The sequence below is a fragment of the Terrapene carolina genome, unplaced genomic scaffold, assembly GCF_002925995.2.
Source record: "Terrapene carolina triunguis isolate 2854851 unplaced genomic scaffold, T_m_triunguis-2.0 Scaffold192, whole genome shotgun sequence".
NCBI classification, from domain to species: Eukaryota; Metazoa; Chordata; order Testudines; family Emydidae; genus Terrapene; species Terrapene triunguis.
This window is the reverse complement of record NW_020664543.1, coordinates 8,589,673-8,733,851: the sequence shown is the minus strand read 5'-3', so window position 1 is coordinate 8,733,851 and position 144,179 is coordinate 8,589,673. Positions and strand designations below refer to the sequence as shown.

Genomic DNA, 144,179 nt, shown 5'->3' with positions numbered 1-144,179 from the left:
AAAGAGAAGGGGAGATATTTGACTGGAGCAATTCTTTCTCTCGTGTCTGTAAAAGGGTCTTCATAATATTTTAAAGATGCAGATTGAGAGTTTAATTTTTAAAAAAATGAAACGTTGAGTCCAAGCTAAGCTAATGAACAGCCAATATCTAACTAGTTGAAAATGCACCACCTATGAGCAGGCACTTTGCTGTCAAGCAGCCTCCCTGAACATGACCTTTCCGAAAGGCTGGTGGGTTTGATCAAACAGAGTTGGTCTGAGAAAAGCCCATTGTTATTGTAATGATGTGGGACTCTGTGTACACACACTGCCTCTATCTTGGGGACTGACCTGTTCTCACATGCTAATGCTTCGGGGTTAGCCGGAACAATGTCTCCATTTGGCATTGTCAAGAAATGAGCACAGTTTAATACATTTCAATAAAGAAAACTCTACTTCTTGGGGAGCAGGGGACAGGAACAACAACAAAATTTCAGTGTGAAATGGCTGTTATCTGCGGATGGCACCACTCCATTGTGCATATTCTCAGCGTTAAAGAGAAGTGAATTTGGTTTAAAAAAAAAAAAAGAGAGGCAGATATGGGTGTTTGGTGACGTCTCGCCTTTAAAGTAGGCGCTATTCCCAGTAGTAAATCCTCACAATCTGCCATTGACTACTGAAGTAAGCCCCTCTTTTAATTTGCAAAAGCAGCTATGTTTGTTCGCAGTGGCATCAGCTGAATGTGCAGGCAAAACCAGCTGCTTTGCATCAGTCTCCTCCTGCTGTTGTTTAGTTTTTAATATAGATGTGTCTTGGGTTACTGGTAACCCTGAATTAACATATTTATGGGCCTGATCTTGACCCGTGTGCAGGTAAAACTCCCCCTGAGATCCGGGGGCGCTGCAGGTACTCAGCAGCTCCTGATTCGGAAATCAGCTACTTCTTTAAGTTCCTGAATATAAATAACTTCAGGTGCCCAAGTTTGTAATTTTTGGCCAAGGAGGGAGTCCGTCTTCCAATCACATTTCTCTTGAGGGGGCGGGGAAATGTTTCCAAATGGTTAATTTGTTGAAGTCCAGCCCAAAGCAGTTGGGAGAGCATTAACCCCTTCCCTTCCAAGAGCCACTAAGGTGGTGTGGTTTTCATATGGTTACAAAGAATTCGCAAATGAAGGGCTTCAAGAACATGAGTGGGCAGCTGCAAAAAAAAAAAAAAAAAAAACGTCCTAGGAGGTGAGCCATAGACCGTAGAACAGCCTTCTGTTGATTGTATTGAGTACTACAGAGAGAGTGTGTCATTGCCTGGACTTTCGAACTCGACCCTACAGGCCGTCACCCACTCCTCCCCATTTCCACTACAGTCCAAGTATAAGACGAGAGACAGTGGACAGATGTAGAAGCTGGGAGGGCAGGAGTACAAAGAAACAATGAGACAATTGGTGATATGCAGGTGGTCTGAGAGTGGAGCATCTCAGACCCTAAAAGATAATTCCCTGAAAGCTTCATTTGCCCTCTTCCCTCCTTGCCACCTGCACGCCCCTGCTTAATGACTCCTTAAACCAGGCTTGATGTTTCCAAAGTCGTTTTTACTTTAGCTGCTTCCTCAGTAAGGTATTAGAGGTTATAACTGTGGTGATCAGGCCTGGTCCATTAAAACGGCACCATAATTTTCACTGCCTTAGTAAAGACTAATGTAAAGTAAAATTCATTCTTTTATATGTGATAGGGCAGGAATGGAATGTCTGTTAGATCGACTAGATGGTTACACTTGCCTGGTTTGCCGCAATGAAGAATGATATGTACAATGAAACATTTGGCATAGGAAAGACAAGGAAAAGGCACACTCAATGTGTAAAAGAGTGGGCCCATCCCAAAACTCTGAATCTGGGCATATATCAGTTTGTATAACGTGCTTTGAAAGTGTGTTGTGTTCCCCTTACTGGCTAATACATGGAGCGGATGGTAGCCTACTACTGGTGACAACTAACAGCCTTGGTTAACTCAGGTGGGAGTGGGCTGTGCTGTGCTGCTGAAGGATGTGGGTTCAATCCCTGCTGATGGCCGAAGGCCGTTACATTTGCAACAAAAACTTTTATTGTTGGAATGGGTTGAATCAAAACATCAAATCCCAACCTTTTCCAATGCTGGGAATCCTTCGGATTCAGGTCAGATGTTCCAATCTCTAAATTTGGGTATTGCTTCTGGTCCATCGTGTGTGACTCTACAAGTTTCAAATCCCCAGGGTAATTCTTGTGGCAGGGGCTAGTTCCTATTTAGTGAGACAGACACAGACGTTGTCCTATATCTCCCTCTCTGTGGGTGCAATCGACTACTGTCACGTCCATTTACTGTACAGGGTCTGTCTTCAATAGATGGGCAGTCAAAGTCAGGGCTGTCCAGAGGGGGGGGCAAGTGGGGCAGTTTGCCCCGGGCCCCGCAGGGGCCCCCACGAGAATATAGTGTTCTATAGTATTGCAACTTTTTTTATGGAAGGGGCCCCCGAAATTGCTTTGCCCCAGACCCCCTGAATCCTCTGGGCGGCCCTGGTCAAGGTAAATGCTTGCTGGCTGTGCAGCCTGAACAAGTGTGTCCTGCTATTCTGCCCTCATAGGGAACCTGCAAGTTCAGCGATGAGCAGATCCTGGCCGTGCCTCTCTGGGAAAACGACACCCATGCTGTCATTAATTGTCAGCGCCTGGCTTGAGGGATTGCTGCTCAGTGTGGTGCTGCTGGAATCATTCTTTGGAGGATTGAGACTCAGTGGATTGACAGGGGGACTGATGCTGTCATGGTGGAGGGAGTTTGCCAGCCATGATGCACAAGAACCATTGGTGGCTGTTATTCTGATTAATCTGGCTCATGATTGGAGTGGCTCTTCCTGGACTCTTCTGTGATATGGTGCATGCCTGCGTACAACGAATGGTTAGGGTTGCCAGTTTTGGTTGGACGTATTCCTGGAGGTTTCATCACATGACATAATCTTTAATTAAAGATTAATCTTTAATTCCTGGAGACTCCAGGACAATCCTGGAGGGCTGGCAACCCTACGAATGGTGAGCAGTCCTGCAGTCAGAGAGATCTGCAGTTATAGATGGTTTTCTGTATTAAACTGCATTGTATTCTATGGATCAGAATATAGTTGGGGAGGAGAAGACCTATTAGATTATCAGATCCAGCCTGCTATAAAGAGCAGAATGTAGTCCACCAATAGCATCCCCCAGATGACGGCATCACGTCCTAGTGGACAGGACACGGGTTTGGAGCTGGAACTTCTAGTCTCAGCTCTGCCATTCTTTTGGCACCTTAGTTGTGTTTTGTTCATCTGTAAAACGGGGTAATGACGCTGACCCTCCTTCGTATGCTTCTTCGAAACCTCTAGATGGAAGGCGTTAGGTATGTGTCTGGGTATTATTTGTATGTTTGTTACACTGACACTACACTGTACCTCAGCTTTTGGCTTTCAAGCACTGCTGTAGTATGCAACGTTAAGAGTTGTTAATTACTATGGTTTGCTGTTGTTAATTTTTGGCAAAAGATAAATAAATAAATAAATAAACTCAGTTCAACTCCAGCCTTCGTCACTCAGGTATCTAAATACAGCGATGCTACGCTGAGTTGACCAGACTCAAACGCAGGGGGGAGGGATGCAGGGCACATCACAGCTCCAAAGTTGCACAGAAACTTTCTCCCTTTACATGTATTACACATCTGATTGCATTCACTATACGTTGCATCACACATTTTTGGATTGGATTGGTTACTTTGCAGGAACCAATCCCTCTGTGCAGCATGCACTGTCCATGATTTGACTTCCTCTTTACCTCTTCTCTACATTCCATGTCCCTTGTTATCTAGTTCATAGTAAATAGGACCCTGGGTGTTCTCCCTCTGATCTTAGTTGGTTCAGACATTCTGTCTTCATAGATTCATAGACTCTAGGACTGGAAGGGACCTCGAGAGGTTATCGAGTCCAGTCCCCTGCCCTCATGGCAGGACCAAATACTGTCTAGACCATCCCTGATAGACATTTATCTAATGTAGTCTTCGCCTACTGACCAATTCGCTTATTTTATTGAGCACAAAATATTCTATTTTCAACCTGATGATGCATTTACTTCCCTAATTCTGTCTTCCAAATGATGCCTCCCTCCATGTATTAATTACTCATGTCAGGCTCAGCTACATGCTTCAGTAGAACCCTCTTCTCCCCCCGCCCCGACTTTTGCTGTCATAAGGCTCGTTCTATAACTATTGCAGTTCTAGAACTGACACTGGGGGCAGAAGTGCCATTTTCTAGTACATAGAGCAAGGATTGTGGGAGGAGTCAGTGGTGAGTTCTTTTCCCTTCTGTGCTACAGACTGAGAGTGTCTGCTGCAATTAAATACCTGCTGTTGGCCTGTGCCAGCTGACTCGGGCCAGCTGCTGGTGTTTAATTGCAGGGTAGACATACCCTCTGTGATCATGGGCAGGCCAAACAGACGAGTTTAGATTAGGGGATTGAGCACAAGGTTTGGAGACTGGCCGCCTTCATCCTAAACTCGTCCCTGCAAGTGACCATGTGTGCCCTTGGCTAAATCACTTAACTCCGCTGTCTGGTTTGCTCATGAGTGGAGTGGGGATAATAATAACTTGGCTCACAGGTTAGTTAACAGTGTGCAAATGCTGGCGAGAGTTGTGGTTTATTAAGTGCAGAGGATGAGGATAAATATGGGCATGACATCATTTGCAGCCTATCAGAATGCTTCAACAGTACGAGCTGAGAAACCATTTCCTTAATAGGCTGTAATGAGCTCCTTAGGTGGTTCATGTGCCTGTAGATCATGATAGCCTTTTACTGTAGCTTTTCCTGGCTTTACGGGATTTCATGAGGTGTACAGTACAGATCCTGGAGGAAAGAGCAGCTTCCATCACTCATAGGGTTGAATGGCTAAATCCAAAGGGAATTAGCTAGTATTTTAACTGTGCTTGACTGAAATCCACTTCCCTGATATGTGCTCATCAAATGTGAGCCCCTGACATGTCATGGTTCATCTTTAATACAATACTTTGCTTGGCAACAGTGATTCTCATGGATTTCCTGTTCATTTCTACAAGACAAATGCCTTACGTACATGGGGTGTGTATGGGCGTGGATTTGGGTCCTCTAGTCAGGAAAGTGACCTTTTGGCTAAAGTCAGCGCAGTGTCAATTTTATACCTGACACATCCTCTATCTGTAATTCCCTGCACTTGGACTGAAAATTTCATTTGAGGATGTCAATGTGCTTTATATAATCTAATTTAGCCTCACAACATCCCTGTGATTGTCCTAATTTTACTGATGTGGAAGCTGAGGCAAAGAAGGGTGAAATCGTAGTTACTACATAGTTACAAGATATTCTTGGGTGTTTCTAGTCTTTCAATGGGATATTTACCCAATGCCACAAAGTGAGTTAATGTCAGAACAGAGCTCAGAACTTCTGTCTCCCTGTCCTCTCCCCTATTCTTCCTAAACCAGCCTCTCTGATCTAATAGGTCTCTTACAACTACCACAATCCTATGGGGAACTGAGGAATTTCCTTTTCCTCAGCCTATTTCCTTAGCTCCAAACATCCCATCATTCTCTGCCAGAAAGTATTTTTTGCTTAAGATGGTGGAGCACCTACTATGTAGATCAGTCTGTGACTTTGGTGTGGCTTCCTCCAGCCTAGAATTTCATAAATGGCTAGTTCACAGAATGGACTCTGCATCGGCATTCCCCGGGCAAGGCTAAAATGTTTTTTTAATCGAGTGGGGACATCAGACTAGCCGCCTGGGTTTGTGTCACTGGAGTGCTCTGTACCTGTGTACAAGGAAATAGTGAAAATGCCAGTAGATAGCACTAAAGAATGCATAGCATAGTTTCTGGGTTTTGTAGGATCACTCAGACTTGCTTTTCTCCTCTGCAAACGGCTTCTTCTCTGCAGCTCTTTATAGTTTGAAACTCCCCTCCCTTGAACTGTGTGGCGTGGCTCCATCTTGCCTGTTCAGTTACTGTTGGTAGCTTGGGTTGGGTCACTGGCTATTGGTGTGTGGGGCAACTGCTGTTGTTACATAAAGGTGGGGTGTGTGGCTACAGTGATCAAAGGTCATCCTTTCTCGAAAGGTGGCGCTTAGGATGAGAGGCTGATGAGGGAACTGCAGAGAGCAGGCTCTGGTTATTGTGTTCTGCCACATTTTACGCTTGAACTAGTTTGCTTGTACATACAAGTTCTCCGAGCTCTATTGAGAAGAACACAACTGGGAGATTTTCTAGGCATGGTGCTGTTGTTTGTTACTAGAGCTTTTATAAAGTATTTATAACAAATTGGCTGTATTTCATGTCTCCTACTGGCAGCTCTACAAAGAGGTTAAGAGCCTACTACTGCTACCACACGGTGGAGTTATTCCTTTAGCTCAAGAGTGGTAGATTTGATGATAAAGGTTCTAGCCCCCACCGATAACGGGGTTGGAGGGTGTTGCACATTAGTAATACAACCCTCTTCTCCAGTCACAATTTGCCTGGCTTCAGTTTTTGTCACAAACCACAAAGCAGGACCATGTTCTCTGCAGCTCATGAACCTTCTGGTGAACCTGGCCCAAGTTCTGGGGCTGATTTATGGCTTTGGATAGAAACTCAAGTGAAAACATTGATCAGCTTTTCCTGATGTCAAGTCTCTTCGGCATTGGACTTGTTCTAACTAGCTTTGGGCCTGATCTGAGCACCCCAGAACCCTGAGGAAGTTTGGTTCCACAATCAGGGCTTCACAGCTGATACATCTCTTTAATAGGGCCAAAGCAAAATTTCAGCTCTAACCTGCCTCAGACTTGAAAGCCCAAAGGAAGCCAAGCCCTTGATGAAGTATCACCATCAAATGGACTTGCACCAGCCTCTGTTACTCAATCAAGTTTGCTTTGATGGTAAGGACAAATTTTCAAAAACGCCTCAGGAATTTAGGAGCACAAGTCCCATTTCTTTACAAAAGGGCCTATGCTCCTAAGTCACTTGGGCCCAGATTCTTAAAGGTAATTAGATGCTAACTAACTCTCATTGATTTCAGTGGGATTTAGGTACTTAAATCCCTTTGAGGATCTGGTCCTTCGGCACTTTTGTAAATCTTCCCCTATAGCTTTCTTAACTTCTTTTTTTTTTTTTTTTTTTTTTGTATCTTTGTTCAGGCTGCCAACAGCCTCTAGGCCTGAACACCTGGAAATTAAAATGTGATTTGTTGTTGTGATCCCTTCGCTCTGTCTGAGGGCAACCCTCCCTGTTTATGGTCCGTTTTTCATCATGAAATCCTTTTAACCCCTCCCTCCCCCAGCTTGTCACGGAGGGCTGGGAAAGTTGACACTGGCACATTACGTTCCCTGTCTGAATGATTGTGGGGTTGTGTTTATGTGGGGACGGTCTCAAGACAAGAAGACCACCGGGCAGGGAAGGGTGGGGCTTTTCAATCTGTCTCCATTCATCCCCTGTGGTGGTGGGTGGGAAGGGCCTTGTTTGCCTGACCGGATTTAGGGGGAGGTTTTTGTTTTGTTTTTTTAGGCTCCTTTTAGAGCTGCTGCCCTGGGCCCTGAGAGTACAACAAAGCGGAGCATGCATATGAAATTCATAGGGCCAGAGCACCCTGAGTCTGGCGAAGGGGAGTGACAGAAGGGGGAGTTACTCTGCCAGATGCAGCCACTCCAGATTCAGCCCAGAGAACATCTATTATTTCTCCAGATGAGGGGTCTTACGTTGTCCACCCACAGCTCCAGTTAATGATGACCAGTGTGAGGGGGAACCTCCCTGGGGCTGGGGAACAAAGGGCAGCCACAGACCGCTCTGGCAGCACCAATAAAATATGTAAATCCCACTCCATTGTGGCGCCCGCTTCGCCCCCCTCCACCTCCTCCTTCATTTGGCAGCTCAGCCAATGCTGTCGGCTTCTGGGGCAAAACCCCAATCAAAGCCTTCTCCGACGTAGGGAAGTTTGCTGTGTGTGCAGCCCCCTGAGTTCTGGATTTCAGCGTGATCACACAACCGCGTGAGTTCTCTGCCCGCATTGCAGGGCTGCTTCTCTTGGCCAGTGATCCCGAAATGCTGCTAGAAGTACCCCCTGAGTTAGGAGGCTGGGAAGGTCCAGCTGGAGTCACAACTCACTCAGCTAGCCTGTAATAGCCTTTCCTATGTGCTTTCCTTTCTTACAGCTCGGTCAGAGCAGCAGGAACCCATAGATTAGGCCGCAGTTCTTAAACTGTGGGTCAGGACCCCAAAGTGGGTTACAACCCCATTTTAATGGGGTCACCAGGGCTGGCTTAGACTTGCTGGGGCCCAGGGCCGAACCCCAGGCCCAAGGGCTTCCATTGTGGGTGGCAGGGCTCAGCTTAAAGGCCCCCGGTCTGGGGGCTGAAGCCCTTGGGCTTTTGGCTTTGTCCCCCCGCCTGGGGCAGCGGGGTTTGGATGGGCTCAGGCTTCGGTCCCCCTTCCTGGGGTCATGTAGTAATTCTTGTTGTCACAAGGGGGTCACGGTGCAATGAAGTTTGAGAACCCCTGGATTAGTGCATGCTATAATCAGCAGCGAGAGATCTTGATTGCAGGTCTTTCCAGTTGTACCAGGCTCTTTGTGCTAACACAAGGATTGGCGCGTCCTAGACCCCGTGCATGCCGCTTATGAAATCTTGCTGTGAATTTTGCAAACCTCCCTTTCTAGGAATAATAAGCTCTAGCTCTTTCATCCATAGATCTCAAAGGGCTTGACAAAGGAGGAGCAGTGTCGTTATCCTCATTTTACATGTGGGGAAACTGAGGCACGGGGCAGCAAAATGACTTCCCCAGGGTCATCCAGCAGTCCAATGGCAGAACAGGGAATAGAATTCAGGTGTCATGAGTCCCAGTCCAGTGCTTTGGTCATTACTCCATGCTGCCGCTGATAGTAGAGTTGTCTGAAATTTTTCCAACAAACTTTTTTCATTAAATAAATGAATTTTCCTCTAAACATTTAAATGTGTAGCAAAATAGCTCAATTTCAAAGAGGTTTTTGTTTTTTCAACATTCCCTCCCCCCGCCAAAAAATTTTTTTTAAATGAAATGAAAACTTATGTTTCATTGTGAATTGAAATTTTCATTTTTTTTTTTTTTTGGTTTGCAAAAAAAAAAATAAAACCAAACAAAAATTTAAATTTTGAAATGAAACCAACACTTTCATTTTCTTTTTTTATTGAAACATTACAATTTTCCACAAGACATTTTGAACTAAATTGTTTTATTTGAAGTTTATTTTATGAAAATACATATGGATTTCTTGCCCAGCTCTGCTTTCTAGATTGTGTAGAAACATCACCTGCCACTGCTGCCCGATCCTTGCTTACAAGTGTAGGAGGATATCCCTGTATCTTTTTTCCCCTCAGACTTTCACAGAGAAAAAATATTTCTTGGGTAGGAGCAGGTGATCAGTTGTCCTTTGATATTTCTGCCCCTTCCTGATGCTGTAACTGGTTTTCCTGGAGGGCAGTGTTTTGTGTGTGACTGGCGGGTTGGTGCTGTTTCTGGCTAGATCCCTTCTTTGTTCTGGAATGTTGCGCTCCGAGGGGTTGTTGCTGTGGGGCCTGAACCTGGGACTTCTAGATCTTAAAGCATGGGTCTCCACTGCCCAGGTTGAAAGATCTGGCTCTGTTAGCCATGGCTGCGTCAGGCTCATCAACCTTGATATGTGGCTCACCCAGGAGTAGAACCCACATGCATCTGAAGAAGTGGGTTTTTTACCCACAAAAGCTTATGCCCAATAAATCTGTTAGTCTTTAAGGTGCCACTGGACTCCTCGTTGTCCACCAGTAGAAGGTCCAGAGTACCACACTGAGTAGGTCCCTTCCTAGTTCAGTTTCCTCCTCACCTCTGTTTTCTCACGTTCTCTGCCACTTTCATTTCTCCTTCTTCCTTCTCATCCTGTCTTCTCTTTCTCACTTTAGTTCCTTTCCTTATTTCTCCCCTTCCCTCAGCTCAGCCCCCTGTGGTCACACCTCTCCAATCAGAATGTCATGTCACGTTTGCGGCATGATTTCAGGACTGATTTCTGCCCACAAATTCATGCACACACTCATCACTAGCGTCCGTGAGAGCTCTGGCTGGGCATCTGAGTCCTGTCAACTGTGTATCTGAGGCAAATGTTACTGATCCATTAGTAAACTCCTCTCCATACTGGAATGTTTGTGGGGTGAAGAGTGAAGTGGTAGGAGACAGTCCGAATGATCAGTTGCAAAGGACATCTTTGACTCTTGTGGAGAAAGAGCATTAACAAGAGCAGTGCTCAGAGCAGAGCCCCATATCTAAACACGCCCAAGCTTCAGGGAAGTTCAGATCCAAATCTGAAATGTTGACTAATGTTATGGGCCAGTCCCAAGTCCAAACATACCTGAACTTCGTGAGAGTTTGGGTTCAAAATTAGTGGGTCACATTCATCTGTAAAAGAGAGACTTTCTCAAGAAACTAGTATTATCAGAAGACCCGATGGCTAGATGCAGCCAGGACTTGGACAGTTAGCTGCCATGGGAAATTTGATGGCCATCTTTCTTCTTCTAGTGATGGGGATGCTGCCAGGATGCTAAGTTTTTTCATAAGTATGACTCCGTTTAGTGTTCCCAGTCCACTGCCACAGCATCTGCTTGCTCTTCGGGTCTGTGGCATATATTTTTGTATTAGCAACCTAGAGTTAAAGCAGAATTCACTTTCCTTCTGAGAAGCTGAGTGGTCATCTTTCCCTCTTCTTATTCTCCATGCTCAGAAATCAGCTCAGTAAGTGTTTGCCGCCATACTCACAAAGCCAAACATTGTCAAGAACTCATTGAAGGCGTCCCGATTATCCTCTGCTTATTTGCATAAGAAGATTAACCAGCCTGTGGTATGTGGTGGTCATGCCTCCGCCTTCCCATGTGGGACACCTAGATTTGGGAATGGGAGGGAGCTGGGCTTCCCAAGGGTGATGCATAACGGTGCCAGACTACAGACCTGGCAATGCTGTCCTCTTGACAGGTGCATCTGATCCGGTCTAACAGCAGCCCTTGCTGGGCAGTCTAAAGAAGCTAAAGATGGAAGGAAAGACCTATTAGATCAGCCAGTACATCTGGCTGGTACAGGATTGTTCCATCAGGTACCTGTGTAATGTGTCCCCATTCCCAAGTGATGGGATTTGCATTGTTTCCCTTGGGAGGTGTCTCATTGTCAGGAAGTTTTTCCTGATACTAAACTTAGTCCCTTTCTTAATTTCATCCCTTTGCTCCATCTAAATAATTCCTCTCCTTCCTTGGCGTTTGCTCCACTCAGATACTCATAGACTGTTCTGTTCCCTGCCTTGAGTCACCACTTAACACAGCCAGTCATATTTCGTATTTTTTAACCTTTCCTCATTATTAATCGATTCCCTCCAGCATGCTTGTGGACAGGTACTAAAGAAGAAGAGAGGGTTGGGTAAAAATTGAGTGCAAGCCTCATTCAAAGCTGGAAAGGTGTTTAAAAAGTGGGCTACGTTCTCTTGACCGGATACGTTTCAGCGTTAGCCCCAAAAGTCTCACGAACACTGATGGCAGATGCACAGCTACAGCTCCCTGCACTGAGCCAAAAATAATTCATCTTCTCTCTCCCCTCCCCCCCCCACTCCATATGTAACATGCTATGCGTATGCCCAGACTGGCAGATGGAAGAACAAGAAGCGGTTATATTTGCAATTATGATTCTTCGTGGGCTCGTCTGTCCTGTGACGTTGCAATGTTCAAGCTTGTCGGTTTCTGCAGCTCGGCCCTTCTGGAGTTCCTTACAGGCCCTCATGATCTTGATTGTTTCCTCTTCCTGCTATTTTTCCATTATAATCACTGTGACATGGATAACATTTCCTGCTTCCTGTGGATACCTTTCAAATGTCTCCAACACAGTATAATTTCCCAGTGGCATTTTCGGCTTTAATCTCCTTTAGCTCCTCCATAGGACTTTCCCTCCACTTGGCCTGTTATTTGGCACTTTGTTTTTTGTCCTTTCCTGTTAAGCGGCTGTGCAGCACCCAGAGCTGCTCAGCAAGGAGAGGGAAATTATAAGCAAGTAATCAGAGAACAGGTAGCTGAATTCTGCTAGAACTCTCTTCTAATCCTCCCTCTGTGCTTGAGTAAATTACTTAACCTCTTTGCCTCAGTTTCCCCATCTTTACAAGCAGACTGCTTTTCCCCTAGCTCACAGAGGTGTTGAGAGCATTGATTAAATAATGTTTGTAAAGAGCATAACTTGTTATTTCAAAGTACAGTGCATGCCGAAGACCTCTGGCATAAACACATTAGGTTGATTACACCTGAGTCCCTAATCTAACTTGTGTTCCCCTCTGAGGTCTCTAAATTCTCTCGTCTAGTTCCTTTTTTTTTTATAACCTGGTTTCTTCTCTCAGATAAATCACTTTTTTTATATATATACTGCTTGGTTTTGTGCTGTTGTTGCAATGTGAATATAAATATATTCTATTTTTATAATATTTGTTCAGCACAAGAAACATCAGGTATGCGGGGAAGAAAAGCTGCTTCTTGAGCAACGGCACAGATGGGCACCTTACAGTTACTCTTAAAAACCCTGGTGTATGTTTGACTTCCACAAGGTGATGGAAACGCTAAAAAGGCAGAATGGGGGAATGCTATGAGATTCAGTCCAGTTTTCTCTGGATTGCATTTGCTTTTGAATGCTGTGTTCTGTTATAGCCTTCTGTGCCCCCCGTGATATCCAGAGTGACACATACGGTAAATACATTTCCAAGCATGTCCGACGTGATCTTCAAATGTTAAATTAAGTCAATAATTAATATTATCCCAGGATCATGCAGTTAGTCACTGACGGAGCTGGGAACAGATTCCAGATCTCCTGACTCCCCATCCCATGCTTCACCCACAGATCCTCCAGTTACCTCTTTGTATATGCAATCCTGGCCCTATGTATAGGGTACTAGACTGGGAGTGAGGAAACTGGGTAATACTTACAGCTTTGCCATTGGCTCGCGGTGTGACCATGGGTAAGTCATTTCCCCCTATGGGTATGTCTACACAGGAAAAAAAGACCCACAGCAGCAAGTCTCGGAGCCCAGGTCAACTGACTCGGGCTAGTCGTGGGGCTCACGCTGCGGGGCTAAAAATAGCAGTTTAGATGCTTGGGCTCAGGCTGGAGCCCCGGGCATTGAAACCCGGTGAGGGGGGGAAGAGTCTCAAGCCGGGGCTTCCACACGAGCCTGAACAGCTACATGGCTATTTTTAGCCCTGCAGTGTGAGCCTGACTCAGTTGACCCAGGCTCTGAAACTCACTGCCATGGTTTGTTTGTTTGTTTTTCCCCCTTCGTGGATGTATCCTATTGCCTTGGTCCCCTCCCCCCCGTGAAATGGGTGTGATAATCCAGCTCTGAGCTCTACAGATGAAGACGGTGCGAAGTGATACCATGTAAAATCCAAACCATGTCCCATGTTAAAAATGTTGCTTCACCTTAAAATGCTGGTTGCCTCCTGCCAGGCTGGCTTGAGCCACTGCTCTTGAGCCACAGCTTTTAATTCTTTTAGCGTTTTGGCCTTTTGGTTTTCCTCCACTTGGTTTTGTTGAGCATCCCCTTGGGGGATGAGTTTTCAGGTGTCTGGCGTCTGCCTGCTGCTGATTGAGTTGCTCAGAGTTCTTGAGAACTCGGTGGACTGGGAGCAGAGAAGGTGCCGCATGTGAAGGGATTAGAAGGGGCTGTAAGATGGTAACGCTGTCTGCTCTGGGATGCTTTTCTTGCTCCTGGATTAAAGTTCATGCTGTGTCACTCACCGCTCTTTATAAGGGCTTGTCAAGTGATGTGGGAGGCCATTCTGTCTCTGCAGTTGCACTTTGTACCATTCTGCTTTCTGTCCGCCTCATTTACCTCCTTATTCTTTCATTCAAGCAACATCTTTAGCTCTTCCCCATTCACGTCTCCGTTTGCTCTCTGCCCCATGTAACACTTTCTTGCCTTCGGTACCATTCATCTCCCCCCTGCTCATTCACATCTCTGCTTTCCTGTGCTCCATTTATCCCTGCATTCTTTTTGGTCAATCAAGGGGGTCTTCTCCTTCTCCGCTCTTACCCGGCCCACCCTTTGTGCCTTACAATCTTCCCTCCACAAGCAATGGTTGATGGAGGTGGTTAGTAAGGACATTGTGCTGAAAATTGCTCCGATTGGGGGGCCCAACCCATCCCGAATCGTGGTCCACTGGAGCTGCACCAGGATGATTTGGCGCAATATATGTTTTACTTAGTAGGCTAAAAGCTTTTCCAAGTCCCTTCCCCTCCTCCACAAATGGGTAGATGTGTGGGCTGTCTGCCAGGGGAATGCAATGAATAGGAAGCACACTGCAATTCACTAATACAAAGCTACTGGGGCCTGCCTTCCTTTTCATTCCCAGTTCTTTGTTTCCTTCTGTCTTGTCTTTTCCTGCTTCTGTTTGACCTCTTGTTTTAGGCTGTTTCAACTTCTCGGGCAGTTCCAAGGTATGATTCAGTGTCTGCTCTAATTTCCCATCACTAAAGAATGAAATTCTACCTCTCCTAAGGCCTTCACATAACTGTCTCTCTCCTTTAACTGTTGCCATCACCTGTATCTTCTCCATTTCTTCCATATCCTTCCTATAATAACCTGCACCCAGACCACCTGGTGCTGGGACCACATCAGATTTTGAAAGCGAAGTTGGACCAGGCCAGCTCAGGACTTGGATGAGAGTGAAGGTGATATTCAGGAAATACTATTAGTGAATCAGTCAGTAGCTCTTAATTCCAACTCAGCACTAACCCAGCACCCCAGCCTGGTGATCGTAGGCACTGTGTTGCTTTCAGACGAGACTCAGAACAACCGTGCTGACCATTTGTGATCATTTAAAGATCCCACGCACTCTGTGAATGGGACCTCCCAACTCTTACTGACGCCAGCATTGTGTAATGTTACTCTGGCCTAATTCAGCCAAGGGAGCTAGCTCTGTGAATCTTCTTTGTTGTAACATGTCATGACAACTGACTGGGATGTGTGCTTTCTTGACTGTCACCGAGATTTCCTTGCCATGTGTTGATCAAAGCACTTCTGCCTCCGAAGGGGGGGCTGTTCAGCCTAGTCCATTCAGGGAAATGGGGAGCATTTAGAGAGGCAGAAGACACAGGCCAGCAGGTGTTAGAGGAGCCAAGCCTCTTTTAAACCTCAGCAAGTGTTGTCGTTTTCCATGTCAATATGAAGAATTCATTACAAGCAACAAAAAAGAAAGAAATGACTAGTGAAGGCAGGGTTAAAGGAAAAAAAGTTTTGGATCTTCATAAGAGAAAGGATTCCGTTAGCAAAACAAAAGCTTATTGTTGGGGGAAACCGAAATTAAAATATCCGCAGCTGTCTCCATCGGCGGGCGATAAGGAATTGTTGCCATCCTGGGCAAAGCTCTGTAAGGAATATTCAACACCCACTGGAGGCTTACTCCCCTTGATGACCTATTTAAAATTATTTTAAAGCAGGCAGAAATATTTCAAGTGCTGCTTACAGTCAAGCCAAGTGGGTCTGTAAGGGTGGCTCCGTTGACAGCCATGCTGAATGTGGACTATACAACTAAAAGATGAGGTCTGTAGTTGCATCAGAAGCTCAGCCTGGGACCCACCCGTGCATTTTCTGATGGTCTTGTGCTTAAAGGATGGAACATGGAGCTGGGGTGTGTGCGCATCTGGGTTCTGTTTTCCTATGGGGCTTGTCTACATGGCATGTTACTGCTTGGCATGCTACGCTTTCAGGTAGTAGTAAGCCAAGCTGCACTCCGGGACTTTCAGTGCTCTGTAGCAGTGTCTACATGGGATATTACCATGTGGCAAGTTAGTGTGTGTACGCTCACATCCTGACTTGTTGCACAGTAACTTGCTGTGTAGACAAGTGACTTAGGAACCATTGGTTTTCAATGGGACTTTTAAAATGATGACTTAGGCTTCTGAACCATTTAGGCATTTTGGAAATGTTACCTTCTGTGCCTCAGTTTCTTCCTCAGTAAAATAGGGATCTTGCTTTGCCTCAGAACACCCCGTGATATTCTATACCTTGGGGGAGCATCTTGTAACTCCCATGTTCCTCATTTGTATATGTAATTGTGATTTTTTTATATAAAGCAGGCCGTGTGAGGTGTCGGGGAAAGGTTATGATCTGCTGAAAGTAATTTCTCTATCCATATATGTACATCATTAATGCGTATGAAGTCATGAGAATTGTGTTGTATGGTTATCACTAAAACATGCTGTAAATTGGGGAATCAGCCAGATATTGGCTCCCCAGAGGCAATAGCAAGGAAAGTAACCAATGCACGGGTGGGATGTCAAACAACCCATCAACAGCCATTGTCTAGCAAGGGAGCTACAATGCAATGATTCACCTGCATGAGGCTACACCAGGGGAATTGCTCAATCTTGCCTGGAGACTCAGCAATGCCCCCCAGACATGCCTGGACTTGTGTTCCCCAAGCACGTGGGACTGAGGGTATAAAACAGAACACAGGGGCCCCATGCTTGGCCTTTCTCCTGCTCCCACCTATATGCTGCAAGCACCAAGACACTAAGAAGAAGACTGAAGACTCCAACAGACGAGGCTGGCCCAGGTTTAAGGGACAAACCTGTATATTAAGGACTGCAATATCCAGTGGGATGAAAAAAACTGCTTAATCTAGATGTTGCCCAGTCTAATAGGATTGAGAGTTTAGACTACGTGCTTATATTTTATTTTAGTTTGATAACTAACTCTGACTTTTTGCCTGTCACTTATAATTACTTTAAATCTATCTTTTGTAGTCAATACATTTGTTTTACTGTTTATCTTTACCAGTGAGTTTGCCTGAAGTGTTTGGTAATCTGCTCAGGTTTGCAAAGGCTAGTATATATCCACTTTCCATTGATGAAGTGGTGAACCAATAAATTTGCACTGCTCATCTTGGATTTGTGACGCTGGCACTTGGACAGGTCTCTTAGAATTTTAAACTAAAACATGTTTGACATGGAAGCTACTGAGAGGGAACAAGCACCACAGTGCTGCTCCTCAAAGCCTTTTAAGCAGGTAGATCTGTACAAAGTGGCTTGCCAAGAGTTATTCTCAAAGCATCTCCAAGAGCAGTAGCCAGTCACAAGACAGCTTCTAGCCACCTATCTCTGTATTATGGCAATAACCCCAGTGGTTACCCTAAGGCACTGCAAGCCATGAATGCTCACTCACAAGTGTTAAATATCAGTGTTGTCATCCCCTAGCTCCTCGAGCACTCGGACCAGTAGGTTTTTGCCCGGAGCTGGAGCGGAGCAATTCAAAAATTTGATTGCTCCAAATCCCTGTCTGTGACTGAGCAGTGCCTGATGGGAAGTCACTGTATATTGAGCATGCTTCCCAGGCAAATAGTGCTGCTTAATGAGAGTCACTGTTGGCTTTGGTACTCACCATGTTATACAGTGTGGATGGGATCTTGATGTTACAAACCTGTGAAAAGACAGGTGCCAAGGCTGCTGTTTTTAGAAGCTAGGCCTGTTCATTGCTTTTGGTTTTTTCTCTGTTTCATAGATTCCAAGGCCAGAAGGGAGCAGAGTCTGGATAACTCTGCATCCAAGAGTTTAAAAAGAGCTGGCAGATAAGCTCTCTTGACTGTTAATGTAGATTTTCAATAAGTCTTGGAACACTGGGGAAGTCCCGGAGGACACTGGTGGGGGGGATGGATCTAAGTTACGCAACTTCAGCTACGTGAATAACGTAGCTGAAGTCGACGTACTTAGACCTACTCACCACGGTGTCTTCACTGCAGTGAGTCGACTGCTGCCGCTCCCCCGTCGACTCCACCTGCGCCTCTCGTGATGGTGGAGTACAGGAGTTGACGGGAGAGCACTCGGGGGTCGATTTATTGCATCTAGTCTAGACGCGATAAATTGACCCCCGCTGGATTGATCTCTGCCTGCCAATCCAGCGGGTAGTATAGACATACCCTAACTTTGGTAGTTGCTGTTTAACATCCTCCAGTGTTACTGTTGAAATGGAAAGTGTTTCATCTTCATATGACATGAATATATCATCTGGCGTTTTCCCAAATGCAGAACAGAAATATTTACTGAACACTTCTGCCTTATTATTGACAGTTCTCCCATTTCTAGCTAGTAATGCGAGGAAACTTTGAAGCTTATGTACAGAGCAAATGCCAGGGCTAGCAAAACTAATGCTGGTCCTAGATTTACCTATTGATTTAAAACCAAAAAAAAAATAGTAAAATAAAAAATACAAATTTAATGTTTTATAAACCCAGAGGAAAAGAATTTTTAGCACAGTACAGAAATTTAAAGCATTAAATTCACCTTAGCTAGGTGAAAAGAATTCAGCTGCTATCTTTGGCTTTGTCTGTCTATGCTAGAAAACCTAGTATCTATATTCCAGCAATGATTCAGCCAACCAGTGGCAGCAACAGGAAGCCTCGTGTTCAAGAGGGAATAGTAAACAAAATGAAAAACCCTCCCCAGTAGTGCAGGTTTAACTAACCTTTTCATAGGAAGGGACCTGGCTATAGGAGCCTTGTCTACAGTAGTTCTCCAACAACTGGTTTTAGCACCACTGTGAATATTTTTGTAAAATTCCCTAGTACGCCATGCTAGCACTCACAGCTGTGACTATATCTAAACCCCAGTGCTTACTCTGTGCATACTAGAGTTGTGTACCAGTTGTAAATGCATTCCACCCCAAAGGTGACTGCCCTTCAATTGTAGGTGAAGTGGTTTCCTGTATATCCCTCACCTGCCTTACCGGGGTATTGAGAGACCTAGCTAATGTTAATATAAAGTATGTTGAGCTCCTCTGATGAAAAGCTGCTACAGAGGTGCAAAGTACCTTAACATTAGTAGGTCACAGTATTTAGTGTGAATATCAAATATCCGGTGTTTTTTTCAGGGTGGTTAAACACTGGAATAAACTGCCTAGGGAGGTTGAGGAATCTCCATCTCTGGAGATATTTAAGAGTAGGTTAGATAAATGTCTATCAGGGATGGTCTAAACAGTATTTGGTCCTGCCATGAGGGCAGGGGACTGGACTCGATGACTTCTCGAGGTCCCTTCCAGCCCTAGAATCTATGAATCTGGTAGTTTTAAGTATCTCTCTAATGCTCAGTTTTTTGATAGTTGACCCGTAGTCTGTATATGGGAGAAGTAGGTTAGATTTTAATTAGACTGTGGAACTCATTGCCACATCATGTTGCTAAGACCAGAAACCTAAAAAGATTTTTAAAAAACCTTGAACATTAATATCCCAAGTTATTCTCTCATGTCCCAGATGAGTGTCCTAGCCAGGCAACTCACCTACACAGTGAGAGAATAGCAGAGCATGGACTTGAACCTGGATGTCTCACATCCCAGCTGAGCACTCTAGTCACTGGGCTATTGGCTATTTTGGGAGCAAGGGGAGTGGGGGAGGGGTCTCTCTTTGTTCATGAAAAACTTCAAAAGTTCTCTGGTTTGTCCCACATTAAATGGGAAAATTTTAGAAATCTTGAAAATTTTCGCAGGATGGGAAAACCATTTTGTGCCCAGATGCAGATATGGGATTAAATGGATTTAGGAATTAACAGGCTGGCTCAAACCCAATCTTCCTAAGATTTATGAAATATGCAAGAAGTCCATTAAAGTAGAAGAATGTTGTTCTCTTTTCCCTGATTCTCAACAGCCCTCTATTAGATCCAATTCCTGATTGAAAATAATCTCTATATTTGTATGTTACTGTAGCACCTAGAAATCACCACCCAGATCATGGTCCCATTGTTCTAGCAACACATAGTAGGAGATGGTTCCTGCCCCAAAGAAATTGCATTCTCAGTAGACAAGACAGGCAAAGTGTGGGAGGAGAAGTGAAGTGACTGAGCCTAAGGTCACACAGCAAATCAGTGGCAGAGCTTGGATTAGAATTCAACTCTACTGACTGTGTTTGGTTACCCTAGCCACTGGACCACATCACCTCCCCTTATCACTAGGACCCTTGTTACCTCTGAAGATTGTTATCTGGCAAAACGTGCCACTCACCTGATACTGCAAGATTCGAAATTATGTTTCTATCTCAAAAATAAAATCATTTCTCTGCTTTGGCCCCTGGCCCTTTTTCCATTAGTCTTAATGCACTTACATTAATAATGGAAGAGGAAAAAGCAGATCTGGGGAGGGCTCAGTCTATAAACACATCCTTTAACAGGACATCTAGCAGCATCTCATGCCATCTTTGGGGACTCATTGCTAATATGACTGTCTGTCTCACTTTAAAAGCTGCATCTCACTTTGCTGGTAATGGGGCAGCCATTACTTACCCTGGATCCTTTTTGGAGAGCCTCTTCAGCTCCAGCGTCATCAGGGCAGCGTGTTGGGTATAATTTTGACCCACATGGCTGTAACGCTGAATGTGATGGGGAAATGTGGGATTGCAGGCTGATCCCTTCTGAAATGCTGCTTGCAGTGCTACCAAAAAACTGAGCAGGAGAAAACAAGGATGGTTCTTGTAAGTGGATCATAGTGATTCCAAAAAAGGTTGGGCTCAAATTCAGCAAATCTACAGGGTGTCTCTTGACATCGCATCCTACCCTCCCTTGCAGCAAGATCCCAACCAGCTGAGGAAGGGATGGGAAAGGGGTTCAGATTGGAAATGAGCAGGAGGCGCAACGTTTGGATTCGTATCCCTTCTGGTTCCAAAGTTCTGAGGCGTTCAGTTTCAGGGTTCCATTTCGGCATGTTGTGGTGATGCCCTACACTGCCAAGGTCTGATCTGGATCGGTACATCCCTAAAAATCAAGGGGGGTTGAATCCCAGGTTTCACTTCAGCCTATTATAGATTTGGGCCAGCTACAATGTGGTCCTGGATCTGAACTTCCGCTAAGTGTGGTGGGGGACAGGGATCCAGTTTGGGCCCGTCTCTAATCAGTGGGACCAAGCCACCCTGGTTTTGATTTTGGACACCTGACTGACTGGGCTTTGTCTGTAAAAACCCAAATCACCCCCTCTCTCCCTACCCTGGGAGAGAAGGCCCGGCTCTGTTTATGTTCTCCCACCATTCTGAACCTGAGGGATTTTTGCCCATTTCTCCTACTTTGAAGTTGTAGATCACCTTCCTTTCAAGCACTTTACAAATCTAAATGAACTAAGCTTCACAGGTGCCCTGGCAGGGACATAACCTCCATTTTACAGAGGGGGAAACTGAGGCACAGAGAGGCTGAGTGACTTGCCCAAGGTCACTCCAGAAATCTGTGGCAGTAACAGAAACGTAACCCAGATCTTTGGGTCCCAGGCCTGAACCTCAAGGCCATATTTCCTCTCCGGTTAGCAGTCAAGCTGGGTGGTGAAAAACATGTGCCTGTGTGTGCACCAGATTGATGTTCCTATGGACAGTTTCAAGTGAGGTTTCAGCAGGTGGGAACATCAAGAGAGCAAAGAAAACAAATGAACAGATGATCTTGTTTTGCCTCCCCCTGCTGGCCGTCTAGACAGTAATCCCTCCGAGCCAAGTTATCATGGCATTGGAGGAAAAGGAATGGGAAAGGTGCACCCAGCAAGCCCCTGCTGCAACCTCCACGTCCCTTTTGCTTTATGATGCGTGCAGAGCACCATTTAGCCCTATACTGGGCGATTGCCATGCACTTCCCAAAATCTGCCCTCTGCCAGGAAAGCAGCGCTGCTACTCAAACAGCTCTCCGCCCAAAAGACCCTCTGTACTGGGCAGCACCAAATGTTCAGCATGGCAGCTTCTCTGCAGCCTTCTGTCAGGAGTCGGCGCTGTCCAGAGGGCCTGCCCGATGATTTAGTGAGGGTATTATCACGGCACTTGGATGTTCTCTGGCTTTTGAGAGCCGGTTTCCAGCCTTAAGGTTCACCTCAGGGCAAAGCAATCTAAAGCGGACTGAAAGTACACCAGGACAGCACTTAATCACTTGATGCTGGCTGTGTGGTGATGGTTAAATTCATTATTTACAGTGAGAGAGAACGAGAGAACCTCTTAGCGGATACCGCACTAATGCGTCACTGTGTGTATGGTTTTCAAGGACTCAGTTTAGGTGACTCTATTAATTGTGTGTGTGTTTGTGTGTGTGTGTGGTTATCTCACAGCAAATTTTGCAACATACCACCTTCCTCCCTCCTGGACCAGTTTAATCTCCATACACCATTGTCCTCCCGCTACCAGAAGTGAGAGCAGTTTCTCTAGGCCCCTGGGAAAATAGTTGCGGACAAAGTTTTGGTACAACAGCTTCTGCTTTTGCTCTCGCCTTTGGTTTATTAGATGGGATTTGATCTGCTTCCTGGTCAGTCCTTTAATCTTTATCAAAGCAGCTAATGCTGCACATTCTACCGCTGTGTGCAGAGATGATAAAATATTGTGTGAGCTCAAGCTGAGTAGCAGCATGAATTTCGGAGACTGGTGAAAGCTAGAGATGCCAACGTAGTGGGACCTACAGCTATTTTGGGAAGCGTTTCTCTGCCTGCCTCATAAATTTCCTTAAAAGGGATTGCTCATGTGAAATCAGTGCTCTAATGGTGTAAGTGTACCTGTCTGTCTAGCTACTTCTCATTGCTACAGGATCTGTTCGCTTCACAAAAGCTGTTGAGTATGTCTGCACCAGGGCTGGAGGTGTTACTTCCAGCTCGGTTGGACAGACCTGCACTAGCGCTGATTGAGTTACTGTGCTAAAAATAGCAGCGTAGCTGTGGTGGTGCAGTGGGCTAACTGCCCCCAGTACAATCCTGTTTGAGAGCCTCGCCCGTTCCACTGCTGGCACTGTGGCTGCGACGCTGCTGGTTTTAGCGAGTTAGCTTGATCAGAGCTAGCGCAGGTATGTCTGCCCGAGCTGGAAATTACACTTTCAACAGAAACCTATCCCCTGCCAACAAGTGTCAATATCCCCATTTTACATATGGAGAAAGTAAGGCAGAGAGACTAACTGATTCACCCAAGGTTTCCTTATGGAGTATGTGGAAGATCTTGGAAATAACCCAAGCTGTTGAGTCCCAGCCCCAGTGCCTTAGCCTCACGGCCATCCTTGCCCTCCTGCACATGAGGTTGATGTTGTAAATGCACATTGGAATTCATGAACTGAAGAGCTAGCTGTTTAATAGCATTGGCCTGAGCCACGAGGCTTGGGTGAGGATCCGAGTTTCAGTGGTGGTTGGATCCAGGATTTTGGTTCTGGTTCTACTCCATAATGGAAGAGCACAAGGGGGCAGGTTACAGCGCAGACACTATGGGCATGTGTCATACAGGAGCCATAGAACGGCACGTTCTCTGGAATAACCGCTGGAACGGGTGGGTTTTAAGGTGTTCACTCTCAGAGGAGGGGGAGGAGCGTGGGAGGCTGTTCCACAAACAGGGAGGGGTGTGACAGGAGGAAGAATAATGTGGTGCGTGGATTAAAGAGACAAAGGAGAGCAGTCAGGAGTGGGCTGAAGAGGATGAGGAGAAAGAGAGACCAGGAAAAGCTTCAAAAGCACATGGAGGAAGAGGGGAAGCCAGTGCCGAGAGTCAGATGGAGGGAAATGCAATTGGAGCACCAGGAGAGAAAGAGACACCTGACGTGTGGAGGTTTCTTGTTCTTGCCGAGGTTTGCTTCCCTTAGCAGCGAGGGGGAACTGTGCAGACAGGACCTGCCCTGCACGGGGATTTCCGTGAGACAAGAATGGGGCAGGGCTGGGATATGAAGCAGGCATCACCCTTTTATATAAGGATTTGCATATGTACCTTTCATCCAGTGATCCCAAAATACTCTACAAACACACAGGCCCCGATTCTCATGTATGCTAAGGTCCCTTTACCCTGCTCCATCAGCTTAAGGTTCAAAGAATGGGTGTAAATCACCTTAGCCAGAAGGTGATTCAAATGCGACATACTCCCACTTTAAGGCCTCTTTCCAGTGCCAGGGTGGTATACAGGGGCCGTGGTATAAATGAGAATCAGCCCCCCTATGAATTAGCCCCACCACGCCCTTGAAAGATAAGAACCGATTGTCGTTTCCATTTTACTGTTGGGGGAAACTGAGGCACAGATCTTTTAAAGTGACTTCTTCCAAGTTAACAGCGGATTTGGGACTAGAGCCAGGAGTCCTGGTTGCGAGGCCCATATTCTCACCAGAAATGAGGGTGTCCCTCGGGGCTGATCTCCTCCCTTCACGCTGAGATAATGTCACCGTAACTGGGGAAACCACAGGCTGCAGTAAATTCTCTGGGCCTAGGATAGATCTGTCGCCCCAAAGCCAGAAAGGGATTTCCCGCTCATGCTCCTTTCAGTTTGTGACTCCCACGGCTGCTCTGGTCCCCGGTGAGTGTTTGCCATTGGCTGCTAAGCCATCCATCGACCTCATTCAAATGAGATCCTTGGAATCGGGGAAAGGAGCAGCAGCCTGGGCTGTGTTAGTGTCTGCAATGTCCCAAGATATCAGTGCATTGTTTAACAGCTGCACGTCTCTGACCCCCACCCTATTTGTGCACTCAGTCGTGGCTGATGTGCCTTTAATTAAAGAGGCAGAACAGTCTGGGGTTTAATTGAACACACTCACCCCTCACCACCACCACCACCACCTTTAAAACAAAGTTTCTAGCTGCGTCCTTTTCTAAGCAGTCTTGCTGGGGCACCTTAACTTTATGACGAGTTCATAATAATAATCATAATTAATAAGAGAGCTTGCAGTGGGGGGGAAAAACATGTGCCTCAAGTCCGGTGGTTGTTATGGTCATTAACATATTTACATTTTTGCTTAAGAGCCTGGTGGGGGATCAAGGGAATTAAGGGTAATTGTCTTTGAGATGCAGAGGAAACCTTGCATGAAATTGTCGTTAGTGCCCTATTGTGCCAAATGGGCGTCCAGCCTTCCGCACTCCTCAGCCCCAGCAGTTGAGTTATGTTTGTTCACTTACATAAAGGCAAAGGGAGAAGTAATACGGCCGAGCTTAAAACAGGAAGCCACTGCCTTGAGTTGGATCACAGGAGTGTTTGTCTGGTGAGTGGCTCCCAGTTGAGGTTAGGAGCTCAGGGGCTGTGTGGATCTGATGTCAGCCCTGACTTGCAATCTTGATGGAATTGGAGATGCCAGTCCTGTCTTGGGGGATGAGTTTCCAGGAATAAATTAACCATGGATCAATATTTGAAGCATCTTCTAGTTAAGGTCAGTTTCTTTTTACAGCTAGTTGATTTGGGGTAGGGTGGGGAGAGGGTGGGGCATTTAAACTGTGCAGTTATTTGTTGTTTTATCATGTGATGGGAAATGTGAAGAAGCCACTAAATTATCTGATTTTTGTAGCTAGCTGCTGTTTTGGAATAAGGGTTGAGGAGTTTGATTTATTTGTGTGTGGAGGAGATTGGGGGGTGCTGTTAAGATCAAATTGTCTAGATCTTGTAATAGACAAGCAAATCCAGAAAAAATAAATATAAAAACCTACAGCATCTATGTTAGAGCTGGGGCTCCAGGCAAAAAATGTCAGACATGGATACTCCAAATTGGGTCAGTCCCGTTGTAAAGAGAGAGGCCATTTGTAAATATTCAGATTAGGGGAGTTTACCATTCAAATCTCAGTTTTCAGAATTGTTCAGATCCCAGGTTTTGATTCAAACCCATTTCTAATCAGTATCGATGAATGAATGAATGCAAACGACATGAAATGCAAGAACAGGCCGGCTGTACTGTGAGAATAGAGTTTGTTCCAGTTATAATATGCTTGGGATGCTGCAGGAAGTACCAGCTACCTTTCATTTGGATCATCTCTGGGAAAAGCACAGCAGCAGAGCGGCATGAAGAGCGAAAGTTGTGTGTGTGTAATCGTTAGGCCTTCTCTGACTGGAGAGTCTTCTAACATTACCAGCATGGCCTTCAGATGTCTGGGAAGTCAGTTAGTCACTTCGATGCCAATTGCTATCAGCTTGAGTGACGAGATCAGATCTGTTTTGACTCTAATGCTGATATCACAGTGGTAGCTAAAATTAGTTTGTGCAGTGTTTTGAAGCCTTATAACTACTGGTTATTCTTACAAACGTTTTTGCCATGTTTCATTATATAACAAATGTCAGTTAAAGCTATTTGTGATCTTTATAGCTCTTACTGCTTACAGGAAGGTGTAATTCATGCCCGTTAAAGAAATGTACACACTTCAAATTGCTGCTCATAGGCTTTCCTACCCACAAGCTACTTTCCCAAAGTCAAACAGTGAGCTAATAACATAGCTGGGGGTGGAGTCCAGGGGGTCTGACTCCTCCCCCTGCTTTAACCATTAGACACATGGACCTCAAGTAGTGAAACGTTTAAACCTACGAGGTGCGAATGTATCATCCCTGAGCAGGATAAATCCTTTCACTGAAATTTGAGACTATAGTTAAACAATGCAGTGAAGTAAAATGACCGTGTTGGATCGAATGTTGTCAGTTAATGAGCATAAATACAGCAGTGTACCTTGGATCACAAGTATTGGAGATGGCTTTATTAGATGACTGAGTCTATCTGCCTCTGATAAGGCAGCATAAATTCTCCTCGATAAAGGTTATATCTGCTATTATGCTAATGACGCACTCTTCCTTGGATGTATGGTTTTGACAACTCCATTTTATTCTGGTGTTGGGCAGTGCAAAATTAGACTGGTCTTTGAGTTACAGACAGGGCCAACAGGCAGTAAAAATGGACCTGAACTGAGACATCGAAAGGCTTGTCTTTGTGACCATTTAGTTCACGACAAGCTGGGGTGTGAATCTATCCTGCAGCAGCCTGCCGTGGAGTAACTGTCCATGTACGCTTTGCTAACGCACATTAACAATTTGTTAATGTGTGGTTTGACTGAGTCCTTTTTTGAAGAGGACTAGATCAAAGCACATTAATGAACTGCCAGTGTGCATCAGCTGGGTGCACGTGGACAGTTAGTTCGCAGCAGTCTAGTGCAGGGTAGATTCATTCCCCAGCTTGTCGTGAACTAGATGGTTGTGTAGGCAAGCCCTGAGTCTGGCTATGGTATTAGGATCCAATCTTCCAGCTCTCATCCAATTGCAGAGGGGCTAGATGCAGCATTAATATCTGAACTTCTCCAAATCTTGAGATGTTGGGATCAAGGGGATTAATTTTACCCCTTCTTTAGTTGGAACTGGTGAAGAAAGCGACCTTTGGGATTGGAGGCCGGTTGTCAGGAAGGCACGTCACGTCACAGGGCGCATTGCAAAGACATAACTTGGCGCATGGAGGAAAACATACAGCATTGACTTTCTGCAGATCATTTGTTTTGTTTGTTTCCAATCATCCACCCCCACTGACAGCTCCTGTATTGAGGCAACTCCTCCATCTCAGTTCGAATGCATGCAGCAGCCCCCTCCCCTCTGCTGTTAACCCCCTGACCCCTCCCCCTTTTTGGACAATTCTATCAAAACAAAACAAAAAAAGGAGGTTTTTCAGCAGACGCTTAAGACTGGTAGCAACTGTGGAGGCTGTGAGCGTCGATCCAGAGAGAGTATCGCAAGGGAAGCAGCGGCACGACTCTATTCAGGAGCACTCGAGTGAGCAGGTTGGCAGCTGAATGCTGAAGTCTTGCAGCAGAAGCCCTCTGATTAGGGGCTCAGCTGGCTCAGTGAGCGAGCTGGAGCCATACGCACAGACTACCTCTTCAAAACAATCGGCCTTGCGCTGAGGTCAGTTTTGTACTGTGGATTCTTCAGCTGCTCCGCCTGATGGGGAGCGCTCTGCCAGATTTAGCTGCTGGCATGCTGTTCCCCTGCCACTTGGGCCACTTGCCAAGCCAGCTTTTCTTTTGCTGTCTCCAAACCAAGCCAGCCAAAAGGTGCAGGCATTCAAGCTTTTGTTCACTGCTAGGAAAGAGTGAAGGTTGTTGAAATCATGTTGCTTTCACTGAACTCCCTTTCATGTCCAAAATGTTTCCATGGAAATATACCTCCTGCACTGAAATGCTCCTGTCCCGCCTCCCTTTTCCTTCCATCTTTTAATCCAGCCAACAAGCTTGATATCATTATCTACAAAGAGAGGCCAATGGGATACAGACTCTTCTGAGTCAAGTTGGAAAATCAAAGGCAAAACTCCCAGCAAATGAGAGCCGGCTGAGACTAGACCGAATTGAAGTTACAGCAAATTGGTCCAGCCGCTTATGTCTGTTTAGTTTCCAAGTTTAAAAAGAAATGGGTTCGATCTGATGTCAGTTTTGGGTTTCTAATTTGCTACGTGTCGCATTTTGGCTGATGCTGCGTCCAGATGAGAACACAAGCTGGCAGCACTTTGGCCAGGAGTTGCCTACGGTTTTGCGTTAGGACGGAACCCAACTGTAGTGCCATGCCCATGCTGGTGTTCAAACTTCCTTGCAAAGGTGACGTTGTCAGGTTCCAGTCCAGCTGAGTATCTCAAAAACCATTGTCCCTAACTGGTGCTCATTGTCATCTTCGTTGGCTGCCAGAGCGGGCAAGGATGGAAGGGCCTTGGAGAACGGACTATGTTGTCAGCAACTGGTGTGGCTAGGTCACGGATAAGGCATTTTGGAAGGGGGAAGACATGCAAGGGAAGCTTTGTGGTATTGCATCCTCCATCTGATCTGTGAATCAATAAGGGGCTTTAGTTTTCAGGGCTGTCAATCCAGCAGCTTTCACCAGCACCAAAGAAAGAGGGGAAATATAACATCTTTATGGATTCAGAGCTACAAAGCCTATATGACATTTCAAGACTGGATTAAGAGAGATGTAGCAATTAGAACTGGAAAAGATCTCTTAGGTCATCAGTGCAGGCCTGTTCCATAAAGTGTATTTATAAAAAATACAGGATTCTTTATAACAATTTAAAAAAAACCCCAAAGCCTCTGTGTCTCTCTCCTCAATGCCTGGAGATACCGCTGTAGATCAATGAACTCAAGTGACACCAAGTAATTCAGTGAATTCTAATCTTTGACGGAAATCCAGTACATCCTGCAGATACTCAGTTAAAGTTAACAGATTGTCACCAGTGGAAGACAAGATTTCTCTGTACTCTGCTAGGAAGCAATAGCGTTCTTGGTAAAAGTGGGGGGAGTTAATACAGAATTTAATGTGGGAATCTCTTTCTACTGAGCATTTCAGAAGATAAATTGAAATGGCATGTGGCTGCCTTGTCATTTCTGGTTTAATATGTTATTTATCTCCATAGTTCACACTCCCAAGAACCTGCTTGTAATCCATTTCGAAATAAAAATCTCTGCAGCAACAAAAACATACATCTGATTTGGAAGCAGTCGTAAAAAAGCTGCTTTGCTTGTCAGTTTTCAGCACTGTGCCTGAGGAAGAGTCTATATTATTCCTGCTTTGAAAAGATGTTAATAAATACAGATGTAAAACTATTCTTTGGCTAGCTTCTCTTGTTCAGGCTGCATCCCCCATGTACTTAAATGTTCAGTCACAAAGTTTTAAATTTAAATAAACGGCAGAAGGAGAGAGAAATTAAGATGCATTAGGAAGGGAGAAGAGGGCTGATTTCAGCTGGGGTTTGAAATGAGATGGAGAGCTGGTAAGATGGAAAGATGCGGGAAAGAGGCTCCAGATGACAGGAGAGGGGGAATGCTCTAGCAGCTCCAGGGTGAGCCGCAGAACCAGTCTGGGCCGAATGGAATGAAGGAAACAGGTAAGGGAATAAATAGGGTCTACAATGTCCAAAAAGAAGCAACTTTTCAATTAACAAGTCCAGAGGGGATTATTCCGTCTCATTCAGAATGCCTGACTGTTTCATTTACTCCAGAAGACACTCCTGGCTCTGTGTAAATGGTCTGACTGAAAACTAAAGACAGATCTGAGCTGAGGAACTCTGACATGCAAACTTCCCCACCTTGCTAAGGAGTTCAGATTCCTTGTTCTAACTCAAGCTGTTCTTCTGAAAATGACCATCTGACCACAAGGTGTCTCCTTATTCTCAGGTCTTTTAATCATTGGCTGGAAGCCCCAAAATCAGACATGGCCTTTCCACGAGGAGGCGAAGAGGGGACAGTCGAGCGCACCAGCATTGCTGTTGGCCAGCTGGAATGATGACAGTCAGTAAAGTTACTTGCAGTTGCTCAAGGATAGGTCCGTCATGTGAAACTTATAACAACTTTTCTGGTTTGGGGTCCTGTTATGAACCAGAAATTTAGGCTGGATTCACCATACAATTCAAAGAGGTTCATGGTTAAAGTATTGGGCAGATCTTAAGCTATGTTCCTGTTGGATAAATTCAGAACCAGGCCTGCGCTTCACACTTGGTTTCTTCCTCTCTAATGGGTCAAAGCAAACCATAGATCCAAACACCTCATAGCCAAAGTTCAGATCCAAACTTGGTGGCTTGGGCCCATGTCTAGTTTTGACCTCAAACCAGGTAGCAGTTGGTGCTTTGAGCTGTGTTTCATGTAGAGTTTTTATATTGGTTTAAAGCAACAAAACTCAAAGCAACAAAACTCAAAGCAAAATTTGGTTGGAGGTGTGGGAGCCCGTACAAGCACAGAGCAAATTAAAATGGTTCCTCCCTTCAAACCCAAACTACCATGCTTGCCATAGTCTGTCAATGACCCTTTGTCTGTCCTGACGGATACGGTTCTCTGTAATTTAAACTGAGAATCATTTTTCTTTAAAATGACTTGACTTTGCCTCCATTTTGCCAAAGCCCATTATTTGTAAAGGGGGAAAACAGCCTTTAGCAAGGAAACCACAAGATGGTGAATGGGTTTGGGAGGCAGAGGGGGGCACAAGGGGTTGGTTATGTTTTTTTGTTTATCTACCAGGTTTGAAGTTGGGAAGGCTGCAGGTGACAGTCTGTCACATTCTCAAAAGGTCTCTTTTGGACTCTCCTGTCCTCTCGGGATATTTTCCATCCAGCGTTCTCACTATTACAATGAGCTAGCCAATGTGTCCATGCTGTTATGTGTACGCATGACTGCCATCTACTGGACAGAGTCAGAACCACTCAACCGTGTCAATGCTGTCCTGCTAACAGACAAAGGAGATTCTCCTTTGGCTGTTATAGAAGAGTCCTGTACTTTTTAGAATAGGAGTGTCTGAGTTCTATCCCCGCTGTTGCTGTAAAGCTACAGATGACCATGGGGTGCAATCTGGTAATAACTGAGAAACCTTAGGCCGCCAAAGATTTCTTATACTATTATCTTGCGATTCACCCTTAATTTTTTTAATGACATTGTAAATCTTAAGATTTGCAATGCTTCCAGTCCCATCTCCTCAGGATAAGTGATTGGCTTGAGGCAGACCATGTGAGCTCAGAGCTGTACTAATGAATGAACTGAGATAGATAATCTCTCTCTTACGCTCTGTAGAGTCACTTGGGAACACTATTTTTTTTCATAGATTTTTCTAGGCCAGAAGGGACCTTTTGATCACCTTGTCTGACCTCCTGTATAACACAGGCCATAAAACCTCACCCATTATTGCTTGTAGCAAGCCCCTAACTTTTGATAGTTCTCAAACTTCATTGCACCGTGACCCACTTCTGATCCACCGTGATCCACTTCTGACAAAAATTATTACATGACCCCAGAAGTGGGGACCGAAGCCTGAGCCTGCCCAAATCCTGCCACCCAGGGCTGAAGGACTCGGGTGTCAGCTTCAGCCCAGGGCAGTGGGGCTCGGGCATCGGCTTCAGGCCTGGGGTGTTGGCTTCAGCCCCGGGCCCCAGCAAGTCAAACGCCAGCCCGAGTGACCCCATTAAAATGGGAGTTGTGACCGACTTTGGGGTCCCCACCCCCCCAGTTTGAGTATCTCTGAGCTAGATCATAACTTTTAGAAAGACATCCAGTCTTGATTTAAAGACTTCAGGTGATGGAGAACACACCACACTCTGAGGTACATTGTTCCAATGGTTGATTGCCCTCACTGTTAAAAAGTGCCTCTTCTTTCTCGTCTCAATTTGTCTAGCTTCAGCTTCCAGCCATTGGATCATGTTATGCCTTCGTCTGCTAGATTAAAGAGACCTCTGCTATCAGAAATCTTCTGATGTAGTTGCCGATAGGCTGTGATCAAGTCACCTCTTAACTTTTACTTGGAGAGATTAGATTGAATTTCTTACGTCTCTCAGCGTAAGGCAGATTTTCCAGCCCTTGAATCATTTTTGTTCTCTGCTCATCCAGATCTGTTTGGTATTGTTGTGCGTGGTTTTCAATGGCTACTCTGTTCCACTCCCAGGGACGCACCCGCGTTTCAGGGGTGGTGATGTGGGTAATATTTTTCAAGTGGTGCAAGATCGTTTAGGGTGAAAGTGCTCGACAAGAAATGCAAGTTGTGTTGTTTCTTTGCCCAGAATTTGACAGGATAAGGAATCTGAAAATCGATATAAGCCATCTGGCTGCCTGCCTGACAAGAGCAAGTGTTGACAGTTAGTTTTAACTTTACAAATAAAAGCATGAACAGAAACAACCACTCAATTAAATGCATCTACTGGCCAAATAGAGGAGTACCTGCTGAGACTCCGTGTGTGGTGTTTACTTTGAAATGCAGACTCCAAGAGAGATCTGTGACTGTGTAGGACAAGGCAAGGTCTGTAGGTAAAAGAAGTTTGAATGAAGAGGCTGATGGGAACATTAATTGGGCACGTCTGCTCACTGAACTAGATCAGGATGAGAAGGGGGTTGTTGTACCTGAATACAGAGCTCATTCAGGGAGGTTCCTTTGTCCTCATAACCCTACTTGCCTTGCAGTTGGGATTTGGAATTAACTTTAGAAAGCAGACGTTAGCAACCCTGCAGGTATTAGAGTTTTTGGGTTATGTCTCTGATTGCTGGCAGCTTGGCTTGGTCTCCACTCACAAGGGCAGTGCCCCTCCTCATTTCTAGCTAATCGAGTTTTTACGTGTCCTGACCACAGATGAGGTGATCATGCCAAGCTACCGGCAACCAAAGACCTAAGGCTGCTCCCTAGGGAAATGCAGAGGTTTTCTTTCCTGCCCACTGATCTGGTCTCCTCATGCTCTCCCCTTCATGTTTACCTGGAGCATCCTTCCCTATCTCAGGCAGACATAACCTTGGCATTCTCCAGCACAGAGGCTACATCCAAGACAGTGTCCCCACAGCTAGTGTAACTGGTTGTCTGGTACTGATTGGATGATGGTAGAAGAATTCTCTCCATCCCTTGGAGCAGAGACCTGTGCATCCCACAATGCTACCAGCAAAAGTGATAAAACTGTGATGGCTTGCATGGCAACATGGCATGGCTGGGCCTGCGGCTGAGGCTGAACCCTTAGGAGGTCAGCATTGTAGGTGTTGTGTAATGCTGAGGAAATAATTCTTGCTTTGTTTTCTCCCTCTCAGTTTGACCCCGAGAGCACTGGCTACATCAGCACTGAGAAATTCCGAAACCTCCTCCAAAGACACGGCTCTGAGCTGGACCCACACAAATTGGAGGTTCTCTTGGCCTTGGCAGACAATAATTCAGACGGGAAGATCTGTTACCAGGACTTCGTCAACCTGGTAAGTGAGCCACCAGGAGGAGCAGATCTCAGTCCTAGATGCTGGGTTTGCTTCCGACGTAAAATGTTAAGCAAAGAGGAGCAGCTGTTTCGTTTCTAGCAAAGATTTGCTGGGTCCCTCCGCAAACTCTGGGTGGGGTTTTCAAAAGCGCTCAGTGGTAGCCGAGCTCTGAAGTTGATGGTAAAGCTCCCATCAACTTTAATGGAAACAAAGTTAGGCCACTGCTGGTCGCTTCTGAAAATCCCCCGCTGTGTGTGTTTTAAAGGAGTTAGGCGGTGCTCCCCTTGGAACATTCCTTCCCCTCCATCTGCACTTTTAGCTTTTAGGCATTCGGGAGAAGGGCAGCCTGTCAGGAGTTTCACACTTTCAGGGAAAGCACTGAGAAGCCAACAACTCTCAGCGTTTACTTAGGTGAGACAGTTGACCAGGCTGCTTGGGTTCTGATGAGACAGGCTGCAGGGCTGCATGTTTACAATAAACTCATGTGGGACTGATTTCCAGACTCGAAACTGCCAGTCGGGACTGCTCATGGTGACCTCTTGTGCAGGATGGCGAATAATTAAAGAAAAAAAGGTTCTGTTTGACTTCAGATTTCCCAGCCTTAGGATTTCCTTCCTCCGCCTAGGCGTCTGTGAGCGGAAATCGTGATTGTCCAAATTGGATGCTGAGGTGAGGGCTGTTGTCAGCCATACCTCATGGGCCCTGAAAACTGATCATGTGGTTCCATTCCCACTGCAGAGGGGCCTGGGACATGGGTGATGTTTTCAAAAGTGACCTAGGCTGTGTCTGCAGCTGAGGTGTGATTGGCGCGTGGGTAAGTTTACCTGCGCAGGTAACAATAGCATCATAGACGTGGCAGCCTGAGCTTCAGCGCGGGCTGGCAACCTGACTAGAACCTCTGGGGAGCCTGGGGATGTACTCAGGTTGCTAGCCTGTGCGGAAGCCTGAGCTGCAATGTCTTCATTACTTCTTACCTAATTAAAGCTAGCCCATGTATGCCTACCCACACTACGATACACCTTCGCTTGCTATGTATATAGACATACCCGAAGGCACTTTGGACCCTGAGCTCCATTGACTTTCAATGAGACCTAGATGCCTAGGCATCTACGTCATTTTTGAAAATACGATTTAGGTTCCTACATCATCTGAAAATGTTTTGAAAATGTTACCCTTTATTTCAGCTGGCCTCTGGCTGTGGGATCTGTTTGTGACCAGGATCACACAGGCAGCACTAGAAATAGTCTCGTGCTCCATAAACAGCTACTGCTGTGACAACAAGGGGGAGAAACTGTGTTTTTTGACAAGCTGGTTCCCTCCGCTCTGCTCCCATCTGCCCATGTGCACGGAGAGACCCGCCTTCTTGGGCATACTGCCCCTCCCGGGGGTTCTCGGCTGACAGTAAAGATTCTCCTTTTTCTTTCCGTCGTGCACTCTGTCTGTCTCGATATGTCAGTCAATATACTGCATGATGTGTTTTGTTCAAAGGTAGATTTCTCTCTGGGTAGCTGTAGGTATAGGAATCTCACACTCTATAAAAAGTTCTAACTAAGCCTGTGTTGATCCCATCTGACCAAAGAATGTTGCTAATGAGGCACTGAGCCGTAATAATTCTCCAGCGCAGGAGCTGGCGTAAACTGTGAAAATGACCAGTCCGGCTGCCTGACGTTAAAATAAAACCAGCAAGCAACCTAACCAAGGGGAGACGGGCCAGCCCAGACTCTGAAGCTGAAACCGGCAGCTGCCGTGGCCCACCCAGGGCTAGGTTAAAAGCTACAGTGAGGTTTGCTGCCTGAGCCCCCGTGCCTCGTGGTGTTGGGTACGAGCCCCTTTACGCCAGCTGAGTCCTGGGGAAACAGGACATCTTCTCCTTTTATCGCAGCTAGGGCTGGGACACGTTTCCTGTGTCGCCTGCTCAGCAGGAACCCTCCATCCACAATTCCTCCAACTCCCGCCACAAACACACTCGCTAGTTTCACTAGCTCTGGCTACGTTACACATTCTGCCCTGCTCCCACCATCACCACCTGCCTTGACTCTCTTTTCCCCTCCGCCTCCTCTCCCGACAGCAGCAGCACAGTGTGGAGAACATGGGGGGTGGCAAAGATGGGATGCACTGACTATGGGCATTGCAGCCGAACGGTGAGGGGAAAGAGGCAGGTTAGGGCGTGGGCTGGCACACAATGAAGCCAGTGGCAAGCTCTCATTTACTCCATTGGTGCAGGGGTAAAGAGCTTGGATCCTGCACCATTGAAGTGTTGCCACTGACTCCAAAAGGTGCAATCCTGCTCCAATTCTCTCTTTGTGCTCTGGTTTCCCCATCAATAACATAGGAGTAATAGTGCGCTCCTGCCTCACCTTAGTGATGCCTGTTAAAATGCCTTGGAGGCCCTGCTGGAAGGTGCTGCATGGTCCTGCTGCAGAATGGGACTCTTGTTAGGGGAAATTTCTCTTGGCCCACCAGCAATCCCTCCATTTTATTACTTACCTGTTGTTTTCTCAGTTTAGGCTGCAGGCTCCCTCTGTGTATCCTGTAGTGCCTGAGTTCAATAAATACGGGAAAAGCATACCAGGGTCGAGCTATCAGGCATCCTCAGCTGTGGGTAAGCAGCGAGGTGAAATTACCCTAGGAAGAGGCACTGAACTAGATCTGTTGGGTTTAATCATGCCGTCTTAGCAGCTCCTTGTGTGGTTTTATGTACACGTGAAATGCAGCAGCAATAAAACTGAATGCTGTGAGTTTGGTGAGTGATCACCTAGCCCCACCAGCTGAAGGCTCATGGACAGAGTGGTCAGTAATACCCCATGTTCAATGGTAAATGATAATATTTCACACCCATATACAGTTTCATGTGTTCAAAGTCCCGTGCGAGCATTTTACTACTTAAGCCGCACACCTTTTGGGGGCAAGCATCGTTCAACTCCTTTTATTGGAGGCAGAGAGGTGAAATAACTTGCCCAAGGCCACACAGTGAATTGTTGTTAACAGTGGGATTAGAACCATAGGCCTTTCTGACTACCAACCAGCATGCCTAGTCCACCCAGACACAAAGCAAATGTGATTGATGGAGCTAACACTAGGAGTCTGGAGAACTGTCTGGGACCCATCACCCAATCATAGAATCATAGAATATCAGGGTTGGAAGGGACCTCAAGAGATCATCTAGTCCAACCCCCTGCTCAAAGCAGGACCAATTCCCAACTAAACTAAGATCCTCTTTGACCCAGGCACATCATCCCCACTTGTAGGAAGGGGAGTTAGCTGCAGGTTTTGAAGAGAGACAATCCTGAACCGTTTCTGCCTGAAATGCTTGTACAGAAAGGAAAACGTCATTATATTTTATGGAGTTAGCCTGATAAGAAGAAGTGATTGGTTTCCTATCACCTCTCCCTTTATCTCCCTCATTTACATGTTGGCTCTAGCTAATCAATAGACCCGCAGGTGCTGAAAAGCTAAATTACTTATAAATGGTGCCTCTTCTTCACCTCCCCCAGGCTGTTTAGTGGGTGCTATAAATCAAACTTTCCAAGGCTGCTTCTCCTTGCCGTAGTCTTTCACTCTCCTTAGAAGATTCATACCACGCTCCTGCTGAGGAAATAGGCAAAGAGCAACATAGGAATAATAAAATTGATCAGAAAAAGCATGGATGAGATTGCTGTAAAACCAGCCCATCTGATTCATTTGATAGCTGGGCTCTAACCTGTTTGTTTACAAGCAAGCATGGTCTAGTGCAGTGGCTCTTAACCTTTACTGCAGCCTGCGCCCCTTTAGTTCTCAAAATATGTTTTCACACCCCTTATCAAAAATCGTTGAAGTAGGTCAGTTCTTTAAACCTAGATATATTTGTTGTTTGTATATTACAGTAATCGTTAAAAAATGTATACAGGGGAGTCGCATCTTACGCGGGGGTTAGGTTCTGAAGTCCGCGCGTAAGGCGAAAATCACGTATAGTCAAATGGTCATTGAGTGGAATGGTGGGCGGAATCGCCCGCACTACAGGTACAGTATTAAAATTGTTATTTTTCTCTTTTTTGTTTTGTTTTGCTGAGCGCGCATAGTTAAAATCGCGTAAGTTAAATGCGCCTATGATGCGACTCCACTGTAATTTTGTTAAATACATAGGTTTGATGAAACAAAGTAGGTTGTACTTGCATGCTCGTGCTTAATTTGTGTTTTTGGTGATTTACCTTCTAAAAAAATCTGGCCTGTCTCGCACCCCCAGAAAGGGCATCTCTCACTCTCAGGGGGTGCGTGCACCCCAGGTTAAGAACCACTAGTCTAGTGACTAAGGCTCTGGCCGTGGGGCTGGGTTCTGTTCCTGCCCCTGTGTGACCTTGAGCAAATCACTTCCCGGCTCTGTGCTTCTGCTCCCCCGTCTACTTGGTTTGTAAGCTCCTGGGGGCAGGGAGGGTCTCTTAGGCACAGTGGGGTCCTGAGCTTGGTTGTGGTCTGTCATGCACATCAGAAGAATACGAAAACATTTTATACATAACCTCAGATACCTTATCAAAAGACAGGAAGGAAAGCTCAGAGGGCAGATCTGAACACTCTGTGCCCAGCAGATAGCCTCCTCTCTAGGGTCGCTGAGCTGTGGAAAGGTGTTCAAAGCACTCCTAGAAGTGACTGACCATCCCTTAGCCTAAGATGTATTTTTCACTTTGGATGGGGGCTGGTAGTCCTCAAAGATTGCCCCTTTAATTCCCTCTCACTCACCTACTTTACCCACCCACAAAGGCCTCACAGCAAATAGCGGAGAGGGAAGGCTTGAGCCAGAGATGGTTCCACTACTTCAATGCAAAAATCCACTGGAAATACCTGTAATCTAATGCCCAAGGTGCGTGGACCTGTGAGTGCGATGAACTTCCATCTGGCACAAGCAGTGATAAATCTCCTTCAGCGGAATGGGGTGACATTGGAATAGATGGGGAAACCTGGGATGTTTCATACATTTATAAAAGCTCAACCACTGGAGAGACGTTTTTCTTATTATCAAGGAAAACCTGGCATGGCACCAAGAATTATGCCGACGAGCACTTTACAAATAGCTAAAATGGAACGTGTATGATAGATAATACCTGCGTTGAAGTACTTGCATGTAAGTGTCCTTGCAGTCCATTAAAGTACTTTGAAGTCTAGACTGGATACAGTTGTTGCAGTCTTGTGTAGGGAATTACTCACAGCACTGAAGATTCTGGTGCAGTAATAAGTAAATACCTTCTGTTGGGTAATAATTAAATACCTCTGCTTTTTGCTCTTCGTCTGAGGATTGATTTTCCTATTTCATTGGCTTAGTTAGTGTGATGAATTGATCTGCTTTCAGAGATTGTGGTGATGAATCTGGGGGAGGGAAACATAGATCATCTGTTATACACATCACCGCCGGGACTTTGAGTGTGGCTGGGTGTTTTTCTATCAATATTTATGAGTGAACATTCTGAACTGTTAAAACATTATTGATTCGTTTCTTGTGGGGCCTCCCAAACAAGTCCACGTTACTGTGACTTTATTAGCAGCAAGAGCCGGAGCCAAAATGGCACTAACAGAACTCTAGTCACGGGTGGGGAGGGGGTCCAGCCAGCTGGGGCAGGTTTCAGAGGCCATGTCTGATGTGGTTGGTAATGTAGGGAATGAAGAAGGAGGGAGATTCCTGGGTTCCTGCGTGTCACAAAAGCAGCTCACGGGTTTCTTCACAAACTTCGCCCACAGGGAGGTTGGGCTGGGTGTGACACTTACTGTCACTTGGAGTCTGAAAGTCAAATAAAAAGCCCCTCGGACAGGAAGTCGAGCACTGGGCTGGGATCAGGAGACCTGGGTTCTAGTCCCAGCTCTGCCACTGCAACTTTGGCCCGTCTGTTTCACCCCGCTGTGTTTCTCCTGCCGTCCTTTGCGTGTCTGGTCTCTGTGAATCGTCAGTTCTAAGTGCCCAGCAAAGTGGCGCCTCGATCTATGTTGGCGCTGCAGTGACACAAAACATAAATAATCAGAAATCAGGGATCTGTTTATCTTGATGGGCTGTAACAGAGCCTGGGTATGCACTTATGGTCTGACGCCGAGAGGTGCTAGACACCTGCTGCTTTCACAGACCATGGCAGCAGCTCAGTACATGGGGCTCCCAGGCTGCCAGACTCCCTGCTGCAGAGCCAGGAACAGAGTCCTGGTTAGAGACCGGGCTTCCTGGCTCTGTGGCAGGAAGCCTGGAAGCTCTGGTGTCTCTCACTCTGGGGCACTCTGCATGGTGGGGCTGCCCTGGGGCCACATACCCCAGAAGCCCAGGCTCCATGGAAGCCCACCATGCAGTCTGGCAGGAAACCTGTCTGTGGTTTGTCAAACCTGATACGTTTTCCCAAAATACTTTAGGTCCAAATCTGTATTTTCTGACGAAAACAGGTTTTGTCAGAAAATTCCTGATCCGTTCCAGTCCTGGATGCATTACAGCCTACCTCTCCCCTTACATACCACTTCTCAGATCAGCCAGGAAGCTTCTACTAATGTCCCCAAGGTTTGGTCTGCAGGGACTAATGGAAGCACTTCTTTGGTGGAGGACCTTCTGTTCTGGAATTTGCTTCACGGGTTGGTCCAGCGAAGCCAAAACTGGCATGACCTTCAGAGCCTGCTTTAAAGCTCATCTTTTAAACTAGACTCTTCCTTGAGAGTGGCAGCTGTGTGCTATGGGGTAACCTGGGAGCAGGTTTCAATGAATTGAGTTGATGTTTGTCAGTGTGTGCGTTTGATGATGGTCAACTGTCTTTGTCCCCCTCTAGTGGCTCAACCACATAAAAGATATCCACCTGCAATTGCTTCCAGCTTCCATGTTAGTTTAAGAGGTAGAGGCCTGTACTTTGGAGCAACGTGTCGGTGCAATCCAGACAGGGCGCCATTACATATGCTATATGTGCCCAGAGAAACTAGGATGGTGGCATTATATACATCTTTTAAAAAAATCAAATACATAATTGAAAAGCATGGGTGTCTGTGTAATATGACGGGTGGGCAAATTCTACTAACATTCATTCATATTCTTTAAACATATTGTTTAAACTCTTTTTGTCCTTTCTGTATTCATTTTCTGGAAATATTCTAACAAACAAGCTTTTTGGTTCTGGAATGTTTGTGAAAATAGTGATCTCTAAGCAAAGCTTAGAGGATATTCACAAAAAGCCACATTTAGAATTCAGTATCACACTGAAAACTTAGAGTTATTCATCCAATAAGGGACCATAAATATTACCCACATGCCCTGCTTGAATTTTGAATAGTGAAAACTTGCAACAGTCTGCTTCGGAATAATCTACAGACCCCAAAATTATCCCTAGAAATTATTCAGCAAACAATTCAGAATAATGAATAAATTCTAGAACATTGAAGTCTGCTGATGCAGTTCACAAACAGAGTGAAATTCATCAGGTAAATGAATCATTTTGAATGATTTCTCATCTATATGTATGAGAATCACATTGAGTATGTATAAAACATAATACTGCATCATATACATATTTTATTTATAAAAGAACATGTTTTCAAGAAGCCACAAAGAACAGCAAAAAGCAATCACAAGTGGCTTTTTCCTGTCTCAGACACTGGGAAGAAAAGCCGCTTGCTGGGAAAACGAATATGTATTTTGTATATTTCTGTTATCCGGTTGGTTTTCTCTGGCATAGAGGAGACACTGAAAGTACACAAGGAAAGTGCTGGCTGTAAACAAACAGCAACAGCTGCAGGAGGAGATAAAGCCCAAAGCTGTTTAACTAACTTTGCTACCTTCAGAGATGAGATGATCCAGAAAGTAATTACAGCCGAGACATTATTTACTGAGTTGAACACAACTTGCCTTTGGCAGCCGGGGACCTCGCAGGTCAACTTTTTCACACCGTGTCCTGCGATTCCAACAATGCTGAGCAGCAGGGCTACGGATCCCCGTAGAGATGGAGTCTCTGCTTCCCGGCCAAGCATTCTTTCTCTTCTCTCTGGAAACATGGGACAGATTTGGTACATCAGACAAACCAGGCGACCTGCGAGCCGCACCAGGTTCCTCCTCAGGTATGGCACCAGAGCCAGGGAGGGAGCAGCTGCTACAGTACAGCCAGCAGCCTGGCCTCTACTTTATATCATAGCAGAAGAGTGATACAAAGCAACTTCCAAGCTGCTTTGGTACCTTGTAATACAATAGAGTTATAACCTGGCATCATGCCTTGTGCTTACAGTTTTCTCTTATGAAAATCACTTGCCTATCGTGGGGCCATGACTATCTAAGGAAGGTAATTTCAGCCTAAGGCCTAGTGTGCGCTAGAAAAGCTTTGTGGGTATAGCTTATACCTGCAGAGGAGTGCTTTTGCGGGCATAGCTTACACCAGTTCCCTGAACAAAATAAGCTGTACTGGCAAAAGCACAAAATCACACCCCTAATCAACATGGCTATACCAGCAAGTGTCTGCCGTAGACCTGGCCTTTTCCATCTGTGTCTCTGTGTATTGCAGTAGATAAAGTGCAGGTTTAAAAGTCCAGTGGACTTAGGTTCTAGTCCCTGCTGTGCCACAGATATTACTGTGAGAAATGGGCATGTTCCTTCACCTCTCTGGGCCTGATTTCCTGTATGTAAAAGGGCGATGATAGCTACCTACCTCTTCTGTGGCTTGCTTAATATTAGTAACTACTGGCTGAGATCCTCCAGTGGAAGATGTGGCAGAAATACCAGATATTGTTTCATTGTGTTGTCCCAGCTCTTTGATGAAGATTGTGGAGAGAAGCTGTGTGGAGCAAGGAGGGTTGGGGGCAACAGCTGTCTCTGGAAGGGACTGGCTATTTCAACACCCTGGGAATGTCAGGCAAGCTCCTAGAAACAGCCCTCAGTGTGATTTACGAAACGCAATACAGTGGGTTCCAAAATAAATAGTTAGCTGTAGCTTTGTAGTAACTTTAAGCTAATGCAGCATCTTTGCTTTGAGCAAAATGTATCCGCTAATTTAAACCAGATCCTTTGTTACCCAGGTCTGGGATCAGTGCCCCCAGTCAGTGTCTAGATTTCAGTGGCTTCTCATAGGAGGCAAATCCTAGCAAAAGGCATTTTTTTTAACCTTGTGTCAGCTGTACAACAATAATCAAATCACCCTAATCCGAGATTCACAGGTGCCAGCCATTGGTGCTGGAACTGGGAGTGCTGCTACACCCCCTGGCTTGACATGGTTTCCATCATTTACAGGGTTTACAGTTTGGTTCAATGGCTCTCAGCACGCCTACTATATAAATTGTTCCAGCACTCCTGGCACCAGCATGGTTCCTCCTCCAGGGAAACAGCCCAGCAGCCTTCCTGCTCCCCACCCTTTCTCCTCTGAACTGCCCAGGCCATGCACTGGCAGCCTCCAACACCAACTTGTTCTCTGTGAAAGCAAATAAATAAACCAAGCTGAAAAGGCTGGGTAGCATCTGTGGCCTCTGCTCTTCCTGCTCATGCATGACAGTGACGCATGCCTGGTGGTCATCAGAGAGGGAGAAGGAAAGGCTAGTTTGGGATAGTTCCCTCTTCAGTGGAGTGGGGGGGAGGGCGCTGTATCAGAATTTGCTATGAGTAATATATACAGAGATCAGGGCCCTAATGGGCTAGGTGCTCTCCATGCATAATAAGAGAAACCGTCCTTTTCCTGAAGAGCTTCCAGTTTAGACAAGACAGACAAAATGTGGAAGGGGAAAGACAGGTGAAGTGACTCCCCTGAGGTCACACAGTCTAGTTGCTCTAGCAGGCTTTGGGTGCTGTAAAAATGACATTAGTGTAAGACCTGGGGCCCAATTCTGGTATCCAGCTATGTCTGTACGTGTGAAAAGCCCCAGCCAGAAGGAGAACCCCCCTAGTTCCTCCAAAATCAATGGAGTTGACATTCTGCCAGCTCCCTGTAGCATCTTCCAGCACTGAGCCACAAGACTTAAGGGTCCTGGCCTAAGTGAGCTGTGTGGGCATCTGAACCAAGGCCCATGGCTGGCTGGATAGCAGAGCAAAATATTTCTGCCCTGGTAGCATTTCACTGCACCCGTTCTGCAGGCAAAAATGGAGGGCCAAAATTTGGTTCCTGAAATTTAACGGTTAGTATGCTTTTTAAAATGTGCTGCTCTGGGCAATCTTATGGAAAAGATCCTACGGAATTTAATAGCAAATCACTATTCTGTAGGTTTTATGAATCACCGTATAGAATGTAATAGACATCAGTAGCCTGGCTATAGAATTTTATAGGTTTGCTCATAAAACCCATAGAAAAGATCTCATGAAATACTTAATACTATTTTTTTTTTAAAGTTTCATAGGCCTTGTTGGTTCAGGCCTTGATTTAACAAAGCACTTAAGCAGCTATTTGACTGGAACTCAATGATATATAAGCATGTATTTAAAAATAAGCATATGCTTAAGTGTTTCCTCGACTGGGGCCATAATCACTATTAAATTCTATAGGACATTTTGGTGGACTGGGGAATTTAATGAGGTTTTGTTGGGATCTTTCCCTTTTGGAAAACTCCTGTAAAACTTAGTAAGGATGAAACCAATAGAGTTAAACTGAAAATAAAAAATAGAGTTCTATTGAAATTACTCTAAAAACTGATCAAATTGAATAGAGAATTGTGTCCTTTACTGGATTTTTAAAGCAGTCTCTAGAATTTAATGCAGAGTTATATCCTGGTTACAGAATTCTATCGATTGGTTCCAGAGTTCTATAGATAGATGGCTGCCTTTATGAAATTCTGTCGTGTTTTCCTTTTGGGTTGTAAAAGGCTCTGTGCAGCACGTCGTTTTATAGCCCTTCAAATACATTGTCGTCTTGGAACTTCGTAACCTTTTCCCTCTGCATTTTTTCAGGGTCACGCATTGTGGACAATTGTTCTGTGTACAAAACCTTTTGTTGGCAACTTACGCCACTGAAAGGAACCATAAAAGCAGCCTCTCTGAGCTCTTCTGTTTTCCCCTTCCAGAGATCTTGGCGATAGCCGCACACCCCCGCTATCAGCTGTGTTGCAAATGAAAAGTTCACATTGTTTTGGTTTCTGAAAGGATTTTTCCAAGTTGAACTTTCCACATGTTGTTAGTTTTAAAGGGGTGGGACATGGCTCACGCGGGGGAGCGTTGCAGAGCCAGTAGGCACACATGACCCAGAATCCAAGCTGTGCTGAGAACCTCCTGTGAGATGTGGCATGCTCCCTAGCTCCCACCTCAAGCCACGCTCTAACTACTAACTGCACAGTCTCCCCAGTGACTTCCGTCTGACCTGCTTTAGAAGCTTTGTATGTATGTACTTACATTTTTCCTAAGATGCTTTCCAAATCACATGGCAAACTCTCTCCCCCCCCCCCCCATTACCCTGGTGGTAGCACATTGCTAAGAACAGGGCTCTGTCCTGCCTAGCTCTGGTGAACAGTGTGGGTGCTTTCATAGATGTTAAGTCCAGAAGGGACTATTACATCATCTAGTCTGAAGTCCTGCCTAAAACAAGCCACAGAATTTAGTCCAGTTACTCCCATATGGAGCCCAATACCTTGTGTTTGACTAAAGCATGTCTTCCAGACAGGCGATGGAGAATCCACCACTTCTCTTGGTAATTTGTTCCCATTGCTAATAACCCCCCCCCTTAAAAATGTGTGCCTTATTTCTAATATGAGTTTATCTGGCTTTAACTTGCAGCCTTTGTTTTCTTGTTATGCCTTTCTCCACTAGATTAAAGAGGCCTTTGGTAATCCAATATTTTCTCCCTGTTGTGGTATTTGTACTCTGTAATCAAGCCACCTCTTGATCTTTTTGATCAACACCAGGCCAACTTCCTGGGAATGTTCAGATTGGAAATGGACCAAACCTAGGATCTGAACCCACCCACCCACCCACCTCTGGACCAGTTCAGAGGTGTAACTTGATTTGCTTTGGTTCCCACGGGTGTTATTGTGCTTCTGACTCCTGATTCCACCTTCAGTGCATCTTTTCTCATGGAGTGAAATCCTGGTTCTGTTGGTGTTAATTGGCGTTTTGCTATTGACCTCAATGGAGCCAGAATGTCACCCAGAATCTCCGGCATATGCCTGTGCACAGTAGCTTCATATGAGGGATTTTCTTGGGCATTGCAGCAATTGTTTGGGGGCAGGCAGGGTTCAGTCGTGAACAACATTAAAGTGAGGTGTCTGTAAGGGATGAGGTGAGGCATTTTATAGGAGTTCTGCTTTTGGCTGTAGAATACAGCTCTCCGTGTTTTTTGTTTTTTTTCTGTGCTTCCAGCTTTCTTTTTTACCTTACAGAAGGCCTGCCCATGGGAGGGGGGGGGGGGGGGGGACAAAGACAGCAATTGCCCAGGGGCCCAGGTGATTTAAAAGGGCCCAGGGGCCCCTGATTGCCACCACCAGCAGAGCTAAGGCAGGCTTCCTGCCCACCCTCACTCCGCACCACTCTGGAAGCGTCCGGAAGCAACTGGAACGGCCCGCGGGGGCAGGGGGTCTCCACGCGCCGCTGCCCCAGCGCCAACTCTGCAGTTCCCATTGGCCGGGAACTGCGGCCAATGGGAGCTGCCGGGGCGGTGCCTGCAGGCAGCAGTGCGCGGAGACCCCCTGAGTCCCCCACCTAGGAGCCGCTGCCAGAGGGGTGTGCCGGTCGCTTTCGGGAGCCACCCAAGGTAAGCACCGACCCCCTGGCCCCCTCCTGCCCCCCAACCCCCTGCCCCAGCCTAGATCCTGCACCTCGCACCCAAACTCCCTCCCAGAGCCCACACCCCCTCCCACACCCAAATTCCCTCCCAGAGCCTGCACCCCTCACCCCCTCCTGCACCCAAATTCCCTCCCAGAGCCTGCACCCCTCACACACCCAAACTGCCTCCCAGAGCCCGCACCCCCTCCCGCACCCAAACTCCCTCCCAGAGCAGGCAGCCCACACCCCCTCCTACACCCCAACCCCATGCCCCAGCCTGGTGAAAGTGAGTGAGGGTGGAGGAGAGCGAGCGACAGAGGGAGGGGGGATGGAGTGAGCAGGGGCGTGGCCTCAAGAAGAGGCAGGACAGGGGTGTGGCCTCAGGGAAGGGGCGGGGCAAGGGTCTTTGGGTTTGCGCGATTAGACAGTTGGCACCCCTACCGGGCGGGCATATGGAAGCCCTGGCCGTGCTGGAAGAGCGTGCCCAGCAGTGCAGCTGGCAGCTCGCTGGACACCAGCCAGCACAGGCACGGCACTGCCCAAATGTCAGGCGGACCACGTCCGCGGGGGTGCAGCTTGTGCGTGCGTGGGGGCCCATTGACTGTTCTGCCCTGGGACCCAGAATTGCTGTCGGCGGGCCTTCCGTACAGTATCTTGATCTGGTTCACACAAGATCATTGTTCAGTGGTGCAGTGTCCACGGTGTGTGTGACACTTGGTTATTATACTTAGTCAGACTTGGCTTGAGAATCACCAGCGGGGGAGGGGCTCTGTATCAGTGAAAAGCTGCTAATAAAAAAAGGAGAAAACATTAGATTTAATCTATTGACTTTTTTGGTGGATCAACTATCACCATGACGATTTTATTATCTTTGATGGGATGAGCTTTTAAGGAGTTGCATACCGTATCCCGTCTGCAAGTTAATGGGGAGTGGGGAATGATTTAAGCCCTCTTCTTTTTTTTTTTAAATGGTACTTGGGAATATTTTGTAGCGCAGTCATAAAAAGGCTATAAATCATATCTCCAGTTTCCTACTATCTGGCTTCCTAGGGTCTGTGCTTCTATTTAAATAGTCTGTATAGAAGGATTATATAAACGTTGCGCTGCACTCACTGGGTGTAATTCGACAGCACAATAAACCCCAAATCTGTGATTATAGGGGCACTGCCAAGTAAACCCCAAGGTTGCCCAAATGAGTCACGTCTCCGATGAAGTCTTACCCTAGACACTAAAACACCATTCCTTTTCCAGTAACCATTTTATGTATAAAAGACCTTTGCTTTAAAAACTGGAATCTGTATCTTCACAGTTCCCCCCAGCCAGGTGTAATTTCCATTGGGCGGATCTTCTTGTTCTTTCTAACCTGCAAATATTCAGTGTAGAAACCACACAGGTTTTTTAGCCCCGTCTCTTCTCTCCTTTGTGCCCTGTGAGTGATACCTTCTGGAGAAGGGCAGCCTCCTGCACCATCCCTCAACCCAGTTTAGTTATTAACTTCATGGATGACTGCGACAGGGTCGGGCCAGATGGCTACAGGAGAGTGATCGAAGGCAGATAGATTAGATTAAGCAGGTCCCTTTTCCCTGGGTAAGGTAACCGGCGGTTCCAGAACAATCAGGAACTTGCTGGAACCAATTAAGGCAGGCAGGCTAATTAGGACACCTGGAGCCAATTAAGAAGCTGCTAGAATCAGTTAAGACAGGCAGGCTAATCAGGGCACCTGGTTTAAAAAGGCCCTCACTTCAGTCATTGAGGGGCGTGCAAGGACTGAGGGTGAGAGGGTGTGCTGCTGGAGGACTGAGGTGTACAAACGCTATCTGGCATCAGGAAGAAGATCCTGTGGTGAGAATAAAGAAGGTGTTGGGAGGAGGCCATGGGGAAGTAGCCCAGGGAGTTGTAGCTGTCACACAGCTGTTATAAGAAACACTGTAGACAGCTGTGATCCACAGAGCCCTGGGCTGGAACCCGGAGTAGATGGTGGGCCTGGGTTCCCCCCATCCCTCCCAACTCCCTATTGGATACAGGAGGATTGTCATGGATTGTGGGTCCCACCAGAGGGGAAGGTCCCTGGCCTGTCCCATGACCCACTAGGTGGATCAGCAGAGACTGCGGAGATTGGTCTCCTTCCGTTTCCCCATGCTGAGCAGTGATGAGGTTAGCTGAGTGAATGGCAGGTTTGAGCCACTAGCAAACGTGGCCAAACTGAGGTGCTGCTGTGAATCTCTGAGGCGAGCAAATCCGCCAATAAGCGCAAGACCCACCAACGCAGAGGAGGAACTTTGTCACATGACCTTCAGCTCCACCATGCAAAAGCACTTAAATCACTCCATTTCTCTTTGGCTGTCTTGCTGGCTGGGAATACAGGACTCCCGGGTTCTATTCCTGGCTAACATCCAGAGCTATAATAGTAAATACGGGGGTGGAGGGGAAAGAGGAGAAATAGTTTTGGAAGGGGTATAAAACCTCATGTTTCATTTTAAGCCAATCTCTAGCTCTTAGAGGGTAGGAGAAAACTTCCTCAAGGGACAGGTGATCCCGCAATTTCCAGCTGCAGGATTTCCTGCACTTTGCTCTGCAGCATCTGGTGCTGGCCACTGTTGGAGAGGAAGATTCTGATCTAGATGGGCCACACATCTGATGCAGTGTAGCAAACTTTGATCAGCCTCTCACTTCCTGTGCAGCCTTGGGCAGGTCATTCAATTGTTCTGTGCTCGGTTTACCAATCTGTAAAGCAGGGCAGATACCCTGCTGGTCAGCGTGTGTGTCACATGCCCCACTCTGTGCCTAAGCCTCAGAGAACATGGGCCTGTTGCAACTTTCAGCTTGACAGCCTGACTCTTGAGGTCAAGCTGTAAAGACTCATGCAGTTAGCTCTGGAGGTCCCTGGTTCAGTCCCTGGTATTGGTCGCGATGGTGTCTGCCACGTAAGTGGGGGCCTGTCCAGGATCCAAACTGTTGGCCTTAAAAGCTTGGGATAATCTTCCTCTGTCCGGAGGGTGTATATAACCCACTGATCAGTGGGTTCCTCGTTCTGCCTAAGCTAGAGGAAGTGAATCTGTCACAGCACAGGGGACAGTGCAACAAACATTGATCAGTGGGTCTCAAATACTGTCCTCCTATTTGGATGCAGTGGGAAGTCATCAGTCACGTGATGGTGAACCTACAGCACTGGGAGATACTTGCGGGGAGAGAGTGTTATTATACTGTTTACTGAAGGACCTATCGGGGGGAATTTTTAAGGACACCAGTGACAAGTAGGTACCCAACCCCTATGGAAACTCACATAATGGGAGTTAATAAAATTCTATATATGGGGAAGATTTTCAGTGGCAGTGAGCCCCATTGGTGTGTATATTATGTATGTCCAATACATACAACATAATGCTTAGTGCATGATTCGTATGTTAGGGCCTGTCTACATTAAGGAAATTTTCACCAACGTGGTTACGCCAATATAGCTACGGCAACACAAACCAATGTAGACACACTGCACCACTGTAAAAGGGGCTTGAACTTACTAGAGCCGGCCTCACTGATGCAAACCTCACATTGCATTAATATGGTGTGTTTTCATTAGGGGGGTTGTGTTTGTGTAACAGTTAATCTGTGTTGGTGCAGTTAATCTGGTGCACATTTCCCTAGCATAGACGGAGCTTAAGGTTGATGGTTGGGGCAGGGGAGGAGGGAGGTATAAAGTGAGGAACATGGTTGTAGTCAATAGTGGTAATTCATGACAAGCTCTTGTATGCACAAACAGGACAAGATGCCTTGGTCAGGAATAATATGATATCTTGAGGGGGAGAAGCTGAGAAAACATAGCTTCTCTCTGTGGCACTTGAAAACCCTGGTTCATTCATGTGAATCCCTTACAGTACTTGTATGCCAAGTTCTTCCTCTCAAGAAGAGGAGTTCAATGAAGATGCACCACATGCTGACCCATCACAGGGCCCCATCCACATGGCCATCCTTAAACAAGTAAATTGTAACCATTTTGTGTGGATTGCTTTCCCATTGGTCCCATCTCAGTAGGATCTTGTCGCATGTCATTGCTGACACACAAAGTGCTGCATGCATCCCATTATATGAGCTGTCATGGGGCCATGCCAGGATTTTGAAATCTAATAACTGGGATACAAGAGGTGCTGTCTGAGCACGCTCAGCTTGTGTGTCATTTTGAGCCCATCTGATACATGGTATATGCAGCAGCAGACGAGAGAATGTTCTCTCCAGTGAAATAGTCTAGCAACTAATCATTACGCTTATTAGAGTGGAACTTGGCATAGGAATTTCCATCCTAAGCCATGATTTCTCAGCTGTTTCAAATCACTTATGGCTGAAACTTGATACACGAGATGTCAAGTTAAATGGCCATTTTAATTTATATATATATATAATATTATGAAATGGTATAAATACATTTTAAAAACATTCAGTCACTTCAGAAAATTAAATCTGGGCTCTTTTCAGCTCAGATGTCTCCACGCCTCCTTCCCAGCAGCTAAACCAAAAATGAAAGGTCGCAAGTTTCTGGTGTGTCAGTTGGTCTTGGTGTTTTGGAGGGAGAGAGAGAGTTGAATAGAGACATTAGGCTCCCATGCTGCAAGCATTGTACACTTGATTAACTTTGAAACCAGTGGGAGTACTTATGGTAGTAAAGTTACAAACATGTGTAAGTGTTTGTGGGAGCAGGCCGAAGAGTTGTATAGAATGTGTTTTCTCTTGCTATATGCCTGTAGCCAGGCTACAGCATTGCTGTAATGTAATTGGCGCCGAAGGCTGTGAAAGCCAGAAGGGGCTAAGCTGTGACTGCTAGAATTTACTGGGAATGCAGTTACTTGTATCCCTCCATTCAGCAGTGTTGAGATGCTTCACCTCTTGTCATTGCCCCATGAGCAACACGACTTACCATCTGAAACTGACTCTCCTAAATTGCGGGGACATGATGGTCTGAAATATTCATTGATCCAAGGCCAGAAGGGACCACTGTGATCATATAGGCTGTTCTCCCAAGGAACACGAGCCATAGAACTCCCCCAAAATAATAATAATAACTAGTAATCATTTCCTGAGAAAATCCTTTACATTAGAAATAATATTTGAAGTGTATAAATTCCAAGGTAGGAGAGGAATTATTTGGGCGCAGTTCAAAGGGAATTCACTAGAAGGGGTGGAATTATGTGCTGAAAAGGGAAACATTAGGAGGAGCATTGAGAGTGAGACCTACCAGCTGGGTAGGTCTCTCTCAAGGGAAGGGTGAACGTTCTAGAACTTGGGACATTTAAAATTAGTGCAGACAAAGTACTGAACAGGGAACAATCCTGCGCTGGCTGGGAGTGGGACTGGATCATTGATTAGATCTTCTCCATCTGTAATTTCTATGATTCCTCAAATTAAAAATCCACTGCCAGGTTAAAGAAAAGACCTTAAAGACGACTGGTTTTTCCTCTGTGACAGTGGAGGCTCTCCAGGAAGGTGCTCCTATGTTAATATGAAAAGGAGGAGGATGTGAAGCATATGCGGGAAATGAAATTGATGTTGAGCTGTGTGCTTTGGACAGAGCCTACGCATATCCACTGTAGAGCTTTGTGGAAGTGTGGGATGAGGGAAGGAAATAAGTGTGAATCTGGAAAGCAAAATTCATTAGAAATACAGCATTTATAAGTAAAGTGGATTGTAAAACTGAATCTGATGGAGGCTTTTAAAAGGCCTCCGTTAACTTCTCATATTAGTGCTTTGTCTCTGGGAGAATCATATGGGGCGGGGAGGCTGAGCAAATTGCCTGTCACCGTGTATTGGATGTGTTAAAAGTAGCCAGGGGCAAACCTTAAAGTTTAGGCTCAGTGGGCAAAAGTTGACGCTTTTCCAAGCCTCTTAGGGGCAGAAAATTGGGCTGAAAGCAGCCTCTTTGTGGTATTTTGGGAATATTCTAAGGGAGTGTGCCCCTCATAAGTCAGGGGACTGGGCAGCTGTCCCTGCAGAGATCCTTTCTTTGGAAGAGCTGCATTAGTAAATTACTAGCTGTGAAAGGGAATGCACCATAGTTGTGATATTAAATGTGTATGTCAGAGAGTTCTTTCTCCCTTTTCTCTGGGATGGTCCCTTAATAGCAGAGCCACTGCTGGTGAGACGTGGGTCTCCTGAACCTCTAAGATTCAGTTTGAGTTTCAGATAAAGGTTCAGGGTGGGAGGGAACGTCCTATTTGAGGTGAGGAAGTTCACTGATCCCTAGTTAAAGGGATGTTTCTAATAGATTTCAGCAGAGATGGGAGCCAATGGGCAGGTGTCTGTAGGGACGAGAACATGATGGGCCAAAAGACTCCAGCAGCTCCCATGTAGGCACCTAATGAAGTGGGTCTGATTTTTTTCAAAATGCTCTGTACCCAGAAGCTCCCATTGCCATTGCGGATCTTGTGAAAAGCTGCCTGTAAATCTAATATTTTGATGCTTCCAGATTTTCAAGATCAGGTTGACCCAAAGCTCTCGATCTGAAGTCATGGGGAAAGTTGGTTCTAGATTGGAATGGCGCATTGGCCCCTTCTTACAATGGCTTGAGGGTTTGGACACCCTTGATCTTAGAAACAGTTCAGATCCAGATCCAAATGGGCATAGTTAGTCCCTTCTCTAGAACGGACTCAACCCAACACCCCAGATGTTGAGCACTCTGAAAGTGGGGAGACATTCAGAGCTAAACTCTGGACTCGGTTTTGTCTGGGATGTTTATACCAGAAGGAACCCACTTGCCATCAGAGGTGAGCTGTGTGCCTACAGGTTCAGAGCTCTGCCATCATTACAGGCCTGTGCTCACTTGGCCGTTTGACAAAGGAGGTTTCTTTCTCCCTTGCATCCTGAATAATAGAGAGCCATTTAGAGGAGACTGAGCCCTCAATGAGTGTGTGGCTTTTGTTCCTTTTTCATATAATGCTTTATATATCCATTTGCCTGCAGCTTTAATATCATGCTCATTAAAGAAGCTGCAGATCAGTTGCATGAAGAGAGGATGGGGTCGCCTGCCTTGTGTTTTTGGATCCGCAATAACGTGTGAGCCAACAATGGACTCAGTGTTCTTTCAGCTGGTGATTAAATGCTTGGCTCATAAATACCAATATTATATAACCTCCAAAATCAAGTAAGTAAATTGTGACCATATGGGAAGCTCTGTTTGGGAAGATTGGATTCTTCCAAAGAAAAAACAGGCTTTTCATCCAGCCTCAGTCCAAGCAAAAATAGCTTCTTAATCTGCTGTTTGTCTGTCTCTTTACTGCCCTGGGTCCCAGCCTTCTCAGGGGACTGAACAAGTTCATGAAATTAATGTCTGATCCAAAGTCTTCCCATTTACTTCAATGGAGTTTGGATCATGTCCTGAGACTTCTGCTGTATCCCCACTCCATGGCCCTGGATCTTGGGAGCTCTATTGTGCACTGGAGCATTTGCACTTGACTGGGCCATGACTATAATCAGGGTCCAGCATGAAGGCTCTTTATCTCGGGGCCTGATCTGAACAGGGGCTCAGTACACACAACCAGCCCCCTCCTGCAGAAATCGAATTCCCGGCAGTAGGAATCTTGCCATTTTGCATCCTCCCCAAGCTTTTCCTTCTCTGTCTCCCTCCTCCATTGAAAATTGCAGCCCAGTGTCTTTCATCACAATCTGCATCCTTGAAATGCTGTTAAATAATCCTTTCTAGCGCAGCCAGCAACAGCAGAGGAAAGCGACGATAGGTAACGGAGAACAGAACTGTTTACAACTGAGATTTGATAGAGAGACAGGGAGATATCTGTGGCAGTAGCAGCAGAGGAGAGAAGGCTTTCCTGCTAGTAGCAGTGAGATTGTAGGAAAAGACTGCTAGATGATGAGCAATGGATGTGGGGACTAAGAAGAGGCAAGGGGCCTGACTCCACACTGCCCTGCATCTTGTGTGGTCATTTGCTGCCTGTGCTGAATGGATGTAAAGTGCTACTGTTGTGATTTGGTAGCATTGTACACCCACTCCACCAGGGGTAAATGGTGACACAAGATGCAAGGCTGTGTGGAATGTGCGTTGGGCTGGAACAAGTCCACACCAAGAGCAGGCAAACAAGTTGCACAAAGGCAGGTTCTTAGAACGGTGACACTGCATCAGGCACCTGGGAAGGGATATGCTGCCATTCCCTAGTTCCAGTCAAAGTGGTCAGCTCACCCAGCCCTAGAGAGCCGTACAGCCAAGGGAAGCACCTGTGTACTGGGACACCCAGCCAGGAGAAGTAGTGAGCTGCCACCATCTGCTTGTGTGTGACAGCTCTGGGGAATGCTCCACCAGCAACTCAAGTGCTGCAAACAGACACCCACCTGCCAGAAATGGGCAGCTACCCCATTGTCTCCATTCATCTCTCTGGAGTAGTAGTTTTATACATGGAGAGCTGGGAGAAGATCCATTGGAGAGTGTGTCAAAGAAATATCCTTAGAGAAAGAAGAGATCTGAATGTCCTCTCCTGGGCTCTGTGATGTGCATCTTATGGCCGGGGTGGTGCTGTAAACATTTTCTCCATATTCATTAACTGAGATTCTGGGCCAGACTCATTCCTGGTGTAAAGCCGCTGATTTCAGTGGTGTGACAGCTGGGGTGAATTTGGACCCTCTGTCTGTATCCTGAGCTGTAATCAGCCATTGGAGAGGTGGCACACCACAAACCATCTTCTTACCTTACCAAATCCCTTCCAACATCTGTGTGAGGAGCCAGCAAAGCTTCCAGTTCTTGGAAACCCAGTAGAATGCACTGGAGCAATGCAAGACTCTTACGCCACTTCATTTGCTATTGTTTTTATTGATTAAGACCCTGTATGCTGAATATCAGATACATTCTCTTTCAAAGGACTGCGTTTGGCCCTTGCAAGGAGACTGATTCCTTGGCCTATCTACTTTGATCCCATAGCCCTCTGTCTGATTTAACTATAAGTGGGTAATGGCAGGATGCCCAGAGCACTTGGACAGATATCACCTTATCATTCTATAAATCCAAATAAATAAAATTCTGAGGCTTCTCAGCATAATTTATTGGCAACTGGAGTCCATAGACCCAGGACTCCTATTCTAAGCACAGCCCTTGGTATTAAGACAGAATGTAGAATGATAAGAGAACAAGTCAGCACAGACTTTTCATAGAGCAAATGATTCAAGAACAAACGCTGCTCACTTTACTCACACAAGTAGTAGTGAAGGAGCTTGCTTGTGTGACTGAGGGGAGCAGGAGTTAGCCCTACACCTTGCAGAGAAGCCAGTGCTGTTGTACTGTATTTCTTTTGTTCAGCCCTGGCACTGTGCTGGAGCAGATGTTTTTGGATTAAGAGGCTGCGAAAATGTAGTAAGTTAGGGGAAAGGTCCACAGCTTGGCTTTTGGCTAGCGCATAGTGCTTTCTTCCCGCTTGTAAGGTAAGGAGAGGGGGTGAGTTCTGCTGCACTTCGATTATGCGGGAATGTAATACTCAAGCGGTTGTAATTGCTTTGAAGGCAGGGAGCCACACCCAGTTTATTGTCAGCAGCTTATCACACAAGAATTAAAGTTACAATGCAGAATAAGATCCAGGTGTCTCCCTTAAAAGAGCCTTTTTTCCAGCTGTAGTAGCGTAGCCTGGATGCTGACAGCCATACGTGCGCTGTCGGTGCCGAGTGTTATACTAGCATTTGTGTGATTTTTTCTTTTTCGTTCCAGTTTTTGTAAATGCATTTTGATTGCTGGTGAGTGGTGCTAGCTTGACAGTCCTCCACTGTGGACACAGAACAGGCCTCAGAGTGAGCAGTGGAAGTGCATGCTTCCCCAACACAATGCCCTACTGACATGCCACGAACCTGCCCAGGAGGGGACCCAGTTAGGGCTGCTGGTAGTTTTTGAGATGTGACACCTGTTCACTCAGAACTGGAAGGAGTCCATCAAATTCACCTCACTGCATATGTAGCCGACTCATGAGACAGCTCATGGTGTCCGACGCCATCAGGTGGTCCAGAGCTGGGCCGGCTCCAGGCACCAGCGAAGGAAGCAGGTGCTTGGGGCGGCCAATGGAAAGGGGCGGCACGTCCGGGTCTTCGGCGGCGGGTCCCTCAGTGCCTCTCGGAGCGAAGGACCCGCTGCCGAATTGCCGCCGAAGAATGAGCGGCGCGGTACAGCTGCCACCGAAGTGCCGCCGATCGCGCCGATTGCGGCTTTCTTTTTCTTTTTTTTTTTTTTTTCCCGCTTCGCCGCTTGGGGCGGCAAAAAAGCTGGAGCTGGCCCTGGTCCAGAGACATCTACACGGAGCACATCACGGGACACCGTCAGAACTAGGACGAGTAAACGAGAACACCGGTCAGGGAAATAACCCACTTCCTTCCCTGACAAACCAAGGGACGCACCCCGCCCATGTACCTATTCGCTACACCAATACTGACTTGGACTCTAAATACATTCTGTGGGTGGCATACCCGAGATCACTTATTCACTGACGCTTTAAAAACTCCCGCACTCCAATCTGGGTCTATGCTGGTTATGTACTATGTATGTCTCTTGTGAATCTTGTAACTGATACTTGTAATCTCTCATAACTCAAGCCTGACCCCAGTACCTTCCTTCTTAACCTGTGTAAACTTGATTTTAAACACTAGCTTTAATAAAAGTTTGTATATTTGTCAGTGTAAAAGCCTGAGTAATGCAAAATCCACTCCCCCACGAGCTTGCTCATCCACAAATGTTTTCACTTTCTAATCCCACAGAACCAAGGGTTCATCCAGAGAGAAAACTAGGCATATTATATAGCAGCTATGTGATGCTTCTGTGCAACAGGTTTGTTTGACATACAGGCCAATTATCCCTTTGCCAGGTATTTAGGGCCTGATTTTTAAGACAAGTTAGACACAAAATTCCATATGCCTAATCTGTGAGTGCAAGTGCTTTTATTGTGCATGCAAATTGGGAAATTGTGTGCTCAAAAAGATAATAAGTTAATGCTGTACATATTCAATCATGGTAATTGCATATGCAAATTAGTCATGCAGTTGTAAGCCCAAACTGTCTGAAAATCTGCCCCTCTATTTGTTATAGTAACAATTAAAAAACAAACAAACATTGCAAGCTTATAATAGCTAGGATTCTCTAAATATTAGTTAAATCTGTTGTCTACTGTAGCTAGTGTGATCATTTTGATACACAATACAAGTTTAGCATTTTCTCTTTGAAACTTTGTGTAAAACCTGCACTAGCACCAACTGCTGCAAATTAGGAACACAGTTGTTAGTGATGTGGTGCCGTAAATGTACATGTCATTTACAACAGAGAAAATGCATGTCCTGAAGAGCTGGAAAGGTGTGAGTGTGTGGATTATAGGTTGAACCACAGTGGGAATGCTTCTTGATCAGGTGGGTTTTCACGAGATTTCTGAAGGTAGAAATGGAGGATGCTCAATGTATGTTAATTGACAGCTAATTCCAAAGGGAAGTGAGTCAAGAGATAGATAAGGGAGCAGGCCATCGGGAGTGGGAAGGGATACCGGACTTTCTGACAGTCAAAGGGAGTTCATATTGCCCCGGTCAGGTGGAACTCACTGCCTCATGATAGTCACAGACTGATCTTCAGGATCCCGCTGCTCCAGCCTGGTAACACTCCCCACGGACAGTCACACTGGGCCTAGGCTTGCATGGTCCCAGCTTGGTAGTACTCCCACCTGAGAAGTCGCACTGGCCCATGGTTTGGGCTCATGTTTTTTCCCTTTTCTCTTTTCAGATGAGCAACAAAAGGTCCAATAGCTTCCGCCAAGCCATTCTGCAGGGGAACAGGAGACTGTGCAGCAAGGCACTGCTGGAGGAGTCGGGACTAAGCCTGTCCCAGAGGCTAATTCGACACGTTGCGTATGAGACCCTGCCACGCGAGATAGACCGGAAGTGGTACTACGACAGTTACACCTGCTGTCCTCCGCCCTGGTTCATGATTGCCATCACCATTGTAGAGGCAGGTATCTTACTGCGCCGCTCCTGGAAACCCCTCCCAGAGCACCAGCAAGTGTGGGGAGACTTTTACCCCACACATACAGACCATGGCTCTGCCAACACGCCTGCTTCTCTTGAACCCGCATTGCCCCTGTGGCCACACTCGATGCTCATTTGGTGATCTGCGTGAATAGGCCGTAGGGTGAAATCAACACATTCACTTTCACATTTAAATTGGAGATTTGCAGAAGTCTAGGTCATTCATCTGTTGCTTCCCACTGCATGAGCTTCTGGTGTGGTACCTCAGTACGGCTTCAAAGTTCTGCTTAAGTTAGTTGTCAGTGGGCCACTAGGCAAAGGGTGGAGCCAGTAGTCCAGTCATCTGGCTGGAAAACCTAAAACCTCTTGTCCCTTCGGTCCAAATCCCCTTTAGCCTTTGAGCTAGATACATTTGGTTTCTATGGAGTTTACTCCATCCGGGGATCTTTAGAAGACCATACAAAGCAAGGTTCTGCATGGATGCTAAAGACTCTGGTACCTTTCATAAGGGGTAGGTGCTTGCCTTATCATTCTTCAATAAAACCCCTCAGCTTTCCTCACTTCCCTGCTCGTGGTGACTGCATTTCAGTGGTGCTGTCCAGCTGCAGTTTCTCAGGTGCTTTTGGGTCCTTTGCAGTGAAAGGTTGTATGTAGATTTAAAATAATTTTGTTTTTGAGGGTTTTTTTAAATGTATCTTAATTGTAGTTTGTTAGTTCCTCAGAACAGGAACCTTGTAATCATGTATATTTGTAAATGGCTAGTACGCTATAGTGCTGTCTAAGCATGTTGTAATAGCTGGGGGAACCTATTGCTCAAGTTGGATGTTGGATTGTAGTTTATTTCAGCGGAGGGATGGTGTTCATTAACCGAAGAATCTCCCTGGTTTTCTAGGTTGCCTTTTTTCTTTACAACGGAGTGGTATTAGACAGATTTGTGCTGCAAGTCACCCATCCTTTATACCTGAAGAACTCATTAGTGTATCATCCTCAGCTCCGTGCTCAGGCTTGGAGGTACCTAACCTACATATTCATGCATGCCGGGTGAGTACTTCACAAATTTCAGAGGTTCCCCACAGCTGAGTTTCCAGAGAGAGAGAGATTGACTTGAAACAGTTCAGAATTGGATTTTATAAAAGATTTTTCAGTTGCAAACGGCCATGCTGTGAAGTAGAACAAATCGCATGCCGTTGAGGGACATGGTCAAATATTGGGCTGTTGTTCAGATGGGATACCTTCAAAGTCCTTGTACTGAAGGAAATGGTACTAGTGATTCGATAGGTGGTGCTTGTCTCTCACTACTGAGCCAGTGACCCCGACATACATATCTGGGGCTATGTAGCTCTGCGCTTCCCCAACTGTCCATTTGCCCAATTTCCCCCAAGTACAACTGGGTGGATAATGGAGAAGAAAACTGCAAAAATGTAGCTGAATTTTATACCAAATTTGCCACATTTGGCTGTGAGATGAAATCTGGTCTTATGGCGAAAGTACTGGACTGGGATTGAAGAGGTCTGCGTTCTAGTCCTGACTCTGCCACAGACAGCCTGTGTGAGTTGCTTAATCCCTCTGTGCCTATAATATATAATTACTTAATATTTTGCTATCTTATTGTATTTGGTGGCACCTAGAGGCCCCAAATCAAGATCGGAATCTCATTTTGCTAGGCGCTGTACAAACACACAGTATGAGACAATTCTTGCCCTGAAGAGGCAACAAGACAGACAATCAAAGGGGAAACTGAGGCACAGAATGAAGGGACTTGCCCAAAGTTACACAAGAAGTCTGCAAGCCCAGCTGGGAACAGAATCCCTATTCCCTGCCAGTGTCCCATTCCCTGGACCTCTCTACCCCACAGGGGTTTTATGAGGCTTGCTTAATTGGTATTTGTGAAGTGCTCAGATGCCATAGTGATGAATGAGCACCACAGAAGAGCCTGTAAACGGCTGAAATGTCCATGCTGCTTTTGTGCATATGTGCGCGCGCCAGTGATCTCTATCTTTGCAAATGTCTGGATAGATAAGTTGTGGTTTTCCCCTAAATTTTTCACTGGAAAAATCACCGTGACAAACTTCTCTGCAATAGTTTATAATTTGAACCTTACAAGGAAATGGCTAGAGACTCTTCCTTTCTCCTCCTCCCCCCCTTAAGTGAAAGATTAGATTTCCATTTGTCAGTGGTGCCCATTAAAATGTTGAAAAGACCCATCTGATGTTCCTAATTTGCTAGTGAATAGCTCCCTAAATATGCCTCTACTCAGCTCACAATTGGTCTTGTGCATAAGATCTCACCCAGATTTTTCAAGTAAACATCAGGTAAATTTCCTAGGAGGAACCAGTTTTGTTTGAAAGACAGGGCAAAAAAGAAAAAGTTACAAGAAATTTCCAAAACACCTGTGTCTCCTGCATGCCATGGCCCTCCAAAAACGGCCTTGTCCAAACACATCTCCAGCTTGAGGGTGGTGAGGGCAGATGGTGGGGGGCAGAGGAAGAGACACTTCTGCTGGACAGGACACAGACCACACATGCAAAATGTGAAGTGGAAAGGTCCATCTTTGAGGAACTCAAGTGAGGTTGAGGGGAAAATTGGCCTTATAACAGAAAGTTACTCTCAACCTTAACTATTGAGCAGCAACCCAAGGGCTTGTCTTCACTGTCAAAAAGCTGTGTTTTTTACCTCAGTATAATTAATGCCCATGAGCTATCCTGAGGTAAAAACTGAAGCAATGTCTACACTACTGGTGCTACAGCAGCACAGCTACGGTGCTTCAGTTGTGTTCCTGTAGTGCCATTGTGTAGACATTTCCTACAGTGACAGAAGGGGTTTTTCTATTGCTGTAGTTAATCTGCCCCTCTGAGAGGCAGTAGCTAGGTTGAAGAATTCTTCTATCAACCTAGTGGCATCTACAGTGCGGGTTAGTCGCTTTATTTATGTAGCTCCAGGCTGTAGATTTTTTACACTCCTGAGCAATGTAACTAGGTCAACCTACATTTTAAGCATAGACTTGGCCACAGTGAAGACTAGGCAATGTCGCTTTAGTGTGAGGTAAACTCACTTTGGTCAGTCTCAGGCAGGCAGGGGTATGTATAGTGCTGACCGTGGCAAGTTTTCCTCACAGTAATCCTCAAGAGCCTTGTTTTCACTGTGTTTTTACCTGAGAATCGCTCATGTGCATGAATTACCTTGAGGTAAAATATGTGTAGGTCTAACTCTCCATAATACGTACTTGTATACCTTGTATGTACATACACACGGGTGTATGTGTATTATATAGCTTGTACAATCAGATAAAATAGCAAACTGCTTTGGGATCCATTTGAATGAAAAGTAAGATTATTAGCGTTTAAACTTCTTTCTTTATTGTTTGTAACATGGCTTTCTAATCCATGAAATGTCACCACTTTGCCTTAGCTTTTAGTCACTTTGCTTGAAAAGTTTGCCAAGCTCTTTATTTACCAAGTTTACTTCACAGCCCTGGCTGGTTTCGGAGGGAGGCGATAATGAAGACCGTATCTAACGTCTAACCTTTTGTAAATATTTGAGATTTATCCCAGAGAGCCTCATTACTTTTGCAATGAATTCTAAATCATGTAGATACATAACCCTCAAAACCACACACAGTCCTGCTTGAATAATAAACCCTGTAGCAGTTTTTATGAGGAAGCAGCATCAATAGTTAGATGGTTAAATGATCATTTATTGCCGACTTATCTGTATTGAGTCCCTTTCGTATCAGGAGAATAGATAAATCCCGAAAAGGTGGTAATCTTTTTACTGTGAGCCCATTATTCCCATCTCATTTTCAAAGGGCAGGCTAATCCAGTGGTGTGGAGTCTATTGCCGTTATACCTCCTGCTGAGACTTTAACATGGTAATTTGCATTCCTTCATTTACTGCCCTCATCTGCCTTTTTTTTTTAAGTGAAAGTGACAGTCAGAAGGTGTTGGAGAAGAAGGCAGTTGCTAAGGCCAGCTGGCAGCGCTTCTAGAAAGATTCCAAAAATGCACTGTTTGTGTCTCCTTCCTGATGGAAAGAGCTTTTTAAAGAGGCCTGGAAGCCAAGCCGAAGCTGTAAATTTTGCCCTTCTGCTTTCATGCAAAGCAGCTGTTGATTATTGGGGGGCCTACCCATTTATAACACGGCCGTAACTAATGCCTTGCATTGATTCTCAGTCCCATTTGTTTGGTCCCAGAGAAGGCTAACGTCCTAATAAATCAGTTACATTGTCATTTCAAGAATGACACATTCAGAGCTGGAGAAAGCTAATTATGTTTTATGGGTGCTTATGGACTATGGAACCTCTGATGCTCTTAGCTTGATGGGAAAGTGGGCTGAATAGGCTCACGCCTGGTAACGCTTTTAAGAACAGGCACATGTGTCAGATCCACTGAAATAGCTTTTAGAGTCCCTAACAAGAATAAGCTTTGCCTGCAAAAGCTGCCTTGCTAAAATAAGGACAGTGGCTTGGTTTGAAAATGTTGGACACTCCCCAGGATGGTTACTAAGTGTCAGCCTCTTGTTTTCCTTCTAGACAAGGGCAGTGAGATGCTCTGAATCATTCCTGTGATCTCTATTTGACTTTCACTAGGCATTCCCAATTAAGTGCTTGAGTCTCCTGTACCTGCATGAGCAGAATGAACACAAGAAAGTGACTATGCCTAGTGGCTCCAATGTTCAGAATAAGCACATTCAGTTAGGTTACAGCAATAGGTTACAGGGGGGAGGGATAGCTCAGTGGTTTGAGCATTGGCCTGCTAAACCCAGGGGGTTGTGAGTTCAATCCTTGAGGGGGGCCATTTAGGGATCTAAGGCAAACATCTGCCTGGGGATTGGTCCTGCTTTGAGCAGGGGGTTGGACTAGATGATCTCCTGAGGTTCCTCCAACTCTGATATTCTATGATTCTAATGTCCAATAATGATAAACTGCAGAACAAATGTGGGGAAGGGTGGATTATTAGAGGAAATTAGAGAGGCTGATGTCTTAATAGGTTTGTTTCTATCTTCCTTTAAGGACAGGATTGTGCCTTCCAGAACAATGTTTAGTATTTTGTCCAGCCTAATTTTAAAATGTCCCAAAGGATGAAGCTTCCACCACCTACCCAGGGAGAATATTCTACAGCCTCCACAGCAGGAAGATTTCCCTGATATTTACATTAGGCAAATCACAATGCTAACATGAGGAAAGCCCAAAGGAACTAAATATACCTACCCCAAGATAAGTGATGACTAAGGCACTGGGGACAGATAACTGATTGGACATTTGGGTGGTGAGAACACCACGGGTGACCAGGAGCTATCTAGGATGGCATAAGGGATGCGTAGGACCATTGTTAAAGCACTTGGGAATCCTGTAGTAGCAAAGGAGATGTGTAAATATTTGTATGATGCTTTAAAAAATAGAAAAGGACATCTGTGAGCCAAGTGCTGTTGATTAGATGTAAGATCTTTGCTGTTCTAAACTCATGACCAAACACAGCGGAAATCTACAGCATCGGTGTCTTTTTTTTTTTCACAGATGCATCTGCTTGGGATTCACGCTTTCCGCCTGGCTCCCACGCAGGATGGCACTTGTTAACGTGCACAGTAGGGATTGTGAACGACAGGCTGGAGTTCCGCAGGCAGCCTTGACACTGCGTTCTGCACTGCAGGTGGGAGTTGCACAAGCACTCAGCATGGGTCTAGCTCTGTTTCTGCTGCAGCCAATCAACGTTTTACCATTGACTCTAGTAGGAGCAGAGCTAGGTCAACCCTGAGTGCTTTTCACAATCCCTCCTAGCACTTGATAGATCCCCCACGTGAAGCCAACCGGTGTCAGCCAAACGTGAAATCTCAACCTTCTTTCTGCTCCTGGCTGCTACGAGCAGATAGGGACAGGCCCAGCAAATGTTAGGACATGGGGGGTAGGGCTTGCTAGCAGGAATCCTGAAGCAGCATTGTGTATCAGCAAGGCGAAGGGACAGCTGCATGTAACCTAGAATTGCCTTGAAACTCACATGTCAAATTGATGTGCAGAGCCGGAGGGCATACAGTCCAGTGGTTAGAGCAGAAGATTGAGAGTCAAGATTCTTGGGCTCTTGTCTGTCTCTGCCACTGTCTTGCTGTTTGGCTTAACTCCTCTGTACTCCATTGTACCCATGTGTGGGAAAAGGGTGTAATAAGAGTATTGTGAGGCCCAATTGCTATTTGTAAAGAACTTTGCGGTCTTTGAAAGGACCGAAGGGCTGCAAAGGAGGATTAGCAGTAAAAGCAATAAGTGATGTAACGTGCTCTAAACAGCTTGGTTGTGGGTCCCCTGATTCCAGTAACCATGCTTTTCTCTAGTATTGCTATTTATTTCCATGCAGAAGCTATTTCTAATTTTATACATGCATCAGTAGCTTCAATTATGCTTTGGCAATTATGAGGACCACGCTGAACAGGGTTTCACTTAAAGGTGAAATCATTTCATAGCATCTGCTTGGTACGATAAAAATGTTTTCAGGCAGGATATTTTAATCACTGTCTTTTTATCAGTAATACCTGTGCCACCAAAGTTTTGATCTTTTCTGAGTACAATTTGGTATCAAAAGGGAGAATACTCACAAATGGATTTGATTTTGCAGAACTGGACAATAGAAGGAAACCAGGAATCTTCTCTCAGTTGCATTCCTAGCCCCTGAATCAAACATAATCTTCACTTAACCGTCTTTGTCACCCAGTGTATTTGGTGGATCAATGCATAGTGAATAGTCCATGGCTCTACATTCCTGCTATATGCATTGGTTCACACATTTTCCCCATGCTATATATTCCTTTAAGCCAGGCCATGCCTTGTTGTTCAGGTTTACGTAGTAACGGGCTTGAATCTGAGTAATGTGTGGAGCATTCCTAAGACCGCTGGTCTGAATCAGCAGACAACTTCTTATAGCGATCCATTACCAATGCTATTGAGAGGGTGAAGTGTCTTCTTGTAAAGAGAGTGACCCTTATAACATGGAAGATGAAGAGAATTTGGTGTAATCTTGGGAGAAGACAGAATTCTTATGAAATGGTTTGACAGAAAAATCAGGGAGTGCACTCTCTATCTAGAATTAGCCCACTTAATCTGGGGATTATTTGTAATGTTCTTTTGGAACAATAAAAATCTAACATAATATCCACCCATAAAATTCACTGACGGAATCCACCATGGTACCCTATAATAAATGACTGGGGAGTGTGAACTGTATCCATCACAACTGCTCTCTATTGGATGATGTCAGATCTGTTCAATTTTATGCGCCAACATTGTCTTCTAGTGGCTGCAGCCTGCAAGGCTAAAACCCCCAATGTTACTACAGCTAGTGGTGAATCTTCCTTAGGCTTTGGCTTTGGCTTTGTTTAGCTTTTAAACAAAGGACCTGGTTTTTATCCCCTTGCCACGTACACATGTCTTAGATTTTACTGTGGTGGAGTTTGCAGTCATGGATTCATGACAAAACCCATGCCCAGGGATAGCAGCCTGTCTCTCCAAATGCAGGTATCAGAGCATGTGATATGAATATTGATGGTAAAACAGCTGTAGGACAGTGACTTAAAAAAAAATGCATGAAAGTTACATAGACTGAGCCAAAGAAATCTGTGATTAGAATCTAGATTGTGGCTCACTTGGCCTCCTCTTTCAAGACATAATTACATTGTGGGAAACAAGGGGAAAACACAGTCAGAAAGAACACAACTAATGGTATTTTTCTTTGCCCCAGGATAGAACACCTTGGACTCAATGTTGCTCTTCAGCTTCTGGTTGGGGTTCCCCTCGAAATGGTGCATGGAGCAGCAAGGATTGGCTTTGTCTACATTGCTGGAGTTATAGCAGGTAAGTGGTTTGTCTGACTCCAGATGAACGTGCGCTGGAAGTATCACAGTTTAATTTTCTCAAGGGTTTGGGTGTTTATGGTATGGGAGGAAAGGTGCCCGCCTTCTTGGGCAGGAGTTCTTTGCTTTCTGTGCCAAAGACCATGCTTGGGATGATGCTGGCCATTTAGCCTTGCCATTGTAATTCTAGCACTAAGGTTATAATACTCGAAACATGGCTCCATTGGTGTCATACAGTCCGTCTTGCAAATAGCATCTGCAGGATGCAATATTTTGGGAATGACCTTGCACAATGGTGCTGATGTGGGCAGCAATTACTAAAGTACCCCCATGTCTCTGCCATGTCAGTTCTTTCAGCAGCAAGGAAGCCTTGATTTTTAGCTCTTCATCTTCCTTTGAGGTGCATGCATTTCTACTTGGCAGGGAAAGCCAGGCAGGTACTTCAAAGAACGTAGCCTCCATTCCGAATTGCAAAATTTTCCATTTGTTTAAAAAAAAATTTTTTTTAAACATTGAGCCAAATTCTGCAAACTATGCAGCCCAGGTGCCTTCAGTGAACCTCAGAGCTCCATCTGAGACTCAGCGGGCGTGAACCACGCCTGGAAACCAAATATGTGGTTTGCACAAACCTCTGTTAAGCAAAACCTCAGAGGCTTGTGAAGGTGCTGATTGGAGCATAGACACGTGGCAGCCTTGGTTCAAATGTGCTTTATCTGCTGAAAGACAGCAGCTGTGCCCAAAAGCCACCAGCACTTCCTGTAGAGCTCTCATGCAGTGCTTGCACAGCCTGGTGAGATCTGCTCCAGCGATGTACCACTGCTGAAGTACTGGCAAGGTCCATGTCCAGGGCTTGTCCAACTTAGGGCCTTTGTGGCATCACTGAACACTGGCATGATCTTGGCATTATGACATTGCATTTGCATCGCTGTAGTGTTAGTCCCTTGGGGTTTAAGCAAGTGTCCCAATACCTTTGCGATTCTAATAGGAGGAGGCAGAATTGCTCTCTTGTTCTGCCTTAAACTCTGGCTGGAATTTACGAGTTCAGAAGGAGAAGCAAAGTCAAAAGCCAAGATATATTCATATTTTACACACACACACACACACACACACACACACACACACACACACACACGCGCGATTTTCAGGAGTGACTAGGTCGTTTATGTACCAGCCCCTGCCCTCTGAATTGTCAGACCCCTTTAAGGCTTCTCAGTTTGGGCACCCAAAAAGCTCACGTGTGTATCTCATGAGACCGTGACAGCATTGCAGTAAAATGCAGAGACTGATCACGTCTTTGTGTCCTCTGTGGCTTGGGCGGGCTGGGACTCTGGCTGGGCAACGAGCTGGCTGGGGTGGGGCTCCTCCGACCGCAGGGGGGGCTCAGGGCTCCAGCGGGGGAGGGGAAAAGGAAGGGGTAGGGTAGGGATGGAGCCTTGGGTAGAAGGGGCAGGGCTGGACGCTAGCCTCCCTGAACGGGGGGTTCATATGCCGCCCATGGCTGTGTGGACGAACTCCAAGTTACTTAGGTGCTTTTGAAAACTTCACTCCATGCCTATTGAGCCACTGTGATTTGCAGAGTCCGAGGCTGAAATGTGGCTTGTGGGAATCCAGCTGAAATCTGGGTCTACCCCACTTACTCTGCAAAACTGAAACATGGTCTGGCCAGGCTGGGTACTATTGTGTGGTAACCAGCTCCCACACCCTGCTGGCTTCTCATAGCGTAACTGAGATCCAAGGCGCAAAACTGTGTTGGACACTGTTTGGAAATATGCTTACAACTTGACATCCTAGCCCAGGGCTTGGCAGATGGGTCTACGTTTGACTAACTGCTTCCCAAAAAATACAGACTTAAAAAAACCAATTGCTTGTAAATGCAAAGTGCAAAACTAGGACTGTTTTGAGAAAGGCCCATGCCAGGCAGCACAAGCAAAGCAAGCCACCATTTAGGGTTTGTTGTTTCAAATCACACGTGAGCTCTGCAGGCTGACTCCATCTCTTCCTTTGTTCGTGAGGTCATAGGTGGAATTGACTTGCCATCAGAGCCACCTCTAGCAGCGGGACTGGAAGGGAGAAAATCTGTGGCCTTGGCCTTTATCCTTGGTAGCTCTGGCCTGCTCTTGCTTGAGGACCGACAAATTTTAACCGCAGCCAGGATTTGCAGGCCCACATACGCTTCTTATGGCCTGGGCATGTCTTTTAGTTTGTCCTGGCTACCATGCTCCTTATTTATGCTAAATGAATTCTTGGATTTCCCTTCATGTACATGCTTTGCCTTTCATTAACGGTGCTATGTATGCTGTGGAAGGCAGTGCTGAAAGTAATCCCTGCTTATCACCAGGTGAATACAACTTGGACATTGTTAACGTGAAGAATCACAGGCAGAAAACCAGCACACAATATCCCTTTGCGGTTACATTGGTTTAGCCAGTTATTTGACACATTTGATTTAAAACATGTTCCTGGTGCTTTGAACTGTGCTTGGCGAGTGAGAGAGAGCACATGTTAATGCTGTAGATCGAAGAAATAGAGATACAATAGAGCTTGTAAACAAATGGGGCAGCCCAAACATGCCCATCCCCTGCCCGTAACTGACTTTCATCAGGAGGGATAGCTCATTATTTCTAATCTAATTCTCTCCAGTTTGCTTGGCTCTGCTATTAGAATCTTTTGCTCTGCAGAGCTGGTGAGACTGAAAGGGACGTTTCCAGCACAGCGCCCAGGGATTTAATTGTGTAAATACTATTCTCATTAATGGTTCCTCGTTAGCTTCTCAGCCAGAGAACAACTCACTCAGCCAGGCTCCGTAAGAGCCCAGGAACCTGGCTCCATTTCCTTGGGGAGGGGTGTCTTTCAGCTATCAGAATTAAGGGGGCATCTGCTCCAGTGTTATGGATGTGCTGAGATTTGCGGGTAATGCAAGACTAAACCCCTTTCCTTCTCACTTTGACTGAAACGAGTCTCCAGATTTAACACCCTAACTCGACAGGTGACAGCTACATTTAATATAGTTAAATATTTACTAACTTGTTGCAGAGGAAACTCCTGTTAACAGTCTCCTCGGGCTTGTCAACATGGAACAGTGATATGCATTAGCGGGGTGTGAATTCTAATGCACAGCAACATGTTGCGCACTAACTGGCCTGCGTATACCCTGCTGCTGTGACGCCTCCGGGGGGTACTCAGAGCTGTGAGGCACCTCGCTACCACCTGTCCTTAGCATGAGGAACCCTTGTCTGTGCCTGTTGGGAGTCAGCTCCACAACTCCCCTGGCCACAGGTAACACACACACTCTCCTCTAGGCCTACCCAGGCCCCACTCTCTCTGCAGGTTAACAATAGGCACGCTCCAACCCCCGTGCATCTCCCTGGAGGATCCAGACCCTGTTCCACTGGACACTCATAGTATTCACAGATTCGCTGCTCCCAAAGAAGCAGTACATCCCAGCCGACTACTTCCATCTGCGGTCACTGCTCGGCTTAACACGCAACACTGAGATATGTTTATAGTGAAAACAAGGGAACGTTTATTTAGCAGAATATAGAGTCAAGTGATAGCTAGTAAAAGTATTGAAACAAATGGGTACCTATAAAATAAAATCATAACACACATTCTAGAACCTAAACTTACTTAACTAGATACTTTCCTGTCTTATAGAGGGATGCTCACCCAAAGTCCTTCCAGTGTTTACAGCCAGGCTTAGCTGTGATCTTCCATTCATAAGACAAGTTGTGCTTGTCAGCTTGCCCCCATGGTGAAAGATCCCGGATGTCTGTTTGCACCCCCAGATATATCAGAACAATCCATTGTCCTTATTCACAAGCAGGACCTCCCCCTACTCGTGGTTGTTTCCTGGGTACTCCTTTCTGGTAAATTTCTGGTGGAATCTCATAATCAGCATCTGGCCCAGTATGCAAAAAGGCCTACAATGTGAAGCCTACAATACACATATGACCAGAGAGGGAGATAAGTGTCCATTACTTCCTGCCTGAAAGGAGCCTGTCCAAGGCGTGTCACCTCGTGGTGACCTGCCTTACCTCCAAGACCTTAAGAACATAATTTTTAGTACAGATAAATAACTTCTTAAATATTATCCATACGTACATTTTGTGATGATTATGATGACCTGCAGACTACTGGCTCTTGGTAGAGACCTCACATGCCACCCTTTGGCAAATCAGTATGCATATATATATATACATCCCTGTAAAACTTCGTGCACCCACTGTGCCCTCTGGCATTTAGTACGAAGAGGTCCCTGAGTCACAGCTGGCGCACACTAAGAGTTCCCTACTGCTCGTTAACATAGTGGTGTTTGAAAAAGGACTACGTTAACCTGCACTAGAGAATTTCTAGCATGCACCAGCAGAGTCTAAACAGGGCAGTTAGTGCGAGACATGTTGGTGTGCATTAGAATTCACACCCCACTGCTGCACACTACTGCACCGTGTAGACAAGCCCTGTGAGAGATTTGGTCCTGACAGACACAGCTTTGTGTTTGGCTCATGACCAGCCATGTCCCAGCAAACTTCCCATGCACACATTGTGCCACCATTGCAGGGATAAGATGTGTATAGTAACACAACATCAGTTGTTTCCCCCAATTGGGCAGAACCTGCTTTGCCAGACACTTAGGGGCCCAAGTCTTTTGAAAATGAGATTTAGGTTCCTACGTCACTTAGGTACTTTTTAAAATATTACCCTGTCTGTGTTGTTTGAATAGTGCAATGGAGCCTTGACACTTGATTAAGCCACAATCAAGCTCTGTATTAGCAGAGTAATTAGCAAAGTCATAAAAGTCCATTAGAAATTTTTTGTCCTTCTTAGCACTCTGCTGCTTTCTGCCGTTGTGTGGTTTCTCCCTCTTCCTTGCTAATCAGAAATAATCTCTATTATCCCTGCCTCGTGATGCTGGCTTAGGCTTTGTCTGCCTTATCTCTCTTCATCTCTTCAATTACTTTCTAAAATTCACAGTGAAAGGAGCTTTGTAACCTGACCCAGCCTGCCTCTAATTGAGATGAATAGAAGAAACCATGTCTTCTTTTGGATACATCATTATTATTGTACCAGCATAATTTGCTCTCTGAAATTTCTAGCTTACATACAACTTTTATTGGCCATCCTGACAGGGAGAAGATGACCTGGAGTCCTTGTTTTCTGGCTGAGCCCTGTCTCTGCTAGTGCAGTGGAAATCTAACCAGGGAGTGTGCTAAGATGGGAAGCAGATGGGCTATTCTGTTGCCTACTAGTATCCCAACCCATCTGGCTCTAGATGCTTTATTTTTCTTTCAGATTTGTAAAATCCACTTGCGTTGTTTGCATCCAGGGCCGGCCGTGAACCCAAGCAAAGTAAGCTGTGGCATAGTGTTTTGCATCCCACATAAGCTGTACAGCTCACGTAGAGTCATAGATTCATAGATGCTAAGGCCAGAAGGGAACATTATCATTTAATTTGACTTCTTGCGTGACTAGCATGACATGATCTTAGGCTGGAGGATTTCACTCAGTGTTCCTGCATCAAGCCCGTAACTTCTGTTTGAGCTAGGGCACCTTCAGAAAGACATTGCATCTGGATTTCGAAACTCCATTAGACATGCTGGCTCTATTACCTTCTTCTATAATGGCACCAGAAAGGGAACGAGAAGACTTGCTTGTAGGTCCCTTCTGGTAATGCCTGGCTCAATTTCCCATCTTCAGAACAGTTTGGAGTCCTGTAAACTATAAGGCCAGCCCTGTTGGCATCTAATAGTGATCTGAAGCAACAACTTTAGTCATTTCAACTCACCCCGGGTGCAGCACCTGGCGCTTAAGGGCGCACTTTGCAGGCTTTGTGCTGGCCCTTGGCACAGGGGAATTGGACCCCGAATGCAGATATCCCACTGGTGTTTTTCCTTGATCCGTCAGTGCTTGAGCGAGTTCCGAGAGAGGATGTAAGTGTTTGTGTCCAAGCCGCTGTTTCAGAAAACAAGTGCATAGAAGATGAGCTCAACCTAGGAAAGCTTGAGAGAGCAGCATGGCAGAGTGAGCTGCAGCACTGAAGCTGTTGCGTCTGGTCTGTCAGAGCACAGGAGTGTTTTATGCCAAACCCAAGTCGCGTTGGTCCTGATTCTGTGCGGCGCTAAGCGCCTCCTGCGTTTCACCTAAGGTGTGTTGAGGGCCCTCAGCACCTGCTAGGGTTTGGCCTAAGTTCTCTTTGCCTTCGTTTCCATCTCGGCACAAGGGGAGAGATGCTTATCTCCCTCACAGCGGCATGGAGGATTAGCGAGGGGATGCTGGTGAAGTGCGCTGTCCCAGCCCTGGCACGACCACCCCCTCAGGCCTTGGCTCTCTGTCCGCTTTAGAAGTGCTGCAGTCACGCTTGGCTCAGCTGGCACTTAGGAAGCAAGGGACTCTGTAGCTTTTCAGCTATTTCGTCTTAATGGGAAAATCAGACCGTGCTGGCTCTAATTTTCCTTTCAAAATGACATTGATGATAACAGCGAGAGTAAACAAGGTTAATGTGCAGTACAGGCTGCGCGCTGCCAGAACCGCTGCACAGCTGAACAACCCAGGCAGCCAGAGTCACCAGGGAAGCACTGGGCCCCGCTTTCATTAAAGAGAGAACAAAGTCGTTAATAGAAGAGAGTTTAACTACCAGGCAGCCAGCCATTGCTGTTCTCCAGGACGTCCCCACAGCCCCAGCATAGGCAGCTAGAACCTAATACCCAAGAGTATTATTGGAAAGCTCAGCATCACTGCGCCTCTGAAGATGTCAGACGAATCCAAAAACTCAGAGTGAAGCTTGGTATGAACCAGCTGGTTTCCTGGCAGACTTGTCAGCTGGTTTCTCCCAGCATTGAGCCCAGATCTGCTCGAGAGGTGTGAGAACCTGGGGCTGGCTTTGGGGGAAGACACCAAACCAGGGCCGGCTCTGGCTTTTTCGCCGCCCCAGGCGAAAAAGCCTCCGGCCGCCCCCCCCCCCACAGGGGGGGGCGGCCGGAGCCCCGGGGGGAGGGCAGCGAGCCCCGGCGGGGGCTCCGCTCTCCCCCCAGGGGCCGGGGGCAGGGCGGGCAGGGCGCTGGGGGGGAGGGTGGCCGGAGCCCTGGGAGGAGGGCGGCGAGCCCCCGGTGGGGGCTCGGCTCTCCCCCTCCCCCCCCCCGGCGGCCAGAGCGCCGGGGGCAGGGCGGCGAGCCCCGGCTGGGGCTCGGCTCTCCCGGCGGCCAGAGTGCCGAGGGGGAGGGCGGCGAGCCCCGGCTGGGGCTCGGCTCGGCTCTCCCCCTCTGGCGGCCAGAGCGCCGGGGGCAGGGCACCGAGCCCCGGCTGGGGCTCGGCTCTCCCCGGGGGCCGGAGCGCTGCGCCGCCGCCCCCCTCCAGGTGCCGCCCCAAGCACCAGCTTGGGTGCCTGGTGCCTGGAGCCGGCCCTGCACCAAACCACCACAAGTTTTGCATGGTTTGTATTATTAAATCTCTCTCTTTTGGTAGCGCTCAAAGGCCCCAGTCGGGATGGGGCCCTGCTGTGCTAGTCACTGTACAAAACAATCCTGGCTCTGAAGAGTTTACAGTCTATAGAATAATGTGAACACTTTCCATGGGAGGCTCTCCAAAGTCCCAACCCCCCACCCACGCATTAATGACATAAGCTTCCCAATACCCTGTGTTGCAGGGCAGTGTATAAACCCATTTCACAGGCTGGATAAACTGAGACAGGTTATCAATGGTCAGACTGGGGCTTCTGTTGCATAAATGTGTAAGAGAGGACAGAGAGCCCTTCTCCTCCTTTCAGCACCCAGTGCTTGGTGCCTGGAGTGCAAGTTGTGGAGCAGTCAGTGCTGCCAGCAACACTAGATAGCCCAGGGCCCCTGTGGCTGGAAGAACCACAGCCTGCTCCAAAGTGACTTGCCCAGGCTCACACGAGAAGTGAGTTGCAGAGTTGAGAACAGAACCCATATCTCTGTCTTAACCACAGGAAGATCCTTCCTTCCCAGCAGCCCTTCAGCTGACGGAGAACTAATGCTGGAGCTATGGTTCTTTTCCCAGCGCTGGGAGGGCAGAGAGGTCTAGTGGCCAGGGCACTGGACTGAGACTCGGGGGGTTCAATTCCTGGCTCTGCCACTGACATTGTGTAAGTCACTTCAGCTCTCTGTGCCTCTGTTTCCCCTCCCCCCACTTTGTGGGTCTTTTCTGTTTAGATTGTGAGTTTTCCAAGGCAGCGACCATCTCTTACTATCTCTGTGCGTGTGTGCGTGCAGTGCCTAGAGCAATGAGGCCCCAACCTCAGCTGTGGTCTTTTGGTGCTACTGTGTGATCCTAACAATGAATGATAACTGGAGCAGATGCACGGATATTTTGAGCCCTGCAGGATACCCAGTGGTCAAGAAGGAAAGGCCCCAAACCAGCTGAAGAAAACTCTTTCCATGTTGGCAAATGAAGAGTAAATAAAAATGAGAAAGTGACTTGACTGTGCCCTGCTTTAGCTAGGCCTTTCTCCTCCTGGCCCTGCCTGGGTGGCCCATCAAGAGGTTACACACGTGTTTGGAGCAGGAGGTGCTGATCACTTAATCGTTCTGGGATTTCCACCGAGTCATGCTTGCATTAATAATAGTTAGCATTTCTCTTCTGTAGGTCTGAAGGCATTTTACAAGGTGGACAAGCATCATGAACCCCATTTTATACAGCGTAAACTCACACAGGGGGTGTCAGTGGCAGAGCCAGGAATAAAAACCCTCTTGACCTCCAATCCAGTGCCCCAGCCACTGCATCTTGCTGCCTTCTTGATACAGTTTCCTCTGCAACCGATTCATCCTTTTGTCATCTCCTGGATTTAAACTCTTTGGTGCACCATTCTGAGCCTCCATTCATCACCATTTGAGTTACTGTTAGCCTTCACTGCTCTTGCATCTTCCTAAGTAATAAACTGCACTTGTTCACCCTTAAATCAGAACCCAGTGATAAGTCACAAGTCTCCAGTTCCTCCTCGTTGTGCAAATGTTTATCTTGCCAGGACTAAAATCACTTTCATTTTATCCTCTGGGGGACACATTTATCTCTTTGATGGTTCTTCACTGTTTTAACCCAAGCTGTGATTCCTTTTGCTGCAGAGATTTTAAGATACTGTTAAGAGTTGGGTGAAACCTGGTTATGGGTTTGAGGTTGACAGGTGTGTCATCCTTCAGTTGACATAACTCAGAACCCACCCAGGAACTTTTGCCGAGGGGTGTGTGTTGTGAGAGAGAGAAGGCAGAACACAAAGCAACTGAAAACCAAAAAGAAAGACCGAGAGAGAGTGAGAGAAAGCAAAACAGAGCAGCTGCAAGCACAGAGGCTGACCCTGATCAAATATATTTGATTGTAGTTTTAAAGTCAATGTAAAAGAATGTGTGTCACTCTCCTGGCAGTGCTGCTGGGCTTAGTCAGGTTCTCTAGTCAATTTATTCCCCTCCCCCAGTATTGCTGACTGCAGCCCCTAATGCATAGAAGAGGGTGCAGGTGGAGAGTTCTCCCATCAGTGGGAAAGTGTAATTAGCCATTTTCTTCTTCCAAGGTTCCCTGGCAGTATCGGTAGCTGACATGACTGCGCCAGTGGTGGGTTCCTCTGGAGGGGTTTATGCGCTCATTTCTGCTCATCTGGCCAACATAGTAATGGTAAGTACCAGAACGATTGTCAAGCCTATTTGAAAGGGAATAAATTCTGGGAGACTAGATGGCTCTGGGCAGATTGGCAGTGGGGCCTAAATCAGCAGTCTGAATCCAGCCTGGGTCAATAGTGACAAATATGGTCACAATTGGATGATTGCTTGGCAGCCTGCCAAGGATGTGAATGGGCCATAAAGAATGAATTGCCCTCTTGCCCCTAGAGGTGATCCCTCTGCCCCAGAGTTGAGGTACATTGGTTGGAGGGGCACAGTGTATGTGGGAAGCTTTCAGCGCCCCTGTCCATGCACTTCTTCGGTGCATAGAGGACTTCAGTTTCAATCTGGCACCTTCAACCTTGTTGAATTTTTGTTTGTTTATTCACCCTGTTTTGTTTGTCCAGATCTGGATCCTCCCTTTTTTCTAGTTTCCAAACTCTCCCCTTCTCTTTGGATTTCCATTCTCCTTATCACAGGGCACAGGCACCTACACAAAGTTAGGATCCCAAATCCAGGTGCAAATGTTGAATGTAAATAAACCTCATTGGCTATGCAGCAAAACTTATCTTAAATGATCACCAAAGAGAATCAGGAAAAATCGAGCAGCTGGAAGAAATGGTCTTTCGCTAATTTGGGTTGCATAACAGAGTTATGTGGCTTGCTTTATAGAGAGAAGGTTCATTTCAGCATGCACAGACCCTCATGCCCTTTGAACTTCTGCAGTGCATATAGGGTGGAAGGATGGCCCGGTGGTTAGGATGCTAGCTTAGGAGTCCTGAGCTCAATTCTCTGGTCTGCCGTGGGTTTCCAGTGTGACCTCAGTCTCTGTGTGCCTGAGTTCCTGATCTGTAAAATGGGGATAGTAGCACTGCCCTACCTCATGGGGGTGTTGGGAGCATAAGTACATTAAAGATTGTAAGGTGCTCAGATGCTATGGTTATATGGGGACATATAAGTGCCTTGGACAGATATAGGGCCCAGGTATGTGATTCCTAGTTTCATATACAGGATACACTGTAAAGTTACTTTCCCAGCTCTACCTGTGTAAAAACCGGGCCCATGTGGCACGACAGTTCAGCTCTGTGCTTTCGTCTCTTCTCTTCTCCTTGAGCTCTTTTATTGTGTAGCAGCCAGTTACACAATGTCCTCCCACGAGCTCAAACACACACACACACACATGAATTTCCAAGATGTGAAATTCATGTTAACTAAATGCCTGAAACAGACCATTTGCAACTGAGGGTGGGGGTTGTATTTTCTCATAGGCATAGCTTGATTGATGGCTTGGTACTTACAAACATTTGTGCAGAAATTACACTTTCATGAGCGTGACATTTTCTCTTTCTCTCTCTGCTCCTGTCCTCACCCCCAATCACTGGGCATCCGTCTAATAATGAAGGGCCCAGTCCTGCAAGGTGCTGAGCACATTGCGCTCCCAATGATTTCTATGGGAGCACGGAGGCTGCTCAGCACCCCAGAAGAGATACTTCATGTAGGGCCCTGAAAATCTTAGGACATTCCCTGATGCATGTGGCCGTTTGCTCAGACACACTGGCACTTGCAGCTGAGACGGTTGGCAGTTTCCATGTGTAAATACTGAGATTTATACCTTTAAGAATTTGGCCGTAAAGTATCATAATAATTCTATATCCCTCTACGACTTTGCAGTTTCATGACTACAGTGAGTAGAGAACTCAGATTCTTATGTGCCACAAACACAGCATCCCATTCTCCTGTAGCTGAAGGGGAATCTCTGTTAGCTGAAGATTTATGACACCCTATTGAGCACTTCTGCTTCTATCCAGTAGAGGGCAGCATGCAGACGCATGCACACACCCATCCATCCATCCACCCACAAGTGAGTTCATTCATTTTTAGCGCATTGTTCAGGTTTCTTAAAGTGTTGCATCATTTTACCTTTCAGTTCTCTCCTATTTAGTGATTGTCACAGTAGCACAAGTCACTTTGCAAAATGATCAGTAGTATACCAAGAAATGACTGAACTGACTTTTATGAACCTTTCCTGCCTACCCATTCCTGGTGCTTTTTCTTTCTTTCTCCCTGGCTCGCTTAATATTCTTGTGAGAATCTCTTACATAATGAAAAAGACGTTTTGCATTTGCCACTCCATCGCGTCCGTTGACAATACTCATCTTTTTGCACGGATGGTTTGGACGGGGAAGGGAGAGTATCTCATCTCAATCTTCCATTTCCCTTGTGCCTCCTGGTAACTGAAGGAAAATAAAATGTCCCTGCTTGTTAAAAAAATAAAAAATATTCCTGAAAATAAATAAAATAACGAACAGGAGCAAGCAATAAAACATCTCACCCTAAGGAAAGTAATAAGGGGGGGAAGCCAACAAAGCTGCATGGAAATGAAGAGTAACGGAGGAAACAGTATTAATCAGCATGAGCTCAGAGCCATCTGACTACGTTAGCTGTCTCTGTGGAGAGAGAAAATGAGTTACTTTATTTTGCACAGATTGCATTCTTGCAGCTGCCGAAGTGATTTATACCAAGATCCCCCATCGAACTTTATATATTATAAAATATTCTTTCAATACATTGCAAAGCCACTGGCTACATCAGGAGCTGGACCCTGGACTCCATTAATATTTGTTTCCTTGGTGCACAGATTATTTAGTTTATTAGTTTGGCTGTAGGGAGCTGTTCTGGAACCTCTTAATGCTTTGATATCTCACACTATCTTACACAGGCGCAATTCCTTTGGAAAGAATCTAACTGAGATCAGGTGCTTAATAATAATACTGCTTTGCATTTCTAGATACGTCAGATGACGAGAGGTATATAAGAACCTCAATAGAATAGGGCCCTAAAGCATCTTCCTTGTGAGGATTTCCAAGCGCTTTAGAAACACAACTAAATTAAGCCTGCCTCACAGCACTCCAGTGAATTGGCTAAGTATTATCATCCTCAGTTTACAGATTTGGGAGCGGATGACAGAGACTTGCCCAAGGAACCTGTGGTGGTCCATGTGCCTTAACATTCTGCAAGTGTCTAAGTGGTCTGCACAATGTGAACCCATATCGAACAGCAGGCAGGCAGGCTTTGTCAGTCTTATTACAGTGCTGGAATTTTCTTGTTAGAGCAAAGTCTACAAACATTTCTGTACATTTTCTTTCTTTTGGAAATCACGTGCTCATAGGGCTTAACTATACTAGGAAATTACAGTGTATTAACCCTACAAGTTACCCCAATTAGCTGACACGATGTTAAACATGACAGTCCCTGTCTATGCTGAGTAAATCGTCTTCGTTAACGTGTTCTAATGCAACATAGTTTCCCAGTGTAAACAAGCCCGTAGTTGGTGTATCTTTCATCCCTGAAACCCTGAGTGTTTCCTGCTAAATATAATGCCATTTTTATAATTAGGTTTGGAATATTTTTATTCTTATGGGTTTCAACTAGTTTAATGTTTATTTCCAAGGATTTTTTTATTTTACATTTTTGTTACCAACCTTAAATTTTGGCACTAGCTGGAAATTAAAACAAAACTTTATACTAATTTATTTAAAACCTAATTACTTTAGATGTTGAGGTTCATAAGATTCAGAAATAGAAGAATAATATTATCAGACAATCCTATTTTAGAATAGCTCCCATTAGTTTATTTGCTAGATAGAACTGACAGCATTAGCTGTCTGTGAGTGCAACATATATGTATTTAACTTCTCCATTCTGTAACTTTTTATTATTAATGTGAGAAGTTATTTCAGTCTTTTTGGATGGAGGGAGAAAATGTCAGTTATAGACACTGGCTGATTTAAAATCTAATCCTTCCAAGCCTATATATAAGTATCAAACCAGACTGCTGACCTATAAAGATGTAAACTGGGATGAGATATGACCCCTTTATGAATGCTGACCTACTTGTGGGCTCCTAGAAATTTACATAGCAATCTGGCTCCAACTGAAGTAAATTGGGAGACTTGCCACTCAATCCAACGGCAGTGACATCTGTTGCTTACAATTTAACATGTCAACAACCAAAGACACAACCCCTGTTTTGGACGGATGTATTTCATGTAGAGATGAGCCAAAACCAAACTGTCAGATCCAAACAGCCTCAAACTCTGGAGAAATTTGCAGAAGTCTGAACTTTGGGTCTGAACCATTGAGGTCAATTGGAGTCTTTCCATTGATTTTAATAGGGTTTGAAACAAGTCCTTTGTGATTGGCCCCATCTCTGTAGTGGACTGATCCCCAATGTTCAGGACTGGAATTTGGAAGTCCACTTCCAAACTGTGCAGCTTGGGCCAGTGTCAGTTTCATGCCTCCCCTCCCTAACCTGTCTTTCTACATTTTGATGGATGTAGATCAGTACAGACCAGTGGGAGACCTGTACACAAAGGAAAATGCTCTTTGTGTGTTTGTTTGTTTTATTAGCCTATTCCATATAGATTATTAACTAGACAATCTTTTCACTGAATTCAGTGCATGCCTAATTATATCGCCAACTCTTCTGCTTTCCATAGCTCTTTTGTACAGTTTATTCTGTAGGCTAAATCCAAGTCCGTAAAGAAAGGGAGCAGATGCAGGCCGAGATCCTGCAAAGAATTACTCGAGTGCTGAATTTTGTGCCCTCTGAGTAGTCCCTTTGAAAGCAAAAGTCTCCTGAGGTCAATAGGAGCTTTCCATTGATCTCAAAGGGCTTTGGATCAGGCCTATGTTATATACAGTTAAGCATGCACTTCAGTCTTTGTAGGATCAAGGCATTAGATACTTCTATGCTTGATGCTTTGGCTTCCTCCTTTATTTAGAACACATGTCTTCTCCAGGTGTGTGTGTGTGTGTGTGTGTGTGTGTACACAGATTTCCATGGTTAGTACAGGTATAAATTGAGTGCAATGCAGATCAGAGCGAACAGTCAGCTGGCTCACAACAGATGTGGTATTATATCAAAGGGTACGTCTATACTTACCTCCGGGTCCGGCGGTAAGCAGTCGATCTTCTGGGATCGATTTATTGTGTCTTGTTTAGACGCGATAAATCGATCCCAGATCGATCCCGGAAGTGCTCGCCGTCGACGCCGGTACTCCTGCTCCGCAAGAGGAGTACGCGGAGTCGACGGGGGAGCCTGCCTGCCGCGTGTGGACCTGCGGTAAGTTCGAACTAAGATAGTTCGACTTCAGCTACGTGAGTAACGTAGCTGAAGTTGCGTATCTTAGTTCGAAGTGGGGGGTTAGTGTGGACCAGCCGAAAGGCCCCGTACTGCAAAAATTACTGAATGTGGTTGTAAACTGTTTCCCAAGATTGCTGTGAAAGGCTGGTTACATGGAAGGGGTGACTCAAGGAAATAGTGGGATGCCTGAAATTCTTAGGGATGGAAACCAATGAACAGGTGATAGAAAAGTGGAAATCGTGGTGAGAAGGCGAGTCCGTAGCTTTAGCTTTCTCATCCCAGTTTGAAATGGGGTGAAACACTTGAATTGCGACTGTCAGCTGTGATGAGCACAGGCATGTGCCAGAGTTCCACACCAGCAGTCTGGATCACTCCTTGGCCCAGACACCAATGGTTCAAATCACATCAGGAAAAATGCAGAGTCTATAAGCATAACATAAAGCAGAGTCAAAAGGCCCTTGATCCTCAGGGCTTTCATCTCAGTTAACCTCTAGGGGGTCGGTAGTTTCTCAGAGGCAGGCTGGTGCGTGTTGGCTGAGAGCCATTGCTCTTGAGCAATCCCAAGCTTTTCTGTCCCTTCTTCTTCTTCTTCTTACTCCCTCATTAGTCACCACAGCGGTGGGGGGTGTTGCTCCATAATTGGCATTTCTCACAGCAGAACTGGGGGGTGGCTAGTTTGGCTGTCGGCAGGCAGGCAGGGTTCTTAACCCTTTCCTGCCTGTGTTTTTATGGGAGGGGTTGCAGACCCCATCACAACTACCAACGATTAGATTCCAGTTAAGATATCGAATGTGATCTACAGTGTATGCTCTTCCATACAGCTAGCCAAGAGTAGTGAGCTCTTTGGGGTAGGGACCATCTTTTATTGTGTGCATGTACATTGCCTAGCAAAATGGAGCCCCTATCTGGGCTGAGGCCTCGTATTATAATACGATACTTAGATTCTAAGCTCCTTGGGGCAGGTCAGGTGCTGTCTTTTGTTCTGTGGTTGTGCAGCGCCTAGCACAATGGGGTACGAGTCCATGACCAGGGCTCTTAGGCATGCTAGTAATACAAATACATAATAATAATGAATAATAAATCCTAACCATAGACATCTGGGTCCAGAAGGAGCGTTTCCAACCCTCCTTGGCTGGAATGAGGGGTTTGCTTCAGCACAGGGCTTTTTTGACACGAGAGAAGTAGTAAAAGGAGGGAGGAATAGGGAGACTATATCGTGGGAGAGAAACTCCCCTCCTCTAATGCAAGCTTTAAAGACACTGCTTGTGTTCTGAAGTTAGTTGCTTCTTCTCCCTGGTTTCAGAATTGATCTTAACCAAACTAAGCGCCTCCTGTGGCTGGCAAAATTTAGTAAAAGTTTACTAAATATTCAATAATTTGAGAAGCATTTTGCTTTAATTAAGAAAAATAATTAGCTCTGTTAGTTTCATTACGCCAACACATTGCCTCCAAGATGCATTTGCTTCAATGGCCTATCTAATCTACATATCCTTTTATGGTATTTCTAAGGCACTTATTACTTAGATACCAAGTGTTTGCATTGAAAGAGGACAAGCGAGAGGATTAAACTCCCATGCATTTGTTTGTGGGCCATAACCTAAATGATCTATGTATTTAATACAGCTGGTCAGGAAATGGATGAAAAGTCAAAGTTTTCCATAGCAAGCAGACACTTTCTGCAAAAAATTAATCAAACCCCCAATTTTCTGTTGAAATACAGTTTAGTTGGAACATTTTCAACCCTAGTATGTAAGACCTGAATATTTTGTCTAACTTTTTCCCTCAAGACCTGAGTTCATCCTTTAAATCTTGAGCACTGCAAACACTGCCGCAAGCTTCCACGAGGCAGATAATATCAGTGCTGGTTTATTGATCCTCTGATGTGATTTAGCTCAAGGGTGCGAGGTCATTCAGATTTCCTGCCTGCAAGAAGTAAAGGGATGCTGATGTCTCCATGCTCCTTCCTTTGGATCAAAAGGAGATGATAGGGGAAGAAAATATGTCACTGTAAAGAGGGAGAAATATCTTGGTATCTCATTGTTTTCTATACTTGTTAATGCCTCTCTCATTACCCAAGAACATTCTTCTCCCTTAGTTCAGCTGGAGGAAGCAAGTATGTATCCTGTTCTTTCATTCAGAACCTAACCACTTAAAGCGTTGGTGAGATGATAAAAGAGTTAATTAATGATATTCTCTTTGCCCCCTTAACCTCCCACTACAAACCCTTCTCTGTTTGCTAGACTCCCAAGCTTTGAGGTCACACCCACAAAAATAGACCTGCAACATGTTTCTTCCAAATTTACAGCTTTGAGTACTCACTTTGTGTGGAACCATGTCCCTGCCCCCAGACACACAGTGGATTGCACTACTGTACATTTCTAATTCAAATTGCTCCTTCTTATCATTGCCATGTAACATAATCTAAAACTTCTGGGATAACCCGACCTTACCTCCCCAGGCCTTTCCCTCACACCCAGTATGAACTATAAACATACATCAAGGAGCAAAAGAGCATGACAAAAGGAATAGAAGTTTAAAGCCCATGTGTTGCGGAGGGATTAAACAGGGATTCCCAGTTCTGTGGATTTACTGTGCTTTCACATCTTCATCTTCTGGCCAGTAAAGCTGCAGAGTAAAGAAACAGAAGGATTCAATTGACTTGTGAGAGCTGCCTAATCCTTAATTTGATGTGTGTCTGCTTTTGGCATGGTGAGTTGAGAAACCTGGGGAATGTGGCAAGGGCAGCACCAATTAGAGCAGAGCTTCCCATTATGTGTGTGTGTGGCCAGATCGAGTTCCTTGATGTTCAGCAAGTATCTAGATCCATCTTCAGATTCCCACGGCATAAAAAGAAGCATAAATTGTACCCAGCATAATTTTGTTTTTGTTGTGTCCTTTTCCAGAACTGGTCTGGAATGAAGTGCCAATTCAAGCTGCTGCGCATGGCTCTTGCGTTGATCTGTAGTAAGTATTGTAATACGTTTGGCGCGCACATCATCCAGTTTTGTTTACCTTTGCCATTCGTGGTTATGCTAACCCCAGGCGGTAATTTGGCTCTATCGCTGGGAACCAGTAGCCGGAATTCACGGCAGCAGAAACCTGATCACTCTGGAATGCAGAATCTGGATCCAAATGTTAAACGGGAGCATTTGAAAATGTACGGGTCATTGTTTAGCAGTGTTTGGAGTATGGACATTCATGAAGATCTGGGGGCTCGCTGCTTCTCTTTGAACACTGCAATAGGCAATGCTTTAATAATAATAATGCATTGCACTTTTACGGCACTCTCAGTCTAAGGATCTCCGAAGTATTTGGCAGGCACCAATGAAGTAAGCTGCTCCAGACCCCTATGGCAAAGAAGTATCATCCCGGGTTTCCCAAAGGGGAAGGTGATGCACACAGAGATAGAGACCAAGGACAAAATTGTCCAAAACCCTGATGTTGCATTTTCAAAAGTAATGTACGTACTTAGGAGCCCAAGTCCCATTGACTATCGATGAGACTCACTTAGGCTTCAAAGGGCCAGATTTTCAAAGGTATTTAGGTCCCTAAAGATGCAGACAGGCGCCTAGTGGGATTTTTTAAAAAACACCCGAGCAGGCAGGAATTAGGTGCCTCACCTGATTAGATGCTTTTGAAAATCCCACTAGGTGTCTGTCTGCATTGTTGGGCCCCCAGTTACTTGCCAAGGTCACACTGCAAGTCCGTGCCAGAGGTGGAAATAGAACACTGACCTACTGACTCTGAGGCTGCGGCTTTAAGCACTAGACCGTCTTTCTCATGCTAATTTGAGTGCTTGAATGGGTAAGTTATCCAGCTGCTTGGTTAGCTAATTAGTGGGGACTAGAGATTCTGAATAGCCTACTACAGACAATCTGTCAAACTAGTGATTATTATAATGTATGTATTATTATAAAGGTTTATTCAACGCCTATCACCTGAGTGCCCATATAAAAGGCTATAGACTAATTCTGCCCTCAGTCACTCCTACCGGTCAAAAGACAAAAGCTACCCAGCTTCATAAAAAAAGTAAAAGGAGCTGGGAGGGGGGGCCAAGAAAAGCTAAAACTGCTGGCAGCATCAGACACCGAGCTCTACGGGTAGCCAAGGCCAGGCTCTGCTAGACCAACAAAGGAAACAAGTTCTTCAGCTCCACCACGAACCACCTGCACCAGCCCCCTCAGGATCAGCCATGGGACCAACTCAGGAGTGCCACAGCTGGTCACAGCTGCCACAAAGGGCATGGCAAGAGGTAATGTCAACTGAGAGTGAAAGGCTGCCTCTCTCCTCTTTCGTCATGCTACGCAAAAACGAATTCCCAATGCTGGTGCGCAAGGAATGGGCTCATCTGGAGAAGAAAAGAGGATAAAATGGATTTCCAACATGCTGTCCATGGCAAAATATTTTTCCATTGATGTGGGGCTTTTGTAATGTCCAAGTCAGACCCTGTTTCTCTAGGTCAGTGGTTCTCAACCAAGGTTACGTGTACCCCTTGGGGTTCACAGAGGTCTTCCAGGGGGTACAGCAACTCATCTAGAGATTTGCCTAGTTTTGTAACAGGCTAGGGAAATCAGTACAAACTAAAATTTCATACAGACAATGACTTGTTTATACTGCTATATTTCAGTGTATAGTATATAGATCTACAATATTTATATTCCAATCAATTTATTTTATAATTATATGGTAATAATGAGAAAGGTAGCAATTTTTCAGTACTAGCGTGCTGTGACACATTTGTATTTTTATGTCTGATTTTGTAAGCAAGTCGTTTTTAAGAGACCTGAAACTTGGGGTATACAAGACAAATCAGACTCCTGTAGAGGGTACAGCAGTCTGGAAAGGTTGAGAACCACTGCTCTAGGTCACTTGTCTGAATCAGGCACAGGTCTGTAGTGACTAAAACCAGCTATCAGTAATCTATGTGAGGTGAACTGATGGACCTAGTCCAGTTGCCAGAGGACAACACTACTACAGTCAGTTTCCTTGCTGGTAATTTCATCAGAGAAGCCAGGAACGGAGTCAAGGTAGAACAAATCTCTCACCCCTAGAAGTGACCCTTCCAGTGCTGTGTTCAGGCACATGGGCCGGGAGATGCAGAGAAGCTTGTGTTGCTGCTGCTGACTATGCTGTGCTTGTTCTGGGCATTCAGTTTTCAGAGCCAATTATCTCTGTAGTGCTACATTCACTTTTTTAAATTACAAAAATGGAAATGTAAAAATCTCAGCCAGAGTTCTAGAAATAAATTTGGAAGCCTAAGAATGCCTCTTGCACAACCTCCAGTTAAGATTTTTGTCTGCCACTTAGTCCTAATTCAAGAAGAAATTCTGACTTAACATGTATCATTTATTTGTGATTCCAGCCATCTGCACTGCCTTAGGCACTGAGTGTGAATTGAAGGTCCTTGGATCTATACAGGATCAAGCCCTTATGTTGTAGGTTACTTTACCTGCAGTTCCACTGGTTATTTATAGAGGGCACAATAGCTCTAGTGATACAGGTTTATTCTGTGTTAAGTTTAATAAAATTTCAGCCGGCCACTTAAATCCATTCCTGTGCTTGTTCTCATTCACCACTGTGTCTACATCAAGTGAAATAGGAGTTGTAACCGTGCCTCCGTGGGTCACAATTGAGGATGCTAACTTCAGGACAGACTGCTAGGAAACAGGGCAAACACAACCCAAAACTGGTGGTTATTCTTCCATAAGATATACCAAACCAGCAACAAAAGTAAAACTTCTGTTTTACCACACTGGCTAACAAGAAGACATAAAAGCAGTTTCCTTGGGCATTCCAGTTCTTATGTCACCACCAAAACCACTGGATTTAAAGGTGAGTGGTTCTTTACAACCAGTCTCATCAAATAAAAGGTTCGTCTGATCCCAAAGGACCAGCCACACACCCAGGTCAGTAACTTAGATCTTACCCAAAAATCACTCTGATGTCAATCCTTTAGTATCTAAAATCTAAAGGTTTATTTATAGAAAGAAAGGTGAGAGTTAAAATTGGTTAAAGGACTCAAATACATATAATAAATGCAAAGTTCTTGATTCAGGCTTGTAGCAACGATGGAATAAACTGCTGGCTTGATAAGTCTCTGGTTGCTTCCAAATCATTGGAAGGTCCTCAATTCCTTGGTTAGAATGCTCCCATTAGTATAAATTCATAGTCCAGAGGCTTGGGCAAGAAAGAGGCTGGAGCAGGATAGAAGCAAAAAGGAGGTGTTTCCAGGGCCTTTTATAGCTTCTGCCATGTGGAGGGAATCCCATTGTTCTTACTGTGGAAAATTACAGTTTGGAGTTTGGAGTCACATGGCAAGTCACATGTCCAGGCACTTAGCCTAGTCAAAGCAGGAAATTCCATTAAGTGTAGATGGGCATTTCCCATGGTCCATTGTCAGTTAAACGTTCTTTTGATGGGCCACTCAATTTGAATAGTCCCTCCAAGATGTGCTGGCTGGCTATCTTGTGGGTGTTACCCCAGGAGCAAACATTTGAAATCCGGGTATAGAGCCAATACTTATAACTTCAAATACAAAAATGATACATGTATACAGATAGCATAATCATGACCAGCAAATCATAACCTTTTCATAGATACCTCACTTGAGAACCTTTGTACCAGATTTGCTGCAGATATATAACAGTGGTTGCAACAATGATCTATATGGTCACATTTTAATCAGATAATGTCACAGGAGTACAGAGGTGATCTGATGTGCCTAACTAGGGAGAGAGCTTGGGAGAGAAAAGATACGTCATGTGCTGACTGGACCAAGTGAAGAGGAGGAAACAGCCACCAAGAGCGAGATTTAAAGGAAGAAAAAATTCTACCGAAAGAGTCTCTTTCTGTTTTTACAGAAAGCAACCAGAAGAATCTAGAGCTGAGAATTTCTGATCTAGATCTGTTTCTGAACTCCCACAAAGTTTGGGGCTGTACAGAGCTGTGGATTTGGTTCGGCCCCATCTTTAAGGAAAACCAAAACCCACATTCAGGTTTCTCTTCCAAACATGTTTCTGCTGCCAGGCTTTTATCAATGACTGCCCAACAGCCACCTGGCCCAGCTCACACGCAATCTTAAGTAAACAAAACAAAAACCCCTGTCATTACAATAACTGCATGAAGGTTGATTCTCTCTGTCTGGCATACACACAAGCTCATTTGGGTTGCATTTCTGTTGCTTGCTAAGATTATCTTTGTGTTCTATGGTGTGTCTGTGCTGTATACAGTACTGAGCACATGGTCAGTGCGCAATGAATAGTAGAGTTCCAGTCAGCAAGAAATCAACAGGAGCCCTAGAAAACACCAGGACAAATATAGAAAATAAAAGAGCACTTTACACTATCTGCCTGCACTGATGTTTACATGTCTGATGTACAGTGAGCTGATTGGCCAAAACTGCCTTACAACTTCCCCTTTGCTTGTAGCAGAGTGCACTTTCTCTCTGTTCAGTAAAGCAATGATCTCTGCACTATCCATGAGATAGCAAGAGATGGTTATGAAACAGCACATGCAGTTCTCCAGTCGTTGACTTGAAGGAGCCCCAAGTAGAGGCAGAGAAGGATGGAGATGGACAAAGGGCTTATCTTTTTTTCTCTCTCTCTCTCTATTCCAGTGAGCTTTGAATTTGGAAGGGCTGTGTGGCTGCGGTTCCATCCATCTGCTTACCCCCCATGTCCACACCCAAGCTTCGTCGCCCACCTGGGTGGGGTATTGGTTGGAATCACATTGGGCGTGGTCATCCTAAGGAACTATGAACAGAGACTCCAAGACCAGTCCTTATGGTGGATCTTTATTTTTATTTATGTCGTCTTTGTATTGTTCGCCATCTTTTGGAATGTTTTTGCCTACAATCTGTTGGATCTGAAGCTACCTCCACCTCCTTGAGAGCCTGGGACAGAGAACTCTGGGGGGCAAAAGACTTTTCCATCTGCCAGCTATGTGAAATGAATCGAAACCAAGGATTTATTTTTATATGACGATTAGGGGATAAGTAAATGGTCTTCTGAAAAGGCACAAGTTAAGGAAACGTGTGACATCGTTTCTGGCTGACTGTACTGTATGCTGATGAAGATGATTTAAGCTAAAAACTAACAGTAGAACTGGCCTGCGAGAAGTTTGGGCATGAGTCAGACAGGTACTGTTAACACTCAGTCGGGACCCAATCCTGCAGCCTCTCCATTGTGGCTACTCCCCTGAGGAAGGGCTGCAGGATCAACCCTATGTTTGTAACTGGGCATTTACCACTCGGTTTATTAGCGCACACATTGATGTTTAGTTTGGGTCACTTAAATTTTTCCAGGTTATGCTGGATCCGTGACTAGTTGGTTTATGAAACGCCTGTGTTTAACTGAACAGTAAAAGAAAAACAAGCTTCACTTTTACTAACTAGCGCCTAGGTGCTGGAACTAGGGGTGCTGCCACACCCCCTGGCTTGACGTCGTCATGACAACCCAAATACATGGTTTCTGCCTTCAGCATCCCCACTGTAAAAACTGTTCCAGCACCACTGAACTAGAGACTCAGAGGATGCTGACAAGGCAACTTGAATTTGGTTTTAACGGTTGAGTTTGACTGGTCAGCCATGCCTAGGGTGACCAGATGTCCCTTTTTTAAGAGGACAGTCCCGGTTTTTGGGACTTTTTCTTATATAGGCGCCTATTACCCCCCCCCACCTCCCCCGTCCCGTTTTTTCACAGTTGCTATCTGGTCACCCTAGCCATGCCCCTGCCATTGTCTTATTAATTGAATGGTTACTTAAATATTTAGTCTATAGTTTAGACTGTCTTAAGCAACTTCCAAAGGGGCAAGCAAAACCCATCATGGTAGACGTTGATCTTCAACTAAATGTCAAACAAGATTGCACTAGAAACCTTGGGGGTACCATAAAGTGGTTGTTTCAGACAGGACACCGTATCAGAGGTAGCTCTTACCATCAGTACATGTTTCACTTGATTTTTACAACCCATTGTGGTAAATAATGTGGCTGAGTTTTCTTTTCTGGGTGGGGGCAGTTTAGGATTTTGCTAATGGTCAGTTGTGTTTTATATTGGTTGACAATCAGGTTGTTTTATTCTGCTCTTTCTTTCTAGCTCTGTATGGTCTAATGCCCTGTCTGCAAAGAGTTTGGAAAGAGTATCAGAAAGTCTCCAGCAGGGTTTGCTTAAACTCAGTTCTTGCTAGAAGAGTGTGGACGTGATTTCCCTCATATAAAACCATGCTACAAACCATTCAATATGCTAGAGGCCAAGTTTATCCACCAAAGTCAGCAGAGTTACACCAGGGATTTATTTGCCACTAGTTCCCTACCCAAGTCTGTCATCCCTGGCTTGGCTGGTACAACTAATGCTTGTAAAATACTGGGAATAACTGTTGTGTGTGAACACAAAGTCTTGCCTAGGCAATGGACCTTTATGGGTTCCAAGCAACAATTAGTTGCGATGCCTTTTTGCCTAGTGTAGTTAGGCCATAGGTTTTATAGATCCCTGACTGGTTTATAGTACAGTTTGTAAAGCATGACTCACCATGCCTATATAGACCAGGGAAACCATGTAAAACCCTTTGTAGTATGGGCCATGCTTTAAGCACAAATCTCTAGTAAAGTGCTTATGTTATTTCACATTTCACTGTTGATAACTACCTGCACAGCAGAAAAAAAAAACAGTCCGGGAAGGTGGAGGATTTACCCTCTTATAGGTTTCCCTTAATCCTCTGTCCCTTCTATATTGTCATAGATTTTAAGGCCAGAAAAGACCATCAGATTATCCAGTGTGACCTCCTTTATAACACAGGCCATAGAATTTCATCATGACTAAAGCATATCTTCTGTCTTAAATGGATGCCCTTGATAACACAGAAAAGGTGTGTGTGCAGAGTGTGAAATTCACTGCTGTGCAGAGGGCCAGCAGGAGGCCTATGCATCAGTTAAATCTCACCTCAGACACATACTGGGGGCTTAGGTGAGACGTGATCAGGGAATAGATCTTGTTGGTCCAGTGTATGGGGTGAATTTCACCCATCCCAGAAGATGGGGGTAGGAGACATGGCTTCTAAATCACAAGCTGAGAGGGTCAAAAATGCTCAAGTTTTTTGTGGGAATTTTTTTCATTTTTTCCCCCATTTAAAAAAAAAAAAAAAAAAAAAAGTTTTGATGGACAGTTTTTGACCAGCTCTATTTGCAAGGCTTGTAATCCCCCTAGCTGGGGAAAAGAGAATCCTGACGTTGTCTCCTGAGATCTGGGTCTCCTATTTCAAAGGCACCAGGTCTGGAACCCTACCAGGTGGCTTCCTAATCTCTGCCAAAGACAAGCTCACATTATTAGATGATTTGGGCACAGTTTGGAATCAGTCTCGCTGTCACTACAGCAGCGAGTTTTGTTTGTCTTTCAGTAACATCTCTCTTCATTCCTGAGCTTTATTCTCTTGCCCACCTAGATGATGCCAGTGCTGATGCTGAAGGCTGTGACCTCCTCCCTAGTGTTAACTCAGTGATGTTCTTCATGTCATTTTAATCCCTGCTGTTTGGATAAAACACTCGCCATGGTGAAAGCCTGACTCCACTAAACTCAATGGCAAAGCTCCCATCCACTTCACTGGGGTCAGGGTCTCACCCAATCTGTTTTTAGGGTATTAAATGAGCCTTATCTGCAAAGGAAACTTTTATTTCCCCTTCTTCATGCGCAATTGCAACAGCAACAAAATTGTTCCCCTTAGTCTGAAGCATGGTTCATATTCATAGATTCTAGGACTGGAAGGGACCTCGAGAGGTCATCGAGTCCAGTCTCCTGCCCGCATGGCAGGACCAATACTGTCTAGACCATCCCTGATAGACATTTATCTAACCTACTCTTAAATATCTCCAGAGATGGAGATTCCACAACCTCCCTACGCAATTTATTCCAGTGTTTAACCACCCTGACAGTTAGGAACTTTTTCCTAATGTCCAACCTAGACCTCCCTTGCTGCAGTTTAAGCCCATTGCTTCTTGTTCTATCCTTAGAGGCTAAGGTGAACAAGTTTTCTCCCTCCTCCTTATGACACCCTTTTAGATACCTGAAAACTGCTATCATGTCCCCTCTCAGTCTTCTCTTTTCCAAACTAAACAAACCCAATTCTTTCAGTCTTCCTTCATAGGTCATGTTCTCAAGACCTTTAATCATTCTTGTTGCTCTTCTCTGGACCCTTTCCAATTTCTCCACATCTTTCTTGAAATGCGGTGCCCAAAACTGGACACAATACTCCAGCTGAGGCCTAACCAGAGCAGAGTAGAGCGGAAGAATGACTTCTCGCGTCTTGCTCACAACACACCTGTTAATACATCCCAGAATCATGTTTGCTTTTTTTGCAACAGCATCACACTGTTGACTCATATTTAGCTTGTGGTCCACTATAACCCCTAGATCCCTTTCTGCCGTACTCCTTCCTAGACAGTCTCTTCCCATTCTGTATGTGTGAAACTGATTTTTTCTTCCTAAGTGGAGCACTTTGCATTTGTCTTTGCTAAACTTCATCCTGTTTAACTCAGACCATTTCTCCAATTTGTCCAGATCATTTTGAATTATGACCCTGTCCTCCAAAGCAGTTGCAATCCCTCCCAGTTTGGTATCATCCGCAAACTTAATAAGCGTACTTTCTATGCCAATATCTAAGTCGTTAATGAAGATATTGAACAGAGCCGGTCCCAAAACAGACCCCTGCGGAACCCCACTCGTTATGCCTTTCCAGCAGGATTGGGAACCATTAATAACAACTCTCTGAGTACGGTTATCCAGCCAGTTATGCACCCACCTTATAGTAGCCCCATCTAAATTGTATTTGCCTAGTTTATCGATAAGAATATCATGCGAGACCGTATCAAATGCCTTACTAAAGTCTAGGTATACCACATCCACAGCTTCTCCCTTATCCACAAGACTCGTTATCCTATCGAAGAAAGCTATCAGATTGGTTTGACATGATTTGTTCTTTACAAATCCATGCTGGCTGTTCCCTATCACCTTACCACCTTCCAAGTGTTTGCAGATGATTTCCTTAATTACTTGCTCCATTATCTTCCCTAGCACAGAAGTTAAACTAACATAGGACGCCGCTTCAAGGAAGCCTTGTAATAGGAAAGCATAAGGCCTATTGTTTGAGAGCACTTGTGGGTTTCTTTGGTATGGGTCCAATTCCAAGTTCCATTTTATCCCTGCAGTTCGGAGCCAGCTCTAAACAATCACATGTGCAAGAGTTTGGATCCCTTGTTCCAGGTCAGGGATCATTCTGGGTGTTTCATAGTGATAGATGCAGTGTAGTTGTAGCTGTGTCAGTCGCAGGATATTAGGGAGACAAGGTGAGGGAGGTAAATGAAAGATATTGCCTCACTCATCTTGTGTCATAATGATAGAGACAGCATCCTTGGGTGGGTGGGAGAGCAGGGAGAGAGGAATAACTAGAGATTAGATAATTAGTTGCTAAAAAAATTGTTCAGATTGAAGGAGGAGGACATCTCTGTTTCAATCCCCTTCTCTGGATATTGCTAAATCATACCTTTTACAGATGCCTTTAAACTAGAGCTGGTCCGAAAATGGAGTTTTCCACATGGAAAATTGTGATAAAAATGAAAAAAAAAATTTCATTGACGTTTTCAGCAGAAAAAATGACTTTTCATCAACAAAACAAAAAACAATTTTTAGTCAAAACTTCCAAAAAACAGAATTTTTTTGTCCAAAAACTGGAAAATATTTTTAGTTTTCAAACAAAAAAACAAACAAACATTTTTTTAACTTTTTAATTTTGAGGAAAGTAAACACTTACTTAAAAAGAAGTTTTGTCAAAAACTCAGTTTACCATCAAAAAAATTCTACGGAACATTTCCAATCTGCCCTACTTTAAACCTCATGAAGATTTCTTCTGAACATTTTTTGTTTTTGAAATGCACCAAATGGGAAGGAATTTACATGCAAATTCCCAAAGAACCTCCCTTCAAGGGCACTCTCTCCCTCTTAAAAATCTCTGTCCAGCCTCAGTGTAAAGGTGTGTCAACTGCCCCTCTGAGTCACTGTTATGAAGAATGCAGGTTCGTTGTAGTAAAGCGCTGCTAGATGGGTCTTTGGTGATGGAGAGACTATTTTACATCCTATTTCTGCCTCACCATGTGTCAGTATTTGAATGAGAGAGAGGGAAAGAAATCAACATATTATCCATACTAGATAATTGAAGGCTGTACCCTACAGCTTGCATGTTAGCAAAACTCCTGTTGACCTCACTGAAAGAGGTATAGGATTAGCCCTTAAGGGTCTGTTTCTACAAATGCCTCTGTCCCTGCTGTACCTGTTCAGTGGCTTAATAATGGACTTTAGACTCCAAGGCCATCAGTCTCCTTGTCATCTGTCATCCTTTTCCTGGCACTGGCCAAGATGGCCGTTCATCAGCCCAGGAGGATGAAGATGGATGGGGGAATTCTCTTTGACCGTGGGACCATATTCCAGTCCCTCGTTGATTAATTCAACTGGGCAGGGTTCCTTGGAGGATCTCCACCAGTTTCTCGGATCCCTCCTTTTGATCATGTGACCTGCCTCCCTATCCCTGTTTGTGCATTTTTGCTGTCTCAGTGATCTGTTGATTTTTCTGTTCTGTTGCTCCCTCCCTCATCTGAAGGAGCAGGCCTTTCATTGCTTGGGTGGGCTCTGCCAACCAATCCCAGTTCTCAGTTAGGCTGGCACCTGAAACCAGCACTAAATTCACACGTACGGATGAATAAATCAAACGTTTTATATTTCAATATAGTAAGGGTGAATTCATTCACACAAAGGCAAGGCAATGCACGAAATCTAGGCTCGAGGTCAGCAGCTCAGAGATCAAGGGCAATACAAGGCACTTGGGCTGAGATCTTTACTCTCTTTTTTAAAAACGGTTTGATATTAACCATTTGAAAATATCAAATAAATTGCACAAGCTCTTTAAAATAATGTCAAAATCTATCAATCTCAACGATGCTGTCTTTTAAATTCACCCCATTGTGCCAGCATGTTGCAGCACCAATGAGTGAACAGAGGATAGATTTTCTCTTTCACCTCCAGATGTCCTTGCTGTTGCCAGTTTGTGCCAGAGCCTTAACATTACTCTTCTCCAGTCATTTGTGGATGAATTGGGACTTACAGTGGCTCTTCTCATCTGGTCATGAAGGAGCAATTTACATAGTGAATTGATTTTTTTTTTAATTCAGCTGCTAGCAGAATTTCACATTATGTAGTTCAACAAAATGTGAATCTATTGGACCTTACAGATACTTAATGTCAGAGAGAGAGGAATTGTTATGATCAACATGAAGACACTAGTGAGTGGTGTATATTTTATAACAAGTTTTTCCTTTTGCTAATGTCCTTGGACAAGTTTTTCATGGTGAAGAGAGATGTGGTAAACCTGTAAGAGCTATTCCCATAGTTGATGTTGAATTGCAGCACAGCTACTGTATAGGATAATCCAGTATTGGGTTTAGGGAGCAACCGGACGGGAGGGGTAATGAAGACTGACTCAGAATCTGGGGACACTGGTAATACAACTCCTTGAGGGACACCTGCTGGTCAGTTCAGAGGTTGATGCTGGCAGCTGCTTTTACTTAGAACTCCATGTTGATAGCTCCTTCTCATGGGAACCAAAAAGAAAGAAATTAATAGTGGCCAAAAAAAAGCATCACCCAGAATGAAAAGACGAGTGCACAGTCAGTGGGAGCTGCAAGTTGCACCTCTTATTTTTAGATCCTTGGATCTAGAAACAGTTTTTTGCACACATCACTAATATTAAATAAAGGAAGAAGCCAGATAAGGAGGGATGGGATATGAGCTCGTGAGAAATAACCTCTAAATGTGGGTTAAGGAAAAAAAACTTTTAACTTTTGCTAAATCTTTAACTAAGCATTTCATGTCCTTTTTCCAGTCAGCCAGTAATAATACTTAGCACTTACATAGCGTATCGCAAATATTTATGAATCTTCACTACTTGCTTAGGTAGAAATAAGTAAGTATTTTATTTAATTTTATAAATGAGGAAACTGAGGCTAGGGGAGTTACAACTTGTACAAGGTGACAAAGTAAGCCTTTGTCAGAACTGGGACAAGAACTCAGGAATCCTATCTCCCGGGCCATGCTCTGTCCAATGGATCATACTGCCTCTGGTTTTCAGATTGGAGAATTTGGATTTTAATTTGTATACAACAGATGGAATCCTATGCTTGGTCCCAAAATAGTGTGGCCATCTCACAAAGTCAATAGACCTCCTAAGATGTCCATGATTTTGTGCCAACATTTTATTCTCGCAAGATTTCGAGCTGGATTTTCAAAAGCACGTAAGTTAGGAGCACAAATCATATTGATTTTCATGGGACTTGAGCTCCTAACTTACTTAAGAGTTTTTGAATATCCCACTCTTTGGTTTTACCTGAACTGTAACCAGATCTGACCCCACGTAGGCAGGTTCAGATCTAGCAAGCCAAAGGCCAGTAGATTTGGGGTTCTGGTTTTAGTCTCTCTCTTATTATTGTAATTCTTTTTCTTTTAAAAAGTGACAGCCTTAGGGTACTAGGTGCTGCTGCTTAACAACTCCTGCAGCTCAACACTTCACAGCACAGACACCGAGAACTGGTTGAAGATGAAGGCAATATATTCAGCTGTTCACTAAAAGAATAAATCATGTGTGAAACAAAAAACAACTGTTTTCAAGGTAAATGTATTATTAATGTCATCATTAATCTTTGGCTTTTAATAGGAAGAAGCTCCCTAATGAGGTTCTTTAAAATGCCAGAACATAGTACAGCAAATTTACATTGCTGAGCACTTTACAACCCGTGAAAAATTCCACAGGCCTGATTTATGCAGCAAAAACACATTAATTTCCAATGAGTTTAGTAGACACATTAGTCACCAAATGTATCCTGACTCCCCCACAGAGTCTGTTTAGTTTGCAAATAAAGCTAGATTTATGCAGCTTGATTTTCTTTTGCTTTCATTATCAATACTAATGCCTCCTCCAAGTGTTAATCACAGAGCACCAAACCATATAATTCTGCCTTAAAAATGCTGAACGATGGATGCTTCACCATCAAGGGCTAGGAGAACAAAACAATATTTGCAAGGTAACACGTTGTGATATCTGTTTCCAAATATTTTTGTATTGTGTACATTCTGTATATTTTTGTTGTAACAAATATTATTTGAGCACAGCTTCCATTAAAGATTTGGGGGGCTTTTTTTTTTTTAAAGATTGAGCTTGTTAATGTAACATGCCAAAAACAACAAAAAACACCAACTTGCAAAGAGGGATTGTGTTTTATAAGTACATCTACAATTAAAAAATTAACAAGAATGTTTTGACATGAGTGATTTGATTTCAACTTTTCTATTTCATCATTGACTATTGAGATCAATTACTTATTTTTGTATTTTGTTTAAAGTGTGTGGTAAAGGAAAAAAAATAGGTTTCTGCCCCTTTCTGTTTCTGTATAAGGTATGAAGAAAGTGGTATTGTCTGATTTTTGTTTGTTTTTTTGTTTTTTAACTTTAAAAATTCAGGTCTTGTCCACTTCCTGATAACTGGAACACTAGTGAAATTATGTCATCACAAGAGACAGCAGCCGAAAGGTTGAGAAGAAGGGGATTTTTAACCAGTCTGTTCTAACCAGGCTTTATTTTGGTTATTTTTTTGTTAAAATATATTTACCCACCAATGTCTAATGAACACTTAGGAGAAAATATGTCTTTGTTATAGATTTGACACCCTTTGACACCCGCTTGAATTAACAAATGGAGCTAACAGTCCCCCAGCAAAACAAGGAAAGACCACAACTGATATTCCTGAAATTGCTCAGATACAAAACAAAAACAAAATTTAAAAAATCAGCCTGCTTTGTACATCGTAAGGGAGCAAAAAAGGGGCACAATCCCGATTTAAAAAAATTCCTCTGCAAGTTGACATTAAGAATAGTTGGGTTAAAATATCACTAAGAAATTAAACATAACTCATGGCCACTCCTTTGAGCAGTTTTGACATCTCTTGTAACTAAAACATAACAAGTGACAGTTGACAGCTACTGCATGAGTGTTAAACTCGCCTGTTATTTTTAGTGATTTGCACTTAGAGCATCTTTCATCAGAGACTCTTGTAGCTCTTTAAACAATTTATGAAGCCTAGCAACGCTTCTGAGAAGTAGGTAAGTAGTGTTTGTTTTAGATGGTCAGTGCCTTTATGCAGTGACCATGTTGTCTGTTTTTGTAGAACACCATTCATGCCTATGGGGCTCCAAATAATTGTAGATAGGCAAACCAATCCACAGAGGTTTCAAGATCTCCCAACATGCTTGTAGTAGAGGCAGAGAGAGAACTCAGGAGTCCTGACTCCCAGTCCACTGTAAAACTCTTGCAAACCCAGTTCAGGTTTATCTCCAATTCCATTAACTATTAGAGTACGGTACAGCATGGCTTGTCCTTTGTTTCATTTCACCATCTGCTTTGAATAGTATTTTATTGTTGAAAAAGTATTCAGTATTTTGCAATGAGCTTAGCCAGGTTCTCCTGCATTATTTATTGAATTTAAATTCTTTACTTTTTAACAGGAGAATTTACAAAAGGAAAAAGTCCAGTAAAATGCTATGGCTCGCCAGCCCCACTACCCTAAAGGCCCAGTTTTGTGCAAGGGCACTTTCAAGAAGTTTGAACTCTTTCTGTTAGTCATACACCTGAATAATTAAGTCACTGCACAGCTGATAGGAACGCAACTGGCCTAAAATAAGTGTATCAAGTATATAGCAACATGGAGGATTTTTTTTTTTTTTAAATACCAATCACCTTGTTCCTTCAAAGTGCAGATCTTGGGAAAATTGAGCCTAGAAAGGGCTGAAAGCAGGAACAGATAGATAATGAAGAGAAAATCTACCAGGCATGCAAAGTTTGACAGTTCCAGGCTGGAACCCACATGTGATGGGACACAAACTTAATAAGACTGAAATTGAGGTAAGCAGCTGCTCAGGGAAGAAAGGCCTATGCAAGTGGAAGAGATCGAAGTCTCACAAGCAAAGGCTAAAAAAGCTGGGCTTTATAACTACAGTGTGTGACGTACTATATATATTAAATATGGGTAAGTATGAACTTGTTAGGACCACATGAATAATTTTTCTCCAAAAAGAAGAATGTGCCAGGTGATTCTCGCCAGTACAGGATTGTCTAACAGTGATCACCCCAATGACTGGCCTGGATAGGTTGGCCTGGCTCAGATACTAGAGCTAGAAAACTCTCTTAACTTTACAAGGCTGGTACAAAACTATGAGTATGGCAGCAAATATGCAGATGACACTATCCATTAAAGATGCCCTGAAGGTAACTCAGAAGCCAGAATGCAGATTGTCATTGTATCACAAAGGAGAAAGTATATTCCCTCCAACAGATGTAGTCTGCTAATATTCCAGTAACACCTCTATTCTAGAGCTTCAAAATGACCTGCCCATTACTAGACTGGGTATTTTGAGGCCAGCCTTGACCGCAAGCAATACACATTACCACTGGGGGCCCTCAGCCAACCGCTCCATCCAAAGTGGGTGAGGAGCAGCCTCATTTCTCACATCACCACAGTCATCCCCTGGCAATTAGAGATTCTTGCCTTGCAGATTGTAATGCTTAAGGTTAAGATTTTGTCAGTTATTTTTACTAAAAATAACCGACAGGTCGCTGGCAATAAACAAAAATTCATGGAAGCCCATGACCTGTCTGTGACTTTTACTAAAAATAATGGTGGGCAGGACTGACAGGGGAATGACTGAAGCCTGAGGCTGGGGTGAGAGCCCGAGCCCAGAGGATGGGAGTTTTTTCTCCAGCACCCACCGCCCGCAGCAGCTGAGAGATGCGAGGTCCCTACTGCCCGCAGTGGCTTGGAACTCCGGGGACCCCACCACCCACAGAGCCTGACAGCTCTGGGACCAGCCGCTTGGAGTTCCGGGGCCCTCGCTGCCTATGGCAGATTGGAGCTCCTGTGTCCACACCGCCTGTGGTGGCTCGGAGCTTCAGGGCTCCTGCCAGCTGACAACTCCGGCCCGGCAACCCTGGGGCTGAAGCAGAAAATGTCACGGAGGTCTCTGAAAGTCAGAGAATCTGACATCCATGACAAAATCTTATCCTTAGTAATGCTTGATATGAAGACATTAATCAGCAACCCAGTCTTCATGATGCTCATATATTTCTTAGCATGGAGAGATCCCTTGCACCTGAACCAGTTAGAACATTAAAGGAACGGTTTTCCAAAGTAGTAAAAAATGTATGGAAGTGATAGAAAGCAACATAGGTTATTGAGTGCTGCTAGTATTGGCTTACTGACTGATGAATCAAACTTGCTGAAGGAAACTGTTTAGTCCTCAGTGATCCTGCATGCAGCCTATGATGTGATGTGGTAACAGGTTTTATTTTTTTAGGCTACTTTTATTTTCCTCTCTGCCAATGCACATCCATTCTCCCATCCATATGAGGGTACTATACCTGTAACTCCTCCAGATATTGCTAGGAGAATAATATAAGCTATAGAGCCTAAACAGATTCATTCATTCATTGAAAATACTTACTTGGAATTAAAAAGTAAACTATACCATCAAGATTGTTAATTTATTTTATTAGATATGATTATATCACAAGAAAGCATGTACCTTTTAACTTTGATGTACAGCACTCACAAAACGAACAGCAGTCACACTACTGGTTCAGTAATATCATTACAAATAAAGTTAGTGAGGGAGACCTCTTCATAATAGGATAGTTCATTAAGTGTCAAGTTATGATAAAACACACTACGTACAAAGGTTGCATTCCCTAACTGATCAATTGAAACAAATGTGAGTTTTGCCTACATAAGGACTATTCCTGCAGTCCTCCTCTGTGTAATCTTGATAAAGGTCCCATTAGTTTTGGCTCCTACTGCATCCAAAGTGGTGTATATATTCTGCTGTCTAAATTACTTATGGTTTAGAAAATGTATTTCCCATGTGAGAGAGAGAGTTCATTGCTGGAGTACAATGATGCATTTTCAAAATGAAATAGATATATCTGAGACCTGACAACAAAGTTAGGTTGTTTTACAGATTTTCAGTTTCAAATAAATCAGTTCGGTAAGCATAATCAAAGAGAGAATCTGGTCACAGAAGTACAGATTTTCTACTTTAGAATTAAGTTTGTGAAAACAAATGACAAGAACATAGGCCTTGTTGCCTGAGAAAATTCTCTGAATTTAATATGTTTAATTCATTTACTATATGCAATTTATCCAAATGTTTGTAGTTCTTTATATGACTTTTTTGTTTAAATAAATCTGATCTCAATGTTTAGTCATGATCCTCTCTACTAGTTCTTATGCATTAAACATTTTCTAAATGCTTAAAAACTATCACTGCCATTCAGGTGAAAGTTTTTCTTATGACATGACAGTAAAAAACAAAATGGTGTGGTCCCCAAAAAAGGAGGATCAGTTGCAGAATCTGGTAAGTGTTGAAAAAAGAATGTCTGGATTTGTATAAAACACTATATTCAAAAATTGAAGCAAATCTCATGCTGCTTTTTCTAAAAAGACTCAGATGTGAAATAAGTTTGAAATGACTGAATGCTTTCAAATATAATTTAAGTTTCTGCAATAGTGAATTCTGATCTGCAAAGAAGGAATTAATTATTTATACAATAGCACAAAGCAAGTACAAAAATTAAGATTTTTAGGCTACTGCTGTTTCTCTCATGAATTCCTCAAGGACAGTTATTACATTTTTGGCTTCTGGCATTTCTGCTTGCTCCACTTTAACAATCTTCAGAAGGACATCTCCACTGCCACAGTTCTTTAGAAACACGAAACACTTGAACAAGGCATAATGGTTCATTTCTGCCTGACGAATAAACCTCTTCAGGTTGTTAGTGTCTTGTATGGCCTATAAACACAGTAACAGAAAATATTCCTCATCCTTTTATCTGTAGGGAAGGTATGCCAATACATGAATTTGGAGAAGTGGAAGAGTCTGCAGTAAGAATTTTATTACATACATTAGTAGACAAATCAGTTAGCTACAACTCTTGATGGGAGTTTCTATTGTAATTTTAAAGTTAGGTTGTTTTAAGAAAAAAATAAGTTGGTTTCTAAATCTGTCTGTGTCTCCTTTAGAGGATATTCTGTTCTTGTCCACTCGGAGTACAGCAAGAACTAGGCAAGCTCTCAGTTATCGCTATATCAATGCAAAAGTGACTATTTGCATACTCAGTAACCCTTCTGTCTCCTGCAAGCATACAAGTATACAAAGTTACCTTCAATTTAAAGTTCTCCACTATTTGCCGGAAGAGAAATGGATTTCCACCTTCAGCACCATTTAGAAAAGCCTGCATCCAGTCGTCACAGAATTTGTTGCTTCCTGTCACACGTTTAGGAACAAAGAAAAGGAGGTAAAGAAAAAGTGTATGTGTGCGTGCGCATTAGAGCACTGCATAACCCACATGTATGTGACTGTGTACTTAATCTCACTCACACAATAATTGTAATTAACACCAGTAATGTTTGCCCTATGATATAAATATTCAAAAGCATAAAAAGATGGATAGAATGTGTATGAGAAAACAAAAGAAAACGTAACTAATCCCCCTTTCTTGCTATTTTAACTAGTATGCCAGGAAAATAGATTTTGTTTTCAGTTTCTTTGAAACATCTTTCCCAAAGCTCCAGGTGCTTTTAAAACTACAAACAAGGTTAAAATCTACAGCAAACTGTCCAATCAAACAGAATTATACTTGCCCAAAATAACTATAATTATCTATCCATCCACATCCCTCTATATACCACTCATCAAAAGCCTGACAGAAAAAGTGAGCTCTGCGGATTGATCTGAAGCTTAACTAATCTGAGTTTTGGTAGATCATAGAGCTGATTAAATTCCAGACTCTAGGACCTCTCACTTTTAAACCAGAGATCAAGTGCCTCTGTGGATCATATATGGCGTGATATCAAATGGGAAGAAAGGTGTTCTCAAGATAGCCAGGTCCCAAAACTTTCTGGGTATGATCCTGTAAGTGCTGAGCCTTCTCTAAAGATGAGCTGGATAAGTTGATGGAAACATCCCCATCCATGATCTCACCTGCATTATGGAACTGAGGCTGTGGTCCACTACAGTCTATTACCACCGATCTGTGCTGTTCCTCAGTCATGGCTATACACAAGGAGGTCATTGTACCTTCCTGAATGAGACCTTGGAGACTGGCAGCACTCAGAAACCTGACATACAAAACTATTGTGAACTGCTAGTTTCCACCCAAACAGCAAAACCAGGAAAGGGATCATACAATAAGCCAAGCAACTTATAGGCTATATTGTCTCTGTTTACGTGTAATATTCTTTACCTGTGAATATCTTTCTTTGTTCTTTCATCTGAATTTTTAACTTCAACAGGAGTGTAACTCAAAGCCTTTAAAAAAACCACACAATTTGATTGCTGTTGGCTGTATACACTTTACTTCTGTTACTATTTTCATTATTATTATTACTAGCAAAGAGTAACAAGTGATCTTAGTTAAGTTCTTTTCCAAATAGTCTAGTAAGTACCAGAAGCTAGATAAGTGCTCCAGACTACAGTATATTCATTACAACTATTTATACATTTTGAAAAGTACACTAGTTTGTACTTCTATTAACCATTCTGCCCACATCCGTCTCATTTTCATTGTCTAGCAGTATATGACTCATCTTATTTTTTTGTTCTCAGCATCTTTCTACAATGAATTTCATAGACACTTAGCTGTTCTTGTCCTAGTCTGAGCAAAATGGAATTTTTATTGCCTATCTCATTCTAATTATAAGTTGAATACTAAGCATTCAATTTTAAAATAAGTCAGCTATAAAATTATTAATTTTAGTGAATGAAATAGCTGGTACTGGCTTAGTAATATAGCTGAGAAAAATCACTTGTATTGACTAAAGGGGGAGGTTTTCTTCATTCAGTTCAGGGAGAATGGAAAAGCCAAATACGAGCTACATTTACAATATAACAGGATCACTGAGTTGACTAGAAAATGTTCAGAAGATGTTTTAGTTTGATGTATACTTACAGCATGTAATAAAAAGGCGAGTTTCTCCTGGAAGAGCTGCACTACCCTCTGGATAGGGCATACAGAGTCCTCAAACCAACTTCTTAGGTAGGGTTTAATATAAGTCTCCAGGTTACTTTTCTGTAGCAAATTGAAACATTAAAGCTTTGATTCTGGTATAAAAATAAGCATATTGCTAACCCATTCCAACTATGCAATTTGGATGTCAATTCCTTCCTAATTTTGAAGTATAATCAGCTAAAATCATTAGCTTGGCATCTTAACTGTTACTGACATGAAACACCGGCTCTGAAAGCCTTTATATTCTGCAAGATGATGACATGTTATATTTGTAATCTATTCTGACATGTATCAGGCAAGCAGTGTAGTCCAGTAGATAGGGTACAGGACTGGGAGTCAGAACCTGGGTTCCATTCCCTGAACTTCCCCCCACCCCCCAAGTTTATTCACATAAAATACAAATCAACCTGTCACCACTGCTTAGAAAAGTTAGGGGACTGAATGCTCATTGCTAACCTTTCCATATGCTATTATAATTTCTTAAAGGGATTTAGTCAATTTATTCACACTTCTGTCTGAATTTACCTATTAGTGTCACAGGTAACCCTTAAGATTACTGTGCTTGGGAAAGAAAGTCTGATGTTTCCATTTGTTTAACTTGTATGGTGGGCAGCACTTAGTGTATGCACTTGTTTCACTGTATAGACAGTTGCTCATTTCCTCCTGTTTATGTTGGTCTTTCATGTACTGTACTAACTTTTTGTCAGAGTAATCAATCCTTATTCTGTAGCCCATGGGGCTAGCCTGCCAGCTTGCTATATTATATAATCTGTTTTTCTTTATTAGTTTGATTATATTATTTTGGTTTATAGTTCAGTAGATATTATTTCGTTATATTTGGCTGTAATGCAAGGAACCTACAGGCTGTAATGCAAGGAACCTACAGGCCTGTATCCTGTATGATTAGCTAGAGCAAGTTAGCATAAGTGTTTATAACCTTTGGGATAGATAAATGGCCTACCGGTTACCCTTTCGACTTTGGGGAAGTGAACGGAGAACTGAATGTGTTTACCAAAATTCTGGGACGTACCGGTAACCACAAGGTACACCACAAGAACATGGGTTGTGTTCTCAGTGTGAGTGCCCTTGCTGCACACCCTGAGAGTCTGGACAAAGTATTGAACTCTCTACATTCTCTAATTCTGTAGCCTGATTTGACAAGAACCTAAGTATCTTCTGCTCAGATCATTGGCGAGCCTATAACAAATCAGCCCGATAAAATCAGGTTAACAATTCATAAAATGTCATCTTTACCATTTACAAAAAATTCAGTCATAGAATTAGATCTTACCTCTGAATCAAGGTTAGTCTTCAGGCCTTGAACATACATGTCCAACTCAAGTCTGAAAGTATCCTCTTAAGGAAATAAGATATGTAAATTGAGACTTGCGCTTTGCCCATTTAGTATATAGTAGGTAATCACATTTTCAGATATACTCTGGAAGATGTGTACAAGTAGGCTAGTAGTCAATGAATTCAAGGAATTGGCAGCAGATCTGGAAAAGGTTTCAAAGTTAATGGGGTAAACACGCTACCTATTATTTTCATATGCTCTTTCCCTACACCCACATAAAGAGAGGTTAAGGAAAGGATATAGCTCGAGCCCTTTCTCTGAGCCTCCTAAGAAACAAGTTACATACTCTGGAGGGCTGATGTTTGATTCCACTGTTGCTGTTTCTAGAAGCTTTTCTTGTTGGAGAAGACAGTAATAACAACCAACTCGAAATTCTGGTATGCTAGAGACAGGAAAAAAAAGTTGAATTAATCAGATGCAGATGTGCCAAATAAAGTAATGATTGTTCTAACTGAATCTGATTTTGTATCTCACATTAGAATTTAACCAGCCACTGACAATAGGTGAAATCCTGACTCTCCTAAAGTCAATGGAAGTTTTGCCATTGACTTCAATTGGGTCAAAATTTCCTATCCTACATTTTAAATAAATTTGTGAATAATCAGATAATGATTAAGATTAGGATTTTGAATCTCTATGGTTTTTCACCTTGATCAAAATAATTACTGTTCTGAAAGCAAGAGTATTCTTTTGGGATCAGGACAGAATATCATTCTGATTACCTTTGACTGAGGTACATCCCAGAAATAAATGCAAGTTTTAATTATCCTATTTAAAACCTCTTTAAAAAAAAAAAAAAAAACAACAATTGTTCATATTTTCTAACAAGGCTACAAAAGATAAACTGACTTTAGAAATAAAGGCCATGTGTAAAGGAGTGAGCGTCAACTAAAATATGTTGTGTGTGTGTGTTTTACACCTGCTAACCCCCAATACAACCTGCACATAGCATCACATATACAATCTTCCTAGATCTTTTCCTCCTTGTTAACTGCACAGAAAGTGTGATCAGAACAACCTGATCAAAACTAATTTATCACTATTTAATGTGTTTGCAGTTTTTCACTGCCACCTAAAGGAAATCTAAGGCAAATGCTACTAGCACATAACTAAACTGAGAGCCTTACATATGCTTTGACAGGCTGATTAGCTGCAATCAGGATTAAACTCATATGCAGCAGCAGATGGTAAACTTAGTGAGACTGCCAGCATTTCTTATCACTTCCCATGTTTATCACAAATTCAAAACAGTACATTTTACTCTTACCTCAACTCCACAGATGCAACATTACCCATCCCCTCAAAAAGTGCTCCTTTAATAAAACGCTTAGCAATAAAACTGCGTAATTCTGTCTCTGCTTCAGCTGGTAAGTTAGTATCCACCAAGGAGAGGCTTTGAAAACAAGATAAAATTCTTAGTGAGAAGAAGAGTAAACTATTTTAATTCTCTAGCTGGGCATATGCCCGACTCCACAGATGTCATGTGGGGAGGAGTGCTTCCTTATGGTTATAGCAGTGTCTGAGTTAGGACTCCTGGAATCTGTTCCTGGCACTGCCTCTAACACATTATCTGACCTGTGGCAAGTCAGAAATGTATTCAGTGTCTTGTTCACTAAATTGGGATTCTTTAATTCTAATATCAATTGACACAGATTTACTCAATAGCAGGTCGCTTAGGCCCGGATTCACAAAGGGACTTGGGCATTGTGACAACAAGCATCACGGCGCATAACTTTTAGGTGCCTACAAAATTACAGAAATAACACTGCAATTCAAAAAGCCTGAGTTAGCCGAAGCTCCCTAACCAAAGAATGGGGCGAGATAGGCACCTTAGAATGTAATTCACAAAAGCCAGCATGCTAGGTGAGGAGCCACCTAAGCTAGCCCTTGGGGGAAGCCAAGGAAGGGATGTATCCTAAGCTCTGCCCCTCTAAGGGAAATAAGTGCTTAAATCCAGGCTGCAGGGAGGCTTCTTAGGGAGACAGACACCTATCTCTTCTAGTGACTCATAACTGGGAACCCCTCTCCTTTAGTTTGGGCACCTAAGGTGTTTCTTGTGAGACTGGCATAGATAGATACCTAACTCCACACAAAATGGCTGGAGGAGGAGGTGGTTGTAGTGCCCACCTGATAACTTTTATCCCACTGGTTTGAGCGCTCACCTGGGACATGGGAGACCCAGGTTCAATTCCCCCTCTGATTGAGGGAGGGAAAGGATTTGAAGAGGGGTCTCCTAAACCTTTCAGGAAAGTGCTCTAACCATTGGGCTATGGGATATTCTGATGTGAGGCTCTTTCAGTCTCTCCTGTTGAAGCTATTCCACTGTATTAGAAATAAGACATTGGAGTAGGGGTGTGAGGGGAGACCCCAGGTCCTGTTCCCCTGCTCCAATGAGTCGTTAATTATTTATACTCAAAGACCTAAAATTATGTAGATACGCTAAGAATTAGTAGTAGTATAAAAGAAATGAGTGTGAACCCGAGGAGTATAATTTGCATTGGTCTATTATTCTAAGCCTCCACTCACCCAACTCAGAAATTCTATTTGGTGTATGTGTCCATTATCATCTTGCTGTTTAATAGAAAAAAAAAAAAAACACCAGAAAAAAATGCCCAGGTGAATTCAATATGGCTTTCAGAGGGATTTGTATTTCTGATGCAGAATGTATTATCTAACTCTGTATTCCTTTCTGTATCTACCCAAATACGAAGATGTCAAAAGCTCTGAATTAGAAACTGAATGAGAAATCAGGGTAAGTGGTTCTGCCGTGTTTGTTTTACCTAAAGTCTTCAGCAGAGGGAGTTTCTGGTGTTGCACTGCTCGGACTTCCATCATCACTGTCAGCAGCCTGCTCTGATGAACTGAAAATCAAGGCATTTTTATGACTGACATTAAATATGACACACAACATGTATACAGGTCTATTATCACTAAACAGGGCAGAGGAGAAAGAAGCATTGTGCGGATGGTGCAGAGTGGAAGTAGCCTTTGAAAGTATTATGGAGTGGAGGACTAAAGGGGTGATGAGGAGGGGAAGAAATTACTTGTTATTCTCTATCCCAGGGGAGACAAAAAATGGAGTACAGCAGCTAAGAACTGAATAGATAGGGAGGGTGAAATCCTTCTCAGACCTAAGGATGGGTTCCCCACCTCTCAGTTTAGGAAGACCAATGTAGGAAAGCCTAGTACGGCCGTTGCCTGTGCTCTGAAAACCTCCTGCTTCAGTGCTGTCAATCATATACCTTTCAAGAACATTACCTGGAATCCCTTAGTTTCCTATCTAGATGCCCACTTTATGAGTAGTCTGCATTTGGAACTGTCCCCAAAACACAATATGTTCTGGTGCCAAAGCAAGGGTGAGAATAATCCACTCCTCACCAAAATCTGGTATTGTCCCACTCATCTTTCTGTTTTTCATCTCCTCACCCTGCACAAATAAGTCCTACTCAACCAGAGATCAAACTCAGCTAGGCCATGGTAGAGCAGTGGAAACACACACACTATCAGAAAATCACTGCTCCAGGCCAATGGGAGCTGCTGCAAGCGGCGCGGGCCAAGGGACGTACAGGGGCTTTCCCTGCACAAGCGGCGGAACAAGTTTGGGAACCACTGATCTAGACCATTCCTGACAAATGTTTGTCTAACCTGCTCTTAGAAATCGCCAATGGTGGAGATTCCACGATCTCCCTAGGCAATTTATTCCAGTGCTTAACCACCCTGACAGGAAGTTTTTCCTAATGTCCAACTTAAACCTCCCTTGCTGCAATTTAAGCCCATTGCTTCTTGTCCTATCCTTAGAGGTTAAGGAGAACAATTCTTCTCCCTCCTCCTTGTAACAACCTTTTATGTACTTGAAAGCTGTTATCATGTCCCTTCTCAGTCTTCTCTTTTCCAGACTAAACAAACCCAATTTTTTCAATCTTCCCTCATAGGCCATTTTTTCTAGACCTTTTAATCATTTTTCTTGTTCTTTTCTGGACTTTCTCCAAGATGTCCACATCTTTCCTGAAATGTGGCACCCAGAACTGGACACAATACTCCAGTTGAGGCCTAATCAGAGCGGAGTACAGCAGGAGAATTAATTCTTGTGTCTTGCTTACAATACTCCTCCATCCCAGAATGATATTCACTTTTTTTGCAACAGTGTTACATTGTTGACTTATATGTAGCTTGTGGTCCACTATAACTCCCAGATCCCTTTCCGCAGTAATTCTTCCTAGTCAGTCATTTCTCATTTTGTATGTGTGCAACTGATTGTTCCTTCCTAAGTGGAATACTTTGCATTTGTTCTTATTGAATTTCATCCTATTTACTTCAGACCATTTCTCCAGATCATTTTGAATTTTAATCCTATCCTCCAAAGCACTTCTAACCCCTCCCAGCTTGGTATCATCTGCAAACTTTATAAGTGTACTGTCTATGCCATTATCTAAATCATTGATGAAGATATCGAACAGAACTGGACCCAGAACTGATCCCTGCAGGACCCCATTTGTTATGCCCTTCCAGCATGACTGTGAACCACTGATAACTACTCTCTGGGAACGGTTTTCCAACCAGTTTTGCACCTATCTTATAGTAGCTCCATCTAGGTTGCATTTCCCTAATTTGTTTATGAGAAGGTCATGCAAGACAATATCAAAAGCTTTACTAAAGTCAAGATATACCACGTCTACCGCTTCCCCTTTTGTTGCCATGAAGACCACTGGGACCAGAGTAGGAGCTGTAATTAACCAGATGGATTAACTCCCCTTTATTTGGAAACCACACTCCAATCCTTTACAAGTCTCAGCCATCCTCACTGCATCCTATTCCCTCCCTTCTCCTCCCTCCATTCCCGGAATTAAAGGCAGCTAACAATGGCCTCGCTCTCTCCTGCCCTTGTCCCCCCTCCAGCTGCATCATCTGTTGACAGCAGGAAGCAGTGTGAGGGGAGGGAGATGGCACCTGCAGGTCACTGGACTCTGCCGGGACGTCCCTAGGAAAGGGGGGCGGGGGAAGCAGAAGGCTGGGTACTGTGGAGCGGGTTGGGGAGGCGGAATCTATCCAGCCCCTCACCTGTAGCCCTGGTAGCCGTACAGACAGTAGTAGCTATTACTGAACCGCTCCGGCCTCCGCTCCTCGGCCGGGCCGCCCCCTTCCTCGCTGCTCTCCAGCTCCCTCTCGTCCCCATCCACAGACTCCTGCAGAGACGGCAGCATCTTTCCCCAGCGCAGCAGCTCTTCGTGTGTAGCAACGAAATCCGCCCTCTAGTCTCCTGCCGTACTGTGCTCGTCTTCCTGCTCCGCTCACGCCACAACACAGGTTCCGGCTGCCCTTGTTTCCTCTCCTGCCTTTCACACTAGCACCGCTTCGTAGAACTATTGCTCCAGCTCTCTCAGTTCCTGGAAGGCAGATGCATTGTAGGGCTGGTGTCACAGCCTCTCCCTATTGGGATGGAAGATGTCGCTGTGTGTATTCCCATGAGATATTTACTATTTCAGCACAAATCTGAAAATCTCTGTCACTTAAAGAGTCCCAAGTTGGCAGCTCTGAATCTATTTCTCCCCCATTCCAGACTTGCCCTCATTCAGTTTGGAGGGAGAATCTTTCATTTAGGATCTTTTGAAGTCTCCCTCTCTTTCTTAGGAGGAAGGATTTTACTGAATGTGTTTACATGGTCGATTTTAAAATTAAAATTCATTCTGAAGCTGTTTAAATCCCCCCCACCCCTATCAATTTATCCTTTGTGGGAAAATCCCTAAATTTTACAGCAGAGGATAAAAGTCCTCATTTGTATTCCTCAAATCTCTTCTATACTTTTATAAGCAAGTTATTTTTTTTGCAAAGAAAAAACATATCTTGTCAATTACCATTTCACATGTGAATTTTAAAATACAATTTATGTCCATAGGTATGACATCCTCTGCTTATCCTTAGAGTGACTATGGTATTGACCAACAGTGATGCAAGCTTCTCCCAACAGCCCAACCAATATGCCTCAAGGACAAGTTTGGTGTGATCACCTCTTTTGGTGACGATGATGGTTCAGTCTCTATAGTTCATTCATTGGTCTCCATGTTGGAATGGTCAAGTTTGCCACTTAGGCCTTGTTTTGAGGGGATGAGATTCCTGCCGTTTTGCCTTAGAGCCATGACACAGTGCATCAGTGCAGTAATGCTACAAGACATGGTGTTGATATTTTGAGGGAACGCAATGGCGTTTTCCCTCAGTGCCACCACACAGTGCGTCGGCCTGGGGAAGCCACGTGGTGATGCTGTGCCGACGTTTGAGAGGAAGGGATGATGTTTTCCTTTAGTTAACAGCCTGACGTGACGTGTTGGGGTTGGGACACCGCTGAGGACTGTGATGATTTTGAGGGGAAAGGACTGTGCTTTGGCTGTGGCGGGCTGACACGGTGATGCCATGCGATGAGGCTGTGGTGATGTTTTGGAGTGCTGTTCTGCCTCAGCAAATTGGGGTGTGGAGGCAACCTGCTGATGTTGCCTAGTGGGGCACAGACGCCACATCACAATGGCACAGTCTGTCCTGTCCAACCAGCCTGTGGGCACCTTAAATCTCTTCGCTGGTGGGTATCCGAATCCCTTCCCTCCTCACCCCTATCAGCTCCCTGTGGCCGCCAGGGGGGTCATGACAGAGGGTTCTACGCCCCTAGGCTAGGCTGGAAAGGAGGTTGGAACAAAATGGCTGCCCTTGGCCATCGCGGGGCATGTTAGGCGACTCAGCGGCAGAGGGAGCCTGGTGGATGTCACGTGACAGCCCCGTCGCGGCTGCCGCGGTGCATACTGGGAAGCCCAGGGCTTGGAGGCGGCGGCAGGAGAGAGCGGGGCGGCCATTTTGTCTTCCTCCGAGAGGCCGCTGGAAGGCTTGCGGCTGGTGCCTGCTTCTCGCCTTTCTCTAGTTCGGTAGCGCCACCGCGATGGGTCGGAAGAAGAAGAAGCAGCTGAAGCCCTGGTGCTGATATCCTTTGCCACAAAACGGGATGGCTTCCCGGCCGGGACTGGGGAGGGGGGGCGGTAAAGGGGAGAGCGCGGCCTGGTCTCTGTTACCCCGGAACGTGGCCTAGTCTCTGCTCCCACCCATCCCCCATCTCTTGGCCGGGATGCGCCGCACTCGCGCCCTTTCTCCCTCCTCCACGTTTTCACTGCCTCCGCACGCGACTCGGGCTCTCCTTCCGCCCCCCCTCCTCCCCCTCTCCTTCACCGGGAGTCGCCCCGCGCTCTCCCTCCCTTCCCTCACCAGGAGGCGGCCTGGGCTCGGGCTTTTCGCTCCCTTTCTCCCCTCTCCGCGCGCCGGCGGGACGCGGCCTGCTCCGTCTGCCTCCCGACCGCCTGGTTTGGAATTTCGGCCGGCTGGGGCTTGTTTCCTGGTATTCCCTCCATTTCCTCCCCGCCAGCGCCACCGAGCTCCTAGCGAGCCCGGGGTAGTGGGTGAGCGGAGGAGACTCCGCAGGAATAGGTGACAGTGTCAGCAGCAAACTGCTGTTAGCTGGGACAGGGTGGATTTGTGGAGATGGGGGGAGGGGGGATCTTCATCCCTGGCGGGAGAGGCGGTAAAACTGCCTCAGAAACTTTAGAGAGACCTCGCCCGCCTTGTGTGGCTAATATGCTGGGACCAACAGAGCTACAACTATACTTCAAGTACCGGGGGTAGCTGTGTTAGTCTGTATCTACAAAAACAACAAGGAGTCTGGTGGCACCTTAAAGACTAACAGATTTATTTGGGCATAAGCTTTCGTGGGTAAAAACCTCACTTCTTCAGATGCATAGAGTGAAAGTTACAGATACAGGCATTATATACTGACACAAGTAACTTCCTGCTCTCCGTGTGTCAGTATATAATGCCTGCATCTGTAACTTTCACTCTATGCATCTGAAGAAGTGAGGTTTTTACCCACGAAAGCTTATAACTACACTTCAGACAACAGTCAGAGAAACCTTGGCATTTAATGAGACTTGGTGCTTCCCTCAGTGTCCTAAAGGTTTGACTGCTGCTCTGAAGGCAGCATTAAAGATCAGTTCAATTTGCTGCAGCCATAAATATGGTCTCCTAGCCACTGTTTTAAATCTATCTTCTGGCAGAATTGTATTACACTTGATCCATCTCCCCAGGTTTTGTGCCCTTTGCTATTCCTTTAAGCTGCTTCATACAAAAATCTTAAAGCTTCAGAATGTCCTTAATCATCTTGAATAGGTATTGCAACAGGGATTTTGATGATGAGAAAATCCTTATACAGCATCAAAAAGCAAAGCACTTTAAATGCCATATATGTCATAAGAAACTGTATACAGGACCCGGTTTAGCTATACATTGTATGCAGGTAAGGCTTTTTTAAAATATATGCGTAACTTGCCTCAAGTTCAGTTTGTCCCTAGAGTGATACTGCATTAAAAACATTTTTAAGATTACTTGTTTATTACTGCTAGAATCTCAAAACTTTGCTACAGTTGCCTGTTTAGGAAACACTGATGTCTCTCTTCTCTATTTCTAATACAAGAACATACACCCCTTTTTATAAACTCCCTGGTTTTAATAATGCTGTCACAAATGTACATGGTAGCATATAGATTAGATATATCATCTTGGCCTTTCAGTCACACTTGACGTTGGGGAGGATGTATTAGTTAGTTTTAATTCCAGAAAACAAGTTTCTAAAATGGTTTTAACATCTTTGTAGTTTATATCGACAAGGGAAAATGCACTTCTTAGTCTGAACCTATTCTTGGATATGTTTAAACTACAGACTATACCAGTATGGCTACATTGCATAATGCTGGCATGATTCCATAGTGTAGACACAGCCTGTGCTGACTGAAAGGTTTTTCCATCCGTCTAGGAATACCAAGTCTCCAAATGATGGTAGTCATCAACGTAGCTGCGTCTACACTGGGGGTAAGTCGACATAACTGTGTCAGTCTGGGATGTGGTTTTTTTCACATTCCTGACAGATGTAGCTATGTCAACCTAACTTTTAAGTGTAGACCAAGCCTAAGACTAAAATTTTTCCTCATGAGGATGTAATTACATAGACAGTTAAAGTAGTATTAAAAAGGGGGGGGGGATAAACCATGTCTTTCTTATCTAAGCTAAACTGTGAATAAGGTACAGTAGCATGTGCCCCTCTTTAGCAGCATCCCTTAGTTTAAAAGACACTTCTCTTCCTTGCGAAAGTATGACCAGACACATCTCTTCCCCCCCCCCCCCCCCGTTAGGTTATTGCGCAATCTGATACAGAGTAAAAAGTGTTCAGTGTATTATAAATGTAATGGAACAAATAGCTCAAAACGCTTTCATGTAGGGACCAACACAAATTGCAGCTGTTTGGGACAGACATTACCAGTAGATGTTAGTTACAGATTTTAAAAAGAAAATAATTATTGAACTAAACATATGTGCATTTGTTATGGGTTTGAGTCAAGGTGACAAAGTGAATAGCCTTAACAGAATAATCTGTAAGATTTGACACTGCCTGTAGAAGTAATGTTATCAGTCACAAAAATCTTAGCTGATTGCAGTAAAGGAATCTAACTTTTTTGGTTTAGGTGCATAAAGAAACAATAGATGCAGTTCCAAATGCTATTCCTGGAAGAACAGATATTGAACTGGAAATCTATGGTATGGAGGGCATTCCAGAAAAAGACATGGATGAAAGGAGAAGATTACTTGAACAAAAAACTCAGGGTAAACTTGAATGTTTAGTTACTTATATTGTATTATCACCATAATATGTTAACTAGATTAGAGCATATAAAGGGGAGCATAGCTTTATCCATATTTACTATGAATGTATAAATTGCATTTCTGTAGTGGTGAAACTAAAATGTTACAGTGGCCCTGTTTTGATCCAGAAATGCAGTGTCTTACAGAGGTCTATTTAAACCATAAAACTATAATAGTTGGGATTTGTGCTCTGTGAAAGTAACTACTTTAAATACAGAATTAAAGCTGGTACTGAGGAAATAGTTTAGCAACAGGATTTGTTTGAAGGCAAATCCTCAGTGGCCTGGGTTTTACACTGCCATTCAGATTTGATTAGTGTGGCTGCCTTGCTCCTTAGGTAATGGAAGTAAGGAATATCATCGGTGATTTTGGTTCAGATAGAGCAGTTGGTACATTCTGTAACTACTTTGATAGGCTTTGCTGGCCACTTAAGTGACTAGTGATATTTTCTCCTAGCCAAAGGTAACTGCTTTGGCAAGTACCTGTCTGGAAAAGGATTATCCTGTTACATAGCAGGACCTGTGACTTGAGGGTGGATAGAAGAAAAACAGCATAAATAGTATAGAGGTTCAGACTTCTTTGATGCTAAGAATGCCTTTGTGAATTTCCCTGGCATTTTATCCTACTCCCTGGAGTCCTACTGTGTAGATTAACCTGTGGCATGCAGACCTAGGTGGCAGTTCTTAAGAATGATCCTGGTAGGGTTTCTTGCCCCACTTTACCAACTCATACACACAAATAACACAAGGTGGAAGGGTTATGTAAAATGTTTCCTTCTTCCTAAAATACATAGTTGCAAATTACTAGCAAGGTGGTTTAAAAGTTAGTTTCAGATTGGAACACCTAGGTAGTAGATGAAATCCTATGCTCTTAAACTCTGTAGATTTGTGTTATTCTTAATCTGACAGTGTTAATTAAATTTATTTAGCAGAGAGCCAGAAGAAGAAACAACAAGATGATTCTGATGAGTATGATGATGATGAATCTACAGCTTCAACCTCATTTCAGCCACAACCAGTACAACCACAACAGGGATACATGCCCCCAATGGCACAACCAGGATTGCCTCCTGTGCCAGGTGCACCAGGAATACCCCCAGGTAACATAGACTTTTAAAGCTAGACGTGGAAAAACCAAATACTTTTATTGAGATGCTACTTTAACTCTAGGATGATGGTCTGACACCTTCGCAACGCTGTTAGATATGACAGTATAACTTATGACTGATACTTAAGAATAGCTGTCTTGATATATTTTCTTCAAGAAAGAAGCTAACATTAAGAAATGTCACAATAGTGATAGGATTGCTGAAGTGAGGTACCAAATTGTCATAGTGCCACCTTTCTGGTCTAGCTTCAGGCTGGCTGCTGCCTCAGTTTCCCTTCAGTTCCTGGGCCAATTACCTGCCTGTGGTTCTCCCAGCCTTCCCAGGAGGGGCTCGCTGCCCACTCCCAGAGTCCTTCAGGCCCTTCTTCCAGGGCACTGTTTCATTAGTGCAAATACAACTCACAAAGTAACACACTCACAATCAGTGCAAGCTGCTGGGACCCAGAAGCCTTTCATTCTGCTCCCCTCTCTCCAGGGGAGTCACAGGAGCCAGACTTCTTTCTGTAGTTCCCCTTCCACTGAACCCTCTCAGCCCTTTGTAGAAAACACCTATCCCCTTCTTAGGTGGGTCTTATAAATTGAACAGGATTGGCTGGCTCCTGACCTGTTACAATCCATAAACATGAAAAGCTAAATGTCACTGATAGACTCCCCTGTCATTAAATAAAAAGAACCTTTCTGTTGTGAATAACTTATTAAAAAAAGTCCCTCCAAATAGTAGCAATAAAGGGATTAATTTTGTCTCTATTCACAAGCCTAATTGAGGTTCAATTCTACATGACTAGATGTAGTCTTCATATTTAAACATATTCCTATTCCAGATTTTTAATGAGTATAATTTGTTCATCATTTTGCACTTCCATTCCTTAGACAGGGCTTTCTTGTCCACATTGCCTATCCGTGTTACCCTTGATATTTTTCTGCTTTTATATACTATATAAATTGACTTTGTTTTGACACTAAAAGTGATGAACATGCCTACATCGGCTATATCAGAGAAGCTTTCATTAACCTGTGTCCTGATGCCATTTAAGAATTTCACTGTGGTTGGAAACTGCCTTTTAAGGAAGGAGTTGCTCTGTCAAGGAGAGAAAATGCCCTAGTGAGGGAGCCTAGTATGTAAGTGGTTAGACCACTATCCTAAGACTTGGGAAACCTGGGTTCAATTCCCTGCTCTGCAACAGACTTCCTGAGTCACCTTGGGGGAAGTCCTTTAGCCTTGCTGTGCCCTACAGATGGGAAACTAATACTTCCCTACTTCACAGACGTGTTGTGAGGAGAATTACACTTAAGACTATTGAGTGCTTTGGGATCTACTGATAAAAATGGCTATATAAGAGTAAGGTATTACTGTCTCTAGGCTGGCTAAATTTCTGACAAAATGCTAGATTATGTGTACACTTACCAAGGGGAAGAGAGTCTCTATCCCTTAGTGATAGAAGATCAGTTTTCTGATCACGTGTCCAAATGTAGTGATACCACCTGTCCTCATCCTTGAAAACTCATGCAAAATATATCTTCAAGCAGTGTTAAAAAGGATTTTTCTCTAAAGCTTGTATGCAGATAGTTGATCCAGTCTTGTTTGTGTCTGAAGTCACACACTGATAAATCTATTACTCATCTAAAAATTATTTTCAATTTAAAGGTATACCACCCTTGATGGCAGGTGTTCCACCAATGATGCCAGGAATGCCTCCAGTTATGCCAGGAATGCCACCTGGGTGAGTAAAAACATAGACTTAATCAGTTGGCCTGTGTTCATGCAGTGGTTTTTGCACACTAGCAATTTGCTATCTAGATCTGTCATTAGCGGCTTTGAACTGTTTTAGAAAAAATCAAAACCTCTGTAGAACTTTGGGGGGTTTATAAACTTGTGTTAATTTTAAAGTTAACATAGGGCCTGGAAGGCTATACCACAACAGCAAAATGTCACTAAAATTTAGCAGGTCATACGCAAATGTGGTGATGGTTTTGCTCTTCCTCCCACCCCCCAATTAATACAATTGGATGTAAAATTTTGACTTGCTGGTTTAAACCCTTCCATGAACCCATTGTCAAAGTTTGTGTGCTGTGTATATACATTATTGCATCAGAGTTTCTCTCTTGTTCTCATCAGTTGTGGATCCAACCAGGAACAAGCTTGTTAGTCAGTTTAAGATTTTGTTAAATGAGATTTACACAGATTGGTTCTAGAGTGTACAGATGAGTTTTTAAATTGTTAATGGGGTTAACACATAACACCCTATCACAATGTGTTTGGAAAATCACAGGTAGATTTTTTGATTTTTGTCATACATTTTCACAGATTACATCAACAGAGAAAGTACATGCAGTCATTTTGCGGTGAAAACATGTAAGCATCTAATTAATAATGTAATTTAGGTACATTCATTATGCCATTTTATGTCAAATGAAACCTGTCATGTTGAGCCCCTCTCATTCAATATTTGTGTTATGTAACTTTAGGTTTTGTATAGTGCACAGTTTAATGTTTTCATTGTTAAGAATAATAAGGAATCTCTATCTAGATCCATAAGACAAAACAAAGGGAGATAACATTGCAATAGCTGTCTTGTTTCCTACTTCACCTTTCATTTTGCAGCAGTCTGCAGCTTCATTTGGTCACTCCCTGTGAGTAGTGGGAGGTTTGTTTGTTTTTTTAAATGAAATTATTTCGGTGAGGAGTCATTGATATATAGCTTAAGAGACCTGCTTAATGTAATATACAATTTTTGAATTCCAAAAAAACTGGTGATAAATCTGATTATTGCAGTTACATTCTACGTGGGTGTTTTTCTGTTTGGCTTTGAAATGTATAGCATGAAGAATTTCATTCTGCAATCAGGACTGCTAATTTTTGCTGGTTTTTAGTCTGAGTGGCACTTAAAGCTTTTTGTCAAACTTTAATCTGAATGGATGCTATGCCATATAGTAAGGAACATAATTTGCCAAAAAACTGCACTAGTCTATCAAACCAATTACAATCTTATAGATTGTAGTTATGACTTTACATTGTTACCAGTTTAAAGCCTAACTTAACCTAAAGCAGATTTCCACTCATTCTTTTTTTTTTTTTTTTTAAATAAGGGAATATCAGGATAAGTAACACTAGCCTTGGCCTGTGAAATAATGTTCTGACTTATTGTACTTTAGCCCTGTTCTTTTCAGATTCTAAGAAACAAATGTCCGTTTCATAACAATACCCTTGGTGCTTCTTGTAAGTGCATCTTCATGGTGACAATGGGAGGGCCTCCCTCATCCAAAAGTTGCTGAGAGAATCTCTTGATGAGCTGGGGTGCCTTCACTACTCTCCCTAGCTTGGTTGCAGGTGTTTCTAGCTTAAGAATCCTCATTCTTCATATGGTATCTTGTGGACACCTTGCCTCCCATTTAATAAAATTCCTGTGGTAACTAAATTGCTTACCTTGAAAAGTAATATTAGGACAGTATTTAATGTCTTTTTGCTTATTTTAATGGAGTTTAGCAGTTACAGATGTTAGGAGGGGCCAATGGGACACCAGTGTTCAGTCTTAGAGGAAACTTCAGCCATATCCTCTTAAGATGTCACCAGTAGATGAGAGGAATTTACACCTGTACCCCGATATAACGTCCCCCGATATAACATGGTAAAGCAGTGCTCCGGGGGGCTGCGCACTCCGGTGGATCAAAGTAAATTCGATATAACGCCGTTTCACCTATAACACGGTAAGATATTTTGGCTCCTGAGGACAGCGTTATATCGAGGTAGAGGTGTATTCTTAGAACAGAGAAAAAGCCATAACCTTACATGAGTGCAATCAACTTGAACAATCAAATTCTGCTGTTCAAAGCATAGACAAAGTTACTGGAAATAGATTTTCTGATGTTTCCTCTTCAGTGCATTTGACGGAACTTTATGTGGTCATCTTTACCTGTTTGGTTGTCTGTCAGACCACATTGGAAGCAGAAACATTTTTTTAAAATAGGAACATGTGGCTGTATATTCACAAAAATTGGCCTGAGACCTCAGACATATGTACTACCTGAAACTTCTGACTAATGTTTTATATAACTAACTTGATTTCAACTTGACTCTGTCTCTTTACACATTGTTCAAGGTTAGACTCTCATTTATGTTATCCTGGAGTCTTTGAAAAATGAGGGGTAGTGTAACAGCAGATTTAAACAAATTTCCGTGGCTATTTTGTTGGTGGGGTACTAATTAGCTTAGCAGTACACTCGGTATACAATTTATTAGTAGGCCACTTACACTGAAACTCAGCCAATTAATTGAAAAGGACATGCTGGAGTACCTTTTTAATGGAGAGACTAAGCCTGGCAGTCTGATATTAAATCTGATTGATGTCACCTTAAGGAATTGAGTCCCACATGAAAACTGTTTCTCTTCCCGTTGACAGTGGGACTGGTTTGTCTACTGAGGGTCAAGATGACTTGAATTCCTCTATCGGTGGAAATAACTAGGTTACTTGCAACACCTTTAGCTTAATATTAGTGTATGCCAATGGTCTCAATAGGAGATCATTAGTGTTCATATTAGTCTCTATTTTATATTTTAATAGGATGATGCCAATGGGTGGGATGATGCCTCCTGGGCCAGGAATACCACCTCTTATGCCTGGTATGCCACCAGGTAGGTCAGTGATGTCGAACTCATACTGTGGTGAGCTAAATTATATCTTTTATTTAACTTGGGGTTTTTGGGTTCATATGATTAAAATCGGGCTGTATACTACTAGATCTCTGTAGAATTCAGTGGTGGCTTTCCACAAAGATAAAGGGTAGAATTTAGTGGCAAACTAACATTTTTAATTAGTACACTTTTATTTATTGGAAAGGGAAAATGTGGAGAGTTTTTCCTCTTTCATTATCCGTTCTCTCCCCCTACAATATCCTTTTTTTGGCCCTTTCCTTCTCTCTGCATTTTTTCTCTCTTCTAGTCACATCTCTTCCCACTTCCTTTTTTGGGGGGGGGGAGGGGGAGGGAGGGAGGTCTCTGTGGCAGCCGTGGAAAAATTGTAGACGGTTACTAATTAGCATTTTAGTCTTCCCTCTCTAGCCTAGCTATGTGTAAAGCACTTCATAAGGAAGTTTTCTGCATCAAGCTTTTAAACACTGAGACAGCTGTGAAAAGCTGCTGACTGGGACTGCAGGATCCTAGAAAAAAGAAATTCCTGCATCACTGTTTTGACTGCTGTTACTGACAGCTGGCTGAAATTGGTGCAGTCTTAAACTCACCTGCAGTCTTAAACTGAGCTGAGTCGGCTGGAAGATTCACACCCATTAGGTAGATTGTACAAAATAAGTTTATTCCTGTCCAGAATTGACTGTATTACACTAAGCTTGGGGGAGCCCTTTTGTCTTATTTCAGGAAGCTTTTATTTTACACAATTTTTCTCCAGACTTTTTGTTTAGGTGATTAAAATACTCAATGTGTTACTTTGTGTTGAAGTGTTGCTTTGCTTTAAATCATAACTATAAGATTATAAAAACTGCTGCATAGCCTTTCTCTTGTTTTGCTTGTAACCAGTATTGTGGGCATCTGTTAACTGTACTAAACATTTTGGGAGAACCTTCCATGGCAATCACATGTCCAAAAGTAGTTTGTCTGAATCTTTTTTTTACTACTAAGTATTGTAAGTCAGTTACGTTGCTTAATTTAAAGGTCTTTTATGTATAATATGTCTATCAGAATTGCGTTTCTGGTTGCCTTCCTTGGTCTTTTAATAGTTGCAATATTGGCTGTCCGAGGGAGTCATTTCCATGGCCTCTGTAGAGCAGTCAGTCACAACCTGATCTGAGTTTGCACTTTGCTGCCAGCCCCATAAGTTCAGTCTCCACTAATGACAGACAGTTTGTCCAGGCTTCCTAGCAGCCTTATCACTCAGTTGGCAACTTAGGTTTAGTTAGTGTATCTTACACAGGTTCTCTAAGTTGCATGTGGAGTTAAGTGGAAAGAACTTGTACAACTGTGTTGTGGGGGTGGGGGGTAGCTAAGCTCCTGTCTGTCCTTTCCCTGTCTCTCAAAATTGAATCTGTAATTGTAAGGTGGAGGTGACAAAACTTCAGTCTTTCTTATAGGTAAGTGTGGTAATTTTTACTATACATGCATATATGTTTAATTCATGACTATCTAAAACAGCTCCGTCTACAAGCTGATTAAATGTACATTGACGTTACAGGCTTATCTATGTCAAGACTATACATATTGTTTTAATAACATTCTGGAATAGTGTACTCAAAAGGAATATTTCTATTCACCTGTGCTTGAGGTTTTTATTACAGATTCTTTTCTATTTTCATAGGTATGCCACCACCTGTTGGTCCTCGCCCTGGTATGCCTCCCATGACACAAGCACAGCCTGTGACAGCACCAGGCATTCTTAATAGACCTCCAGCTCCTGCTGTAGCAGCACCCTCCCCACAGCCTCCAGTTACGAAACCACTTTTCCCCAGTGCAGGACAGGTAAGGTGACCTTCAGAGACTCTGGAATCTTAACTATCTAGTCTTGTCCCTTACAATGGACTATAAAATTAAATCATTGTGACTAGTAGTACTTTTCATTGAAGATACTACAGAAGTAATTGGTAAAACTTCTCACCTGTTTTGACTCTTTATTGTAATGCAGTTTAACACTAGGCTGCTGATTTTTAAAAGGATTTTTATTCACTTTTTATTTCCCTTGTCTTCAGTGTCTTGTAGCAGCCCAGGAACTAGGTATAACTTCTGTCAGCAGATGTGGGGCGGTGGGGGATGGACAAACCACTCCGACATTACTTCCCTTATGGAGGGGAGTGGTTGGCTGAACTTTTTTGTCTGTCAGCAGATAGAGATTTGACTTCTCAAAACTTTCACTAAAGTTCACAATGCACAAGTCTTGCCATGGTTTGTTTTAAGCAGGATTTCGACTTGTGGTCTCTTGATAGTATTTTTTTTGAGGCTTGTGACCATTACCATTTGTTGTAAATGCATACATCCTTAATTCTTTACTTGCCTTCAAGTATGTTGCAGAGACTTTCATAATTTCCTTTTTGCATTTTGGACTTCTGCATGGAAGATAATAATTTACAAAAATTCAGTCCCTTGGATAAGAGATCCTTCCATATGGATATTTTCCACCCATTTGTTTGGAGACTGTTCACTGTTTCCTTTCTTTTATGCTACAGATGGGGACACCTGTCACAAGTTCAAGTACAGCTTCATCCAATTCAGAAAATCTGTCAGCATCTTCTAAAGCTCTGTTTCCTAGCACAGCACAAGTACGCAGGAAGTTGCAGTTTAAAAAAAAAAAAATTGCTTTGCAACTTAACCCTTTGGACCGTTATGTAAATCTGAAATGGTCTGCCTAAACATCTTCAGACAATTGCTGTTATATTCCTGATTATGTTTAGCTGGTAAAACTACAAAATCCTTAATTGTATACTACATCTTGTAGGAATACACATTTCGAAGTGTTCAATTCCTCTTGGATAATGGGAAGAAATGAGAAATACTACATCCTGGTTCTGAAGGGTTAAAAAAGCATGAAAGCAGCTAAATGCATTTTAGTGGGCAGTGGTTAGCTTGATGCATGGTGAAACCTTTTTAGTTCGTGCTGTTTAATCTTAATATAGGGAAACTCTAATTTGTATTATGTTCTAAAATTGAAACATTTGGCTTTGGTTAGAAGGTGGAATGGAGAATTGAAAATGTATGCTGGCTACTGCCAAAGCATTCTCTCAAGTGAAACTCATTTTTGTAGTATTTTACTTTTAAAGCAAAGTTGTCTTGTCTCTAATTTAATTTAAGCACAGACAGTATTGACTCCAGCCTCTTGTGTTTCACAGTGGACCTCAAATTTGTTTTCACTTAGTTCTTCAATCATTAATGAGACTAAAATTTCAGGAAGAGCTGTAGACAGATATTTAAGAGAACTTTGCAAGTCTATTGCAGTGTTTTTGTTATGGAGAGACTGCTTCAAAATTAATTTTAATTTTTAAAGTCTGACATGTTAGACCTCTTATACTGAAAGGTTTAGTTAAAGCCAAGATTTTCAAAACATCTAATTTCATTAATGAATGCTAACACTTGAAGTTGTATTCACTAATGATTGCTAAAATACACTAATTGTAATAACAGAAATAGAAATTCACTTCAGCGTAGTTTGTCTTTACTAAAGCAGAGTGGTCCATGAAGGATTTATATATTAAATTGAATATTTTGGGTGAAATTATGCAAGAAAGTCAGCAGAATATATATGCAATTTTTATTTTATACCTTTTGTTTTAGCTATTGCTTTTGACCTGCAACATCTAGACTCTTACAGTATGTGCACTAGGTTTTATTTTCTCTTTGTTTTCAGTTGCTTTAGTATTATGTGATGAGGCTGAACGTTACTTTGGACTAGCTTATTTTAATTGTGTATCTTACTGGAAAGTTTCAGATGTCAAACAGGTAAATGAGTCTTTTATTTTAAAAAGTAAGTATTTCTACTGATTAATTTTTATTTCACAGGCTCAGGCAGCTGTTCCAGGACCAGTGGGTACTGATTTCAAACCTTTGAATAATACACCTGCAACAACCACAGAGCCCCCCAAACCTACATTCCCTGCTTATACACAGTCTACAGCTTCAACCACTAGCACAACAAACAGTACTGCAGCTAAACCAGCTACGTCTATAACAAGTAAGCCTGCTACCCTTACAACAACCAGTGCAACCAGTAAGTTGATCCATCCAGATGAGGATATATCACTGGTAAGTTAAAACAGTTTTTCTTAAGTTGATAAATGCAACTCACATTTCCATTGCAATTGTCATGTGGCTAACAGGATATTTTTCTCTATCCCAGGATGACTTTGATGCTGGCAGGAGTATAAAATATGTTTAATTAATTTATCAGAAATTCATGTGAGGGGATATATCTTCAGTTTCAAGGCAGTGAATAGTGTAATATAGAGTTAACACTGCATAACCATACCTGTATAAATGGTGAAACTGTTGCATTGACTCTAAGAATCACCCCTCCTGAGTGTGACTCTGCCTTAATTGGCTCTTACTTCTCCAGGCTGATGTATAACTGTTAGAACTGTGCCAGATACAAACACATAGCTAGCCAGCCTGGCACAAGTGAGACTGAGCAATTGTGAAGTGCTCCTGACAAATATGAAAAACAATTATACGGATGCTGTTCTCCAAGTTCAGAACTGAAAAATCTCAAGACAAAGTGCATCCTGCTTTCCTAAGCAAGGTTAAAATTCAGGTTACACTTCGTTTTGTCCTTTAGATTCCCAGTTCATTTCAGATTTTTTTTACATATAATTTTAGTATTAAGAGGAGATTGGCTCCTTATGTGCAAAATATTAGAGTTGACAGTATTAGTGTAGCAATTTGAAATAGTTGAACTTGCATTATGTGGTAGCTTTCCTGGGAAAGAGAGATACTATTGGTAATATACTTGAGAATTTTATAATAGCAAATTTAGTTCTATTATTGAAGCTACCTTTAGTAACAATTTCAGTTTTATAAATTCTGGCTTATGTACCTAGACATTCTGCACCAATATTTAAATTAATATTTCAGCTCCCTTGCTCTTCCTCTGGTGTGTTAAAACATCTATGTATGCTGTTATTTTTAGGAAGAGAGAAGGGCACAGTTGCCCAAATATCAACGTAATCTCCCTCGACAAGGACAGGTATCAATGGGCAATCCATCAGTTGGATCACTTGGAGGTATGATGCCACCACAACCTGGAATTCCTCCTCAGCAGCAGGGAATGAGACCTCCTATGCCTCCTCATGGTAATCACACTTTTTCCTAATACATTTAAGTTCACTGAAAACTTTTTAAATCTAGAAGCAGCAGTTAATTTGAAATGGACAGGTTTTTACAAAAATATAACTTCAGTCTTTTTAATGTTTAACTTTGTGTCTCCAACCTTTTAAATCTTCTAAAATAGCTTTATTTTAAAAGAACATTTTTAAAAAAGAAAACTAGTAGATATGTTTACTTTCATCTTAAAAATGTTTTGTTCATAGGTCAGTATGGTGCTCATCACCAAGGCATGCCAGGATACCTTCCTGGAGGGATGCCTCCATATGGTCAGGGACCTCCAATGGTGCCCCCTTACCAAGGTGGACCTCCTCGACCTCCAATGGGAATGAGACCTCCTGTAATGTCGCAAGGTGGCCGCTACTGATGCTACTACACACAGTCTAATAGGTTTGGAGATTAAACCTTTTCTCATCTTGTGCTGTTAATATAGCCAAGCTTCCGTCAGTTAAGGCTTCATTGTGACTTTAAAAAAAAGTATCTTCCCACATGCAAGGAACTATTGGACATTCTTATTTTACATGGGAAAAATTTATTTGGAATAATAAAACAGGAACTTTTCCTGATGTTGCAATTTATACTGTATGGCTTCTTTTTCATGTTTCATCTAGGTTTTTAGAAGTGAAGTATAGTAAATATGGTTCGTTAAATTGTGAAGGCGCTGGAATTACATGAACATACCATCTTAAAGGCAAGTTCTGGAACATTATGTTGCTATTTGTAAAGTGATGCCTTCACAGCACTTCAGGTGCTGTTGGACTTCACGTCCCCAACTTAGCTTGGTGAGGGCTGTAACTATTCCCAACTACCTGTACATTTAAAAGTCTGAACATGTAACAATATTTAATGTATTTAGCGTTCCTCCTGTTGCAGGGTTTAAGTAAACTGACCCAATAAGGTCGTGTGACTTTTCTGTACTGTTATAAACTTCATTGTAATAAAACAAGACAAAAATTTATATGCCTTTTTATTCATGACCAGCTGTGGACAACTGCCTGCAAGGTTTGTACAGATGCATGCCACAGTAGTTATTGGTGTAATAAACGCATATTTACTGCTGCTGTTTTGATATACTCTAATTCTTGTTTGAACTTTGTCACTTAGCTGCATGTTGTAGTCTCCTAAGCAAGTAGACATAGACCTGTACACTTATTAACTAACTTTAAAAAAAAAATGATTAATAGGAATGAGGTTATGGGTTACATCTCACCTATCGTTTATAATTTGTTTAAAATGGTGCAGGTTTCTTTAATAGGCCTTTCTTCTTGTCCGCAATAAATCTTAGATGACTTGTAACATTGGTACTTTCACATGTTAGCAAGATGTAATTGTGACCCCTGGCTGATGTAAATCCTAGTGCCAGATGCATCCTGTTAGTTCTTTCTTCAGATAACTTTCTTGGATGTGTGACTGCATCAATGCATGAACCTCAGGAGCCATTCAGGAGAAAACTTCTAGAAGCTTAGGTGCATGATACACAGTGAGTGACTTTATTGCTACTGTATTGAAAGTGACCTGCAAAAAGGAAAAATAGGCCTTTGCCCTTGTTTTGCCTCTATGATGTGCAAAGGCGGTTCACAAGTATGGGATTTTGTTTTTTGCTTTTACCATAAATATCAGGAATTTCAAATCTGATTGTCTCTGGGTGGTGCTGGTGGTTGGACACAAGATGACTTATGTGGATTGAGAATTTTCTCAGCCCTTTAAGTGCCTGGGTTGTTGAACCTCTGAGACTCTTCTCCCAAGTGTCTTGATTACTTAGTTAACAAATCAGAATTTTGAATCTGAATTAGTCTCTTACCCTCTTACTCAGATTAATTTCCTTGTTATGACCTATATCTTGCTGCTTTAGTTGACTAGTCTTCCAGTGTTGGGGAGCTAAATTTCTAATAGAAAAATACAAACATGGGGAGAACAATTTTTGTGATGGGAGGGCTTCCAGGTGTTTTAAACATCAAGAAGCAGAAAATGGCAAATGTTGCTTTCCTTTGCAGATCAACTTTAAATACAAGGTCCAGCCACAAATTATATTTTATCTGTGCCACTTGTGTTGTGGTGATACTCTTTTCCCTTGTTTTTCCATCGCAGAGGCTGACAAGCTTTACCACTAGTTTGGTCATCAGTGTAGTAGGTTTTCCTGTTTTTTTTCTGGAACTAAGCATTGTGGCTTAGTCTTATTTTTGGAAGAGAGATCTTTGGTTTTTTACAGCTATGGTTTGTACCAGGAACTTCACATTGCTTTACTTTCATGCTCCATCTTTTCAGTCTGCAAATCTTTAAATTAAAGATATTCAGAACATTATGCTGTCTTCCAGTAGAGTATGTGGCCCCATGGAACTCATTATATAGTGTCTCAGGTTCTTTGGCATCTTAATTTCTAGTTATATGGCCTTGGTTTAACAACTTAGAAATTTATCTGGCAAATCTCCAGAAACTTGTATTAATCTTAAGCAAGATCCATAGCTCTCCGGATGTCATAAAGAAGCATTTTTCTAGGCACTAGATACCATTTACCTGCTGGCCATCTGTCAGATAACATGTAGAATAAATAAGCAGACTCATTCAGTAATTTGCTTGGAAATGCATTATGAACGGGCCTTGAGTTTTCAGGTTCTCTCCCCCCTTCCCCCCAAGCCCTTCACACTTTTCCATTTCTCTACAATCATAATTTAATATGTCCATTCTTGTACTCCAGATGGAAGCTGGTTGTCTTCTGTATTTCTTTCTTCTGATCCCAAGGATAATTCAAAAAATAAACAGTAAAGCTATCATAACACATTTGACTTTTTTTTATAAAAACATTCATATCGATAGATTGATTTTGTATTCTGCCTGTAAAAACTGGAACTTCCAGCTTTTTCTCAAGCTCTTATGATGTTCTAAGGATATCTCTCCTCATTCCCCCCAAAACAAATCCCATTTTCTTACCTGCTGTAGTTCTATAATCCATTTTTTTAAAACTTATTTTCTGGTCTGCACCACTCCACCCTCCTTTTCAAGGATGAGTAGTCAAAAAAAAAAACCAAAACCTAGAACCTTAGTGCATGCACTGCTCACTTGATCATGCTCTACAAATTGTCGTTATTTGTCTTTTAGTCCAAAATAATTCCCATTTCTTAAATAGTGACTGTTTGGCTGGTTAGGTGATAGCATCATTTTGTAGCTCACAAATATTATTTTGACTATTTAGAGGTTGAAAACATTTAGATCTCTTTATTTTGTTTCTAACAGGACCTGAATTAATATTGATGAAATCTCTTACAAATATACTTGGCAAAGTTTAGTTATGTGCCCTTGGTATTTCTCAGGTAGACACTCCCTGTCTTGTTTCCTCTGCTAGGAGACCTGTACTGCAGCTACCTTGAGTTGCTGTCACTTCTATTTCACTGGGAATGTTTTTACAGAATTTGCTGTCTCTTACTGGCCCCCCATTTCATTTATGTCCAGAGAGTTGGACTTGCAGTAGCATTTCCTGAGGAGACAAGCTGCTTTCAGATAAAGTAATCTTTATATGGATTAACCATTTAAACCCCCTCCCCTAAGATTAGCATGCCATATCTCATAGTGAAAATGAGAATTTATGATTAAATAAGATTGGTTGACTGACTTGCAAACTACATAACCAAATGTTGATGTAGGCACTAAAGACATCTTAGTGAATAATTTTCAGGCAAATGTTTGGAAACAGAAGAGGAAAGTCAATGCCTGTATAAAAGATTAAGCATTTTTCATTAGAGGATCTAAATCATTTTAAAAATAGCCTTATGGTACTCCTGTGAGGTAGACACATTCTATCCATTTTAGAGACAGAAAATAAGTGATTTGCCATAGATCATACAGCAAATCATTGAAAGAGCCAGAGTCTTGACATCTCTTGCTTGAGTTGCTAAACCACCCTTAAGCACAGAGGTTACCTTTTAAATTAGATTTTACAAAGTTAACTAGTTTCCATGGTCTCTAATTTGTGAGTCAACTAACTCTTTCCTTTGGTGAATGATTTAGTAAGACTTTCCGGATGACTAGCTTTTACTCTTTTTGCAAATTATTGCTCCTCTATTTCAGATCATAGATTCAAAATACTGGTAATAAGTTTGAGGATGGAATGCATATCTGATCATTAAAATGAATAATTAACCCTTGCTCTGTGCATGCACAGGAGGACACAAGCTTCTAGAAAGTATTCAGCTGCTTCTGTGGTTTGCATGGTGCATGCACTCATTTCGAGTGTATGGAGCTGCAGAGCAAATTACCTGTGTATCGCACTCAAGTCAATGGTAATTAATTTTTTTCTGTGAACTAATGGATAAAGTACAGCATATAATCTGAAATTATTTTGCAGGAACCAAAGAATTCTGAACACAAGACAAAAAGAAAAAAAGCAAGACTAGTTTACACAGTGGGAAGGGCAATATAATGACTTCTGTAATCAGAAGTCAAAACTAACAAACTTGCCTATCAGCTGGTGTTGCAATTTCTAAAATGATTAAAAAAATTTTTTGTCTGGTACTAAATATCTTAATAATTGTACTGGTCTAGCTACTACAGAAGACACTAAGGTGAGGGTAAACTTTTCAGTGGCTGATGGGATTTTCACCTAACATTACTTTTTGTGAACTAGTACAGTAAATGCCATCAGTTATGGGAAAAATACCCATAGACAACAGAATTGTGTTCCAGTCATCAAGCTACAAATGAAGTAATTAACATCAGAACTTCATACAACTCAAAAATAGTTATAAAGTATAAAAGGTTTAGTTTGGAATTAACAAACAAATGCTAAGGCAGTAGCTTCTTTTGTTTGCTTGATCACTGGAATTTTGTTAATTTTGAATGCATGTCTTTCACTTAATTGGGTTATGTTTTTCTAAAATTTAAATTTTTCTTCTTCCTATAGCCCTGCCATAGGACAGGCTGAGGCAGAGTCTCAGTGTTGCCCTGTTCAGTCTGAGGCAAGTGGGATTTATTTTATTCATTCTGGGGGCTTTCACAGCTTTATGGCTGTTGGATATTTATGTCCCCAAACTTGCAGCAAGTTTGGTGAAGGCCCCTAAATTTAATTTAATTTAGGATTTTTATAATCTTTTGGTAGATGGGCTCTATATTAATATTCATACTTATTGGCTGTGGTGTTTTTGAAGAGGTTGGTGGGAAGGGATATTTAAGATGGATGTTGATGCAACTTTTTTTCCCTTTTATCCTTCAACCATTTCCCTTTTTTTCCAAATTCTGCGCACTATTTTTTTGAAGGTAATATTTAATAATGGAACTACATGTAGCTTGTATGAACAGATCTGTTGGGTGATGCTGTTGCCTTTTCTGGGGAAATGTATTGAAATGCAACTTACTTGAAATCCAGAAACTTCATCATAACACTTTTTAAATCCATTTAGTTATTAGGCCTACAGTATTAATTATAAGAATATTAGTTAGAACTGGAGGCATAAAATTAGCTGTATTTATAGAACCCTGAATAATAATTTTCCATAAAAGGACGGATATAGTGATATACTTAACATTTTTGTTTTCACATGTTATACCATGACAGTTACACCAGAAGAGTAAATATTAATGTAGAGCCCTGCAAAGAAGAGATACAGATTTGAGTTGGTAAATAGAAAAAAGGAATGAGAAAGTTGTAGATTTTGCAAAAATGTCAGTTTGAAAGATTTCCTTTTCATCAGCCTCTTTTTTAAAAAGGCATAATATTGTAAAGTTTGGTGTATTGCACCATGTATTCTAAAATCACAGCATTCATTGTGAATTTTGAGGGATTTTGCAATGTAATTTAACATGTTTATTAACTACCATTACCATATCAACTATATTGAAGATAAAACTGTACTCTTATTTAGAAAATGAGAACTTTACTATCTTTAAATAATTTTAAAATTACTGTTTGAGCAGACTGCCCCTTTGCCTTTTTCTTGCAAAAGCATGAGATACCTGGACAATTTCAGCCTGCGAATAGGTTTTGTCCCTGTGTAATCTGACTGCCTCTTGGCAGCATTTGACTCTTACAATTTCCAAATTAAAAAAAATGTTTGCTAGGTTGTTTGAAATTGCTGCAGCAGATGAGTTTTTAAAGACAGTTTTTGATGCACCATAGAAACTGTTTAATTTCTTAAATGTTTCCTTAAGTAATGGTTAACTTGTATGGCTTTCACAAGTCTGGTTGTGGCTCACATTGTCTTTAATACAATTGACTGTCACCTACAAGAGTGGAACTTATTCCTTCTGCCTTGTTGCCTTCCCCCTTTGGAACTCCTACCCAACTTCCCCACACTCACGTTCTGAACCCCTTTTGGGTTTCTGATCCTTCCTGGTGAGCTCCAGAAACCAGTTATAATCCTCACTAATGCCCAAATTTGTGAGACATACGCACTGAATGTTAACTGTATTCAAGTAATTGTTGAGCAGTGTGTGTTATATTCCTAATTCTGTCAGTTTGATGTTACCCTTTATAACACTACAAGACAATACTACAGTAACTAGCATTTTTCTACTAAATTTATTCAAGTTGTAAGAGCACTTGTCACTTCACTGCCTTGTCTCCTCATTTGCATAACTTGGTCAGGCAAGAGTTTTCTTGCAGAAGAGAATTGAATAAGTAGTATGTTGTATGTGTTGCTACAGATATCTGAATCATTCTATTAAGACTCAATGAATGAAAAATAGCCAGAGATATTTAGTGTTTAATATTCATTGTTGATTCACTCTGCCTTATTTCACCATTTAATAGACTGACACTAAATAGTTTCCATCCAAATATTTGTATTTGGTCTGGTAAGTCTTCAGGTGTATTTTGTAGTAGAAATGTTCAAATGTAGATTAATGTATACCCTCTGCCTTGTCCATAGTGTACATTTCTACAAAGATGAGTATCCTTCTTTGATCCACACTTGGGTTATATCCAATAAACGTATATTCCTTGTGGCAGTTAAATGTTCAGTGTCCTACTCAAACCATCAATTTGTTTTCACCTTTGCATTGTTTGAAGATACTAGTTTAAGATGGTCATGAGAAATCACTTACTTGCACTTCCTATTTCTGTTGTACTGATGCTCTTAATATAAGTTAAATGTTGCTTCAACATGCCAAAAAAAACCCCATGATTCTCTGTATTTCTTGTATCTATTTTGTGAATGAGACTAAGTACTGTAGTTCGTACCTCCCCTATCACTCTAGGGATATTTTCTTTTCTGCACTAGTTATTCTCATGTAAATTTGAGAACATACTTCTTGGAATCCTAGTAGAAACTTTCATCTAGAGGAAGACTAATCACTTTGCTATCCACTTTCGAAAGATGCAATCAATGGCACTCCAGAATAATTCTGTAGGATGTTGTGTGGATTTGAACTTCCTTTGCTATAATTTTCAATTCAATGCATTTCAAATGGTATCGGAAATCTCTAGTTGGTCTTCAAACACAAGCTTCGCTTCTCCCTTTCTCCATGTTCCTGCCTCCCTCCAAGGGAGTTTTATGATTTTCAAAAGTTGCTCATTTTGAGATTGCAATAAAAAAATTGAAGTTGTTAGGTCTCAGTGACTTCAGCAGGCACGGCAATATTATCCTAATCCAGTGCCACAATTGATGTCCATGTATTAATTTGAAAGCAACAAGAGAGCAGTTTGCATGTGCTTTAAATATTCAGTGGTGATATGTGACCTATAAAAGGTAGAGAGGCGTTGCTTTCCTTCTAACCACAACAATAGCACACTGCTTTATATTATTTAATAGGAGTTTTTCCTCAACTCCTGGATCAACTGTTTCAAAAAGATCTTTAAACACAAATCTAGTTTAAAAAAAAAATCGTGCTCCTACTGTGAAACTTGTCTGACACCTTTTGAGTGTGGATCTAAGGAGGATATTGCCAGAAAAACTTCAACTGTAAACAAGAAATTCCCTAATTCAAAGTCATGTATGCTTACTAATACCCTGTGTGTCACGAAGTTGCTCCATTTCTGGCTTCCATATCTTTTCCCAAAGGCTCTTAAGAATCACTTAAAAATATTATTCTTATTTTCCTACATTCTAATGGAAGCACTCAGTATAATTCCATTTAAAGCTACAAGGACCTATATTTTTTTTTCATGCACAAGAAATGCTATAATGTTAAACTGCTAAATCAGGTGAACTTTTGCATATCTCTCGTTACATGCAAGGTAAATAATAGGAGTGGCAAATAAAGTGCATGCCATGCATTAAGTTCTTGGATGCTTTGGAATGCTGTGATGGTTGCCTTATACAGAACACTGTATATTAGTATTAAATGCTGTCCCTTAAGTGCTGTGGAAAATACTTAATACCAGTGTGCCTATTTTCAAAATTATTTCACTAAAGCAGGGTTTCTCAAACTCCATTGCATCATGATCCCCTTCTGACAACAAATTACTACACGACCCCAGGCAGGGGGACTGAAGCCTGAGCCAAACCCAACGTTTGAGCCCTGCTGTCCAGGGCTGGGGCTGGCAGAGGAGGAGGCAAAGCCGAAAGTTGAGAGCTTCAGCCCTGGTGATGGGGCTCTGACTTTGGCTTCAGTCCTGGGCCCCAGCAAGTCTAATGCCAGCTCTGGCGACCCCCCATAAAAACAGGGTCATGACCCACTTTGGGGTCCCGACCCACAGTTTGAGAACCACTGCATTAAAATAACTAGGATTTCCTATAGCCCAGTGGTTCTCAACCTATTTACCATTGTGGGCTGCATCCAATACTACCTGTATGGCCCTGAGGGTGTCACATGGGCTGCAGCTCTGTGCTGATTGGGCCACAGGTTAAGAACCACTGCTATAGCCAATCTGGAGAAAAGCAGTTAGTGGGTTTAGTGGCCTCTTTCTGCCACAAATGTAGTGATGGTCCATTTTCGTATTTGCCTTAAAAACTTGTCCAGATATTAGTTTGGGAGTGGGAAAAGAATTGAGGATAGTTGCTTTGGAAATAGACCTTGTTGCGTTTTTGTGATTGTGCAAAACACATTTAATCATCTGACTGTTGTGATTCAGTAAAATACATTGCTCAGATGGCAGCTCTCTGCAAATCTCCACCCTATCAGAATAGGAAGTAGATGATAATCACAGCTAGAATGAATATTGGTATCATGTTTCTGCTAGTGTATCTGCAGTTTAAATGCAACATCATTGCTGGCCAAGTGACATAGGTATACTGAGAACCTCTATGCAAGAGAGACAGACTTTTAATCCACAATTTCTTGATCCCTTGGCCAACACAGACTTGAAATACAACAGACTCCTCTGGGTGGTTACAATTTGTGTGCCTCACGTCTCAACCCAACCTTTTTCTTATGAGGCATGGAAGGATCCACAGTCAGGAGTCCTGACCAGTCCTTGATTGGGCAGATGGTGCCCACGTAAAGCCCGAGAGTAAAGGAGGAAAAGGTGAACTACCAGCTGGATTTCCACTACAACATCCACATTTCATGCAGGTCATCAGACACAGTGTAGTAGTGTTAAGATTCAGGCTTTTTATTCAGTCAAGTACTTAACTCAAATTATATCTAGTAGGATGGTATATCTTGAATGTTGGGATACTCCACACTTCCCTGCAATTCTATGCACCAGATCTTTTGATTTCACCAACCATCTGTGTCCCTAGCAGAAAACTCTAGTTTTAATAGTACCATTTTTAAATGGTGCTAAACTCATCTTAAAACACTGGTAATGAACTCATCTCAAGGTTTGTCTTGACTAGGAGTTAAAAGGTAAGACCAACAGCTGGTGACAGTGTAGCAGTCTCTTGTATAAGATCATGTTTGATGTAATAGACGGATCATTTTGGGCTTCCTAGAATAGTGGGTTAAGAAATCTGGTTTTTGAGGCCATGGGATTCTTTTTTCCCTCTCCCCACCGTTACAGGGGGTGTAGAAAGAAGACACATTGTGGTGGGGGAGTTGCTAGGTCAGATGAGGTACGTCAGTTTCAGGTATGTGTTGCCTCAGGGTTTCCTTTTTGTTTTTGCTAAATCAATATAAATTTTAATCACATTTCAAGAGTAATTCTTTTTAAATTGAATTACACTTCTGCTGTTCCTACTAAAACTGTGTTAACTAGTCCCAACCTTTTGGTTTTGAATGTGGGAATTTTCATCATACCTAAGAACAGCCCACATATACTCAAAGAAATCCATTTCTCTATTCCCTTATTTATGAATCACACATCAAGACAAAGTAAAACTAATTTCATAAACAACTTCAACTCTATTGCCTCAGTGAAGCAGATGAAATTTAAGAAAATAATAAAAGTGTACCCGATCTATTTTCACTGAGTGCTCTTTAACAGAGTCACTCTTGCAACTACAACTTGTAATCCCTTGACATTTAGGTTTGTCCAAGACGTGTTTATCATATTACACTTGTCTGATACATGAGTCAGAAAAGTTTGAATCAAATTTAAGGGCAAATTAAACAATTTTATAGCTGCCTTTAGTCCTTTTTTTTTTTTTTTTTTTTAAAGGAACAATGTACCAATTGAGGTTTGACTTTTTTTTTTAAATGAAAACTAAATTATGGAGAAACTCCTTGATTTAATACAACTTGTGTTTTTGTTAACTAGCAGCAGAATTTCAGCATTTGCTACTTACTGGTAGAGAAGAAAAATCCCACAGCACTGCCAGTACAGGTTAGTTTAATCTGTAAGTACCTGATGTTCCTGTTTGAAATACTGTGTTCAAATACCATTTAAATACATGAGGAGAGAGTCTCTTGATCACCTAAATGTGAATACGTCTTTGTTGTGTAGGATATATGTTGCTGTCTTCAGTAGTGAGTAAATTTGTAGAATTTAACAGTTAAAAAAATAATACAATGATTCTAACTACACCTAGGGGTACTATACTTTTACAAGCACCTGATTAACGGAAATGGGGATTAATAGTTTTGATGGCCATTTTGGCAGTATTGAGAAGCTTAATGGACACATGGATGTTGATTCAACAGTCACTTCTTCAGTAATTCACTTACTACTGAGAGAGGTCATTTTACCAGAGTGAATTGATGATACAGGATTTTGATATTTGCTTATATTGGGAATTGGGTGTTCATGCCCCTAATACTGTGGCAGTAATTTAACCTTGACTTAAATTTTCTGTTTACAGATATGTAATATCACCTGACTTAATACCCCCACTCTCATATATTTACTGTAGTAGGCCCTGTGCATGAGATTAGTCTCTGAAATCCATCTTAGCCCCTTTTTACACTTCAAAGAGCTCCTACAAATGTTTTCCTCAGAGATTTTAGTTTACCCCCCATATTTATTGTCTTTCCCTCATATTCCTCTTTACTTTCTCCTTCCACCCCTCCAGTATTGTTTAGCGTGCTTTATCTGCTTAAATTTGAAGCAGGTGACTTAATTGTTTGGATTTTTTTGGTTGTGCAGTGTCCTGAGCATCTTGAGTACTTTGAATGAAATTAACTTCAGAAGATAAAATTTTGTATGTGTACACAAATATACGGTGACCATTTTTAGGTGCTCTATAGAGCGCATTAAAAGATCAAGGAAAGCCAACAGATGGCGGTAGTCAAATAGAAACTGAAACTATTGTCATATCAATTTACCTAATTAGAGCAACAATCTGAATAACAATATGATAAACTGACATTTACAGCTTCCCCAAGTTGGTTTCAGAATTGAACATCTTACATAGGTTTTAAGAATTCATTCTCAATTATAATAGCATATTCATTTATGTTCTAGAAGAAAACACGCTTACTGGTTTTAAGAGCTGTGATAACCTTTGTAGTTTTAGCAGGACACATCATCCAGGAGCTCCTATTATATGCTCAGGAATTCAAACTGTAAATGTTCACTTGCCTGCAAGTGGCAGCACACGCAGTTCAAATTTCTCACTTGTGATGTGCCTGTTCAGACTTGTCTTTTGGGAACCTGGTGGGTCACTTTTATATAGGATTTAAAATTAATCTGTTGCCCTATATCTCCTAAACATGATTGGGAGTTATGTGCACATGTAAAAACTACAGATTCCTTACTGTGAAATCAGTGACTATATGTAGTAAAGTTCACAAATCCTTTCTTTTAATTGATTTTTAAAAAATAATTATGAATCCAGTTGCCGTTTGTGGCACCAAATCTGTCAGCTTGTTAATAACTGGTTCTTTTGGACTGCAATATTCTGTGAGATCAGCCTCCAGGGTTGCTAAAAAAGAAATAATTTAACCTTCTACTTCACGGTACCCCCATTTGGTAATGAACACTCCCCTTTGCCACACCCATCCTCTAGTGCGGGGGTCGGCAACCTTCGGCACGCGGCCCGTCAGGTTAATCCGCTGGCAGGCCATGAGACATTTTATTTATGTTGACCGTCCGCAGGCACGGACCCCCCGCAGCTCCCCAGGGCCATGGTTCGCTGTTCCCGGCCAATGGGAGCTGTGGGAAGCAGCAGGCTGCAGGGATGTGCTGGCCGTGGCTTCCCTCTGCTCCCGTTGGCTGGGAATGGCGAACCGCAGCCCTGGGGACCCTACGGATGGTCAACGTAAACAAAATGTCTCGTGGCCTGCCAGTGGATTACCCTGACGGGCCGCGTGCCGAAGGTTGCCGACCTCTGCTCTAGTGCTTCATATTACAAGAAAGTACAATGCTTCAAGATTGCTTTAATATGAGTTATGGTGGAAATGCCACCTTTCTGAGATTTTTTTATGCCAATTAAATAGCTCACAGCATAATATGAATATTGTTTCAATAATAAAGAGCTAAGTGCATTTTTCCTTTGAAACAGCAAATTTGGATTTTTCTGAAAGGATACTGGGAATCTTTAGACCTGTCATTACCATACAAGTGATCTTAAGTTGAGCTTTTGGTCCATTGTCATAGCTGTCCTGTAGCATACAATTTGATCTTTTACTGTGGCAATTACTTTGAGGCCACACTAAGAGTTTTTCTTCGATGAACCAACAGTCATTCAGGTATTGATATTAAAAAGTTTCCCGAATTCACGTTCTTTGAAGAAGTGAAGTGAATGGGACCAAGTTAACTGTTTTTAGAACATTAAAATATGCCCATCAATCTGTGAGCACATGTACAAAACTTGTAACAGATGGTAAAAGTATTGGTAAGAGGGGGGTAAACTGAAAGGTTGGTAAGTATGTGGGTAACTCTGTAAAATGCATGTTGACTGTAGAAATGGTAACTGTCTGCAGTTTAATTTTCATAGCATTCAGTTGACAGAGAAGTGTTGAAGACCATATGGAACCAAGAACAATGAATCAAACTTGCATTCCTTGTGTGTTCTTATGGGGCTCATTTTTCTTCAGGAATGGGAAATTGGATAATATATATTCTTCCATAATATGTATCTATTTAATTCTGACTTTCTCCAATGATTAAACTTAGTAATTTAATAAATGAATTGCTGCCTGTGTATTTTCTCTGACGGGATAATTTAAAATTTGCAACACATTGTCTTGAAGTGCTTCACAACAATTTTAAGTATATAAAAAAGTACGTTTTCAACCAACTTTCTGCTTAAATAGCTTAATGAAATCAGGCAAGTGAATAAAGGCACAGTTTATCTGCAAGATATTAGGTCACGTATGCTGCAATAACATGCCAAACAATGCGTACTGCTCAGTTGTGTAAAACATTTAAATTGGGTGTGTTAATCAAGTATTCGTCTTTGAGGCTACAAACAACCCAAATCTGATTTTTGTGCTGAGCCTTGCTAATTTTGGGGGGTATTTTTTGTAGCTTTTTTTTTTTTTTTAATTCTGGCTTCTTTTGTTTTCTGTAGGTCTCAGTAATGTAACAATGATAATTAAAATTAATAAAAGTTCCCAAAACTGCTTGAGTAACTACACGTGTGTTAATAAGACACAATACTGGAGTAAACAATGCAGCTGTGCTTTTAGGTTAAGGCATATTTGACCAAATAAGGAGTGGGAAGATCCTTTTAGCTGGCGTGGTATGGGTACTGAATTGGCACAGAATAATTAAACATGAACAACTGCTGTGCAATACCTAAAAGTAACAATCTTTTACATATTTGAAGACTTATCAGGTTCACCCTCAGTCATCTTTTCTCAAAACCAAACATGTCCAATTTTGTAACCTTTCCTCATAAGTTGTCTTCTAAACCTTTTGTCATTTTTATTGCTCTCCAATTTGTCCACATCTTATGTACCAAACCTGGACGTAGTACTTCAGCTGAGACCTCACCATTGCCAGGTAGACGTGATAGTTACATATTACACTCCTGTTATCCAGAATGACATCTGCCTTTTTTGCTACAGCATCACACTGTTGACTCATTCAGTTTGTGATCCACTGTAACATCCAGATCCTTTTCTGTAGCACTGCTGTCTAGCCAGTTATTGCCAATTTTGAATTTGTGCACTTCTCTTCCGTAGTACTTTGCACCTGTCTTTATTGATTTCAGACCAAATCTTCAATTTATCAAGATAATTCTGAATTCTAGTACTGGCCTTCAGAGTGCTTGCAACCTCATCCAGCTTGATGTCATCTACTAATTTTGTAAGCATACTCTCCACTACATCATCCAAATTGTTAATGAAAACATTGAATAGTAGTACTGGACCTAAAATGGATCCTACTTGCATAAAACCGGCCATGCCTGGTCAGACCAAAGGTCCATCTAGCCCAGTATCCTGTCTTCCGACAGTGGCCAATGCCACTTGATATCTCCTTCAAGTTTGATGGTGAACCATTGATAATTCTTTGAGTCTCGTCTTTCAACCCATTGTACACCTCTTATAGTAATTTAATCTAAGCCATATTTCTGTAGTTTCCATATGAGAATGTCATGGGAAGCAGAAGACTAGCCTGTAGAAGGAAATTAGATTGGTTTAGTGTTACTTGTTCTTGATAAACGCATGTTGGCTATTTCCACTTTATCCTTCATGTTTGAATAATTTGATTAATAAGTTGTTCCAGTATCTTTCTGGACATTGATTGCCCTCAGACATTAGTAATGATGTGTGTCAAATTTCTAGGCCATATGGCATCATGTACCTTTGTGACTCCTGTGCCCATTTTGCATGAAGCAAGGCAGGTGCCTAACTCATTCTTGCTAGAAACAACTTAGGCATCTAAAGTGACTCCTGGAGACAGGTTCTCTGCTGTGAACTGCTAGTACAAATAGGTACCTCCCTACAGCCCCAGCCTAGGAGCTGAACTCGGAGTGGGGCTTAGCACACAACCCCTCATTAGCATTTCCCAGCTTAGGCAGCTCCCAGTTTAGCATGCTAGCTTTTGTGGATCATGTTCTTAGGGGTGTCTCCCCCTACCTCCCCATTGTTCAAGGACCCTAGGTACCTAACTCAGGCTTTGTAGATCACCTTGGTGCTCCATTCATTTTTCTATGCATCCAAAGTTAGGCATTGTGATGCTGAGTGGATTTTGAGATCTGAGCCTAACTGCTTAGCTTCTAGAAATTCTGCACTAATTCTTACAGTCCAGTTGTCAACTGGCCAGCACAAGGTGATTTCTCCCTTGAAACTGTTTGAATAATCAATTTTTGCCCTTCCATCCTTAGTTTAAAATAACCTTGCCACATGTAGCTGAGAAGGTTCTGAATGAGCCATATATAAAAGCTTAATTAGTATCCTGGTTCACCCCATTGCTCTTCTGCTGTAAATACTGAAATGTGAGGTTAACCAATATCTTAAGCTTGTATCTTTCCTCTGATGGGAGCTGTTGTCAGTAGCTACCGGTGTGGTGCTCTGCTCTTATTCGATAACAGTCGGCTGTGTGCATGTTCCCTGTGCTTGCTGCCCCAGCTCTGTGCAGATAGCTGACACAGCAAACCTCGAGAGAACCCCCAAAGACCACAGACTCTAGTAAGGTACGAAGGAACCCGAGCCAGGTTTATTGTCAAACGAAGCACAGTAATAGTTTCCTATAGACTCTACAGGACATACTCCGAATATGTGCCCCCTGGCAATGGACACAGCTCAGTCAGTGGCAGGACTTTCCACTGCCCTGTAGGCTGGCCAAAGATGCGCACTCCGGGACCTACTTTTATACAGTTACAGGACAGATTACTCATCCCTACTGACGTATTGAGATACAGCCTCTTGGCTCATTAGGGTGCTGTCTGCCCTTTGATCATGTTGTTCCAGACATACAGATCTATCCATCATGCTGTCCTGTCTTTAAGATGCATCTGCCTGTTCCTTGTTATGTCTATGGAGTGTCCTTGTATTGGGCTGTCCAGGTGCCATCTTGGCACAAGTTCTTATTAGCCCTCATGTGTGAACGCACCTGCTTCTAACAACCCTCTTCTCGCCAATTTCTGTGAGTGAGGCCTGCCTTTGGCTCACAGCCCAGCTTTTGCTTAGCAGTGCCTGGAAGTACTTTGGTTCAGGCTTCAGGCCTCAGACTAGGCCTCTGACACAAGAATTGATATTTCAGGGCCTCATCTTACTAGAGGAGCCTCAGCCATCTGTGATTCAGACCCTTTTCAAGCTTTTATCAAGTCAATATACAAATACAAAATTCACAACATTTCACAGAGATTGATGATTTTGTCACGTTTTTAACTCTTTGAAGTGGACAGTTAAAACAAAAAAAAGTTTGTGCAGGAATACCATTTGCTATTCCAATACCATCCATAACTCTGATATCAGATGCATCCAAGAAGGGTTGGGGAGTATATATGTCAGATCCAGACTCATGGTTGGTGGTCTCATTGGGAGTGCCAGTTACATATTCTAGAATTGAGATGGATACATCTAGCTTGCAAAGAGTTTCTACCACTGATCAAAGATTCTTCCATTCAAATTCTCATGAACAATCCACAGTGGCCTGCTACATAAAGAGGGAAGTGCAAGATCAGATCTATGTCAAGAAGCCATAGATCTGTGGGAGTGATGTATCCAGAATTGTATCAGTCTTGATGGCTCTCCACCTTCTGGAGGAGAAAAATGGTTTAACAGACTCACTAAGCAAAAAAGTGACTTTATCTCACAAATGGGAGTTAAAAGATTAATTACTGGACCAAATCTTCCAAAGATGGGTTTTTCCCCAAAACGACCCATTCACTTTGAATCAGAAGAGAAAGCGTCTGAAGTTTTGTTCTTGAGCAAGAAAGAGTCCAGGATCCATAGCGGACATTTTCACGATTGCTGGTTACACCATTTGATATGTGCTTACCCTCCTTTTCCTTTAATTCCAAGGCTTATTAAGGAACATATGGCAAGAAAAAGCTCAAGTTATACTGATAGTTCCTGGTTTGCCTCAACAGTTCTGGTTTTCAGATCTCCTGATCTTGTCCAGTCACCAATGTATCCTGCTGCTCATTCAGAACGACATAATATTGCAGAACCACAGCTTAGTTTTTTACCCAAATCAGTCACTGTATCTCGCTGCTTGGATGGTTTCTGGATGTCTTCATTAGATAAGTGTTCTTCAGAAGTACAGAATATCTTACTTTAAAGCAGGAAATTGTCTACAAGAACTAGGTATTCTGCAAAATGGAAGTGTTTATCATTATGGGCAGTATTGAAGGGTCACATTCTTTCTGGATTATTTATTATATTTAAAACACTTGGTTCTGTCTTTTGTTTCAGTTAAGGTACATTTTGCAGCAAAATCAGCATTCCATCTGCCTACAGAAGGACCTTTGGTTTCTCTCATTAATCAGTGAGCAGAATTCTGAGGGGCTTGGTTTGAGTTTTCCTCCTGGAAAAGGGTGGGGGAGGGGGAGATTGCTGCAACATGGGATTTAAATCTAGTGCTTGCTTCTCGAATGGAACCCCCCTTTTGAATCTTATCAAGCTGTCCAATACACTTCTCATCAATGAAGGTGGCATTCTTGGTGGCAGTTACCTCAGCATATAGGATAAGTGAATTACAAGCATTCATGATTAACCCTCTCTACACAGTTTTTTCATATAGAGTACCTGTGACACCTCATCCATCCTTTGTTCCAAAATATTGTCAGATTTTCATATTAATCAGTTTATTCATTTACAGTTTTTTCCCCCAAGAATTCATTTATCTTCAGCTGAAGCTAAATTACATAACTTGGATGTTAGAAAATTGTTGTACTAAGTTTTTCCATAAGACTTCAAGACTTTTTATTGCTTACGGTAGTAAAATCCAAAGGAATGGCTATCTGATTTACTAGGATGGCATATAGTATTAGTAAGATAAAGACCACTTCAAACATTTGGACTCATTCAACTAGAGCGCAAGTGACATCTGTTGCATGTCTAAATCAAGTGCTAATACTGGAGATTTCCAGAGCAGCTTCCTGAACATCAGCTCATACATTTAAAAAATTTTCATTAGTAAACGCTTCACCGTTTTAGGAAGGGTGGTTTTATGATCTGTTTTTAAATAACTCCTGCCTCCCATCCCATTTAAGATTACTGCTAGCTAATCACCATGAATGAGATCCACGTGTACAGTACTCAGAGAAGAAAGAACTGTTACTTACCTTATAGTAACTGTAAAAAGAACAGGAGTACTT

At 43.3% G+C, this 144,179-nt stretch overlaps 3 protein-coding genes across 11 annotated transcripts; 2 read left to right on the top strand and 1 right to left on the bottom strand.

The window, feature by feature from the left end:
* The first annotated feature begins 24,787 nt into the window (after window positions 1-24,787).
* RHBDL3 (rhomboid like 3) lies at window positions 24,788-88,475 on the top strand. Its single transcript, XM_029912208.1, is given in 9 exon segments — window positions 24,788-24,955; window positions 24,957-24,983; window positions 33,245-33,403; window positions 57,769-57,993; window positions 58,903-59,051; window positions 65,729-65,841; window positions 75,358-75,458; window positions 83,492-83,552; window positions 88,204-88,475. Coding segments are annotated over 9 exon segments (1,275 nt in total).
* Window positions 88,476-100,896: 12,421 nt separating this feature from the next.
* Window positions 100,897-110,374, bottom strand: CUNH17orf75 (chromosome unknown C17orf75 homolog). 2 transcript variants are annotated; one of them, XM_024192572.1, is made up of 10 exons: window positions 110,142-110,374; window positions 107,864-107,944; window positions 106,351-106,476; window positions 105,325-105,465; window positions 105,021-105,078; window positions 103,670-103,789; window positions 102,965-103,029; window positions 102,703-102,839; window positions 101,882-101,985; window positions 100,897-101,511 (listed from the first exon to the last, which is right to left on the bottom strand). In XM_024192572.1, exons 1-10 carry the CDS (start codon window positions 110,282-110,284, stop codon window positions 101,302-101,304), a joined length of 1,185 nt encoding a protein of 394 aa, XP_024048340.1. In that variant the 5' UTR covers window positions 110,285-110,374; the 3' UTR covers window positions 100,897-101,301. The 2 variants fall into 2 exon arrangements, with proteins under 2 accessions (XP_024048340.1, XP_024048341.1); XM_024192573.1 differs by lacking the exon at window positions 106,351-106,476.
* A 1,515-nt stretch (window positions 110,375-111,889) lies between these two features.
* Window positions 111,890-126,676, top strand: ZNF207 (zinc finger protein 207). 8 transcript variants are annotated; one of them, XM_024192564.2, is made up of 13 exons: window positions 111,890-112,043; window positions 113,277-113,403; window positions 114,626-114,764; window positions 115,732-115,902; window positions 117,556-117,631; window positions 118,216-118,263; window positions 120,470-120,570; window positions 122,213-122,373; window positions 123,075-123,167; window positions 124,402-124,644; window positions 125,525-125,687; window positions 125,925-126,108; window positions 126,330-126,676. In XM_024192564.2, exons 1-12 carry the CDS (start codon window positions 112,003-112,005, stop codon window positions 126,083-126,085), a joined length of 1,524 nt encoding a protein of 507 aa, XP_024048332.1. In that variant the 5' UTR covers window positions 111,890-112,002; the 3' UTR covers window positions 126,086-126,108; window positions 126,330-126,676. The 8 variants fall into 8 exon arrangements, with proteins under 8 accessions (XP_024048332.1, XP_024048336.1, XP_024048333.1 ...); XM_024192568.2 differs by having other exon boundaries at window positions 115,735-115,902; window positions 120,470-120,540; window positions 125,925-126,676; XM_024192565.2 differs by having other exon boundaries at window positions 115,735-115,902; window positions 125,925-126,676.
* The last annotated feature ends 17,503 nt before the right edge of the window (window positions 126,677-144,179 follow it).

Coding starts and splice junctions, on each gene's coding strand:
- ZNF207 (XM_024192564.2), top strand. CDS start 112,003: ATGGGTCGGAAGAAGAAGAAGCAGCTGAAGCCCTGGTGCTG. Junction 123,168..124,401: donor TGTTTCCTAGCACAGCACAA/GTACGCAGGAAG, acceptor TTTATTTCACAG/GCTCAGGCAGCTGTTCCAGG. Junction 125,688..125,924: donor ACCTCCTATGCCTCCTCATG/GTAATCACACTT, acceptor TTTTGTTCATAG/GTCAGTATGGTGCTCATCAC.
- CUNH17orf75 (XM_024192572.1), bottom strand. CDS start 110,284: ATGCTGCCGTCTCTGCAGGAGTCTGTGGATGGGGACGAGAGGGAGCTG. Junction 103,030..103,669: donor TCGCCTTTTTATTACATGCT/GTAAGTATACAT, acceptor GTTTTTTTAAAG/GCTTTGAGTTACACTCCTGT. Junction 102,840..102,964: donor ACAAAGAAAGATATTCACAG/GTAAAGAATATT, acceptor TTTGTATGTCAG/GTTTCTGAGTGCTGCCAGTC.